The 144,179-nt window shown below is 36.6% G+C and overlaps 4 protein-coding genes and 1 long non-coding RNA gene across 7 annotated transcripts in view; 2 read left to right on the top strand and 3 right to left on the bottom strand.

Moving 5' to 3' along the window:
* Positions 1-20,222: 20,222 nt before the first annotated feature.
* Positions 20,223-67,019, bottom strand: stim2b (stromal interaction molecule 2b). Its single transcript, XM_065289041.2, has 12 exons — positions 65,764-67,019; positions 41,227-41,357; positions 34,827-34,938; positions 32,053-32,164; positions 31,198-31,313; positions 27,447-27,624; positions 26,439-26,616; positions 25,563-25,724; positions 22,615-22,715; positions 22,247-22,485; positions 21,957-22,137; positions 20,223-21,855 (listed from the first exon to the last, which is right to left on the bottom strand). The coding sequence occupies exons 1-12, from the start codon at positions 65,900-65,902 to the stop codon at positions 21,324-21,326; spliced, it is 2,181 nt and encodes a 726-aa protein (XP_065145113.1). The 5' UTR covers positions 65,903-67,019; the 3' UTR covers positions 20,223-21,323.
* On the top strand, positions 46,889-49,171 carry LOC135778626 (uncharacterized). Its single transcript, XR_010544593.2, has 5 exons — positions 46,889-47,515; positions 47,781-47,856; positions 47,956-48,025; positions 48,125-48,221; positions 48,302-49,171. It is a non-coding gene; the product is annotated as an uncharacterized lncRNA (long non-coding RNA).
* Positions 67,020-67,432: 413 nt separating the features above from the next.
* tbc1d19 (TBC1 domain family, member 19) lies at positions 67,433-86,740 on the bottom strand. Of its 2 annotated transcripts, none has more exons than XM_065289042.2 (21): positions 86,535-86,740; positions 86,346-86,418; positions 85,462-85,507; positions 83,879-83,954; positions 83,458-83,532; positions 83,315-83,378; positions 82,195-82,241; positions 80,835-80,945; positions 80,299-80,371; positions 80,050-80,088; positions 79,595-79,707; positions 76,780-76,854; positions 76,313-76,375; positions 74,625-74,709; positions 74,496-74,540; positions 73,965-73,997; positions 73,771-73,880; positions 73,583-73,674; positions 72,617-72,732; positions 72,261-72,349; positions 67,433-70,630 (listed from the first exon to the last, which is right to left on the bottom strand). In XM_065289042.2, the coding sequence occupies exons 1-21, from the start codon at positions 86,628-86,630 to the stop codon at positions 70,556-70,558; spliced, it is 1,596 nt and encodes a 531-aa protein (XP_065145114.1). In that variant the 5' UTR covers positions 86,631-86,740; the 3' UTR covers positions 67,433-70,555. The 2 variants fall into 2 exon arrangements, with proteins under 2 accessions (XP_065145114.1, XP_065145116.1); XM_065289044.2 differs by having other exon boundaries at positions 67,482-70,630; positions 72,279-72,349; positions 86,535-86,739.
* An 875-nt stretch (positions 86,741-87,615) lies between these two features.
* Positions 87,616-98,539, top strand: cckar (cholecystokinin A receptor). The gene is made up of 5 exons (XM_065289045.2): positions 87,616-88,692; positions 89,642-89,893; positions 92,016-92,274; positions 92,516-92,643; positions 96,071-98,539. The coding sequence occupies exons 1-5, from the start codon at positions 88,521-88,523 to the stop codon at positions 96,646-96,648; spliced, it is 1,389 nt and encodes a 462-aa protein (XP_065145117.1). The 5' UTR covers positions 87,616-88,520; the 3' UTR covers positions 96,649-98,539.
* A 1,534-nt stretch (positions 98,540-100,073) lies between these two features.
* The window catches only part of rbpjb (recombination signal binding protein for immunoglobulin kappa J region b), a 50,309-nt gene continuing 6,203 nt past the window's right edge, over positions 100,074-144,179 (bottom strand). The window contains exons 1-11 of one of the 2 annotated variants that reach the window (XM_065289038.2): positions 130,891-131,168; positions 127,487-127,525; positions 116,078-116,173; positions 112,549-112,714; positions 112,261-112,435; positions 110,471-110,608; positions 109,143-109,255; positions 108,802-108,942; positions 108,552-108,707; positions 108,367-108,470; positions 100,074-106,053 (exon numbers count right to left, since the gene is read on the bottom strand). In XM_065289038.2, coding sequence (XP_065145110.1) covers positions 105,720-106,053; positions 108,367-108,470; positions 108,552-108,707; positions 108,802-108,942; positions 109,143-109,255; positions 110,471-110,608; positions 112,261-112,435; positions 112,549-112,714; positions 116,078-116,173; positions 127,487-127,525; positions 130,891-130,949 — 1,521 coding nt within the window. In that variant the 5' untranslated portion in view covers positions 130,950-131,168 and the 3' untranslated portion in view covers positions 100,074-105,719. Of the gene's footprint in view, positions 106,054-108,366; positions 108,471-108,551; positions 108,708-108,801; positions 108,943-109,142; positions 109,256-110,470; positions 110,609-112,260; positions 112,436-112,548; positions 112,715-116,077; positions 116,174-127,486; positions 127,526-130,890; positions 131,169-144,179 lie in introns of those variants that run through there. The other variant, XM_065289040.1, reaches the window with a different exon arrangement.

The following is a 144,179-nucleotide window of genomic DNA, read 5'->3' on the forward strand; positions in this document are numbered from 1 at the left end:
CGGAGGAAAACCAGTGCTCATGGATTACCAAACAGGATAACAATTATAGGAGAGCTGGTCGTCCCGACCGTCAGTGACAAAGAAAACAGCGTGAGGGGAGAGGGATAGAGAGGCCATCAAATTAGCCCAGTCATTTACTTGTGTGCCATTGCTCGTGAGAAGCGCTTTAGACTATTTGCTTTTAATGAAGCATGTGCATATGTGCGTGATGGAGCCCAGGAGTGTGAAATCACAAAAGTTTTTTTCCCCAAACTGTTTCTACTCAACTGGCCTCCAAACTGGGAGTTATTACAATTGAAAAGTTCAGATGCTAAACCCGCTAAGTGCATGGCATGATTTCGTGTTAATTTGCTTTTTTTATCAGACTCTTAATGGATTCTGCTTAAAAAAATGTATTTCTGAAAGGACTGAGGGCGGGATTAAGTGGATTCGCATCAGATTCGGCTAGTTTAATAAGATAGCAATGACGATATTAACTTCTGTCAGAATAGCCTTGTGAGCTAATCTTACAAACATGGTAAGGAGATTGAAATTTTTGGCTGACGTCTGAGGTATTCAGGCCATTCACAATGTAATGTTTAGCTGGCCAATTGGGGAATATCACTTTTCAGATCAAATCAGAGCATTTGAGGAAGGCATGGATATCTGGACACAAAAATGTGTGGTATGTGAAAAATAATTGTGTTTTTTAACCATAAACCATGCGAACACATTGTATTATACCAAATACACAAAATAATGTTGTTGTTTTTTTTGCAACGAAATAGGTGCTCTGTAATGTCTGGATCTGTGTGATTGCTTGCTTTTAATGTGCAATAGAAGGGTCTGCCATTTATATTTGTATGTCTAGGTGTAAATCTATTGAATCCAGTGTGTCTATGGTGTATATGTGTGCAAGGTGCAGAGGCTCAAGGTGAGTAAGTGGAAAGAGAATTGGAAATGACACACTTGGGTAATGGTACTCTAACTGCCAGTGGAGCATCATGGGAAATGGCCCCGTGGATGTTGTTTTGGCATTCTCTGAAGCACAGAGAATGTCACTTTTATCTAATTTATGACTGTTAAATTTGAAGCCATGTAGGTTTCGACTGATCACGTCAACTACAAGGATATCAAGCAATGCCTGAGGGTTTAATGCTACAGTATTGCAATACCAGTACCATGGTAGTACCGTGTTTTTTGTACTTGCCATGGTCATACTATGTTACAGTCAAGTCCCTTAAAACTAATATCCTAAATCATCACTTTACCATGTTTACTTTAAAGGGGTCATGTTTAGTTATGTTCTATAATAATATTTGCCAAAAACAGAAATTATTTATCACCTTTCCACTGTCCCGCCCACTTCTGTGATTGACAGCCCACATGCTGCGGCTACTATGCAGTTTACCACAAATACAGCTTTTCAAACTGTCTTTTTAAGCATATTGTGTGATTATAATCTCATGCACAACTATAAAAGTTTTTACCATTAAATGAATTACTAGCAGACACGAACATATCATTCCCAGCTAGTGTGAACAAACCCAGTAATGTTTTTACTACTTTAAACAGAAGATTGCACCCTATGCTCTTATTGCCAGCAACCATGAGCAGAGATTATTTAGCACACATGCTTTCATGTACCTTAAGTGTTAGCTGACCTCCCACTTCCGTCTTGCGCAATGTAATTCAAAACTCCCGGATAAATGGGTCATTACCAGTTGCCAAATAGTATTTGAATTAAATATTTTACTTACAGTTTGCTGGATTCTTGTTTAGTCCAAAACAGTAGACACATAAGTCAGTGCTGATATGACATATCCATTAAAAAAAAGAATCAATTTCTCTATTCAGAAGGAAGATGCTCGTTTTCCACAGCCAGCAACAGCACAATATTTGTCTGATATCGCAATCTTACTGTTATTACAATCTTATCATAAATGTAAACAACTACCCCATTCAGATCCATCTGAGTTGGCCTACTGACTGTTGATGTCCAGTCAATGAACGCCAGTGGGTGGAGCCAAGGATATGATGATGTGCTTTCCTCTGGGGCAGAGAAGAAGGAGACTGCAGACCTGGAGCAGGTAGGTCATATGAAAATGTATATATCTACAGTATATGAAGAGTTTGGTTCCAAACGCTATAAACGCCATTTAAAAAAAAAGTAATTATTAAAAGTATTAAAAGTAATTTCTTTGTTTATGCAAAATCCGATATCCGGCATATTATTCTTTCATCTTTTCTCAGTTTTTTCCAAACAGTGACAAACGCCAGTCCTACTCGACAGATTGCAATTAAATCCGCTTAATCACAGCGCACCATTCCACGCATTGTAAACAATAAGGGATAGCAACACTTTGAATACACAGAATCCTAGTTTTCCTTATCTACTTTGTACTTCGTTATCAACAATCAAACAAAAATGAAATAGTCATTTTGATGGCATTGATAAACCTGTGTTGGTTTTCTGTGGCAGGGTAGAAAGCAAGCCATCAAAATCGTGTAATTTACGTGAGAGGCACTCAGGCAAAGGAAAAATGACGACTGTTGCTTGTTCTCACACCACAGCATCAAGCTTCTGTCATGCTAACATTGACCCCAGGGGATCTTATGAAAATTTTTTCATTATTTTACTCAAAGTCAATGAAAATCAAGCAGACAAGACAAGTATGAAGCAGAGGATCTTAATAAGGTATTACGATCATTTTATGCATCTGTGCAAAGTTTCGCGGAAGGATAAAAATGTTAATTTAAAACAAATATGCCAATAAAATGTTTCGAATTCATATTCATGTCCAGTTTTTTTCTCATGTGGCAAGTAGCCGTGTAATAAGCGGGATAATGTAGAGGCAGCCGGTAGTTATCGGGAAATAAGCCCCTTCAGTGTGATACAAGATCCTCCGCTTCGCGTCGGGTCCAGATCACACTGTCGGGGCTTATTTCCCGATAACTACCGGCTGCCTCAACATTATCCCTTACTTATACCACTAGTCAACAAAATAAAAATAACATGTCAAAGATGAATGCACATTCATATATTGATTCAACAGATTTATTTCATTTTAAAAAAAAACTTGTCATGGATTTATTGCTTTTTTTTCGGGAAAAAAAATCAGTTTATATAAATCTTTGAAAATCAAATTATAGATTTAAATGTTTAATGTTAGAGGTTTTCATCTTGTCACTTTCTTGGGAAAACAACACATTTTTACCCAAACTCTTTATATGTACGTCATTAATCCAGTCATTTTTAATTCAATTTTTTTCCGGAGAACAATTACATGAATGTTTTTGTCAAGGACAGCGTTTTAAACGTGTATAATGTATTAATTATACCAAGGCTTGTTATATGTAATATATCGAGGCATAACTAATTCCTAATGTCAAGACTCCTTTAACTCTTTCCCCGCCGTTGATGAGGTATTTAGTCAATTAAGACAAAACGCTTCCTTGCCAATGATGCTTCCCTGGCTATTTTTATGGTAATCTATAATTCCGCTATTATCCACTAGGTGGCACTCCTACACAAATTATAAAAAACTGAAGCATAAACTAATTCAACAACAAGATAAAACTCAGTGATTGTTTTGAAAATCGTTCTGAATCTGATCCTTTACAAAAAAACACTTTTTTAGCTTTTTGCTCAATATGTTGTATTTTTGAAGAAACCTACCTATATTTAAGAGGTTATAAAAAGAGAACAAGTGAAGATAGGATAAAACATCCATTTTGTTTGTTTGTTTGTTTGTTTGTTTGTTTGTTATATTTTTAAATTAATTAATTAGTTATTTAAACAGGATATTTTATTTACAAAAGAAATTTCCTCAGGTAAATTAACACTTATTATTTTCTCCCTATATACCAGGGAAAGGCCTCAATCAGCTGGTTTTAAACAGTTCTCAATTTCATTTTTTTACAAAACATGTTTTACAGCTCACTGGAGGCAACACATCTCCTTCCTTCTGATTACTGGTGTAATTTAGGATTACCTTAGAATTAATTAAAAAAGTTTTTAAGGGATCCAAATGCCTGATGTAGTATATTGAATATTGCACAGTGATTGCCCCTGAGAGAAAAAGGGAATGAATTTTAAGTGACAAAAAATGGATAAGGTGTGATGAGAACTACAATACATAAGAGAAATTAAGGAATTGATCTATTGTTCATATAAACCATTACCATTCACTCTAGAGAGAGAAAGAGAGAGTGCCTCACAATCACATATTATGTGACCCAATCTATGAAAACCCAGCTAAAGTAATTTTATTGTGATTTACTGTTTTGTTTGTTTATTTATTCTCAAAGCCTTTCAAGCATCTATGGTTAGCTATTCATCGTGAGAACCCGTTAAAACACAAACACGTTGATCTATACACACAATGGTATCTCTGGTTAACCTAACCTGCATGTTTTGGTCTGTGGGAAGAAACCAGAGTCCCTGGAGTAAACCCATGGTGACACAGGGAGAACATGCAAGGGGCTCCAACTGGGGACCTTCTTGCTACCCACTGAGCCACTGTGATTGACTGTTTTCTGCATAAAATCATCCTACATAAAGAACATTCTGTGAAAAATAACCTTGATACCTAATATTGACTGAGTAAGACAATGTCAAAGATTGAAATCAATGAGTGAAATCAAACGTTGATGCTCCTCATCTCTCATAATTAGATTAGGCTGGATTTCACAGACAGGGTCACATCCTTCGGTTCTCACCTCTTGTCTTTCCTTAAGTTCATTGTGCCTCCCCTACATTAAATGATAGCACGGTCAATGTGAATATTGCATCTTATAGCCTTGCTTCAGAGCGTGACAGAAAAATAAGTACAATACCGATTGAAATATCTAAACAAGCACATGGCAAACACCAGTCTAGAAACATAAGGTGTGTTTGTTTGTGTGAACCTGCACACTTTTGCAGTACAACAGCGATGGTGGTAATGATGTGCTCTCCCACACCTCCCTGTCTCTTCCACTGAGTGTGTATCCTGAGACGTGCCAAGCCATCTGCTGTGTTTGTGTGTATGTGTTTTTTTGTGTGTACACCCTTTTGATCATGCCTGATCAAGACGCTTTTTCCCATGCGCTCTTATGGACTTTGATATCTTTTAGGGTATCGCTCCATATTTTGTCAGATCCAATAAATCTGCTCACGATTATTAGTCAGAAACCAAAAGCATTTCATGACGCCCACCATGCTTTCAAATTCAGTTAGCGAAAGGCTTTTCGTTTCAAGCTCAAAAGCAGTGTTTTCATTGGAGAAAAAGAAAGAGACTTGGGAAAGACTTTTTTGTCTCTGCTCTTTGACTTTGTGATTATTAAATGCAGCAGAACAGCAAAAATTATAACTGAGAGAACAGAGAAGAAATCTCTTACTGATTATGAAACTAATTACGTAACAACATATCTCCAACCCATACGATTGCTTTGGTCGTTTATCCATTTCACCAAATACAACCAATAGATGCATTTACTAAATTAGTGCCTCTACCGGCAGCAGGTGAAACTTAAATATATTTGGGTATAAAATTTTATTTTGGGGTATAATTGTGCTTCGATGAAGTGATAAGATTTTCAATGTAAACCACCAGAATTAATTGTATTTTATTACACATTACACTATTACGGCATTTAGGGCAAATAACGTGCCCATTTATTTATTATATGATATAAACACAGCATACAAAACAATCACAACTTTTAAAAATGTACTTAAACAATACCAAGTGTACCGAGGTCAAACGATCAATTTATTTGGAGAAAAGATGCAAAAGTGATGACAATCCGCTGTAAATATCAGATCCGGACGTACGCTGATTCAAAAACTGCCGCTATGCTATGCTTTCTATGATTGTGAAAAGGCATTGGCTTTCGTGTGTCTCGTGACCGATTGCATCATTACGTTAGCTAAGAATGTGAAGTGCTATTGGCTCTTGTGACCGACTACATCATGCTGGTTTATGTTTGAATGAGATCTGATATATAAAGTAATCGTATGGCTTCAGTTCGCAAGGTTTGCAAAGCAAATGGTTTGTAATACTTTTATACTGTTTTATGCAATAAATACCTGACTGTACTTTTACTTACGTGTTGTGTTTATATGGTTAAGAAGTGGTTTGGTTTAAGGTAAGGATGGGGTTAGATGCTCCAAAATATCTTTAAAACCATAAATGTTTATGAAACCGTTTCTACATTTACAAATTCATAGAATTAAATGTCTAATCTGATGTATAAGGCTAACACAGTCTCACCCCATGGCGTCAATATTTGACGACACTTGACCATGCGTCAATATGTTGACGCGGAGGGTATACCTTTCACGTAATTTTTTGACGAACTGGGGACTTCAATACTATTACGCCCGTTGCATTCTCTTTCCTATTTTTTTTACCATTTTCGCGTCGGTTTAGGGTTAGATTACGCAAAATTAAACAGTGTACGCAAAATTAAACAGTTGTCACCTGGCGTTGGGGTTAGAGTTAGGTACGCGAAATTAAACAGTTGTCACCTGGCGTTGGGGTTAGAGTTAGGTTTGGGTAGGGATGTCATTATGTAAATCTAACCCTAAACCGACGCGAAAATGGTAAGAAAATAGGAAAGAGAATGCAACGGACGTAATAGTATTGAAGTCCCCAGTTCGTCAAAAAATGACGCGAAAGGTATACCCTCCGCGTCAACATATTGACGCATGGTCAAGTGTCGTCAAATATTGACGCCATGGGGTGAGACTGGGTTGATAAGGCAAACAACTTAAAACGTAACAACAGGTTGAATTTATAAGCTACTGCCGCTAGAGGACACTAATGCCTTAATACGTCACCTTACGTCGTAATAAGGTGCTTGCACAAATGACTTATGAGGTCCTTATTTTTGGAGAACAGTCTCTTACATAAGATTTTGAATTGAGCTTCCTATGAGATCTCCATATGCTTTACATGCTACTAGTGCCCTTGCTAGTGAAAGCATCTCTATTGCTCATGCTTGTGCTTAGGGATTTAAGCAATTGCTCATTAGGTATTCGGTAGGTTTTAGGTAAATTAGGTATTAATGTTCATATAGCTCAACTGGCAGAGCATTGCGTTAGCAACACAAAAGGTCATGGGTTTAATTTTCTGGGAAGACACTGATAGAATGTATAGCCTGAATACACTACAAGTCGCTCTGGAGAAAAGCACCTGCCAAATGCATAAATGTATTAAACTTTGCCAAGCAATTTGTCCCAAAGCTTTATGTTATGAACATGAATGATGTTTCACATTCTGTGGCTTGCATGCTATTACTTTTCTAAGTTATCAGACTTAAAAGTTTTGCCTGGCAGTTGATAAAACAAGCCGTTCCTAAAGACGTATGGTGATTTCCAGATAATGTGGAATACTCTTTCATCTCCAAATTGGAAATCCGACTCCCATCTCACAAGAAGCATCATTTGACATAAGATAGCCACAACCAACTATTTAGCAAACATTTCTTTATTGCATGGGATCACATGTAATATTTAGACAAATACATATCTGCATTTAAAGGTAGTGGTTATGGAACAACATTGTTGCTTATTAATTCAATTCAATTTTATAGCGCTTTTCACAATTGGTAATTGTTTCAAAGCAGCTTTACATTAATAGAAGCAGGGAAAAACAGTTAATAATCTGCATAAAACAGATAACATGCAGCAGAATTATTGATGAGCTACACAGACTGAAATCAAATTGCATTTGTGTTTGACTAGGTTGTCAACCGCATAAAAACACCCATACAAACAACACCAAACATTCAGTTCAACATATTTCCAATTTTTTGCCTAAGTATGTTTCAACTTTCAATGGAATCAGATAAGTTGAGTACCTGATGTCTGTGAATGGTTATTTCTACTATCTAATTTCTATCACCCATAAAGATGTAAGATGTGGACAGAGAAAGATTGCTTGCTCTTGGTCAGAGGAACACAATGTTATAATGCACTCACAAACACACGGTGTATATGGATGGAGTTGTCGGCACACTTAGAGCAAAAGAAGCTGCAGTCTTTGATCTTGGAAGCTCTGTTTCTCTCTGCATTTCAAAGCAGAGACAAAGCACATAGTCAACAACACACAGTGATACTCTGAAGCAGAGACCCACACATTTACAGTACAGAGGAACTAAACACAGATACAGCACTGTGTGTCCTTGGTCACTGACTGACTGACAAACCAAGGCTGAGGTCATCAAACACAAATCATACATATACATTTACTTAATGTCAGTGTAAAGTAAAATCAGAGAACTGTTTCTAAACACATAATAGATGTTAAAATGTATTGCTAAAACACATTAAAGGGCCCCTAACCTAGGTGTTTTTAGCAATATAATAATAGTCTCTGGTATCCCCAGAACGTGTCTGTAAAGTTTTAGCTCAAAATACACCACCGATCTTTCATAATACGATGTTAAACATGTCCATTTGTGGCTGCAATGAAAAATACGTTGTTTTTGTGTTTTTCTTTAAATGCAAATTAAAGCTTCTGTTCCCCTCCCGTATGCAAAGTAGGGGGCGGAGCGCTTACGCATGTGCTTTGGACTAGACATGTTTCTCTAGCAGAAGACTGAACTACACGCTCATAAGGCGGAGTGTGTGAGCGGTTATGGTTGGGGCTTGATCAATGTGACATCACATTGATAGGGGATCTCCAACAGCCTGTTTTGTGTGACGTTGCGGTTTAACCTCTTGACGTGCACTTATTCGTGGGTGGGATGACGTCAGTTTTTTTTAACGCTGCTAACAATATCTATATAGCCTACTGTCTACAAACATGAATAATATTAACATTATACATTGTTGAAAAGATCTACAGGTTTAGCATCAGTGTACTGTATGGTCTCTGTTTTGAGATACAGATGCTCTAGCATCATAAATGTAGTATTTTGTGACAGAAGTCCAGATGACAACATGCAAAATTTAAACGGGACTTCTTACCTTTGTGTTGATATAACGATCGTGAGTTGAATCCAGTCTGTTTCAGATATGTGAATAACCCATGAAAACCGTCTAATAGAATAAAGCCCAAATTATAAAACGGACAGTTCTGGTTCTTCATTCTTATTGGAAGAAACGCATTCTAAGCTGTGATAAAATACCCCAGTAAACCTACGGTTCAGACCGCATTACAAGAATTCACTGGGCCACTGTTGCTGCGTACTGATTTATGAAAATAAACACCACAGTCTTTAATCATATTTTTAATTTGTCTACAATTGCACAATTATGGCGATATCCAGATAAATTTCAATAAATATTGTTGAGTCATCTCGTCAATAAAGAGAAAACGCTCCCTGAGGAGTTACTTCAAATTCATATTTCTGCTATCCACTGGGTGGCGATCTTACCCAACTTAAACACTGACGCATTCACTCAACACTAAAAACAGCGTGTTTTGATCAGGCTCTGAATCTGCTCTCTTACAAAAGTTATTCTTTTGTAAGATAATGAAATTATCTCCGCTTTTAGCTAAAAAATTTGAAAGGTGATAAGAGAACAAAGGAAGGTAGGATGAAACGTTTTTTCATATGATATTTTATGTTTATCTAAAGAAGATAATTTTTCTGCAAGGCATTAAACTAAAATTGGGTGGCAACTTAAAAAAAAAAAAAAACGCTGACAGGGAAAGAGTTCAGCATGCTTCCAAGCATATTTGATCATCACTTCAACAGTTGCACAATATAAATGTTAATGTATGAATTAGATGAATGTTGATTTATAAAATAAACACCATAGTCTTAAATCATATTTTCATTGTGTCTTTGCTGCGTCTGTTTCAGTCACACTTGATTCTGAGGAACTACTTTGTTTGGGGGAAGAGTAATATTTGTACTGATATAATTACAACTTATTTGTGTTGTATTTTATAAAATCCAGCTAATGTTATGCATATGAAGTAACCGTTTTATAAAAGCAATAACCCCCGCGAAGCAGTGGGGTTACAGTGCATTTATACAGCTAAGGGTTTTTTTTCCGCTTTGTGTCATGCCTAAAAACGTCCCTTAGCTGTTATAAAATGCACTGGTAACCCACTGCTTCTTGGGGCTTATTGCTTTAATATACTTCGACAGCACCCATTTGCACACCGCCCGCATGACGTAATTTTTATCATCAGTAGGGTCCAAACCCCAACCGCATGCAGCCCAAATTTTGATGCCACACAGATGGTACGTGTATAACAGCGCATGCATAAGAAAAAGCTGTGCGGGCACGTGTGACTAACCTATTTATACAAAAAGGAGACTACTTATAAATACTACAATATATACCTAAGCCAAACATCATACCTATAGCTATTTTTCTGTGCATTTTCAAAACTTTTCTAATTGGTGTCATGTCCAGATATTTCAAAGAGCAGCTTAGTCTGTTTCTGGGAACAATTTATATTCACAACCATTCAGACATACATTACTGTATGTCTGTTTCTGTATTGTTTAGAAACTTTACTTTGTAAATTCTCCTACTCATTCTGTCAGCCTTCACACCTTTACTCATTCATTCCCAGCATGTTACGCACACTTTCTCCTTTTTTCACATCATCACGCTTTCCTGTAGTGCATGGGAATATTTATGTAAGTGATATGTCACAGCGAGTCTCTGCATATTTGGATGTTGCACATTTGGTATCACAATCTGAGGGTGTTTTTGTTACATTCTTAGCACAGGTTTACATCGTCTGCAAGGAACCGACAGGAAATTGCCTCTCTCCTCAGATAGCAAGGCAGGATTCTAGCGACACGCCAAGATCGTTCCCTTTCTCTGTCGAAATTAATTCTTCTCTTGCAATTCACTCTGTCCCGTTTAAGGGTCAAAATTTGCCTCTCCACACATCCCATACACTGACTGGAGCGCGTCCGTCCTCCTCATCCTTCTACTTCGATCAAATGAATTTAATAAATTCTATACAAGTCCAACAGCCGGGCTTGATCTCTCAAACAAAGAGAGCTTCTATTTGATTTGCGCAAACTCCACGGATGAGAGCCGGGATGAATAATACATGCCTCTTTTCTTCATCGTATTCCTCCTTATTAAATATCACCCATCCCTATATTCCCCCAGCAGGACCTGCTTCAACTGTCGCCCCATTGCCAAAAGCCTGGGAGGAGAAGCCTCATCTCTTTTTCTTTCTCTTTTTCTCCCTTTGCCATGCACTATATGCTGTCTCAGTGTTTTCTCTTTTTTAAATCTCTCATTCTCTCTGTAGAGAAAGAGACACAGTATTTTATAAAGTAAGCTTTAATAAAGTCAGTATAGGTAGGCTCTTTTTGTGGCAAAATAGATGAGTGCTCTGCACGTGTGTCCGGAGAACGCCTGCTTCCCTCCAGAGGCCTAAGCTGCAATAGCTCAGTGAAAGAGCGAAAATAAGCTTGTTCACTTTGCTCAACTAGCTAGAAGGTGTAGGTGAAAAACTGCTCTCTTCAAACCTTTGCCCTGTTCAAACAATGCTACCATAATGAAAAACATAGATTCATTATGACGACTCAAAACCAGGTGACCTTGATATGATCCAGCTCTACCTGACACACAATCTTCTTACCGTGGTGTCTCACTGCTCTCATTGCAGGTGTGCACAGCTACGGGTAATAATGATGCGCTTATGATAATTGCATATACTGTATAATGAACTCTGTTATTATACAAAATGTGTTTTGCATTTTACTACTGAGACAAAGTGAAATCGCAAAGTTGTTCATTCTAGATCACGTGTGTCATGTGGCAGACTGCTTTATTTTAGTGAAGAAATTGACACATATGCAGAAAATGTGTTAAACTTGTGATTTAGCTGGGAGTGGTATCAACTCTATTTAAACATTTCAGTGGTACATCACTGCCATCTAGTGTAGCTCCTGTTATTGCTTACCACAGCGTTGTTTTGTGTGTGTGAGTAGAGGAGAACGATGCAGATTTTTTTAACAGAAATAAGGGTGGGAAAAGACAGGAGAATATATGAAAGAGCGAGGTTGCGTTGTGTTTTAACATTTCTCCTTCTTGCTCTCTTTTTTTTTCGGCTCTCTGAACAGCACATTCATCATAAAAATCTTCTTGGCGTATCTCGGTGTGGAATTGATGAACCATCAACACAATTCTTCTCACTTTCTCTTTATATTGATAAAGCAATCATGCATGTTTCTCTTCCAGTCACCAGTGCCCACTTAGAAGATAAATGGAGTGTCACACAAACACATTTTTGCTTTTTTCTACTGCGCAAATGTATACTTCAGCCCGCCTAAAGACAGAGAGAGAGCAAGTATGTATGTATGCTTCAATACATGTATGTATTTATACATTTACAGTAAGTGCAAATTACTAAATGGAAATAAAGCATTATAAATGTATTTGTAAGTTTTGTATTATTTATTTATAAAACAAATAACAGTAATCAATAATAATAATAATGGGTTAAAGCAGCATGGCAAAAAAGCCCAACAAATTGGTTATTTCATAACCCAACTAATTGGGTAAAACTGGGTTAAAGGGGACATTTCACATGACTTTAAGATGTCAAATAAATGTTTGGTGTCCCCAGAGTACGTACGTGAAGTTTTAGCTCAAAATACCATATAGATAATTTATTATAACATGTTAAAATTGCCACTTGAGGGCACAAATGTGCCGTTTTGGGGTGTGTCCTTTAACATGCAAATGAACTGATATCTGCACTAAATGGCAGTGCTGTGGTTGGATAGTACAGATCAAGGGGAGTTATTATCCCCGTCTGACATCACAAAGGGAGCCAAATTTCAATGACTTATTTTTCCACATGCTTGCAGAGAATGGTTTACCAAAACTATGTTACTGAGATGATTTTTCACATTTTCTAGGTTGATAGAAGCACCAGAGACACATTTATAGCACTTAAACATGGAAAAAGTCAGATTTTCATGATACAGTATGTCTCCTTTAAAATAACCCAACAAAGGGTCGGTATAGTAAGCCACATTGGATTATTAAACACAACTGTTTTAAGTGTGTAGGACAAATATTACTCTTAACGCAGCAATTTTTCAAAACAGCTTTAACTGTCTTATGTTGCTTTGACTATTTTTGTAAAGTAAATTTAAATGCCTAACCATTTTAACTCTTACAAACAGAGATAACTGGATTTAAACATTTGCCTGGAATCCATCAAAAAGCCTTAAAGTATCAGGTGCCTTCAATACACACAATTTCCTGCAACATTTTTTAGTTAATAATAACACTTTAAAGAACTTTAGATTGAAAACTTCTGTGCCATTGCCGTGAAGAACCGCTTTAAGCACATTTATTTTGACGAGTTTATAATGATATGCACTGTACTATCATGTCTTAAAAAGCTGTTTTACATGTTTAAAGGGGATAGCAAATTCAAACTAAATTCAAATATTTACTATTTGTATTGTGTGATTTGAGGGACATTAAGCAATAACCTTCATCTCTCAAAAGTGTTTGACTGTAGCAGATATGGAGAGAGAGCAAAAGTGAGAGAGGCAGTGGGCTGGCAATTACAGTAAGGCTGTGAAAGTTTCCTGGTACAGTATAGGTCACAAATCATTTTCAATGAGACAGGGAGGGGGAACATAGAACTAAAACTGCAATAAATGTAGAATAGAATAGATATAATACAAGTTGCTCTACAAATGTACCTATATCACTTGCATACACAGGTAAGAATCAGCTGACCATGCAGATTTTTAGTTCACTTTAAATTTACATTTTTACAGTGTGTATACATTTGATTTCGATAGCCGAATACAAGCTAAGTTCCTAAAAATTGTGTGCTCTCTATGGCCAGTCCATCCCTGCGTGTTGCTAAATAATAGGCAAAGAAGTATCCGCACAGGATAAAATAAACTTACATCACAACACTGAAGAGCAGAAACTCATGCACCTACAGCACAGCAAGGCTTCCCAATTTTACAGTCCATCTGGATTGTTGCCAGAGATTTGTACTAAATGTTGACTAATGATTACATTCGACACATAAGTTAACTTATTTGACACTACATCCCTTATAAGAATTATTCCTGTTTATTTTACACAGGAACAACAGGAACCTAAAATCAAATATAATATTTAAGTTGCCATAAAAATACTTTGAAATACTTTATTTTTACCACAGTACACTGTAGTAAACTTCCAAGATACTATAGTGTGTTTGACCTTTCCATAGAAAATATAAACTACTACTGTTTATCAATTCACTGTACTTCAAAACGCTGTACTATAATAGTACACTATACTACATTACAGTTTATCATAGCAAATACTGAAGTATATGCTACTAGTATATGTTACATTATTTCTTAAAAAGTTGTTTTTCAGCAAATGCATAACTGTTTGTTCTATTTTCAGGGTTCCCACATCTTAACTTCAAATTCAAGGACTTTCCAGGTGCAATACTCTCAAATTCAAGTTTCGAGACATTTCAAGTGAGAGCAAAGTTACATTGTGTTACCTTTTAAGACACACTGTGACAGTTCCCTTTCGAGGGAACTCACGCTGCGTCACTGCGGTGACACTGTGAGGACACTTCCAGGGGTGAGTGCGTCTGAATGTGTGTATCAAATTCAACCAATGGTGAGGCTTAACGACAAAGATAGTGACGCGGAACCAGGAAGTATATCACTAGCTGAAATATTTCCAAAGACGGCGTTACAGGGACACAGGAAGTATGGCAAGGGAGACGCAGCGTCTCGTTCCCTTCTCAGGGAACAACAGTTACATACGTAACCCGAGACCCGTTTCATGTCTCAAACACAACCATGCAAAAAAGCATTTTGGTATGAATCAATATTCGCATGCAGAAGATATAAGCATTTAAAGCGAACAGTTTAGCATGTGTGCTTAAAAGGCTAGAAATTTTATGATATTATCCTACACTACACAGGGAATAATATGGATTTTTCCCAAAAAAACTTCTTGCATAAAATAGATTCAAGCACCTTCAATGACCTGTATCTATGTATGTATATTTTCAAAAACTTCCCAGGGCCTTGAATTATTTCCCCCAGATTCACAAACTTTCAAGGATTTCAAGGACCTGTGGGAACCCTGAAATTTTTTGTAAACAATATGTATTTATTCGTGTGTTGTATTTATACATTTATACATGTAAAAATGTCTTTTACATTAAAAGTATATTATAAAAGTTTGGCCAACATGAAAAGATTACTCACCCTCATCCTGTCACTTTAAATCAGTATAATATGTGTTACAATAACATCAGAGTCGACTGTTGTCAAGCTCCAAAAGTAGCACAACATAAATCATGCATCCAGTGCCTTGTTATCTAATGACAATTCAAGTGTAATGGGAACCAGAATGTCTTTTTGTTTACATTAAGTATAAATATATTTCAGTTATCTGCTACGTTGAGCATATGGCAAGCGTTAAACTGTCATAAAAGTCCACGAGGACTGCAGATGCAGCTCCATTTAAAGGTCACATTCTTCCTGATCCCATTTTTCAAACTTTAGTTAGTGTGTAATGTTGCTGTTAGTGCATAAATAATCCCTGTAAAATCATAAAGCTCAAAGTTCACTGGCATACGATATATTTTCTTTAACACAATTCCCCTTTCAAAGCCTACAGCGAACGGCCGGTTTGGACTACAGCCCTTTACTTCCCGATTAAATGACGTCAGTAAAACAGTTTTTGACTAAACTCCGCCCACAGGAATAAGTCATTCGCCAGCTAAGCTCAACCGACTCTGGCTAAGCTAAGCTGCTGCCAAATCACAACACACTAAACAAACTACACAATCAGAACTCATTATGTATTTCTGAAGGAGGGACTTCATAGAACAAGGAAGACATCAGCCCGCTTTTAGGACAGTGAGAGAGATAAGTAAATTGTGTGAAAAACAATGCACTTTTTTACATGTAAACACATTTAAAGCTTCAAAAACACAGGAAGAACGGGACCTTTAATATCCTGATGATTTCTGGCATTAAAAAGTTTGATAATTTTGACAATGTATTGTTGGCTATTGCTATAAATATACCTGTGCTACTTATGACTGGTTTTGTGGTCCACCGGGTCACATCGACACACATAATATGTATTATATGTAATATGTAAAGTATAATATGTAGGAACATTTTAGGAACATCCAGTATTCCACACCCCTTCCAATATCTTTGCAAACCCTTGAAGCCCTTACATTTTGTAAACTCACTATACTTTGGTTTTTGAAAGCATTTAAATTGACTCAAAGTTCCTAATAAATCACAGACACATTTGAAGGGATTGCACAGATGAGACTTCTGCCTCCTTTATTATTAATTTATTCTACAGTATACAAATATTCACACAAATAAACAATCATCTCAACATTCATATTTCCATGTCAGTCACTGTATAAATACACATTTATACATATACACACAAAAATATGTGTATATAAGCCTACATATATCATTTGAACAATTAAGCTCATAAGTTTACATAACCCTTTCTGAATCTGCAAAATGTTGGTATTAAATGTTATGGATCATATTAAACTATTGATTGTTTTTTGTACTGCCCTGACTAAGCATCCACAACATAGTATAATAACCGAATTTACAAACATAACGCACTTCAAAAGTTTAAATACCCTTGATTTTTAATACTGTGTAATTTATTTAATGTTATTGATTATTGTTTATTAGTCTCTTGTTTGTCCTGAGCCAATAAACTGCCCACTGATCTTCTGAAAAATCCTTCAGGTCCATCACATTCTGTGCTTTTCAATGATCTTCTGCATATTTCACCTCTTTCCAGCAATAAATGTGTGATTAAGACCTTTATATTTTCACAATCAAGACATTGAAGCAACTCATATACAACTGCTTCAAAAGATACAAACATTCAGTGATGCTCAAGGCAACACAAAACATTAATTGCCATGGGTGTGTAAACTTTTGAACAAGGGTGATCGATGTCAATTTTTATTTTGTTTCTTTTTCATTGAGTGTTGCCCGTCAGAAGACAAAATAATAACTTACACGTATCATGTAAACTTCTGAAAAGAATGATCGGTGTGTAAACTGCTATTATTTTGTCTGCTGTGAAATATGTATTACTTCTGAAAGGCATGACTACATGGAAAATAAGATCTCAGAATCAATGAGATCACTGAAAAAGGTACACAAGTTGTCACTGTGGCGATACCTTTTTAAAAAAGTACACTTCTTATACAATTTATATTTTTATATTTATTGGTACCTCAAAAGTACATATTAGGACCTTTTTAAAAGGTACCATCCCAGTGACAACTTTTGTACCTTTTTCTGGCTCTAATGTATCATGCTGTTTTCTTGAAATGTTTGAATCTTTTGCAACAGTTGTGTATGAGTATCTTTATTGTGAAATTATGAATCTCGACCTCATACAGTCACTGTTGAAAAGGGGTGATATATGCAGAAGATGCTAAAAAAGCAAAGAATGTGCAGGACCTTGATGATTTTTCTAAAAATCAGTGTACAGTTAAATGGCTAAGATCAAACAAGACCCATACACAACAACCATAAAACATGAAAACAGTTGTTAATTGTACATGTAACTTTATACCATATTAATAATAAAAAGTATGTAAACTTTTAAACTGGACTATGTTTGCAAATGTAGTAATTATTGTGTGTTATGGACTATTTAAACATCTGTTATGTGAAATAGCCTGTTCTTGTCAGTACCAAATTAAAAATAAACTGCAGTTTGTATGATCTCTTAAAGATGACATAGAATGATTGAACGGGGTATTTATCCTTGTTCTGTGATGTGACATGTAGACAAAACATTTTTTGTTTGGGTATGTAATGCCTTAGAAGCTTCCTAAAAACCTCTCTCAGATAGCTCTATTAGGGTGGGGGATTTTAAACAAGTGGTTCTGCACCTATTTGGCTCCCCCTACTGGCTTAACTTGCAATCTCATTACTGATTGGCTGACTTTGCTGCCACTCAAAAATGTAGCCAATTATTTTAAAGTGGAGGAGCAGTTAGATGCCTGTGATGTCATAAGCATCAGTTTTTCAGATTGGGCCGTTTTCTGGCTGACATTTCTAAAAGAGGAATTTCTATGAGACTGAGATGTTTAGCATGTCTAGCACTTTTTGTATGTTTGTGAATGCGGGTAGACTACCATTATTCAACAAAGACAAGGTAAAAATGGTTTTTCATTCTCTGTCCCCTTTAAATTTGTCCTTAAACACGAACATTTTCAAGCTGTATGTAAACGTATGAGTTCAACTGTATACCCTTCATCTGTGTCAACACATACAATGCTGAGTTCTGAGACAAACAAATTTAGGCACCACTGTCTCCATCTCCTCTCTGGCACTGGTCTTGCACCATTTTATTTTGCCAAAATATAATCAGTTTAGTTATGAGTAAAAGAGGATGATCACAGTGATGGTAACGCCCTTGAAACAGGGCACGCAGTCCAGAAAAGAGGGATTTTGGGTAAATGTCAAAAATCTGCATTTCATATATATTTCTCCTCAGAAAAAGCTACCCATTAGAAATCACATTTCTACAATTTAATAACTTCTATTAAACATAATCATGATGAAAACAACTAAAATAAAAATATATTCAGGAGAATAAATGTAGTGAGAAGCGTAAATGCATCATATGATACCTTGTTGCTTTTCGACGCATCTTTACAAATATTCTCCTTTATCTATCTAACATAACTTACTCTTATTGCCGCCAAAAGCGACTCTTTCCTGATAAGGAAAGCAGTAGTGCAACAACCTTTAGCAGGGTAATTCAGTAGCACTTTCCACACAGCAGTTAGTCATGACGCCTTATATATTCAACACTTCTAGTTTTACACAGCTGTCCTTTATGCAGCTTCTGTTTGGTTTATTAAGTGCCAACACAAATTTTATAATGGATATTTTAAAATCATCAATTAAAAGTATAGCAATAATTGAAGTATTTATTTAACACATGTAAGTGTAAGTGGAAATTAATTGTTTGTACTGACATAATAAGCATTAATTTCTGTTCGTTATTTCACTATGTAGGCGTTTGACGTGCTGCTTTATGTTAAGTGTTACCTTTTTTCTCATAAAGGAAATTTGTCAAGTACAGGAGCTCTGTGGCTGTAAACAGAAAGGGACAGATCTAAAACCCATAATTCACCGTGGGCCCTTTTAAGGAAGAGATTTTGGATGCTTTTCACACTTTAGGGCAACCTTAATGTGTATCACTGATTAACTAAATTTTAAAACTAAAAGTTAAACATTGCACTTGCAATGACGCAGTTATATCTAAAAAAAAAACAAGCTGCCGTTCAAACTAATGTGACATCATATTGTATAGTTTAGATAGGAAATAGTAAAAGGAATAGTTCAGTCGACATTGAAGATTCTGTCATTATGTACTCGCCCTCATGTTATTCCTTGTATGCTCTTGTCAAATATAAATAGGTTTTGCTGCATAACAACAACAGTTCAATGTAGCCAGGATCTAGCATAGGTATTGCAGGATACGCTTTATAGGGGTGCTTTAAACCTTTAAGGGATTAGTCCATTTTCTTAAAAAAAATCTAGATAATTTACATCATGTCATCCAAAATGTTCATGTCTTTCTTTGTTCAGTCGCGAAGAAATTATGTTTTTTGAGGAAAAATTACAGGATTTTTCTCATTTTAATGGACTTTAATGGACCCCAACACTTAACACTTAACTCAACACTTAACAGTTTTTTTCAACAGAGTTTCAAAGGACTCTAAATGATCCCAAACGAAGCATAAGGGTCTTATCTAGTGAAACGATTGTCATTTTTGACAATAAAAATAAAAATATGCACTTTTAAACCACAACTTCTCTTCTTCCTCCGGCTGTGTGACGAGCCAGCGCGACCTCACGTAATTGCGTAGTGACGTAGGGAGGTCACGTGTTACATATATGAAACGCACATTTGCGGACCATTTTAAACAATAAACTGACACAAAGACATTAATTTGTATCATTGGACATACTACAATGTCGGAACGGTCCTCTTTCTCCACACTTGTAATCACTGTGGCATAGTTTCGCATACATCATCCGTGACCACCTGACGTGATGACGTTTTGAATGAGGTTGCGCTGGCGCATCACAGGATTGGATATAGATGAGAAGTTGTGGTTTAAAAGTGCATTTTTTAATTTTCGAGTCAAAAATGACAATCGCAGATAAGACCCTAATGTCTCGTTTGAAAAACTGTTAAGTGTTGCGTTAAGTGTTAAGTGTTGGGGTCCATTAAAGTCCATTAAAATGAGAAAAATCCTGGAATGTTTTCCTCAAAAATCATAATTTCCTCTTGACTGAACAAAGAAATACATCAACATTTTGGATGACATGGTGGTGAGTAAATTATCTGGATTTTTAAGAAAATGGACTTATCCTTTAAAATTTTATCTAAGCAAATGGAGTTAATTTTCTACTTAAATATGACCACAGTAAATGTTATGTTTAATGTAGTAAAGGCCCTCATTGGGTCTGGTCTGACTTCAAAATATTGATAAAATGAATATAAAAGTGAAATAATTTTTGTTCTTTAATTTTGTTAACTACTGGCAAAGAGTCTTAGACAAGCACGTGTAAAAGTAAAATATTTGCAATCTTTGCAATAAAATATCTTCCATTAAAATGAACAGCATACTTGTGTAAGAATGACAGTGTTGCTGAACTATACTTTTGCAAATTGCAAATTCTGAAGATTTGTAAAATGTTGAGCTATTTGTGACCCTGGACCACAAAACCAGTCATAAGGGTCAAGATTTTGAAATATGAACGCTGAATAAATAAGCTTTCCATTGATGTATGACTTGTTAAGATATGGCAATATTTGGCCGAGATACAACTATTTTGAAAATCTGGAATCTGAGGGTTTATAAAAATCAAATGTGTCCAAATAAAGTTCACTCACAAAAATAAAGTTTTGATATATTTACAACATAAATATATAGATAATTATGACAAATACAATGTATTGTTGGCTATTGCTGCAAATAAACTGACTTATGACTGGTTTTGTGGTCTAGGGTCAAATTGTTATATTTTCCTATTTCTTGATCCCTTCCTGATGACATCATAAAGGTGCACTCAATAGAAAACAGAGACTTCACCCAAATAAACAGAGTGAAGAGACCATGTTCTACAAAGTTCTGGTTATTAAGGGTTTATGTATGAAAAATCCCTAAAAGGCTTCCAACGCAAGATTGTATCTAGATGGAGCTACATTCTTTTAATATAAAATAAAGGTGAAAGGAACTGAAAAATGTTTTGGCTTCTGGTTGACGGCATCCCCCTTATTTGTTTAATTTTAAGGCTTCTTTTCCTCTCTATTCTTTCCTCTTCACTACTGTTCCTCACAGCTTTTTGCTTTTCCTGAACAAGCTCTTGATCTTAGAGCGTTTTTTCTCTCCGTTATCGCAAGAGTCCTGCGAGGATTGGAGTTGCTTGGGCTCCTTGATAGCTTTGCCTTCTATGTCGAGTGAGCTAATCGAGGGGTAAAGTCCCTCTGAAGGCGTCCCACCGGCGGGCAGCTGCCCCATGCTGTATGATTTTTCCAGAATGCCATTATAGGCCATAGCTTTGGTGCCAGGATGAAAGGTTAAACTTTGGGATTCTGGGAAAACAGAAGAGCGGGTGAGGTCAGGGGAGCCCTTGTGAACTGAAGATGAGTCAAGTGGAGATGAAGGAGAGGATGAGGATGATGGTAAGGTCTCCATGGCGCAGACCTGTGCCTCTTGCGCCAAGAGGAGAAGTTCTTCACGTGAAATTTTTCGTGGTGGGGTATCCGTGCCTGCAGCACAGGTGCTTTGAATGCAGGTAGTGGAGAACTTCCTGCTCAAAGAGGAACCGAATGAGTCCGAATCTGAGTATGTGTCCTGGATGTCCCTGTATAAGAGTGACACAAACATCAATGGAATTTAAAACACATAGTGACAAAACTAGTAAAAGCATGATAAAAAACATGCAAATAGTGGTAGATGTCGCACCCCTTTCTTTCTGCGGTGAAAAAGATATGCTCATCGTCTCCCTCAGATCTGTAGGTCAGCGGGGCCGATGCCATGGATAACAGATCAGGGTCAGCTGTGAGGGACGAGGGCTGAGACATAAGACTTCTGCGAGAACGACACACACTGCTGTTCCGGGTCAGAGGAGGTCGCATCATCGGAGCTGTGAGGAAAGATGAATGATAAATAGCTTTATTACAGTATGTCTACCTGTAATGTTTAATAATTATATTCACATTTCTTAAAATTTGACTGTGAACAGAAGAACTTACAGGTGAACTGTGAAATGATGGGGGGCGTGTCTTCATCAAGGTCATCTACCCCTCCAGCGATCGGGTAGGGCGGCACAGACACCCGCGGCATGACCACCCAGCTGTGGTCGGCGTAGAGCGAGGCAGTGAGGTTGGGCAGTCCAGAGTTATTAACCACCGGAAAGCCGCACAACTTCTCAATTTGCTGCCAGCGGTGCAGACGTTCCCGCAAGCATGCCGTGACCTCTGACAGTGCTTTTCTATAAAAAAAAAATATATTTTGACCTCCCTTCATGTAATGCAGGTAACCTTTAGCTTTGTGTTTTATTAAGGCTGTGCGTGTGGTCGGGTGGGTGGTTTGTGAGTGGGTATTTACTGTCTCTACTTACTTAGCCTCAAGTATTTTGTGGTCTACTTCATCGAGCGATGAGCTGTGTGCAACATGGAGTGTACCAAACACGCTGTTTCTTTTCTTCTTGATCTTTTCCGCCTGAAAACCAAAGGACATACAAACACGCATCAGTAATGAAACCTCGATTTGAACATTTTCTGAAGAATGAAAAGCTTATTTCACAATGCAAGGCTGTTGTGGGTAGTTGCCAGGCCTATGCAGTTGCCAAAGTGTTGCTAGGTCAAAACTCATTTGCTGCAGTCACAAAAATTGATGTACTGTAGATGTTGTTACTTTATGTTTTCAATGTCAATATCTTTTCTCCAAATTTTAACTGCAAAAGCTAGATGCTATCTCTCAAGGCTGAAGGTGCGCTCTTCGCTGCCATGCAAAGCATGCATCTTACCAGCTTGCTTATATAAGTATTATATGAATCCCACTTTAAAAACACCCTCTTTGTCTGCTACCATATTTAAAGGCACACTTCACCCATTTGCATTAAGCTTTGTATAGTTAGAACCCCAGTCATGTTTTTGAATGGTCATGCATCATTTTCTCAGTTTGCACTGAGACAGGAGAAAAACAGATTTCAGTTTTTCACTTCCTTCTTTCAATGATGTAAAAATCATCATTTTGCATCATTGAAAGAAGGAAGTCCAATATCTTTGTTGAGGGAGTGAGACTAAAAACACCCCTTTACTCTGTCAAATAGGCACCAAATTCTAAATTTATGTTACATTTCACCTACAAATATAGCACACTTTCAATAAAGATTAATGTTTCTATGGGTGAAATTCTCCTTTAATTCAGACATTAAAACACGCACCGCAATCAATAATGACCAAACAATATTCAGCAATCCACTAGATTAAAAAATTCGAAACATCCAAAACTAAATAATAAATATAATGTAAATAACAAATAATTATGGGAGTTGTTTTGTTAGTAAAAAATCCAAACGAATGGGTAAAGGGCACGTAAACTTATCCATTTTAAAATATAGATTCACAACAGTCTGGCAAAACGCACAGAAATGGACAGCTGTAATTGAGGCTTTTGGCGATTATGTAATTGTTTTACTCGTAATTGTAATCCCGATTAGTTTTTTGAATGATTGTGCATCCATATTTACTGTAGAGTTATTTTTTATACTATAGTTATCTTTATCATCCATAGTATAAACACCGCTTAAGAGTCTGTATGCTGCTTTCTATACATGAGTTATAAAAGTATTTGTATTAGTCGACACACCAAAGTGCTAAAAATATGAAAAAAAAAACATTTATTTATTTATTTTTTTAATTTAAATGCCGTTTTTTAATTGATACATTTTTATTTTTTGGAAATTTGGTGTGCTGACTTATACTATGTATGATGACAAAATTTTCAAAAACCCCAAAGCTCAAAACTATCACATGACTTTCCCGTTTACAAAGATACATGGATTGTAAAAATCCGTTGAGGATTAAGAAAGTTATGATATTTTTAATATTAGAGATCAGAGGAAAAAGTTATAAATGGATGTCAATGGAAGGTGTGTGCCTCGAAAATGCTGCTTATTCACATGTTTTTGCTTGTAACTTTCTCATTTTATCAGATATTTGCATGACATTTTAACAGAAGGTAGAATTTTGTTAGTCCTTTTAAATGAAATCATGAACACTTACTGTTTTAGTTGGAACGGGCCATTTAGTTTGTGATATTCAGACACAAATTAATGTTTTCAAAAACCTTCTCCTCCATAGGTTTTGATGAAATTTCGTTTATATTTTGTCACACCTACCTTTTATTAGTGCCCAGAGTTTAGTGGAAGCACACAGACCGTGCCAAAAATTAACAAAAAATTTCAAACAGTTGTAAAATAAAATGGGATCTATGCATTTGTGAAGAGCACATTTTCATCTTTTGCACTGCAGCGACTGTTAATTGCTTTTGCATAACTGCTTCATGGCTCGTTCCAGATGCAAATAACAAAAGGCAAACAAACTATGTAGTTAAAAAGTCATTTAACCACATCATTAGAAATCTAAATTAAAGGGGAAAAGTTTCAGCTTAATTTTGTTAGCTATCGTGAAAGATGTTTGTTTGGGGGATTTAAACAGTCATTTGTAAAACTTAACTTACAGACATGTGACAGAATGTACAACGTACTAAATTCATCTAATTATGAGATTAGGAGCTTCAAAGTTTATTAAAGAGACACTCCACTTTTTTTGAAAATATGCTTTGGAATCCATTCAGCTGATCTCCGGGTCTGGCGCTAACACTTTTAGCATAGCTTAGCATAATCCATTGAATCTGATTAGACCATAAGCATTGCGCCTAAAAATGGCCAAAGATTTTTGATATTTTTTCCTATTAAAAACTTGACTCTTCTGTAGTTACATCGTGTACTAAGACCGACAGAAAATTAAAAGTTGCGATTTTCTAGGCTGATATGGCTAGGAACTATACTCTCATTCTGGCGTAATAATCAAGGAATTTGCTGCTGTAACATGACTGCAGCAGGCGCAATGATATTACGCACCGCCCCTCCTGCAGCCATGTTACAGCGGCAAAGTCCTTGTTTATGCTAAAAGTGGTAGCGCCAGACCCAGAGATCAGCTGAATGGATTCCAAAAAAGTAAGAATCAAATGTTTAACTCTAAGGGAGCTGGAAAATGAGCATATTTTTAAAAAAAGAGTGTCCCTTTAAGGTTATTTTTCACTGAATGTACTTTACATTATGTAAAATTATTTTATGGAGAAAACAGTAAATCACCAAAAAATGACTAGCTGGATTTTGACAGGCAGGGTCACATTTTAAAAACTCGAGCAACCGAATACTACTTGGCCTGCAATTTCCAATGTAAAAAATCTCCTTAGTCCTTATTTATTGCCCTCTCCCTGAAGTAGTAAAAGATGCATTTCCTGTCCTAACATGAAGTGACAACATAAATCGCTCACCTCATCCTTTGCCACTGCAAGCTGCAGTTCAGCATTTTGTTTTTTGATGTTGTAGTATTGCACTTCCACCTCATGTGTGAGCTGTAGCCACATCTGCAGGGCTTCAGGCACAGACCACTCAGAATGCATCTCTTTCTCTGCTCTCTTCAGTGCCATTCGCACCTGAAAATAAACATGCACACACAAATCACTTTAACACTGTACAGATGACAAACTGTGGTAACAACTTGAGAAGCAATGGTTCCATCTAGTGGTCTATTTACAGAATAAGAAAAGAGTCATTATTTATAGTCATAATAAACTTGATATAGTCATAAATTTTACATGCATATTTGCATAACAGCACTAATAAAGTTACAATCCTATAATTTGTTCAATAGCACTATGAAATTAACAATCCAATTACAATCTCACAGATGACTATTGGAACTGCTAATATATACTTTTTTTTTTCATAAAATGAACACGTTTTTCAGACAGCGTTATGAATACAATGGTCCAGTTGCAAACCTACGGTTTATTGTTAATTGCATATCATATCATAAATATCAAAAGCCTCTTTTTTACAAGTCTATACTGTCTATACTGTTATGTATTTACTGTAAAGACGCTTTGCAACAATGCAAAACTGTGAAAAGCGCTATAGAAATAAATTTGCATTGAAATTTAAATTGAAATATGATTACATAAGTAGGGTACAAAATGATCGGTCTATTATTGCGGTTATATTAAGAAAACCCCCAAACAAACTGTGTGGCTTTTTGTTTTACATGTCAATCAGAAAACCACCTTCCTGTCTCATTCAAAATATACTGCAATAGGCCTGAGAGTCAAAAGTCTGGCATGTGAGACCAACTGACATAAATTGGCTCCTACCTGCACAAGTTCCTCCTCTGCATATTTAAGTCTGCTGAGCTCACACTCCGCACCCTCTCGCAGCTCTTTCAGCCTGCTGGCTTCTTTCTTAGCCCCGTTGATCTCATCACGCATCTTCTGCTCCAGGTTCTGCTTCTCCACCGCTACCGTCCGGTTCTCCTCCTGGGCCTTTTCCAACCTGATTAAATCACATTGGCATTTTCAACCCATTTAAAGGCGCACTGTGTAGATTTTAGCAGCATATAGTGATGAAGTTGCGAATTGCAACCAAGAGTTCAGTTCGCCACCAACCCCTCACTTTCAAAGCACATAGAGAAGCTACGGTAGCGTCACAGGATAAACATGTAGTTGTCTTAGACAACATAGTGACAAATCACACTCTGTAAAGCAGTTTGTCCTTTTAGGGCTACTGTAGAAACATGGCGGCGCAAAATGGCGGCTTCTATGTAAGGGGACCTATGGTGTGTGTGTAGATAGAAATACACATAATGGGTCATTATGTAAGGTCTTTGTACACCACTGAAAACATAGTTATGTATATAATATTGCATTTCTGTCAATAGATCCTCCTAAAATGTTCACATTGCACCTTTAAAGCAACACTATGTAGTTTCCATGTAAAAATGACTTACAGCTCCCCCATGTGGTTGAAAAGCGCAACAGTGCCTGGTATCAGACACTCTTCTGCAGGCAGGGGGAGGGGCGGGGCTGTGTTTCCTACCCTCCACTGCCACTTTCAGAGTGTGCTTGTAGCAGCTAGGAGGTTGCTCAGGTTGCAGCAACAGTACAATTTGTCCAGTTACAAGTTGTTCTATCACTGAAATAATTTTAGAGACATTATTTAAAGGTAAATAAAACTACATAGTGTTGCTTTAAAGGGACATTTACAAATATTCAGGATATTGGCATCACCTCTGAAAATAAGATTGTTATACAGAGGCAATAATGCAGAGTACTGTAATGTAATATAACTTGCAAACAGACATGCAAAGTCTTTTTCTCTCTCACCGGCTCTGTAGCTCTATGAGACTCTGTTCAGCATTCTGAAGACTATCCAGGTCTTTCATCATTTGAGAGATGTGAATTTTAGATGACTTGTTCTGAATGTATGCAAACCAGCAGCCCCCAACTCCAATGATGATTGAGATCATCAATATAAAGTCCTTAAGCCAGTTATGGTAAGGACCTAAAGAGAGGAAAGAGACACCCAAATCATCAGTTTCACAGGATAATTTTATTTATTTTTTGCTCAGATGCTTTTTCATAGCTCTGAGGATCTCATTCAAGTTAGTCTCATATGTGTCTCTGTAAACTGTGTATGAGAAATAAAAACAGAAAGAAATGTGATAATACTGTAAAAATATGAAGCTGTAAAATTAATATAGATTGTATAGGTAAAATATTAGCATTTTAGTCAATTTAATGAGAAATGATTGAGTTTATAGTAAAATATTCAATAATATTGACTTTTGATTGGGAACTAAATATGATCTTGTTTTTTTTACTTTTAATTTGTTACAATGTTGAGATTTCTTATGGAATTCAACACTGTACAATTATAAGATCAAGTCTAAAAGCATATGAAGAGTTTCGTTGCAAAACAAGATAACTCAGTTTTTAAATTTTTCAGAAATCTCGTTTTTTGGTTGTACATTCCAATTAATATCAATTCAGCTGCAGTGTGTTTGTTTTGATTTAAACCTTCATAACTTAAAAAATAGAGCTGAGTAGCACCATAAAACAAAATTATAACATGATAACATAATAATAAACATGTTAAAAACTGAGTTATCTCTTTTTGCAACGAAACTCTTCATATTTCAACTAATAAAAGTTTATTCATTATAATCAATTTCAACCTTTTGTTATAAATTACAGCAACCCATCCCTAGTCTGAAAATACTGGAGACTGAAAATAGTAAAGTAGCAATTATATTTAAAAAATATTGTAAACTCAAAGGGCCCTATCTTGCACCCAGCGCAATTGACTTTGTCAGTGACGCATGTATCATTCGTATTTTGCAACGGCGCACAGCGGGTTTTTCCCTCCACAGACGCACGTCGACAAACTAGGGAATGAACTTGCGCTCCCTGGGCGGTTCAGCGCAAAAAAACAGGCGTGTTCCGGCGCAAAACATCCCTGATGCTATTTTGCAGTTTCAAAAAACAATTGCGCCACTGACCAGAAAAAAAAGTTTAAAGTCAGTGGCGCGTTGCGCGTTGTTCATTATGCTTTTTTAAGGGCGCATGCTTGACCCTAATGTATAGCGTGCACAACGCGCATACACTTTGCATATCTAATCTACACAGATGCAACAGTTTTTTTTGCAAATCATAAATTGTTACACTAAAAAATATTAATACACGAGATAAGGGGAATCATAGTGGTGAGCATTGTGGTGATAGTTTTTATTTATTGTGTGGCTGCGTTAAAAAATTCTCATGCAGTAAGTCTTTTCATTCAAAGTATTTTCATAAGTTTGTTGGGTGGCTGTATTACGTTATTTTATGTAAATAATAATTTAAATGTTTTCATAAGAAACCTTAATGTATATGAACTTGATTTGTTTTAGTCTACTTTGGGGTTGGACCTTGCGTTTCTTGGGTCCGATTTCAAAGCCCACAAAAACCCTTTCAGCGGTGAGGGTGGACGTAGCGATGTCCTCTGCTGGCGTCAGGTCCTGAGGCAGATCCACCTCCCATTACACGGCGTGCCCGATTTATGCTGGCAAGCTTGGGATTCCCTCGTACAAGGACGTCGGTCTCCTCGGCTGTGAACCGCTCCTTGCGTGCACCTGGTAAATCCGTCATAATAATAGCAACCCGCCATGGAACTTGCGCCCTTGCGTTTAAAGGGAATGTTGGGTAGCGTTCTGATTGGTTTATTTGACGTTACGCCCAAACCACACCTATGAATAATGAACCTACTTCAGACCAACCCCTTATTGATTTGCGCCCGGCGCAAGAGTTATTTCTCATGCCGGGAAAATAGCAACAGCGCCCAAGATCCGCCCACAAACTCACTTGCACGTTGCGCTTCGCACTTGCGTTTCAGATCGTTAAAATAGGGCCCAAAATGTTCAAGCGGCAAACTAGACGCGGTAGACGCGATTTTGACTCCTCAAACGCGGCTGGTGTGAATCCGTAATGGGGCATACACACCAAATGCGAGTTCAACGATTTGAACAAACGGTGCGTTTGCTGGGAAAACACGCGCTACTCGCCTCAAATGCGTCTTCAACTTGATCTTTTCAGCTTGAGCAAAGACGCGTTTGATCGCCCCATGCGAGGACGCGTCTGATCGCGTATGTAATCGAATCGCGCAAATCGTTGATCTCGCGCCTTGTGTGAACCCACAGTTACGCAATGCCCCACGTTTGGTGTGTACGTAGCATAACAGAACGTGTGAAATTTCTGAAACACAGGAGACTAAAGCAAAAGTTTTAATTTGTTTTCCATACACATTATAGGACAGGGTTTCTCAAACTGGGTTTGCACGGGAACTGCAGGGGGTTTGAGAGTTGATTAAACATAAATTACAAATCATAAAATGTAAATAAAACATTTACTAACAAAAATATATATTTTATTTGTTCAATCTGCATGTCATGTGACCATTACACAGCACTACAATATAACAGAAAACTAAGAACAAAATGGACAAAAATGTTTTATGAACTACAGGCAAATCTTCGGCATCTTAGGGGCTGTTTACACTTGTGTGTGTATCACAAGTGGACAAGAGAGACACATCACATTTACACCTGGTATTTAAATCCGTCTCTTTTGTCCACATTCGACCGCTTCTGTCCTGAATACTGTGAGGGGGTGGTCTGTGAGACGGTGGGCGAGTCTCTCTGCTGTCATTTAAACGCGAGCGGGAGTAATTATGAGTTTATATGGACGCAAACTAATATTATGTTGGAGTCCACTGCTTGTTTAGCAAGTATACATGCTGCGCAGTGTTTTGTACCTTTATTGGTTAAAGCTTTCTCTGAATTTTCAGCGCAATTGATGAAATAGGATCGCGCAACTTTCACACGCTTTCAAAACGAAACTACTGAGAATAGCCGCTTTAGTTTTATCAATGAAAGGCTAAAAATAGCGCTGTTCACAGTGTGTTCACGCCAGAAGTCAGAAAAGATGTAAAACTTGTGTTTAGTACCTTAAATTAGATAAATGGGCGGAGAGAAGGCGGTCGCGTGTGGCTGTTCGAACACATTCAACCACATGTGAGTTTACACTACAAAAGCAATCCGATCGAAAGGGGTTTCGACTACCTCTGAATGTGGTTGAAAGTGGTCGAAAGTGGACGAGCTCAAAACTTTTTGAACATGCCAAGTGTAAACAGCCTCTTAGAGAATATAAGAATGCATGTATTCTTCTGGCATTGACTGAGCCCAATAACAGGCAAAAATAAAAGTAATTATTTGATACTGAAATACACTTTAAAACAGACACTTTAAAGCTGTTACACATACAAATTAAATTAAATTAAAATTATTGAAATATTTACTTAAAATTTCAGGGGGTAATTCAAGTTAATAATTTATGTCAAGGGGGTTTGGCTGACAAAAAAAAACCCTAGTATAGGAGGAATAACTGAGATATTTAGGAGATTTCATCAAATTTTTAAGTTAATTTTTTATATTAAACAAGCATGGATTACAAATGAATGAATAAATAAAGGATTCGTTTAGTGGTATTTTAAACATAAAATATGATGATGTGTACAAACAGATAATGTGATGGCACTTACGTAGTGGAGGTCCAAACAGCACAGCGTCCAATGCTTTTAAATTTAATTTCTGTTTATGTCGTTGGTCTAATATCTTTAGCTGCATTGACATAAACGATGGTTCATTGGCCGCTATTCTGTAACCAAAAGCATAAACACAGCAGGTCAGAAGGAATGTGAGTCACGGTCATAAAAGTTTCTAGTGACATTTGCTTAAAAGGATAGTTGGAGATTTCTCAAACAAAGATTACTTGGAAATGTCCGGGTCAAGTGCAGATAAACAGGAGACGGTCCTATAACACATCTCTCACGGATAAAATGTCTAAGAGAGTCTCATATATCAAATCCCTAACAAAGTTAAACAGTTTACTCTTTAATTGTGTACTAAACCTGTATGGGTGGGGACAGCATGCGTGTGTGAATGGCAAGTTCAAGCTCAGAGGACTAATTTTAAGCACTAAATGACTGAAAAATCACATGTGCTGCCACACACATACTGCGCATAGCTGCAGGTGAAAGGTGATCTGGTGCTGTGACATCATTTCATGAGTCATGAAGAACCGGCAGTGAGGGGAAACTCAACACTTTCTAAACCCCCCCACTCGTCTCCACACATGCACTGACACTTTACCACCACTAGGTGGAAGCACTGTTGAATAAATGCTTTCTGCATGTATTTTCCTTTATGAATTTAGTTCATATATGTTTGCTTAATGTATGAGTTAAAGATGCCAGATGAATATTGCACTGTGATGTCATTTCTAACCAGTAAAAGTTATGGTGGGCTGCCCTATTTCTCTATCCAACTACAGTCTCAACTAGTCTCATATTACTGTTAGGTTTTGTTTCACACAAGAAGTGTGGGTGTGAGTTTACCGAGGTAGCGTGTTGCCGTTTACTTTAAAGTCTCTGAAGTTTTTTTCATATTGAGGAAGCTCCACTGACTCCTTCAGCCACTGGACTGCGTCCTCCATTGTCCAGTTATGCACTGAGAGAGAGAGAGAGAGAGAGAGAGAGAGAGAGAGAGAGAGAGAGAGAGAGAGAGAGAGAGAGAGAGAGAGAGAGAGAAAAACACTGAAAATGTGCAAAAATGCTTTGTTTCAACTGAAGCACACAAGATTATTTTAAAACATTCAAAATATTTCAAATACACTGAAATATTTTCAAATCATGCATGACAGCTTGAGTACATAACATTAAGCTCAAATTCTGAAAACCATAGTCATTTGTTATGTTGATGATGTAATGCATCAAGGCAATGCAAACATTCATATAAAAATGTTAAACACACACTGTTTCTGCTTATTCCATGTTACCTACAGAGTAGTACAGCCTTCATATATATTTATTTATTTACGCATTTGGCAGACACTTTTATCCAAAGGAAATAACAGTGCATTAAAAGCTATACATTTTTATCAGTCGGGGTGCGTGGGGTAAAAACTATTGCGGGGTTAGTTGTAACACGGACTGTTTACATTGTTGCACAAGGTTAAACATTTTGGTTTTCCGGTATTTTGTTCATGCTGCCAAAGGACGATCTCCCGCAAATTATTGGAAATGTATAATGTTTTTCCAGAGAGTTATTGATGAATGAATGTTTTGGTGGCATGTAAGTACATTTTTCATCATGTTTTTTTTTTCGTTTTCTAAGTTGGGTGTGTAAATCCAATGCTATGTCATCTTACTCAGGGTCTTGTTGACTAAAACATAGCATCATTTTGAAATATGTCTGCAGCTCTTAGCAACTTTTTTGGTGGGCTTTAAAATATTTTATTATGATATGAAAACCACTAACGTTAGCGTAATTCTTGCCATTGTTTTAAATAGGCTACACAACTGCTGGCTGCCAACAAAATAAATGTCCCCGTCTTATCAAAAATCGTGTGTCAAATTTATTTTTGTTCAAATCTTTAATATTGATTGAATAAGGTCATGTCAAAGATTGAAGTCATAATGAAATGAATGGCTAAAATCAGACTTTGATGCTCATTATCTCAGAATTTTATTTTGAAACTGTAGTATGGTTATTACAGACTGGGTCACATATAAAAAAAATTTTTTTATAATTGTGCTGCTTTTTCTCACATATTTAGACATTTGTATCCAACTGAACTATTGTTAGAAAAGGGCTGGATGAATGAATACAGTTAGAATACCCATCTAATATAGACAGATAAATAAACAATATCCACTTCAAGTATATAGACAAAATAGTATTGAAATATTTGCCTGCAAACTTAATTTTTAGCAAGTGTTACAACTAACCCCCTGCCTGTTACAATGAACCCCACCTATGGGGTAAGTTGTAACGTTTGCACTTCTGTCACGTTTGGTGTAATTGTCCAAGAATGGTAAGTAATAGAAACAAACTTCAAATGTTCATTTGTAGCAGAGATGTGTGTGTTGCTTGTGTAAAAATATAATTAATCAAACTCAAATATTTTTGAGCCAAAACCGAAAAGCGTTAGGTTGTGCCCCACTCTCCCCTACTTGTGTTCCCTGGGTTGGAACCCATGACCTTTTGCGCGGCAAACGCAATGCTCTACAACTGAGCTATACAGGAATTCTTTTGGATATATCAAATAGTCTTTAGTTTTATCAGATCAGTAAAAGACAGATCAGCTGTACCGATTCTTTCCAAATAAGCCTGAGCTCCTGGAGGCGTACCGTGGGTGAAAAAGTTTAAATCCTCACAAACAAAAACACACTTCTTTGGTAATGTTGATTTTGTGTCAGCTCCTGGTCGGTGTGCGTGGCCTATTCCTGGGTAGAGTGCCCAAATAAGGACTTCCACTATAAATTTTGCACAGAAATTGCTCATAAAAGAAATGAAGTATGAATCTTTTTATGTTAGAAAAAAACTTTCTGTAACTTTCGGCAAAGTGCATTCGGCACAGAAATACTCCGTCATGCATCCAACTGCTTTTTTGACACTTTTCCCATGTTTAGCATGAGGAATCCAACTATTTAACAGTGTTGATAAGTCAGAATAAATGAAATAGCTTTAAATAGATGTTTTCGCAAGTAGTCTCAGACTTTTGGACCCCACTGTATAATTGTGCAATCTCAAACAAAACACACAACCAAACATATATATGGCATGCAGAGATGTTGAAAAGATGGCTACACAAGGTGGAGATGAAACTAAAATTATTTAGTTACAGACTATAAAAATGAAAACACACGGAACTCAGTATCTATTTACTCAGTTATCATATTTCTTATTCAAACTGAACAACGGAGCACACACACATCCTGTAAAATCTACGCAATAGGGATCCCGTCTCAGATTACCCACCAGGGACTGATGCTGTGAGATGCCATCACTCCATATTAGATGCACACAATGGTCAACAAAGAGTGTTTGTACAGATTTGTACACGTAATCAGGCTACAGTGAAAGTACTATTCACACATCTTATGATTTAACCCACTGTTTAGTTGTTAAATCCACAATTCAATATTTGAAGCTTGTGTCCCTTAAACAATAGTATAATGGTGGAAGCGTTCGGGAATTATACCTGAATTGTGACCTTCGGGCTGCTAACGCAATGCTCTACAATGTGATCTGCCAGCGCAGATCTTTAACCACCACACTAGACATAGCATATCCTTCACCAGATGTTAGTTAGTTGGTTAGTCGTTACCTTCTGACATTTTCCAGGTCCTCCACAGCTCTTCCACCGTGATGTGCTGGTCCTCTCGATGAAGATTGCTGTGTTTATTGGTCTGTTGCTGCTTCATGTCCTCTCTAATAAACTGAAGGAACAACAATACGTTAAAGGCCGTACCACATTAAATTAGTTTACACCTTACAGTACATTATTATCCCCAAGAGCTGATTAGGTTACATTTGACGTCAGGAAATACACAGTATCATCACTCTCAAATAGTCTCAGAAATCCCCTTGAAATACAATGCAGATATTTTATAAAAAAGACAAAAAGCAGAAGAGGAACCTCTTAACACTATCGGATCTGTTGTATTACACAAGGATTTCATTGCAAATGAGAAGAAAACACAAACTAATGTCGACGAACCTACAACATTGCCATTTCTGCGATGCAACATTTCAAAAGCTAAGCAGCGAAGTCCACAACAAAAGCAGAGTTTTACTACACAATAAAGCTTTAGAAATATATCAGATCAGGAATTTGTTCGTAGGTGTTCCTATTTGTAAGCTGTACTTGCATTTTTATGTTTTTAGGATGCTATTGAAAGCTTTTTAAAGCTTGATAATAAATGTATGGAACAGAGTGACCAGTACATCCGAATTTCATTAATTGTATTTTATAAAAGAAAGGAAATGATGTAGGTTTGAAAATACAATATATCACGTAACACAAAAGAACCAATGAGATTCAAAGTTATCGATGTGCCATCATATTGAATGTAGTTCTTGATGTACACAAATAGATGACGTTTTAAATCTAACTGATCTCTAAATAAGTTTATTAATATGCGGCTCTTTGGAATGCTTGATTCTGATTGGCAAGTCGCGACGTTTGCAGGATTGTTATTCCCAGATAACAACTGCTCAAAACTAATAACACATAGTAACCCACATGGTTTTAGGATGGAAACCTCTTGTGTGTTTGTTGTATTGCATATTTTGAATAACTTGAATTCATTGTGTTTTCTGCAACCCGCAAAAGTGTAATACACAAACAAAGGTGCTACAAAATGTTCTTCATAGTGATACCATAGAAGAACCATTTTTGGTCCCCAAAGAAGCATTCAGTCAAAGGTACTTTAAAAACATTTCTGATAATCTGAGGAACCTTTATCCACTACAAATAACCTTTTGGATGGTAAAGGTTCATTTTGAAACAATATAGACAAAATGTTTTATTTTATGTTATCATTTAGCACCTTTATTTTAAAGAATGCACTGTCACTCCATCTAAGACATTTAAATCCATTATGCACATATATTTTCCTCAAAAACAATCACAGAAAATGAGGATAAGGTCCACAGATTACATCCGGGCCTGGTCATAGCCGACTAAAAGTCGTGTAGGCTTACTTAGCAACTTACAGACACACACACTCAGGAATCTGCTGTGCCCTGAAAGAAGACACCAACTTTCAGTAGCTTTAAGGAGGAGAAATTCTCAGGCCTCCTCTCTATACACTTCATAAGCCTGTGGAGCACCTGCCATGACCAGAAACAATCCAAAACACACGTCACGGCCCCACTAACAACATACATTATACTCAAAATATACAAGCCTCTAAACAAACACACAAACTGTTCAATTCTTACATGTTGTTTTAAGGAATTTGAGTTACTGCGCCACCATATTTGCAACGCCTTCAGGTATTGCTGAAGCAAGACTTGTCAGATACTGCGCAAGTATAAGGGACCTATTTTAACGATCTTAGTGCATTGTCTAAAGCGCACGGCCACTGTCTAAACAGGCATGTCCGAATCCACTTTTGCTAATTTAATAAGAAAAATGGTGCCTAGCGCACAGTCTAACAGGATTGTTCCTATTTTCGTAATGAGTTATAGGTGCGTTTTGTTCGTAACCTGCAATAAACCAATGAGAGTCTCAGCTTTCCTCCCCTTTAAAAGCCAGTTGTGTTCGCACCATGCCGATTCCCTATTTAGATGGCGGAATTTGTAAACTGAAAAACTAAGCAGAGGAAAATCACCAGTTTAAGATTGGTGTTAAAAAAATGTGTTGTTTAAATTTGCATTGAAATTGTTTTTTTTTCTTCATTAAAACCTTTAAAGTTGTTTTCTTTCAGTCATGGAAGTAAGATTGGCAGTCTTTAAATTGCTGTAAATGGAAGGATAGCCTACATGATCAGTGTAAACTCAAAAAAATAATATATGCAAGAAAAGGTTTGTACTGTAGAAACACTTTAGCTGTAACAACCAGGAGATAAAGAATTTACAAACGTGTTAAGAGCCGAAACGTTTCAGCACTCGGATAGCGCCCTGAAAAAATCATTTAAAAATAGATGCAATATTGTCTGCTGCTGCGCATCCATGTGTCTGATAAGCAAACATGCGTTGTCGTCCCATTTATAGGCGCATATTACTAACACGCTTATTAAATAACAAAACAATATTGCTCCATTAACTTTAGACTTTAGACCAGGTTTAATTGGTCAATGCCGTAGTCTATTTTAGTTACCTCAAAATAGCAACATGCCAACCCTTACGAAAAAGAAGTACACTTCAAGTAAATTTTATTAAGTATACTTAAGTAATGTTGGAGTATAGTTTTAAGTATACTTTATGTAGTAAGTGTACTAACATTTATGTTCTAGTAGTATACTTGTAAGTGTACTGCTTGAATACCGCTTGGGACTAAATTGGCCCACTTTTAGTATATAAAAGTATACTTCTAAGTGTACTATAAGTGTAAGAGTAGTCAACTTTAAGTGTACAACTAGTGCACAATTAGTTCTTCATTTGTAATGCAAGTGAACTCATGAGTATACTAGTAGTTTTCTAGACTTATACTTCAAGTGTACATGCAAATATTCTGTTAGTGTACTCTTAGTAAACTAGAAGTTACTTATTGTGTGCTGCAGGTATACTTCCAAGTGTTCTTTTAATATACTTTTAGTTAACTAGTAGTTTACTAGTCATATACTGAAAGTGTACATACAAGTGTTCTGTTAGTGTACTCTTAGTTAACTAGTAGGTTACTTATTGTGTGCTGCAGGTATACTTCCAAGTGTTCTTTTAATATACTTTTAGTTAACTAGTAGTTTACTAGTCATATACTGAAAGTGTACATACAAGTGTTCTGTTAGTGTACTCTTAGTTAACTAGTAGGTTACTTATTGTGTGCTGCAGGTATACTTCCAAGTGTTCTTTTAATATACTTTTCGTTAACTAGTAGTTTATTAGTCATATACTTCAAGTGTACATGCAAGTGTTCTGTTAGTGTACTCTTAGTAAACTAGTAGGTTACTTATTGTATACTGCTTGTGTAACAAAGCACTTTGACACTGAGGATCCATCTGCAGGTTTTTATTAAACACACTCATATTCCAACAGGCAAGGTCAAACAACAGCAAACACAGCAATGTAGGGCAGGCAAATCTCGTAGTCATGAAACAGGCAAAATTGTCAGGACAGGCAACATACTCATAAACCGGGTAAAACAGATAAAGATCAATAAATACAGATAGAGATGCAGGCAGGCAAACCACTCAGCAATGACTGGTTCAAATCAAGACTTTGCACTGACTGAGTTTATATAGGCTGTCCAATGAGTTTCAGGTGGCAGACTAATCAGTCCAGGCATGCGGGATTATGGGAAATGGAGTCCAGAACGAAAGTTAATATTCAGGGGGTTCAGCCATATATATAGATATATATACAACCTCAAATCAGAAAAAGTTGGGACACTGTAGAAATTGTGAGTAAAAAAGGAATGGAATAATTTACAAATCTCATAAACGTATATTTTATTCACAATAGAATATAGATAACATATCAAATGTTGAAAGTGAGACATTTTGAAATGTCATGCCAAATATTGGCTCAATTTGGATTTTATGAGAGCTACACATTCCAAAAAAGTTGGGACAGGTAGCAATAAGAGTATAAAAGTTAAATGTACATAAGCAACAACTAAAGGACCAATTTGCAACTTAATTGGCAACATGATTGGGTTTAAAAAGTGTGGCAGTGCCTCTCAGAAGTCAAGATGGGCAGAGATATTATATATTCTATTGTGAATAAAATATGAATTTATGAGATTTGCAAATTATTCCATTCCTTTTTTTACTCACAATTTCTAGAGTGTCCCACTGTAGTGTCCCATTATATATATATATATAATTTTTTTTATTTTTGTTTGATTAGCTCACTGATAGCATACGAAAGATTTAGCTTCAAATTGAAAGAACAATTAAAAGGTATATGTCAAGTATAAAAAATTATACACAGGAACAATGTATTGTACTTTAAGTGCAATATATATATTTATAGTATGATGTTAAGTTCACTTAAAGTAAAGTTGAGTAGTAAACTACTAGTTTACTAAAAGTAGTAAAAGAATACTTGCAAGTATACCTGCAGCACACAATTATTAACTTACTAGTTTACTAAGAGTACACTAACAGAACACTTGCATGTACACTTTCAGTATGAGTACACTAGTTAACTAAAAGTATAGTAAAAGAATACTTGCAAGTATACCTGCAGCACCAAATTAATAACCTACTAGTTTACTAACACTAAAGATTCTCCATGAAGATAATATACATTTGTACACTAAATATACTTTCAAAATGTACTTAAAATATACTGTTTCTAAAGGATGCTAAATAATGTGTTTTATAAATATGCTGTCAGTGCATTATTATAATGATAATTTTAACAGATAAAGTATACCTAAAATAAACTTTAAAATAAGTTCAAATTAGTATACTTTAAAAATTGCACAGAACTTTAACTCCAAGTATATTTTTTTAAAGTATACTTTTAAAAATATATTAAATTATAATTATTTTGAAATATGTTAAAAGTTTAATTGTAAGCAAATATGTTGTAAGCATACTTTCAATATATTCAAAGTTGGTACATGTAAAGTTAAATATACTTGAAATACAATAATGTATATTTATTTTTCACCAGGGCTATTCATATGGCTTTTTGTAGCTTTCTTGATGTAGCTTTCGTTGTTGCATTTTTACTTTTAGCCATTTACATTTAATACTTTTAAGTACATGTCAGTAAACAAGTATAGGCCAAATATACTTAGACATTTCGGTCAGTATAGGTCAAGTATACTTTAGTACAATTTAAGTATATTTCTGAGAAGTACCTAAAGTACATTTTAGAGAAGTACATAAAAGTAAACTGAAAGTATACTTTTTTATTTTAAGTTTAAAAGAAGTATACTTATAGCACACTTGAATAAACTTCTTTTTCGTAAGGGAACAGAACGCCCATGGGCGCAAAATTGGGCACAAATGCATTTGCTTATTTAAACAACGTGGCGCTAAACGTGAAAATGATAATTGCGCCAGGTTGAAAATAGCAAAAGACACGTGTCGTGCATTGCGCCGGGTGTATGATAGGGCCCTAAGTATCTTTGGTGAAACACAAAAAAACAGTTTGCTTGTTTCTAGACAATTGCAATAAATGCAGACCCGTGCAAAAGAAATATGAAACTATCAAAAAAAAGGAACAGAACAAGATTTTATCCAATTGAAAATCTTGACATACGCTATAGCTTAAATGTTCATGAGAGATGTAGTAATGTCCTATTCAATACACTCCAGTTTTAGTCCATAAAGATTAGTAAAAAGTTATCATTATATGTGTTTCTCAAATTAAATAAGATTGCTTGGTTAAAAACAACATCAAATTAAGAAATAAAAAAGATTTCTGGGTTACATATCTGTGCAAAATGGGGGGGGGGGTGGATTACAACCACAATGTGCATTGTGGGATTGACACCTCTATGTAAAAAAGTCACACAGGATGAAGTATCGGTGTGAGAATGAAAAGGGTGAGAACGGTTCAGACTTACTACACATAAACACACATGCGTCTCATAACTGTACAATTAGCTTTCAACTTTTTTAAAACTCCAAAAAATCTTTTATTTAGATCACTTATATAGCTCAAGATGAAATTGAATTGCCACAGAATGCATTGCATGTCAAGAACACATTTGGCAAGATAAGAAAACCACCCCAGTTAAGCTATGCATACACCTTAGCAAACAATTGATGGACACATTCTAATATGTTGATTTTTCATCACAGACGGTATACAGTAACACACACACAAACACATGTTAATGTAATACCCTATGGGAGAAGTACTTATGTGTTCTCTCAGTCTCATCTGGCAGGCAAAACCAATGTCAACTTTGCCCTTTGAGGCCCCTAGTAGGTTTAAGTTTTACTGACCTGTTTTACTGACACCCCACCACAACCACCACCAAAACCGACCTCATCACAGAATTCATGCAAACACAGTATACTACAAACATGCCATCATACTCCAATGTATGTATTATTGCATTATTCATTGCATTAAAGGCTAAAATGACATCTGCTCACCTCCACACTTTCATTAACTTCAATGCCTCCATCATTGTCATCATCTAGCTGCTTGTGAATGTGCCGCAGAGCCTCTAAACTGAAGCGGTCGGCTTCGGTAATACATGGAGGGATAACCATCGAACATGGGTCTGCAGAGAGAGAAAGAAAAATAGCTCTAGTACCGCTGATCACACTTCAGAAAAGCATTTACCTTTTCATTGCATGTTTATACTAACAATTTAGAATTTTAATAATCAGGCATTGAATGCAAAGTCAATAAGAGCTCCTAATATTGTTTAATACTCATTGTTAGTCTGATTAAAACTTTGAAAAATAAGAAAAAAATAAAATGCAAACACAAAAAAAAAAATGTTGATTTGTTATATTTCGTGGTGGGCAAAATATGAACAAATATGACCATTATCCTATGCTGGGTTGTTTTAACCCAAATATGTGTTTGGGTCAAATAGACATTTTCTAGGTAAAGTTAAACCAATGGTTAACCCAGTGGTTTTTAAACGTTTCGGCATACCCCCCTTGTGTAGGGTGCATCCCGTTGCACTACCCACCCAAAGAAAAATCATGACATAAACCAATCTCAAACTTGAATTTGAATCATACAAACCATATTAAATGATACAATGTAATTCTGTTGGTTAGTAGCCTTATTTTTCTGAGGTTTAATTATACAGAACTTAAGGTAAATTATTATATTTTATAAAATGTCGTAAAACTGAGCCGCCCCCCTGGCCCCATCTCGGCCCCCCGGTTTGACTGGGTTAAACCAACATGTTTAATGTATGCAAAATAAGTGAGAACAAACAAGTTGATTATGCACTTTTTCTAGTTTTCATCATATGTCTAAGCAAATATCTGTCATTGACCATGTTAACTCCTCTGTACCAAAGCTCAGATTGCCTTTATTAAACACATACAGTATAAAAATTGTGATCACTATGTTTTACACAAACTGTAAAACAAAATTAAGTTATAAATATCATTTTACTTTTGAATTCATATTGTCAATTAAATAGTTCTGCAGAAAATCATATTTATCAATACAACTATACTAATTTCTATAAATGCACTTGTAAATGACATTGTCAGGTGTTACATTATATATATTGTAAGTTTGTATACTGTCCTGTCAAAGTCTCTGCGTGTGTGCATGTGTTTGTCTGAGTATTTGTTGGGAGTCTGTTTACAGCTGTGTGTGCTTTGACTGGTCTTGACACACTTATTAAATTGCAGTCTGTTGATATGGCAAGTGGTGCTGGTATTCGGTTGGATTGGATCCTTGCTCTTATTAAAAGAAGGGAAGCGTGAGGATAGAATCCATCCAACTCTCAACAAAACTATTATTGGACAAGAAATCTGATTGGACGATCACTGAGGGGCAGAGTAGAATGTACCACACATTACAAGTGAAAAACTGATCACAGAAAAAGCAAAATCATGACGAGAACTTAAAAACAACCCGATAACACTGCTAAACAAATGTAAACAAAAGAAGGTATTCTCTTGGCATTTGCATTATGCCTTGCATGTGTTCCCCGTCAGATTATGTAATAATATTTGTGTACCAGATGTCCCTACCCACACTCATTTGCATTTTTTGCATAGAACTTGCTTGTGCGGATAGGTCACGTCCAACACAATCTCATGTCAATAGGTACTAATTTTACAAAGTGTTTCATTTGTACGCTTTCAGCTGATCTGCTTTCACCCCTGTGACTTTGCGGTTAAGGGATGGAGTTTTATTTATGCTCGTTTGAAGATAATTTTTGTAGGATTCACATTATAATACTTCATGCAAAATCAACAGGTTTGTTTTCCTGTGAGATCAAGTCAGTCATGTCTCAAGAAGTCACTGACATGAGGCCACAATGGAAATCGGAGTGTTTTCGTTTTAAATCTAGAATTAAACAAAATGTTTATACAAGGCTTTGTAAAAATGTACTGTAAACAAAATAAGAACATCTTTACAATATGTTCAGATCTAATCAAATGTAAACAAATTTGTGACACTGACCGTGAAAACTCCTTTGTACAAAAGGTCAGAATTTTTTGCCTTCTTTTAGATTGTTGTTTACCTATTTACAAAATTTTTAATAAAATCATCAATGCTATAAAAAGCCTTGACAGTGATGCATTAGGGCCGCTTTGTTGTATCAGTAAATATAAATAGAAACTGAGGGAAGAGGCTTTCAAAAGTGTGTTTACATTAAAATGCAGGACACTGCACGCCACGTCACGTCAATGTACTTGAAACCTCAAAGAGTACATACAGCATGTGGCAGGAAGTTACACAAGCCGGGGAAGAATAAATAAAATCATGTAACAAAAATAGTGTGAGACCAAATGAGGGGGTGTAAAATTAGGACAAGCAATGCTAAAAATAGATTTTCATTTCCTGTTGTCAGGAAGTGGTTTATCTAAATGACAAAGAACAGTACAGGTCTCCATGAGTAATATATACAAATATTACAGAATGACAGAAGCTAAAGGTGTAAGATACAGATGAAGGTGTAAGATACAGTTAAAAGCTAAACCGCCACTAGCAGACACTTTAAAAAAGGAAAGAGGAACTACAGTCATCAAGTAAAGTTTGTCAGATGTTTTTGAGTCAACACATACTACTCTGTGATAGTACGCTTTATTATAATGATCTGGACAGAATTGTTTCATTATAAAAGTTTTAATCCTGTCAAAAAAAAACAATGTTAGAAATACTAAAAATAAAAATACTTAAAAGACACAAGCACACCAAGTGTATGTTTTACTCAGCAGGGACCAAGCAATACATTATTATGTACCGGTATATCTGTATGTCTGACTCAGGATACAGTAGTATTATTCTTAGTGTACAGTTACTAAAAACTGTAATACATATCAATCAAACCCTTTATGATCAAAGCATAAACAAATAACACTGACATCCATTTTGCTGAAGTTGTGCAGTTCCTTTTTATTAGGCTTGTAATTACAGTATTCGGTGAGAAATGGCTTGTAATTGAGGTGTTAAGTAAATGCACTGAGAGATATGATATGTGCCCGAAACGCTCTGGTTACAGATAAATGCCTCGTTCACACAGAAGTAGACAGTACTAAAACACGCTTAATGCACACAGCGTCATTTCCGTCATCTTCTGAAGGAAGTGTACAGAGATAAAAACAAACTTTCCGTAAGACTCTTTATTCATTGCAAGGAAATAAAGTGAAAGCTGTATGATGGGGGCTGAAACAGTATATTTGTGTGTTTGTGTGTGTGTAAGATAAAGAGAGAGAAGAGAGAGAGATTCAGATATAGATATTTTTCTGTAAAAAAGAGAAATGGCTGGTTTGTGCATCTGAAGGCTCTGCAGTGATTTTACTGGAAGAGCACCAGCTGTGGATTTGGGATCTCCAGGTTTCAAATCTCTATTGCTGAGTCATACTTCCAAAATGTCAGCATGTTGAGTAATGTACAGTAGCTTCCCCCACAATTTTACAATAGAATAGAATAGAATAACGAGAGATTATACGCCTGTGAAGGACATTTAGCAGACATGGGTAAAAAAAATAAGTCCTGCACTAAGAAATAATTTTTCAGCAAAATCGTATTGATCTATTTTTTTGTTGCAGTTTTGTTATTTTGAATTTAACCAAGCAAGTTAAGCGCTTAACAGATAAACGCACTTAAAGGGATAGTTCACCCAAAAATGAAAATTCTGTCATTATTTTCTTATACTAATGTTGTTCTAAACCTGTGGGCTATGAATTTAAAATAAGATATTTTGATAAATATTTATAACCATTGACTTCCATAGTAGGAAAAACAAATATGATGGAATTTAATGGGTACCGTCAACTGTGTGCTTACCATCATTTATCAAAATTTCTTCTTTGGTGTTCATCAAAATAAAATAAAAATTCATACAGGTTGAGTAAATGATGACATCCTAGTGAGTGGAGATTAACCCATCCTAGTGAGTGGTGAACACACAAACACACACGGAGCAGCGGGTAGCTATCCCTGCCCCGTGGAGCAATTAGGTGCACTTTTAGCATAGCTTAGCATAATCCATTGAATCTGATTAGACCATTAGCATCGCGTTAAAAAATAGCCAAAGAGTTTTGATTTTTTTAATTTAAAACTAAATTAACTTTCAATAGCAGGGGACTATTTTCAGGCAGTGTGTAATATCATTGTGCCTCCTGCAGCAATGTAAGGGCAGCAAAGACATTGCTTATTACACCAAAATGAGAGTATAGTTCCTAGCCATATCTGCCTAGAAAAATAAATCGCAACTTTTAATTTTACTTCGGTTTTAGTACACGATGTAACTACAGAAGTCAGATTTTAAATAGGAAAAATGCAGAAACTCTTTCGTTATTTTTTAGCGCAATGCTAATGGTCTAATCAGATTCAATGGATTATGCTAAGCTATGCTAAAAGTGGTAGTGCCAGACCCGAAGATCAGCTGAATGGATTCCAAAACGGTAAAAATCAAATGTTTAACAAAAAATTAGCCTATTTTCCAAAAAGGTGGAGTGTCCATTAAAGGGATACATCCATATACTTTTAAATCTGACCCATGTTTTCACCCACCTCTTAAAGTTGTAGCTTATGAACAGACAATATGTTGTCCGATCTAAAATCAACTGGAACAGCATTTTAAAAGCATATTTCTTTATGCAAACAGAAATAAACAAGAAGGTACAAAAGTTGTCACTTGGGCGGTTTTCAAAAAGTACACTTTTGTACCTAAAAGGTGCATATTGGTACATCAAAGGCACACATTGGTACCTTAATAGTACACAGGTGCATATATGTACCAAAATAGGACCCTTTAAAAAAAATACTGTCTCAGTGATAACTCTTGTACCTTTTTCTGAGAGTGGGTGTACAGATGTACTCATCTTTTTTTTACTTTTTTGCTTATCTAAGTTTTAAGCCTTGCTCTTTTGTGTTAGCAGAATCGGCAAATAAAAAAAACGCATCACAAAAACAAAATTTACTAAAGTCCCAGTGTAACTGTCTGTGTGCATCTCCATAAAAAGGCATATCATTCTTTCATGAAGCAGGGCACCTATAATCCCCTGCTTATGATATTGCATAAGCGTGAAAAAAACAACATCAAAATCATTTTAAAATCTGACAACGCACACAGGCCAAGAGTTCTGACTTCCAGAAAAGGAGACACGGCTTGTGCACCATTACATTTGGAATGTGCGGATTGAAGCTGAAACTCAAGACACGAGTGGCCAACCACCAAAGTGGGTGGGGGGGTGAGAGAGGGAATGAAAGAGAGAGCCAATGTCTTAATTAGGGCAGATAATCATCTACAACTGTGAAAATTTATGAAGAGTAATTTATCAAACAACATCAACTATCTGTGTTTGAAGATGAATTAAACAGGCTGAGTCTTAAAAAAGTGCTCCTTATTAATCCCAGCAAAAACACAAGAGAAAGACAGGACGACCATTGTTCCTATTGTCTACGAGTAAACTTCCCCTCTGATAACATCAGGCTCAGGGAAGAAGACGTTCACCTAGTTGCCTCCATCCTGCCTTCATGATCTAATGACGAAAGCAGAAGTTGAGATATTGATATGTTGCCTAATGACAGTCAAAGAAAGTCAAAGGGGTCAAACTGTGTCAAATAAGGTCAGCCAACCTGGGAGTTTGTAGTACACTGTCAGAAATAGGGGTACAGTAGGGGTCCATTTCTGTCCCCCAAGGTACAATCTACATAAAAGTACCCCAAAGGGCCCATTATTGGACCTCAAAGTACATGTATGTACCTTTTTGAGGGTCAAAAAGGTACATATTTGTTCCCAAGCATTAAAAGGTACATTTTTGTACCATTTCTTTTAAAGGATAAGGTACAATGCTAAAAGATACAGCCTCTTGCCATTTTTTTATTTGTTGTTCTAGACAACTGCTGTAAATCTGGTCAATAAAGTAAGTAACCATTGTGTCAATTTTGTTTCCTTCAGTTGGGCACATGGGTCTTGAAGTAGTGTTAGTTTTCTTCTGTTCATTGACAATGTGTTTAATTTAAAATTTTATTTGAAATTTTAATGAAAAAAAGTTAATTTCAATTCATAAAAACTGTGCTGTGAACTCAAAAACTGCAATTGATTAACCATTACTTACAAACTAAATAAATACTGAATAACTAAATCCCTCACACACAATGAAAAAAAACGCGCTTTTATTTTGACACGCGCCCATCCCCCCACATCTCACGGTCTGACTGGAGTCGAGTTTCACAGAGCAACGCAACAGGAGGATGACACAACAGTTATAAGAGCATTAACAGGTAAACACTGGAAAATCCTTCCTTTATCACCTTTAAAGCATTTTTAAACTTTAAAAATGTGTTGTTTGTCGTGACTCTTCATTTTAATACTGATTCGGTTACGGTAATTTGTGTAAAGTTGTATACGACGTGACAACGCGACATTGACACAGCACTATTGCCTCATTTTAATAGACTCATTTTAATGAGCTGGTTAATGTTCATTAAGTACACCACAGTTCTGTAAGTGGAGAAATAATTCATATTTGTGTGTTTTCTCTCTCAGTAAGGACTAAGGTTAACTGACTGTCTGTCTGTCTGTCTGTCGGTTCTCAACCAAAGTCATTAAAGACCTGTTAAAGGTAACATTACCACATTTATTAATGTATTTATTATGTTAAGTGAGTACACCACAGTTCTGTAAGTGAAAAATAATTTATATTTGTGTGTTTCTCTCTCAGTAAGGACTAACGTTAACTGACTGTCTGTCTGTCTGCTCTCAACCAAACAGTCATTCAAGACCTTTCAAAGGTAACGTTACCACATTTATTAATTTATTTATTATGTTGTGTGAGTACACCACAGTTCTGTAAGTGGAAAATAAATTTATATTTGTGTGTTTTTTCTCAGTTTAGCACAAAAGTTTCCAGCACAAGTTTGGATCTTTACCACTGAGGGTGGCTGACTGTTCTCGACCAACCATCATTCACACGCAAAAACTTTAAAGGTACCACATTTATTTATGTTGTGAGTATACCATAGTTCTGTCATTGGAAAATTTATTCATATTTTTGTGTTTTCTCACAGATAAGTATGAACGTGCCCAGAGCAGTTTTCGATCTTTACCATTAAGGAGGCGGACTGACTATCCTCTACCACCCGTCATTAACACAACAAAAACTAAAGAAATGTTACTCCATATGGACCTATTCATTTACTCATTATGCTGTGAGTACACCACAGTTTTATCAGTGAAAAAATTTATATTTGTGTGTTTTCTCACTGCTTGGCAAGGACAGATGTGGCCCTGTTAAAAATGTTTAAATGTTGTTTGGTTAAGGAACAGCACACTGATTTTGTTTTAAAATATTCCTGTTTGGACAGTCTGTTAAAGTCAAAGGAATACTTGATATATTTCTAAGTAAAGTGTAAATGAAAAAATTAGTTTTTAATGTTGTGACTGAACACAATGTTGTGAATGATTTGGACTGAACAGCACACTTCTGTTTTATATCTGAACCTTTTGTAAAATAAATGATTGTTCATTAAACTCACTGTGTATTTTATCTTTTCTGTTATCATTTTTTTATACTAATGTTTAAAATTTACCTTTACTCTAAACAATTGGCTAAACCAACACAAATACACTGAGTCATATGCACTTATAATTTAAAGTTTACAATATTTAGATTGAGATATATGTATAAGTTTTAAAACCATGAGTGTACCCTGTCAAAGCCATTTTTGTACCCTTTTTGAAGGGTCCATATTTGTACTGTTAAATAAAGGTACAAAATTGTCACTAGAGGTACAAAACTGGTCCCTTAAGGTACAAATCACAAGGGTACAATTTTGTACCCTCTGCCAAGGGTACAAAAACTGTACCCTTGAGGGTACAGCCCCAGTGACAAGCCATTGTACCCCTAAAGGTACAATTATGTACTTTCTTTTCTGAGAGTGTAGCTACATTTCAATAATTCATGTTTTTAAAGAACTGGTTTATCCAGCAATGAAATTTCTGTCACTTTTTACTCACCCTCACCAGGTGGTTTTCTACTTATATGACTTTCTATCTTCTGTGGGACACAACCAGTTTGGGAATTAAAAAGCATACAAAAGGGATCAGGGAAAGGTACTGATATTACTAACATTGTATTCTGAAGCCAAGGGACTAAATTTGAGTTATGAACAGATGGATATAAAACCTACTTAAGTGTCCTAATTTAACTCCTTTCTTAATCTAATGGCGCTTTTTAATTGCATATTACCCCATGGGTCAGGTTGTGTCACCTTACTTTGGCTTGGTTAGCTTATCTATTGAAATTAGTACCACTTCAGATAGGGAGGTATTATAGGTGTGTTGTTATATTTGCGCTGCCTCGATTTGGGACATCATTCAAAAGTGGGAACGAGCATTGTTAAAATGCAGTGTTTCCCATACATTCATTCATTTGTCATTCCGCCACAAAATCAAAATTTACCACCACAAATAGATGTTTGCACATCGCGTTTGTCACTATACCTCGGTCTCACATGACAGTTTCTGTACAAACAACTGTGATGTCAGTCGGATGTGACGCTACAAACTGAAAGATAAACACTGGTATGGTGTTCCTGATTCTTAGCCTGTGGCTATTTTTCCCCGCCAAAAGGGAGTTTGGGAACTTACAACATAGCACAGATGACAACAGGTTTGCTCGAGACAGCGCAAGCACGAAGGTAAAGCTAATCTTGCGTTAACAATGACGCTGGTAGTGACGATTCTCTCAGACAAGTCAGTGATCTGCAGTGTTTTCAAGTCACGTTTTAGTATCAGCTTGGAACCTCAACCAAGGTGGTACTAAAACATTATGGGGTATTATGTACTGTACCCAGTAAAAAAGCCATCAAAAGTAGTCTGATCCAACCCAACACGTAGGGTACTATGCAATAGAAAAGCGCCATAAGTCCTGTCTGTGAAACCAGGCCCAAATATCTGAAGCATTGTTACAAATATTTTGTGCACAAAATGTGTGGGTTTGATCCCAAGGAACACACGTACTGATAAAACGCATACACTGTTAAAAAAATCCTTGTTGCACTTAAATTTTGTTTAAATAACTTAAGCTAATTTAATTTTTTCATACTGGCTGAAACATTGATGTTTTCTGTAAAACTATCAATCTTATAGGTACCCTTTCAACTTCCTGTGTAAGAACTCTGACTTCCTGTTTGTCTGGAACCACTTCCTTTTAACTCTTCTCCTGGCTCTCGAGAAAGCTTCAGTTACGAATAGGAAGAGTAGCAATTGAAGCAGGATTAAAGCAAAAGATGTAAGATGTGTTCAAAATATTAGCTCCATAAATCGGCACTGATATAACCAGAGCGCACACACAGATGAATGACTTTTCAGCTTACATTCAGAATGTGTTAAAATTTTCCTCAAGAACATATGTGTTGGAACAACCTCTTTGATGGCATGTGACCTTGAAATTATAACTTGATAATATTGAGCAGATCCTGTTCATTTTACTTATATAGAAATGTGTGGCAGGCTGCACGTCATATTAATACAACAAACAGTAAAGTACAAAGAATCAATACAATGCAACACACCGTGTAATACAGTATATTAAGCATTAGGCAGCATGCAGTTGTAGATTAAGCTCACTGATAAAACAAGACACAGTATTTCAGCCTTACAGAGGCTGAAACAGCATATGCCTTCACTCACCATCCAATGAAACAACACACACACACACAGAAACAAATGAAATCATTCAGTGACCACCTCTGATAGCCCACCGGAGCAAATTGTCTGTCTAATTTAGCTAATAAAACAGAGTAAAACTGCAAGACATATCAACCCCAGTTTTTTTCAACAGCTACAGTGTGTGTTGCTTTGGTGGTCTGTGATGCCGGATGAGCAACCCTTTATAACCCACAGAGAGAACCAATTTTGGGGAACCTACAGAGCTGAATTACCACTAACCTCAAACGCTGACTCATCCAGCACCTGCACCCACAACGCAATGTAATTCTACTTGATTTATTATTTCTCATAGATCACTGCTAAAACACAAGAAATGACATATAGGCAGTAACACCATCATTCTGTATGAATAACTCATCGTTACTTTACTCATCTCAGAAGCAGTGCAGACAGGACAAGCCTAAGAAAAGACATTTTGAAGAACAACCTTTTCACACAGAGATTACAGAAAATACGTCCGGGATTTGTCTGGGAACGTTTTTTGGTTCATTCACACTGCCAATGATTTTCTGGCATTTACACGCATATTATAAAGATCATGTGACGTATTTAACCCTTTCAAACCTGAGTTATCAGTGTGCCTTATTTTGATTAGTTGATCAGCATTTTTATTGGTTTGAACCACCAAACATGTGATGTCCATTCTAGTTGACGCAGGGTCTGACTCTGAAGGGGTTAAAGTCCTGCACGTGTTAATTATCTCTCTCGAGGAATCATGCATGTGCATTTTTGTTTATGGCAAGATCATACACTCTTAGAACGGATGTGTGTTAGTTTAGGGACAACACACTAAATGCATTGTCCCAGAATACACAAATCTCTGTGATATTATTGGAACAACATGTTGTGTTACATTTATCACAACTTGTTAAAATGACACATAATGTGTTAATAGCATAACAAAAATGTGTAAAAAATGAACACATCATTTCTTTAAGTGTAAGGAATGTGTGATATGCTGTTCTGTCATGATGGTGAATAATCTCAGCTTCAGCGTGCTTTCATTTTCATTTCTGCTTCAGTCCAGTTTGCAGACATTTCTCGTTGTGAATGTTGACCTGCATTTAAATCCCCATTTTAAAGAGTTGACCAATACTTCTTGTGCGATGACACACACGCGTGTCCTTACTACGGCACATCCCTTACGCCATTTTTTTGGCTCTTGTTCACACAGGATGAGTTCTGTAAATGTTACGGCAATGTTACTAGGTTCTCTTTACAGGTGCGATTCCCGAACATTTATGGGACGTGATTGTGTTTACACAGAAGCCTCTCTTCCACCAATTTTCCGGAAATTTTTTTGGGACAAAGTACTGTGTGAATTGGGTTACCGTGACATTCCACTTCTTAGGATTGCATTCGTGGGTTTTACACAGATCATCACACGCTTTTTAAACACTTGTCTTTCTCACTTGGGCCTCTTGCAGATCTACACTATAAAACCGACAGGGCAAGAGTCGGGGTTGTATCTTTCTTTTCCAGAAGAAGAGGGAAAGTCCCTGAAATGAGAGACTGCCATTGCTGTACCTTTCATCTAAAATATCCATTCATCTCTGATCATAACCCCTACACTTACATACAAAAATGAACATTCTGTCAGTATTCTCTCATCATCATTATTCGGTCTTCATGGGTAATTTAAAATGATATGCATGTAAAATAATCAATTCATGAAAATGTTGGACTGCACCTTGAATGCACATTAAGTTGCATTGGATAGGTTTCATGTTTCAGAAATCACACACGCATGCCACATACATACATGTTCATAAAGATATCATGTTTTTAAGGTACACTCTTAGAAAGGATTTACATCTTTGTGTGTTAAGCTTTTAACACATTTTGTGTAATTTTAACACATTATGTGTCCTTTTGTGTGAATTGTGTGTTAAAATATAACACAGGTTGTGTTAAAATGTGTTGTTTCAATAATAACACAGAGATGAATGGATTCTGATGTGTTGTTTTTAACACATTTGTTTTAAGAGTGTATGTTATTAATGACAGAATTTCATTTTTGAGTTTATATATTTTCTTAAATGTACCATTATCTTTAGAAAAGTACAGAATGTGATGTCACGTATGTTGAGAAACTAAAATGTCTCACTGACACCATAGTCACAAAAAATATCTTAAGCATTTGAATAGAGAGGTGCAAGGATGATGCATTTTTGTAGACAATACAAGTTAGCATTTCAGCACTTCCAGTTCTCTCCACTTGAAATTAACCAGATTTTTTTAATGGGTTTTGGTTAAATGGGTTAACCCAAGATCTTATTTAAGATAGGTTCTCGTTTTATTTAGTTACATAAAACAAACCAGTAATATCCCCACTCGTGAAGTCTTGGGTGGTTGCTAACAAGTTGCTGTATGGGACTACAGATGTTGTTGGGAACTTTAAACATGATCATGCATGAAAGTCTCAAGAACAAATCAACACATGCACTATTGCCAAAAAAGATATATCCACCAAGCATTTCCTTATAAAGGACTATGTTTTTAAAAAATTGTAATAAAGTTTGAAAGATTTGTCAGAAGCTTGCTGGTGTTGGCAAGCCAGTTGAGCGACTGTGGGGTAAATTAGTTAGTTTATAGCCAAACTGTAAGTTCACACCGCTGCTGGCGAGAACGTCAAAGTGGCCGAAAGTCATTCATTTTAAATGCAAGACAAGTCGGCGACAAGCTTAGGACACCAGCAGCAGGTCTTGGACGGTGTGGCTGTCGAGGAGAGTTAGGTCAACTATATGGTAATGAGCTATGACGCGGTTCGGTGGGAACCACTAGGAATCCTGAAATCCTCCGCTTAAGAGGATTCTAGAGAACACAGTCCTGTAAACTTTGGTTCTGACCATACCACATTATGAGCCACATTACAAAAGCCACACCCCACAATTGGCTTTTAATTGGTTTAATTTATTAGCAAACGTAAGTATAAAAGTGTGGACGTAGAGTAAGGCTAGCTTTTTATTTCTAGTAAAGGCATTTTGACTTCAAAATTCATAAAAGTTGTGTTTATTTGTGAAAATCATCTTGATGAAAAAAACGTGTTAGCATCATAGCCTTTTGTGAATCACAGAGCTTACTTTTTGCAATAAGCCTATGTAAAACTCCCATTTTGCCAAGAGAACCCATTTGAAGCCTACTTCCAGGTTCTCCTCCAAAAATGTGTCATCATAGGATCTCTCTTTAAATTATAACGAACACCAAACACATTTGGTTTGAATGCGACAGTGTGTGTACTTGTCAATGATAAAGGGCATGTAATCTCTAAAGGACAGCTGGACTAATGTGTGGCTTTATTCTGCTTTGTATAGCACCTGTAAAGTCTTAGCACCTCAGTGTCTTTCCCACTTTAGCACCATTCCAACGGAAGTTACAGCTGAGCGTATGGCATTCCAGGCATCCTGTTGTGATACCTGCAGTGTCATCGCTAAAATTAACAGGGCCCAAGAAAAATTATTTATGGGTGGACCCCTTTCCACAAAGCCCAACGAGTGAGCTATACCACAGATTAACCTCTAGTCCGAGAACAGCCTTTTATATAAATAAATGAATGTATAACAAATCATTTTACAATTAACAATTAAGTATGAGCAGTGCAAATGCATATTAAATTTAGCCTGAGAGAAGTTTGTTTACCTGCTTTTTTGACCAACCACAGTGTCTAGTTTTTGTTTTCACTTCACTTCTTAAACATTACGGGGCGGTTTCCCGGACAGGGATTACAGTAGTTCTAGACTAAAATAAATGTAAGAGCTGTCCAAAAAGAAAACAACTTTCACTGTCATATCTTTAAGTAAGTCAGTGCCCTCTGTTTTGCTTCAAAATGCACACAATTAATGCTTTTAGTAAGCTATGTTTGTTAAAACTAGTTATATTTCCTAATTAAACTAAGGCCTAGTCCTGGTTTAAAGGTGCAGTGTGTAAATTTTAGCAGCATCTAGTGGTGAGGTTGCGAATTGCAACCAATGGCTCAGTCCACTGCTCACCCCTTGCTTTTGAAACGCATAAAGCTACGGTAGCCGCACCGGAAAAACATGTCATCGTCGAAGACAACTTAGTAAAAAAGTTTGTCCATTAAGGGCTTTTATAGAAACATGGCATCACAAAATGGCGACTTCCACGTAAGGGGACCCTCTGTGTATGTAGATAAAAACGTCTCATTCTTGGGTAATAAAAACATAACGGTTCATTATAAAAAGATCTTTATACACCCCTGATAATATAGTTTTGTATATTATTTTGTATTTCTGTCAAGAGATCCTTCTAAAAATTACACACTGCACCTTTAAGATAATCCCTGTCTGGGAAACCACCCCTAAGAGTTCGTAAATAGTCAATTAATTTCACTTTTTGTGTTTATACCAGTCAGCAAGCATTCTGAAATGTGCCTGTTACATTGTGAAAGCAGACAGTATGTACAGGCCGACAGAAAGTCGACTAGAAATGACAAATAAATCCCACAATGAACCGCATGCAGCGGATGACAAAGAACTCCTTCAGTTAAGCTGCACAGTCCAGCTCAATAAAGTGACCCAGATTTCCATAGGGAACAAGTTTCTGCATTGATTCAAATACCAGCTGGACGGCGCAGGACATTATTGAATTGTTTCAGTTAATTGACAAGATTACCCTTACTATTTTCCTTGTGACCAAATGTGAAGCAAGAGTGGCCATCTGAACTTAGATGCTGATGATTACAGATTCTAGAGTCACATCAAATGTGCACGTAAAGTTAAAGAGATTTTAACTTTTAAGAACTCTTTAAGAAGATCTTCACAGACTGTCCTTGTAAAGAAGTTGTATATTTTCTAAACTTAAATGCATCTTATTTGTAAAGCTTGCTAAGCCAGTTATTATATATTTGTGTTCTTGATGCTTAACTGGTAGGGCAGTGCAAAGCCCATAGGTTTGAGTACCACAAAGTGCACTTACTAATAAATTTTATACCTTTAAAACACTTTAAAGGGGTAGTTCATCTAAAAAAAAATCCTGTCATCATTTACTCATCCTCAATTTGTTACAATCCTGGAATATTTTCTTTGTTCTGTTAATCACAAAGAAAAATTACTGGAGTCAAGTAAGAAACAGGAGCACCATTGACTTCCATAGTCAGAAAAAAACAATGGCGGTCAACGGTGCTCAAAGAATGGTTACAAACATTCCTCAAAATATCTTCCTCAGTGCAAAATGTTTTTTATACATGTTTGTTACAATTTCAGTGTGGGTAAATGACGACAGAAGTTTCAACTATCCCTTTAAATAGCTTTGGATCAAACGTAAGGTAGTACCATAGCTTATACTTAGGGTCAGGTATTTAAACAAATCTCGACAAATATTCAAATTTGGTGTGTGACTCATCCCAAGCCAAAAGTGATATGGTCGTGAGTAAACCTCAAATCGTGTGACGTATTGAGGAGAGGTTCACTGTTAGATTTCACTTGGGCCAGTACATTCTAAAATGGCTGGGTTGTTTTTGACCCAAAATGGGTAAATATTGGACAGAACACAGGCTGGGTTAAAAATTACCATGTGCTGGGTTAAAAATGACCCAATGTTGGGTTTTTGTTATGCAACCATGGTCGAATAACCCAACAGTTGGGATAAAACAACTGTAGGAGCCATATTTAGTTACTTGGGTATTACTAACCTAAAAATTTATTCAAATAATATGATTTAAGTATAGAAAGATATTTTGTGTTTGTTTAATGCCTGGACTAACTTGTTTATGATTTAACTTGCTCCTCCTCCTTGACGCGTCACTATGGCGCAAAATTGCAAGATTTACTAGCCAGCTGGTGGTGTTTGGCAGACAGGTTAGAGGGTGGAGAGCAACAGTTTTTTGAATCGCATTAGTTGGTTTTTCTGAGAATTTGATTTGTATTTTGATTGAAAAGTAAAACAGAGATTGTGAAGTAATAAATTACTTTCGTAAATGTTACAATCGCATGCGTGCTTTATGGACAGGACATGCGTATATGAAGATCTCAAGGGGATAAAACAACTGCTTTAAAAGATTAGCCGTAACAACAACCCAGAATTGGATCAATTTTAACCCAGCGGTGTGTTCTGTCCAAAATTTACCCATTATGGGTCAAAAATAACCCAGCCATTTTTAGAGTGAATGTATGCAACGCAACCAACCAGAGTACCGCAGCAAGCACAATGCACTGCCCCGGCAATGACCCACAACACCCTTATTTCTGTCAACATATGTTAGTTGTGACCTAATGGTTAGAGAGAGTCAGGCTTAGCCCGAAGGTGGCCAGTTTGAGTCTATTGGCCATGAGATTGAAACTGAGGTGCCCTTGGCCTTGAGTAAGGCACCCTTGTGTGTTCATGATTTGTAGCACAACTCACTGGAATGTGTTAAATGCAGAGGTCACATTTCGTGTACGGGCTACCATGCTTGAAAATCACTTTCGCATGAAAAAATACACAAAATTTCTACATAAATGAATAAAAAATTTGTTAAATTAATCAAAATTGGTATAAATACTTAAGCCCTATTTGCACGGGATTAGTATATTACCTGGTGACCTGTAGTCATACATAAAGTAAAAATGCCCCCACAAATGACCTACCATATTCTAAACTAGCTTACTGCGGCATCGCGATGCAACATTGCAACTGGGTAGGCCACAAACTCTGATTAGCATGCAAAAGGTACCTTTTACCGCGTGGTGCAGCGTTGCAGGTATAGGACAAAGGCTGCATCCGAAAACGCATAATGTGACAGCAGGTCCTGAATTAGATGAAGTACCTACTCATCGACAGTATGTTCTATATAGTATGATTATGAATAGTATAAATTGATTCGGACGCACTACATTGTGCATTCACCATGTTGAAACATATCATGACAAACGTCGTCATAAGTGGAAGGACGTTAAACTAGCGCAATTTAAACACAAGGGACCGCTGTTTAATATATGTATTTGCATTTCAATAGCTGTGTTGCCACTTTTGGAAATGTATTAATAAAACAGCGCTCTTCCGTTTCCTTCATCATGGGATAACTCCTCTCGCAGGGGCTCATGGGATAGCAAAGTGTCCAACACTTTGGTATCTTGCTGGAAGTAGTAGGCCATCCGAGTACTTTTTGCATACTGTTTTTGAAATACTATGAATTCGGACATATTACTTGCCTCACCTACTGCTTTTCGCCTACTATACAGTATGGAAGTTTTGCGGTTTCGGACGCAGCCACACTGATACGCAAAGCCTTGACATCATATCCAGGAGATAAGGAAGTAAATTCAAGTAAAATCAAAGGTTTTGTTTAGATGTAGGGGGGTGATTTCTAAATCACACAAGGTCCCCAGATAATTCTAATCCCATGCGAATAGGGCTTTATTTAAATATCTGTTTAGTATGGAGTACCAAAACCTAATAAGCTGAGGTGGGTGTAGCTCTGTGTGTACTAATATGGACCCTAAAGGATTCAATTAAAGACCTCAAGGGAGAATATAGTCTAGCTAGCTCATACTATTATGGTGACAGCAAGTAGACATGCAGAATATTCCCAAGCTGTGATTCAGTAATGGAATTAATTGACGACATCTGGTACCTTGTATTGAGCTGAACTTTGTTTTTGTGCCACTAGATTATTAGGAAATCATTACCAGGTACAATAAAGACGGTTCTAGTTCATTGCGATAAAACAATGCTATTACTAACAAAAGAATAAATATGAAACAACAGAATTAACCCTAAAATGTAAGATAACATCTCAGAGCAACAGAATAAACAAGTAGCCAAGAAAGGTGTTCTTCAGGATATTCTCAGGTTTGTGATTAGGGTTTGTGTCTCTTTACACAGCTGGGTTTACACCTATGTGGTTTAAAGACACAATACTACAATGAAGTCATTGACAATTAGCAAAATGACTAATAGTCTTTGTGATGTATGGAGAGGCAAGAAACAAGCGATGGCTAAGCTCAAAACAAAAAAGTTAAAAACAACAAAAGACCAAAACAGCATGAATGGAAAGATTCACAATTTTATATAAAAAAACACCTGACTGTTTTAGATCAATATAGTTTATACAATTCTGAAACATTTTAAAACAAACAAAAGAATATACGTTCACTTTTTTTGGTTAAGTCTGTCATGTTATTTCACTTTTTTGTACTAGATTATCTGCTGTAAATCCCACTTCTTGAGAACATTTAAAAAACAATGTTGCACTACAGGTCTGACTACAAAGTTATGGCCGGCCTGTGAACGTACTGTAAGCGGCTTTTATCCTCCTTTTCACTTCTTACCTCTAACTATACAATGTCATTAGCTCTGAGAGAAAACAAGAGATGTCTAAATCCCACTCATTTTGCCTTTAAAAACAGATGTCAACGTCTAAATACAACCAAACAAGTGAAAATAAAGTTTCAAGTTTGTCCTTATACTAACTCAAAGTTAACCGTGAGACAATCACCAGACATTTTTCACAATTCAAATTAAATAATACTTCCAGAACAATGTGTCCCTCTAAAAGGCATATTGTTTGTTGAAAAGCTAAAAACGGTCTAAATACACAAAGGCATTTGAATGGGATTATATCTGATAAACCATTCAACGAACTTACATTTCCAAACAAATTTCCAGTAAATCTTGCTATTTAAAGCTCCTGTTCTTTCTGTGTTTTTGAAGCTTTGATTGTGTTTATAGTGGGCAATATAACATGTGTTCATGTTTCACGTGTAAAAAAACACGGTATTTTCACACAATTTTCATTTAACTGTATAGTGCCGTTTTAACTGTCCTCAAAACGGGCTAATGTCTTCCTTGTTCTATGAAGTCCCTCCCTTAGAAACACCAATCAAGTTCTGATTGTGTAGTTTTTTTAGTGTGTTGTGAATCGATATCAGCTTAGCTTAGCAGAGCCGTTTGAGCCAAAGCTGGTGACTGACGTATTCCTGTGGGCGGAGTTTAGTAAAAAAAAGTTTTACTGACGTCATTAAAGCAGGAAATAGAGGGCTGTAGTCTAAACCGGCCGTTCGTTGTAGGCTTTGAAAGAGGAATTCTATTAAAGAAAATATATCTCCTGGCAGTGAACTTTGAGCTTTAACATTTCACAGGTATTATTTATGCTATTATAGCAACATTACACACTAACTAGGGTTTAAAAAAATGGGATCAGGAATTACGTGACCTTTAAGGTACTGGGTGACAACTGTAGAAAATTATTTTTGTTTATGTCTATTAGCCAACACAACCATCAGGTTATTAGCATTTAGTCAGGGGTTCAGAAAGTGGATAAAAAAAAATGTGTGATCGCTTTCATCTTAAAGGAATATTCCACTTTCATAAAAGAAATCCTGATAATTTACTCACCCCGATGTCATCCAAGTTGTTTATGTCTTTCTTTGTTTAGTCTAGTCTTTTCTCAATTTAATAGACTTTATTGGACCCCAACAGTTTACAGTTTCAATGCAGTTTAAAATAGCAGTTTCAACACAGCTTCAAAGGGCACTAAATGATCCCAAACAAGGCATAAGGGGCTTACCAAGCAAAACGATTGTCATTGTCATGTGCTTAAAAATAAGGTCTGTCAAACCACAACTTCTCATTTTGCACTATAGCCGTGTGACACGCCAGCGCAACCTTGCGTATTTCGTAAGCAGCAAGTCGATAGGTCACACACATTTGCCCACACAAAGGCATTAACTCTTTCACCGCCAGCGTTTTTAAAAAAAGTTGCCAGCCAGCGCCAGCGTTTTTCATGACTTTCACCAAAGTTTAATGCCTTCCAGAAAATGTTCTTCTTTAAATATATAAACATACAATATACCAAATGAAAGAACAGACCCTCTGCTTTCAAAAAAAAAAAAAAAAAAAACGTTTCATCAGTGGTTCTTTTGTAATCAGCTTTTGAATATGGTTAGGTTTCTGCAAAAACACCACATTTTGAGCAAAAAGCTGAGATAATTCCAAATTTTGTGACAAACTTTTCATAGAGATCCCATTCAGAGCGATCTTTAAACAGACACGGACATGCTGCCGCTTGCCATAGGGCAATACTTCCGGGTTTTAAAAGTTGCGGAAGGGCGCCACCTGGTGGATAATAGCGGTTTTGCGGAAAGACGGAAAATCTCGTCATTGGCAGGGAAGCGTTTTCTCTTGATTGACGAGATATCTCGTTTATTTGTCGAGATATCTCGTCAATGGCGGCGAAAGAGTTAATTAATATCATTCCACATACAACAGTGTTGGAACAGTTTTCTTTCTCCTCACTTGGAATTACTGGGCCGGTAGTATCGCATACGGCGTGACCTTTCGACGTGCTTACGCAATCTGTAAGGTCGCGCTGGCGGATCACATGGCTAGCGCAAGACAAGTAGTTGTGATTTAAAAACGCATATTTTTGCCTTGCTGAAAATGACAATCATTTCGCTAAATAAGACCCTTATGCCTCGTTTGGGATCATTTAGAGCCCATTGAAGCTGCGTTGAAACTGTAAACTGTTCTCAACTGAACAAAGAACAACATCAACATTTTGGATGACATGGGGGTGAGTAAATTATCTAGATTTTTTATTAAAGTGGAATATTCTTTTAAGCCCTGCAAGTATGTAAATCTAAAAACCAATAGAAAATGTCTGTTTTCCAACAGAATATCTCCATCCCAAATTGTTGTTGAGATTATGAAAGTACTTACAATTCATAACTTACATTTCCATCTGTAACTGCAATATTTTTTTCAGGGCCAAGTGAAAGAGAACGACTTTAATTGAAATATTTAGGTATAACTGATGACCAGTTCATACAAACAGTCTTCCTGTTAGACGGTCCATGTTATAGGACAGCACAAAATGACAAATAAACAAATACACATATTATAAACACACACAAAACTATTTACAAGTAGGTCACACACACACATTAATCTTTCACACTTGCTTATGATAGCCATCTTTATTACACGGCTCTCTGGAATGCTTGATTCTGATTGGTCAGTTGAGACATTTGCAGGTTCGTTCTTTTCAAATAATAACCGCTCCAAAGTAATAACGCATAGCCGGTACTACTTGTACGAGTAAAATCGCTCCGCGCCAATAAAGATCAATAAAGATTACTGTTTGGCGCCATCTTGTGACAAACACTGGACAACCACGACAAGACACAGACAGCTTACTGAGACTGAACTTGTCAAAATAGAGCATGACAGCTACGAAGCCCACACACAAAAAAATACAGAATGGGCATTAAAACTGGCTGGCTAAAAGAGAAAAAATGGAGACAGACAATAAAATGTTTCAAATTCATATTCATGTCCGTTTTTTTCTTATGTGACAAGTAGCTGTGTAATAAGCGGGATAATGTAGAGGCAGCCGGTAGTTATCGGGAAATAAGCCCCTTCAGTGTGATACAAGACCCTCCGCTTCGCGTCGGGTCCTGATCACACTGTCGGGGCTTATTTCCCGATAACTACCGGCTGCCTCTACATTATCCCTTACGTAATACAGGAAATTCCATAAATATTGTGCTTACAATTGAGAGCCTTATACAAGTAGGCCTTCTGCAATACTCTAACTGATGTAACAACAGTCATCTCACTCACTCACTAAGTTCAACAACTATGGTCTCTATTTCATCTTTTTTTTCAGTAAACATTCAACCATTTTAAGAGCTTGTTACAGTAACTTCACTCTTTCTTTCTCACTCACACAAACAAACACACACAATCCCAATAGCATCCTGCAAACCAGCAGTTGACCAAACTCTGGATGGGAAATGGGTCGCTGGGTCAATTCCAGTAGGGACGTTTGAGACTCGGCATATGCACACGTACATGAACACTCCCGCAGGAACCGGCCACAAATACACCAACAGCTTAAACTCTCATCTTGCATTTAGAAAAACTGGCCACGTAAATCCTTATACACATACACATAACTCTTGATGACTAAACCTTTAAACATGATGCAACCTGTGAATATACTGCATATATTAAGACAAGTGCTTGGTTTAGAAATTCTGCTAAAAAAAATTAACAAAAGAATCTACAGGCTCTCTTACTACAACTAGTATTCAACACCTCAGATATACTGCCCGTGGATGTGAACTTTCATTTGATTTGACACGCACTGCTGTTTGCACATAATAATTTAATAAACAAAACACCATTACCACATATGCCCAAACAACATATGCTGTGCAAGCATACCTGCTCTGCCACTTATTAACGTATTCTTCTGAGAATGGGAGATACGGACAAATATTTCAAACCAATACCAATATGTATGAATGTCCAAAGGTGTATTTACACAGACTATTGCTGTATGCAGCTCAGGGGTAGAATATATACACATTAAATACAGTTGCCCAAACATTGTTACAAAATTTTTGAACGTTTTTAGAAACGCAAGATGAAATTTGACTGGTGTCAGGTTTTTAAGACCGGGGGATAACACCAATGATCACAGTATGTAAATGCTCAAAAAAACCCTCAAGCTCTGAGCCTTATTTTGAGTGCAAAGCTATTTTAATGCAATTTACCGAAAATTAAACAGGCTTATAAGGTTCTGATAAGAACGTATGCCCTGTTTACACCTGGTATTTAGATGGGAGTCGATCGGATCACAAGTGGACAACTTCAAGGGACACTCCACTTTTTTGGGAAATAAGCTCATTTTCCAGCTCCCCTAGAGTTAAACATTTTACCATTTTGGAATCCATTCAGCTGATCTCCGGGTCTGGCGCTAGCACTTTTAGCATAGCTTAGCACAATCCATTGAATCTGATTAGACCATTAGCATCGTGCTAAAAAATAACCAAAGAGTTTTGATATTTTTCCTATTTAAAACTTGACTCTTCTGTAGTAACATCGTGTACTAAGACCGACAGAAAATGTAAAGTTCCGATTTTCTAGGCAGATATGCTAGGAACTATACTCTCATTCTGGCGTAATAATCAAGGACTTTGCTGCTGTAACATGGCTGCCCGAAAATAGTCCCCTTGGTTACTTTCAGTAGCAGGGGACTATTTTTGGGCAGTGCGTAATATCACTACGCCTGCTGCAGCCATGTTACGGCAGCAAAGTCCTTGATTATTATGACAGTTTGAGGGTATAGTTCCTAGTATATCTGCCTAGAAAATCGCAACTTTTAATTTTCTGTCATTCTTAGTACACAATGTAATTTTAATACAGGGAGTAAAATGTTTTGAGCTTGTCCAATTTTCGAAAAAGCATCAGGAAAAATTGCTTTTGTGGTGTAGACGCTCATATGGTCGAATGTGTTCGAACAACAACAAAAAATCAATTTCTCTCCGCCTATTGATCTAATGTGATGTACCGAGCACAATGTTTTTACACTGGACCTGACTTCTTGCGCAAACCCATGGTGGCTGCTCTCCGCCTCTTTCATTTTGGTTTCCCTTGTGCATGTAAAAGTTGTGCAATCTTATTTCATCAATTGCTCTGAAATATCTGAGAAAGCCCTTATACACACACACGTACAAATTGTTGTGCAGCATGTTTAGTGAAACAATCCGCGGGAATCCGACATAATTAGTGCGCATAATTTTTCCAAAAAATCATCCGCTCAAAGTGATCATGACAGAAGCAGTCAAAGTGGACAAAAGAGGCCGATTAAAACAACTGGTGTGAACGAGCATGCGTCTCGACCACATGTGATCCAAGCAACCAAATTGCATCTTAATACCAGGTGTAAACAGGCTGCAGAATGTGATGTCTATAAGCAAATACCGTATGCTGTATTTATGGCATCCCAAGCATGCCTTAGAGTGCACCAAACTACAAAACCACCAGAAATAATTGGTCCAGCAACAAAGTGTTTTTTTCTGATAAGGCAATGACCACGTGCATGCAGTCTTCTGCAATCTTCTTATAAGTTTGCAGGTCTGTATAGAAAGAAATGTGTCATATCTCCCTGATCTGTGTCCTCAGCAAACGCCCGGACCGGTCTAAGGCACGTCAAAAGTGAAACACTGTCATTAAATGCATGACTAATATTGAGAAAACAGCTGTGGGGTCAGGAACCAGACCAGGCTGATTGATTGAAGCAGTCCTGTTTGTTTATGCATAACCATCAGTATGGTGAGACATTTCTCAAGTCTTTGACCCAATTTTATTTGTTTATATTCTATTTATATGCTTTATGATTTTAATATTTAATAACAGTCAAATTAACAGTAGTATAATCTCACATTGTTTGGAAATCCAACAGTAAAACGTACATATTGTGTACAAAATGTCAAGCCAATTTTCTCTCTAGATACCAGGATTGTCCATGAAAACAACCCATAGCACCCACAAAAAAAAACATTATAGTAAAATGCTACTAAAGCACAAATTATAGAAAATTGATAAACTGTACTAAATACTATAGTATACTTTCATATTTACAATGGCACAGTCCACTAAACACTATTGTAGGTATACTACAGTAATTACAAAAGTATACGTCACCATTTTTTCTTGTCACCAGTCAACCACTAAGTATAGTTAATCTGTGGATTCATGTGGTATTGTATCCCTTTGAAGGTAAAGTCTTATGACTGTATCCCATCCCAAATCCCAGGTAAATGTCCTTCCTCGCCATCATCACAAGCAGCCAATCATATGTGTGAAAGCTGTAATCTCTCAAACCATCCAGACGCCAGGTGAGGTTAGGTAAAACCACCAGGACCCATACGGGTATCACTCATTAAAAACATTTTAATACCTACCAAAGCATCAGAAGTCATCGAGCATGCATGATACTGCTTAAGGTTATTATTCAGCTCCGAGAATAAACACACATATTCGCTCCATGATTAGTACAAGGTGATCTTACCTGTAGGAGCAACAGCTGATGCTGGATCCGGAGTGACTCGGTTCGACAGAACACTCGTGTATGAACTCTCTAAACCCAATACCGCAGAGATGACGAGTCCACGCAGCAACAGAAGCGCTGCCCCGGACAAGAAAGTCATGGTGTGCAAAAGCTTTTTAAATACCTCTAACCAATAATAAATAAATAGATGGCACACAGTATTTTTTAAGACGAGTGTGTTATCAAAATGATTCGAATGCGCTGAATCACAAGGGAAAAACGCCTGACATCAACAGTAGTTGCATTGAAAGCACCGAGTTGATACTCCCGAAACGACTAGGAGATCCAACCTGTAAAAATATAGCTTAAAATGTATGCCAAAATAGGTAATCCAACCGTTTCGGACCTAAAAAAAAAAATACACACCGGCTATATGGTGTGTATGTATCCACGCTGTACAAGATGTCAAAAGAATGCAAAGAAAAACTCCATTCTTAAGAGATGATCAACTCTTCCGGCGTTTCTAAACGGAGACATCATATATCGCATTGAATTGACGAATCTGTCTGTATCGGGTAAACCCGAAACCTACTTTACAATCCAGAGACAAGTGCAAACTGACGAGGAATCCCCGGTCTCAAATCATCACCCCCAGAGAGAGGAAAAACACATATTCCTGCTAGAAAATACCCAGTCTGGTCCAATGCGTTTTACATATTCCCATTTACACTGCAAGTAAAGGAAACACAGTCACGGTACATCCACAAACAGATATCCAGCATAGTAAACGCGAATGAGAATGAAAGTGTCAGATCTCAGTGTGTTTAATGCGAATCCATCCGGGCAATCCGAAATAAACGCGTCTGCCGTCCAGGTCCAAATAATATTAAGCGAGTTTAAATGTCAAGTCCGCATGACTACGACTGACATGAGGGCTCAGATCTGCCCACTGCCTTTGGTAGTTGATGTAGAAACTAATGAAGGGGGCGGAAGTCCTTATGCAAATCATTTAACAACAGGACGCTGGCTGTGTGATTCTGTCAAAACAGATGCGCCTCAGAGCCGTCGTGTGACTGAAAACCACCTTTATTTCTTCAGATTTAGCCGTCATGGTTGACTGAAAACGCCTTTTAAATCTAAAACGAGCGCGTGCTTGACTATCGGTATGCGCGAGGAGACCAACCAGAAAGTTCTTGATGGGGAATGTTGGCGCCTCCCAGAAACACGCCGTTCTATTGTTCATCGCTTCCCACTTTTATTTCTCCCATCGCGAAACGCGATTCATCAGCCTGAGAATCTTCCAAGTTTTCCTCCTCGCTGTGGACAGTGATTGGTCGAACGCTCCCAACATGGCAAAATCTGATTGGCTGACACTGGGAGCGAGACGTGAGCTTTGAAAAAGCAGACGGCGGGAGAACGTAGGCACGCAGGGAATGAGTGTTTTTCTTCTTTAGGGGATGCGAAATCCCTTCGTCCAATCCAAAATATGATTTACTATACGTAATGTGAATCACCTTATTTATTTAATTGATCGAGCATCACTAACGTCCTTGTTACACATCGTGCATGCAGAATAAGTAAGTTGACAGAATAAAAAAAATAAATAAATAAAAGACCTCAAAGGAAATGTCAACACATTCGTCATCGTACAATAATTATTAAAAAAAAATTAAAAACTAACGTTTCATAGGTTAAACTATCCAATTGATTATAATTGTTTTTATACAATCAAATTTTGTAAAATTACATTTCTATGGCACTTTTCACAGTGTTGCAATTTCACAAGGCAGCTTTACATAAAATAGATAGATACATAGAATAAACAATAGAGACATGAAAGAAAAAACATTAAAATCATGAAATATTGCCTTGCCCTAGTATTTCATGGAATTCTGTGAATTTCCTATTGTTTTATATTGCTTACTGTTATTTTATTCTACTGTATGTTGGTTTGATTTTTGTTCTATATTTTTATTCTTAGTATTTTTGCTGGTTTATACTTTTTGTATATTCATATTGTATTGTCTTGTAAATTGTATTTTTTTTAAAGGATAGACAAATAAAGAATTTGTACCAAGTAAAGACTTTGAATCTTCAATGTATTTTAGTACTACTTGCTGTGTGGTCTTTAATAATGTCTTAAACATTTAAAGCACCTAAATTCCTGCTATATTGACAGAACAGAGAAGCAGTTATTAGATATGTCTAAATATATAAAGGTGCCCAAGAGAGAAGCAGCGGAAATGTGATAGTGTACATCTACAAAACGTGAGACGCAATTCTACATTGCTCCTGCAACTCTTCTGTCTGACCCCTAGAGGCGCACTGTTGCCATGACAACTGAAAGTACGGTAATACACGGGACAGGGCGTGGGAAGCATTGTAGACAGGTGGCAAATGTACCGAGAGACTGTCGAGAAGCGATGAGGAGCAAAAAGCGGGACAGAAAATTGGCGAGTGGCATAATATGATATGAGGAGCAGAGGGACGGGCGGATACACGGAACAGATGTTAGGGGGGGCAGGTCTGTTCACTGTGCTAAGATCGGAGATCTACCTGTATCTACCCGAGTCATGAATGATGCTATCGTTTACAGCCTTTACAAAAAGATTATCCTAAGCAAATGTTGCCATTTCTGTAGTCATATGTGTAAAATGAATGTAACAATAAACAGCTTATGCCAACTTTTACAACAAAACTCATTTTTATTAGTTATTTTTTTTCTTTGTTCCTGTTATTCTGTTCCCGTTACTGTAGTAGACCATTAAGTCATTTCAGCCCAGATATTGTGGAGAGAGAGGGAGATAAAAAGTATACCCTACCTTAAATGCATTAAAAGTCTGCTACTGTAAATGCATGAATGTAATGCTATATCTACAAATATTGCATATTAAAATATATTTTACAGTGAATTTATATAGCTAGAATTTTCTTAACATAAAATTGTGAATATTATGAATTATTATAATGACTTAAACTTTGTTACTTTGCTGTTTTCTATTATAGGAACCCTATCAAATCTGTTGTGTTCTAATAAAGGAATATTTATAGAGGTTGAAACAAAATCCAGTATATCATATGAATGTATGGCAATGTAATAGGCTGCTTTAGGAGTAAAGGCATAGACCCGTTGTATACAGTACTACTTTAATTTTATTGATTTGGTATTTAAAATGTATCAGTGTGTATTTGAATGCAGTTCTTCAAATGTAATTCTGCAGCATTGTTTTAAAAATAATGTGAAATATATTTACATTTATGCATTTGGCAGACGTAAACAGTGGATTACAATGTATACATTTTATCATTAGGCTATATGTGTTCCCTGGGATCAAACCTACAACCCTGCACTGCAATGCTCTACCAGCTGAGCTACAGGAACACTATAAATACAGAAGACCATAATAAAGCAAACATCTAAATATCTTAGCAATGAATAAATACTGATAAGTCAAATCTTAATACACTCTCAGTTACATTACACATGCAGAGATGTGCAAACTAAGATATGTCCCAAGCTCCCAGAAAGTGTACAGCATAGAAAACCATTTCTTTCATGTGTCAAAACACAAAAATGCATGCATCACACTTTTAAATAATAATAACATTTTTCGTAATCCTTACATTATTTTATCCTAAGGGAGTATAACAGGCTTGGGGTTTATTAGCTGAGTTAAGTAAAGTATTCATTACGCAAACATGAATGTTAAAATGCTGCTTCTGTCATCCACGGTATTTACACAGCAATTCATCGCTCGTTGAGTGTACTCATTCAAATTCACTGGCACAAGGCCAATTTCAGGGCCTTAGAGCAACCTGGGGTATCTTCAGGCCTAAGGGGTACCTTAACAGCCCTTTCAATTTGTTTCAGCCACGGATCCGGATCATGTACTGTATAATTGTTTTGAGACTATCAACCAGTCTTAACAAACTTATACAACTGCGAATGTCATTTTAACTATTGCATGTTTGACCATTAAATATACTATATACTATATACACACTATAGAGTTGACGTTATATCATATATATATATATATATATATAGCAAATTTTTCACAGTGTTAAACAACCAAACCCAATCCATCTTCTACACTAATGGCAGTCAAGACAGCCAGGAACCTGAAGGTGGTGTTTGATGACCGCTTCATTGGCCACATCCAAAAGACCCTCCAATCATGCAGGTTCACGCTTCATAACATCAGAGAAAATCTGATAAATCCTGAAGAGGCAGCACAGTACCTTGTGACGTTTTAGGATTAGACATTTTGGTTATTTCAGAGGAGAAGAAATTGAATCATGAGACCAGATTGATAATAACACCAGCAACAGGTATAGACCTTTCTCACAACTTCCGTATTTATGACCGGAACTACGCAATCGTCGCGGAAATCTACTTCCTCCGCAGTAAAGGCAATGTAAAAAGCCGTATCTGTTCCATCAATTCCCTGTTGATGGTGAAGTCAGACAGAAGTGGATTCAGGCTATCCGGCGAGACTTCTAATGTCGTTTTAGTTAACAGTTCAGTAACAGTTAGACTCGCTCTCTACTTACCTTGAAATTTATGGACAAATTCTTCATGGAAAATGTTTTCCTCCATTAGTCGTGTCACACCAGCAAATGTAATATTTGGCAAATCCGTTAACGAAGTTGTGTAGACTCTTTGATCCATTTTAAACTTGCGCGGGTTTATGTTTTTCTAGTGTGTTGACGCTTGACAGGAACTCCGCTTACACGATGATTACGTATTTCCGGTTACTGTGAGAAAGGTCTATTAAGCAGCACTTGCTTTAAGCAGCAATACGTAGGTTCTTTAGATGGCAGTAGCGAAGAGGAGGATCTGTATCAGTGGCATCACCTTCAGAGTTGAGAGATCAGCAAGAACAGCCTACAAGAAAAGAAAATAGAAATATCTTAAAAACTAGGGAAATATGTTTGAGCATGGCTTTATATATTTATGGCAGTGTCAGGCACATCATGTTAACTATTTTACGAGAGAAGCATTAATTTATATTATCTGGCAATGGGCACTTAAGTTTGCCAGCAAGTCCTGTTTCACAAAATGGCGTCCGCTGGCTTGCTTTGATGCTAGTACCCAAGAGCTCACAAGGTGCTAAGAGCACATCCGTCTCACAGGAGCCGTCCGGACGGGGGCCTTCAGAAGGAATCGAGTGTTCCCAAGCTTTCTGTCCTTTTGCAATTGGAAGCAAATAAATTTAGAGGCTCCTATCAAGTTAGCATGTCTCCTCTAATGTTTCATGACCAGGCCAGGGCACTAAAAATACAACGTGTTATGATACTTTCTCCAGTAGGGGCCAGGTGGTACATAAGCAGGCAAATACTGTCCAACAGCATCTTCACTGCACCCTGGGGCCCAGAACTGTGCGTCACTGCAGATTACAGCCGGAATTAATGTCAGCAGGTCAAATGCACTTTTACTATAGCTGTCAATCACGCAACAGCATCCGATTAAGCAACCCTCTAAATTGTCATAGGATGCTGTTATTAAAGCTGGAAGTAAAAAAAAATGTACTGTAAATATCTTGGCTGAAAAAATCTTACAGGAACAATTCACCCAAAAATTCTGCCATTATTTACACTCCTCTCTGCATTGTGTTATTTTCTCAGCAGGACACAAATGGTGAATTTTTGAACAGCTCACTGAAGGAAAGAATATTGGAGAATAATGACTTCAATTTCAGTCTGTGGTTTCGTAAGACTTGAAATATAGCATAAGAGTCATATTGGCTACTCTTGCGGTTCATTTTTGTCCCTTTTGGAGTTTGACGGATGTGGTCATTACGAATGTTTTTTGGATGGCAGCAGGTAGAGTTTTCAAAATTCTCCTTTGGGGTTCCATGGAAAAAACAGCATGCAAGTACCTTAGGTTGGGGAATAATGACAGGATTTTGGGCGTGCACTAAATATAATGATGATAACTAATACTATAAATAGACAATATATGACAAAATATTAAAAAGTATAATAGAGCAGTGGTTTTCAAATTGGGGGCCGCGAGATGGTGCCAGGGGGGCCCCAGTTTTATGACATTTTATGAAATACATTAATTTATCATGAATTCTGTGTAATTAAACCTACAAAAAATAAGGCTACTAACCAAAAGCACTACTTTTTTGTAAAATTTAATGTTTTTTTTATTAAAATGTTGAGTTTTAGAACAGTTTTTGTCACAAACTTTCTTTGGGGGACCGCGAAGGAATGCACCATACACAATGGAGGCCACACGCTGAAAAAGTTTGGGAACCTCTGTAATAGAGTATCTTTCGTTTTAAATGTGTAATAGGCTATGTTTGAAACTGTGACACAAAGAGTGTCTAGAGTTTACCGTCACGCTTGTTTCCAGCACCTTTGACATCACATCTAAACATTTTAGGCGTGTGGAACTTGGTCCGCTTTTAAAAGTGGCCATCCAAGCAATTTTTAAACATGTGCCTTGGGTGGACTGGGTTACTAGACACTATTTCTGTATTCATTAGCGTTCATACACACGCACACACTTGCTTGCAAATAACAACCTCAGCCGATGCCAGTGATGTCACTTCCATCAGGTTTTCAGCTCGGAAGGCAAAGACTGCGGCGGCCAAAACTAAAAAAGAGAGCCAGGTGAACACACATCACATGCAGGAACTTGGGTGTATTCCATATGACTTTCCCTTCTTACTTAGGTGTGCACTAACGCAGACATCTATTTATAAATAAATGTAAATTAGATTTAACATTTCTTGGTTTTTGACATCAAATTACAGTTATGTTTAACCAGTGACGTATAACTAACTATGAGTTGACATTTAATAATATGATTAATTTACTTTTTCAATTGGCAAAAGTTTACACATCAGAAATACGGACCCACCTGCCACTATCTCTAAGGAGTCATATCCTAGGATACGATCCCATAACAACAAGAGCTGGTCAGTCGACAGGTATCCAGAAAAGGCCCGCACTATCCACTTAAAGGCAATACGTAATCTAAAAAAGATGCACACACAGAGGAAAAGCACACAGTACAATAAAATACAAACATTAAAATACAAAAGATCCAAAATGAAAAAAACCTTTCAGTCCTTATCTGCTTCAGGAAAGTAATTGTATGTACAAAAGTCAGCCACTAGATGGAGCTGCACTTTTACAAAATATCACACAATGTTAAACAGTTAAAAATCTCAATTGGATGCTAAAGTTGCACAACTAGTAGATGAATTTCTATAATAAAAAAACATATGCACATGCACAGAAAAACATTTCAACATTACAATGAAAATAAACTAGATTTTTTACATATTGCATATTGTATAGTCATGGCATTACTTATGTGTTTGGTGCTCTGCCCAAGTGGTCTGTACATAATGGCTAGGCTAGGGTCCCTTCTTTAATGTAAATGTACAAAAGTTTTATCACATCACAACACCAAACACTTGGGGGCAGTTTCCCGGACAGGTTTTAGACAAATCCAGGACTAGGCCTTACTTAGGACAAGTAGTTTTTACAAACATACCTTACAAAAAACATTTCTGCTGTGCATGTCAAGACAAAACAATGGCACTTGATATGTTAAGATATGTCAGTGCAAGATGTTTTTGAATTAGCGCAGCTCAAACATGCATTTTAGTATGGGACTAGGATAAGCCCTATAAGGGAAACTGCCCCTAATAGTCCATCTCTCCACCATAAGCCACACATTGTCCATAGCACAAATGGTGCGGAACAAGATACATCCAACAAGTTTAATCTTTGAATTAGAGATTTGACAAACCCTGAATAAAGACACATTTTCAGATAAAATGTACAATAATATTAGTGAACTGATGTAGGCACTCACGGCTGAGCTCCTATCTCTCGTAGATGGTAGAAAAGCTGAGGAAGTTGAGTCTGCAGTAATCTCTCAAACTGCAGGCACAGAGACACTAAACCCTGACGAACAACACACATTGACATACAGATTAGGTGAGGTCAAAAGCTTCATTTCGACAGAAAGGCAATAAACCACACATGTACGGACACACTTACAGACGGATGCGAGGAAATCGAGTGCAGTCTGAAAAAGTAGCGAATGTACATCTCCCTGAACACACTGTACAGCTTGGACGGTTCGTTGTATAGGAAACACAGAGGGGCCACTGCGGTAGACATACAGTACAGAAAGGCAAAAATGTAGATTATACAGGTATGTGAGATTATGGGATGCATTCTTATAAACTTACCATACATTGAAAAGCCATGGAATGGGATGACACCTGTGAGACAGAGATGGAGCATTTTATTACACGAATTACATTTGAAGTAGCACAGCAGAAGACAAATAAACAGGTCAAAATCATATTTTGTAAATGTTCTACTGAAAATATATCTAAACTTTATTTTTGTGGTTGGATGACTTTATTTGGACAACTTTAAAGGCGACTGAATCAATATTTTGAAATATTGTCCTATCCTTACAAACCATACATCAATGGAAAGCTTATTTACTCAGCTTTCAGATAAATTTTAAAATGTGACCCTTTTGCAGTCCAGGGTCACATTATGCATTTAATTTCTTAGCTATGTGTGCCAGCGCTGGTGCCATCTAACCTAAAGGGCCACCGTCACACGGTTGTTTGCTGATGCTGCTAATCATTTAAGAATTAGGATTCAGACCAATTTCAGCCAGCTACACAGGTAAAGTCACTTGCTGACTAGAAAGTGCATGCTGGTACATGATGCCGTATGAACACGTATAAAACCTAGTTTCTCACCATTTGGAGGATAAACCACATGAAACTGCTCTGAGCCAGCCTTGCCTAAGAAGAAAATTTATAAAGACTATAAAGAAGCCAATGGAGATGTTTTGCATAGCAAGAAAGATAAGCATGCAAAAGCATTACTTTGGATGGAAGATTTAGGTGGTGTAGCGCTGTTATAGTTAAAGTGCTCCAGAACTGCAGTGTCTCGAGAGAAACAGAGTAAAACCTGTAGTGCGAAACAAATGCACAAATAAGTGCAAAAACATTTCACACACAACATGTTTAGTGCCAAATACAATCCTAGCAACACATTGTACCATTGTATTTAATAGCATTTCAACATTAATATTTGTGACCTCGTCTGTGAAATCCAGGTACCACCCCAGATTTTTTAACCTTTTCTTTCTGACAGTGTAATACAGTGGTTCTCAAACTTTTTCAGTGTGTGGCCCCCTTTGTGTACGGTGCATTCCTTCGCGGGCCCCCCCCAAAGAAAATATATGACAAAAACATCTCTAAAACTTCACATTTTAATTAAACAAAACATTAAATTATACAAAGTAGTGTTGCCTTATTTTTTTAGGATTAATTTCACAGAATTCATGATAAATTAATGTATTTTATAAAATGTCATAAAACTGGGGCCCCCCTGGCACCATCTCGCGGCCCCCACCCAGTTTGAGAACCACTGGTGTAAAAGCACAGTGAAAGAACCCATTGGCAACCATCCTTATATTACAGCGGCCTTTACCACTTATATTACCATGAAACAAAGTCACAATAGTGTGTCAGTATAACTGCTGTATAATAGGAAAAAAAATCAACAGAGAATCATTTTTCAACAAACCACACAGTCTTTGAAATTGCTAAACTGCTCAAAGAGTCCACACTAAACCAATATTGACAAGCAACCTGGCTTCTTTTATCACCTCACACCTGCAACCCACATAACGTTTCAAAAATGACAACATACTGTTCTCCCGTGAAACCCAAACCACTTGGCTTTTTGTTTATATTTCTGCCAAATTCAGGGAAACTAATGCTTGTGTCCAGGAGACACATGCCAAAATGCCTACAACACCAATTTAAAAAATTGGAATGTTGTGTATAATCCTTCTCCAATTGCTAGCTTTTAAGACTAACAGATGTTGTTTGCAGCCATTAATACTATTTGGAGAAAAAAAACATGTTACCTAACATGCTGCATATCTCAATCTCAGCATGTATTAACAGTTTTAGTTTGTTAGACTTTTTTACTGTGAAAAAAAACTGAGTGAATATAAACCGCTGGAAAAGCTCCAATATTAAAGGTGCAGTGTGTAGATTTTAGCAGCATCTAGTGGTGAGATGGAGTATTGCATCACCCCTCCCTTTTAAAACGCATAGAAAAGCTACGGTAGACGCTACAGGACAAACATGTCATCGTCTAAGACAAAAAAGATTAAAAAAAACATGCTCTGTAGAGCAGTTTGAAAATATATTTATGCATATTATATTGCATTTCTGTCAATAGATCCTCCTAAAATATACACACTGGACCTTAAAGGAAAGACTCATGAATTTCTTGTAAATCGAGACTTGTTTAAAGAGACTATCTGTGAGACTATACAAGTCAGCCGTATCTATCCATCCATCCAGTACATGAATCCAAAGAACATGGATTTGCATTCTCACGATAGCCTACAGCGATATGTATATACAGGACTATATCAAAAAATATTTTGGGAATGTGTCGTCCCCTCTTAGATTAACAGAGCTTTGTTATATGATTTTAAATCATAAAATGAATAGGTTTTAGACTCGAGAGACTGCGGTATGCATTCACTCACCTGATATAAATAGTCCTCGAACACGAAGTAATAATCATCATTACTTGCCGTGAGCTTCACGTCCTGTGAGCCAAAACAATAAGTTATTTTAATCAAAGACAGGTGCGCTTGACATTCTGCACTAGCTACAGAAGACTTTGATCTTTCATTTAATCTGTCCATCGGTTGAATGTATACAGAACACTTGAGAAGTATATAACTCATTTAGTTTATACCTATGAAAAGGCCCGATTGCTTTTATAAACAGTTCCTGCATAAGACAAATATTACGGACACAAATGTTATTTGTCATGTCATCTTTCTGTTAAAGTTAGTCCTCGAGATGTGAACATTAACATAACAACTATTAGTTACTGGTAGTGTACAGTGACACTAATAGTAGCTCAGTCACTAAATCATGAATAAACCATGGCTATAGACCAATCAGCATTCATGACTGAAACTATTCCTTGTTGAATGATGTGTACCTTATAAATGAGGTTGTCCACCAGCAGGTCATGGTGTATGACTCTAGCTTTCAGCTGTTCATAATGTGTCATGTCCTGTTTAATAAAAACATGTCACAGTTATTCCTCCTGAAGCATTTAAAACTTCTGCCATGCTATCGGCTATCATGCTATCATGTCCCACATCAGTTCGAGGAGTGAAGAATTACTGTGCTTGTTTAAAATGTGTCGCCCCACACCAGGGGTTTGCCTTCTTGTTAACAGATAGCGAGGGTACAGTACAAATTCAGATGTGTGTGTCACTGTTATATTAGAGGGTCCAGACATCCTGGCACACATTGTTTTGGGTATGAAGATATGCTCGGTCATATCTGCCACACATGCAGTTTAATGCTAATGATATTAAAGTTCCATTGAAATCAAAACTGCAAGTAAAATTTTTTATGTGATATTACAGTGTTTATTATAAACAATTTATCAGTTTACGTTTTTTTATTCAAGTGCCCTCATGAACTTCAATGAAAATATGCAAATGAACTTCCACCCTCTGGTGGAAATCATTCTCAGATGACATTAGTAAGACTTATAGACTGTAAGAAAAAAAGATGGACATAGTGTCCATGACGTCACCCATAGGTTTCTAAAGATCATTTATGAAGCTTAAAGTAGGCGTTGTCTGCCGTCGCCATCTTGGCCTCGCGTCAACGCACATCACTCACGGATATCCGAAAATGGGTAAAGAAACCACATCCGCCTAGCTCGACTCTAGTGACAGCAGTGGCTGTTCAACCGTCACTCAAGTGGCCACGCCCTTAATTATGCAGAACTTTAAAGCTTAATATAATTTAAACTGATGCGTTTAAAAAAAATTCAAACCCCTCACAGTTGTCATGAAGGGCAAAATTAGCTATATAGACCAAAAACTAATTTTGTACCAGGCTGTAAACATGTTTTCTTCTGCTCTAAAGATGGCCATTTTACATGGAGGTCTATGGGAATTGACTCCCTTTTGGAGCCAGCCTCTAGCGGACAGTCGATGAATTGCAGTCAATTCAGTATTGGCTTTATCAGAGAGATCGAAAGGTTGCCCCTTGGTTAGACTGCATGGGTGAGAGCATCCGTTAACTCCGCCCCCCAACTGTCAGTCTGCTACCAGTTCTGTTTCTGAATGAAACGCCTACTTTTCTATATCCAATCAAAGCATAGTGAAAAACACTATTTTCCTCACGTGATGTTTTGTTTTACTTGAAAACACTTCACAACCACAAAGTTAAGGCAATTGTGACTTCTGATTCACAGGGACTTTAAGAATGCTTACAAATTGAAATAATAAAGTGATTCAATGTGAAGAATATATTGTAATGTGTTTTGGCATTTCTAATGAAATTATGAAGTTAGGGCAGGACATATTAAAGCGTAGTAGCAGTAGTAAGTGATTGTAGAGAGGGAGGGATATTGTAAATTTTAAGACAATTTTATTGGAACAAACGTATGCAAGTGTGAGTTATCAATATTTTGGGGACTCTAAATGTGTATATCTGTGAAACTAATTTTGTCTAAATTTAAAAAGATTAGCAAAAAAAAGATGGCCTCAAATCTAACACACATATTGTAGGGCCCATCATTTACCTGGTGTTTTTTACTAGTTTTAGCCAATAAATTTATCAATAAATAAAAATAAAAATTGTTTAACATAAATTTTAAATTGTTGGTCTAATTCCACTGTAAGCGCAACTTGGTTACTTCCTTTCAAAAGCAGGGGACTATTTTCGGGCACTGCGTAATATCATTGCGCCTGCTGCAGCCATGATATGGCAGCAAAGTCCTTGATTATAACGCCAGATTAAGAATAGTTCCTAGCCATATCGGCCAACAAAATCACAAATTTAAATTTTCAGTCGGTCTTAGTAAACAACGTAACTACAGAAGACTCAAGTTTTAGATAGGAAAAATATCGAAACTCTTTGGTTATTTTTGAGCGTAATGCTCATGGTCTAATCAGATTCAACGGATTATGCTAAGCTATGCAAAAGTGCTAGCGCCGGACCCGGCTATCGACTGAAGGGATTCAAAAATGGTTAAAATCAAATGTTTAACTTTAGGGGATTTGTAAAATGAACCTATTTTCAAAAATAGTGGAATGTCCCTTTAAAGGGGATGGTAGATGACACTCTCATTAGTTTATTGCACGTTACGCCCAAAACACACCTATTACTCATTAAGAGAATATGGACAATCCTTTTAGATCATGCGTCGGTCACACCAAAAAAAATTCTGCCGATAAATTAGCAAAAGTGGATTCGGACATGCCCTAAGTGCACTTGTTCCGTGCGCTTTAGACCATGTGATTAGATCGGTAATAAATAGGACCCAAATCCTAAATTCCACAATTAATTTAATGTAATACAGCCTGAGCACTATTTCACATTAGCCTGGATTGCCATCATTCTCAACGCAACACATCGCATAATCTTTGCAAGTCAATTCAGGTGCAATTCCTGATTTTGGAAAACCAAACAAATTCTGCTGTCCAAACAAATAAGATCAGCTAAGCCTTTTCAGCAATCTTGTCTTTCTCATGTGGTACCCTCACAATCACCTTTCCTATGAAACTGTACAATGCACAGCATGTGGAACATTTTGCAATTAATGCCTCTGATAAGTACAAATAAATATCATAAAATGTCGGTTCTGGCTCATGTACACAACAATTGCCATAAATATCAAATACGATATACAAATACTTTCAATTGTTTAAACATGCATAAATATTTATGACAAGTTTACGTATTTCTGAGGGTCAGTGTATGCAAGGCAGAGAAGGACTGTATGTTACCTCAGGATCGGTGGTAGAGTTCACGATGAGAGTCCATAACTGAGCCCTTAAACCTGTAGGGCAGCCTTGTCTGCTGTACTGCTGGGCAGCAGCACTGTCCTGCTCACTCACCACTACAAATACACATCATACATATTATTATCATCATCATCACATTTCACCTTACACTCCTGAGAGGCTCTCAAGAGTTAATTCATATAGCTTGATTTTTATATATTTTAAACATTTTTGTGTGGCTTTGTGATTTATCCTATAGCATTGATAGTATTATTTCCTTCCAGTTGGTGTAGAAAAACTCATTCATTATGTAGCCTCTTTTTTTGACCAAAAAAAGTACTAGATAACCGATATAAGGCTTCATTATTTGAGGTTAAAGTGCATACCAAAAGAGGATACTGAACAAGCATGTGTGTAATGATTACAAGATCAAATTACCTAGAAGTGTTTATTCTCACCTTTCTGTCCAATGTGAATGTGCTCACTCTCAAACAAATCTGTAAAAGATAAAAATGTGAGTGCAAACACCTGTAAAAAGCCTTTTTTAGCATGACTGCCACTAAATTTGTCTCTACAGCAACTTCAGAATTTACGGAGTGGGAACATGATCATTTCATGAAGACCATCAAGGTCACTGCTCATATAAGTCCATAACATACGCTGTTACACTGCAGATAAAGGTTTGGATTAATGAAATGAATGAATACCTGGAGAAACATGTGTGTGGTCATCTATACCAAGCTGTCCATAAGTAAAGCCTAGTTCTGGATACATCTCCCTCTGCAACACAGATGGTTTCCAGGTTATAATTATGTAAATGTGTTATTCTTACCTCTATTCAATACCTCTATAATCTTTAAAAAAAGATTAGAGAAAAATGTTCGGCCTAAATCATTCAAATATTTTTTAAGCATGTGAACTACTACTACAAATTAAATAAAACTGACTCCAAACAGTGTACAAGACATACAATGCAGTTGAGCATCAATGTGGTGTTATTGTTTTGATGTCTCTTTTCATCACAGCATCTCTTAATTAGTCACATTTGTATACAGAAATGGTTTAATTATCGGTAGTAACAATAGTTTGTATTCATATTCTAAGTTTGAAAAAAAATTGGGGGGGGCGCAAAGGGATGCACCCTACACAAAGGGGGGATGCGTGCCATAAAATTGGAGAACCACTGCTTTAGACGAAATAAAACTGCAACGAGAAAACAAAAGGGAAACCCAGATTGGCTCACCATTTGAGGAATGTCACGGACATTGAGGGAAACCTGAATTAATCCCCAGTGGCTTCTGACTGTGAGTTCTTCACTGCAATCATTATTAGGGTTTCTTAAGGCAATCAACACCTAGAAGAAAACAAGTGTCTTACGTAACAAAACAAATCAAATAACTTAAAGCTTTGCAAATGTTTCCTTAAGGAGTGTTCTTACACAATCTTACGTTCCAAATAAAACATAATAATTGATGTCTTTGGCACAAAGGCAGCAATAACAAAACAACAAAAAATCACATCAAAGGACACCTTAAAGGCGAACATAGCAAAACTCTCTACAAACACCTCATAACCATAAAACCTATCCAGGAATGTTGTGTCTATTAAAGGTAGTTATTAAGCCGTGTTATGTTTTCTGTTGAAAACAGACTGACGTCAGAGATCAGTTTGGATGATGTTCAAGTACTGCAGTTACTATACAAAATGCAACATATCAACGCTAGGTTTTTGAGCTGATAATAGGGGCGGTTTCCCATACGACTAGTCCTTGAAAAAAATTAATGTAAGAGCTTTATAAACTGAAAAAAGCTTGCACTGACATATCTTAAAGGTGACAAAGAATGATTGTACGGAGTATTTATCCTTGTTCTGTGATGTGACATGTAGACAAAAATGTTTTTGTTTGGGTCTGTAATGCCTTAGAAGCTTCCTAAAAACCTCTCTCAGATAGCTCTATTAGGGTGGGGGATTTTAAACAAGTGGTTTTGCACCTATTTGGCTCCACCTACTGGCTTAACTTGCAATCTCATTACTGATTGGCTGACTTTATTGCCACTCAAAAAATGTAGCCAATTATTTTAAAGTGGAGGGGAAGTTAGATGCCCGTGATGTCATAAGCATCGTTTTTTGGCTGACATTTCTAAAAGAGGAATTTTTATGAGACTGAGATGTTTAGCATGTTTAGCACTTTTTGTATGTTTGTGAATGCGGGTAGACTACCATTATTCAACAAAGACAAGGTAAAAATGGTTTTTCATTCTCTGTCCCCTTTAAAATACATCAGTGTCCTTTGTTTTGCCTCAAAGTGATGTTTTAGTAAGACATGTTTGTTAAAGCTAGTTATATTTATAATTAAACTGAGGCCTAGTCCTGGTTTAAACTAATCTTTATCCGGGAAACCAACCCCAAAAAAATCAAGATCGGCATCAAGATCAGCTTGTGCAAATCACTTGTACAACGTTTCAGTCAATTTTCACTTACAAGTCATTTAGCCGAACATTTCCTGGGAAAATCAAATCAGCTTCTTCATATCCGGCCCCTATCTTTCTCATTTGGACCGGATGTTTTCAATAAACTCATTAAGCAAGCGAGACTTAACCCACCTCAAGGAAGTCTTTAGGTGCATAAACAGGTCTGAATTTGCTTAGGTCTGCAATATAAAACAGAGATCAGGGTACTTCCAAACGTGTACTGCAATATATTTTCAATAACTGCAAGGATGACAACTTGGATAAAACAGAACATACATAACGTAGCAGAATGCTAACCAAAATCGTTTGCATGTCAAATGCATTTATCCAAAGCAACTCTAAGGTATACATTTTGTTATCTGTATATGTTTAGCCTGATAAAGAAGGCTTTAAAATGGAAGATAATTTGATCATGACAACCGTACGCTCTCAACCTTGCGTGGGTGAGATGCTGTCATGTTTTAAATTGATCATACAGTGGACATTCCAGATCAACAAGCAATGGCACGTTACACCTTGTGATTTTAGTAACTGCCTAACCGCCCACTGTTTCTGTTGATGTAAGTGTGCCACACTGATTCATTTTGATAACCAGCTGTTACAAAATATAGACAGTCACCACACTGCAAAAAATGCAGCATGAGATTAAAACTATTTGGCAACTAATCCCAAGTCAAAACTTAAAATAGTAGGTTAAATTGACTTGAAAAACCAAGTTAAAATTGTTTAACTTAATTTGTTTAGTTAAAGTAACATAAATATATAAATATATATATATAATTACATATATTGTATGACTTACATAGAAATATCTATCTATCTATCTATCTATCTATCTATCTCCTCTCCTTCGCTTCTCTCCTTATGAGAGATATGATTGATCTATATATATATATATATATATCTCATAAGGAGAGGAGCGAAAGAGAGGAGAGAAAAGCAGAAAGAGTGAGCCCTATGGGGTGATATTGAGTTTTAGTTATTGGGAATTGGCCCAGGCGTCTGGACATGCTCTGGTTTCACAGGAAGGGCTGTTTATTTCAGTGTCCTACAGACCGCAGTTATGTTATCATGCACACTGCAAACTGATAGCATTGTTATGGAGCTGTTATACTGTTCAGGGCTTCTGTGTACGAGCCAAACGACTGTGTTTAAACACTCTGCAATGCATGAACAAACACGCACTGAGATGTGACCTCTAATACATGACAGGGTGTAAAATCTGACAACAGAATGTGAGTGGCTCCGTCACCTGGTTCATCAGTTCCCATCTCGTTCCATTTATTTGTGAGCTCTTTCTGCTCTGAAACCGGCCTCTATGAAACAGGGTACAATAAAAAATCAAATAACTGCGCTTTTCAATCGCATACGCAAAACACTGATTTACATGTCTACCTTTCGTGCCAGTGGGATTCCTAACTCAGTACACATACTGTTTAAACTCTTCGTAATCCTCTTTTCCCAGGCGGCCTACAAAATACACAAACAATCAGTTATTTATATAGCCACTTAAAAAATTAAGGGGCTAAACAATGCAGTAGAAGAACCATATTTGGCTGTATTAAGAGCCTTTAACATATGCACGTTTAATTTTATTTGAAAAAGGTTCTTAAACTATAAAAGGAAAGAAATACTACATGGGTCTTTTAAGTAACTTTGACTGAATGGTGCTTCTTCTATGGCATCACTGTGAAGGACATTTAGTAGCACCTGTATTTAAAAGTGTACGGTATGTGAGAAAACTCTACAGGGAAAAAGGTGCAAAGACAACGAAAACAAACAGAGATACAGAAAAATAAAGAGATTTTTTCTTTACCTGGGCTTTGCGCATATATGCCAAGGGCTCTTTGGTGTGTTCAGGAGGTGCTCTCGGATGCCCAGGAGGAGGAAGTCTACACCATACGAACACATCCGTAAAAAAAGCATACATGCACAAACATGCATGGATAAACACAGAATTGTATTAGTTTAAGCTCTGTAGCTCTTTAAACATTAAAGAGACATTATTCATAATTTCTTTTAAAAAGAAGACAAGAAGTCATCTAACAAATTTAATTGTAGCCATACATACACTTTGCGGCCAGAAGTGTGTGGACACACCCTGTGGTATTCTAACGTATTAATTCCAGAGACATCTATTAATGAGCAATTCAGAGAATTGTGGGCTTCCAACTTTATAGCAAACGTTTGGGGAGGGCCCTTCTCGGTTACATGACAATGATGCCACTGTGCAAAATGTGAGGTTCATGCGAGTTGGACATGGAAGGACATGATTGACTGGCTTGCAAAAACTTGATCCATAATGTAAGCCAAATATTAATGCCTGAACTCACAGATGATTTTGTGCCTGAAAATCCCTGCAGGGAATGTTAGAATATAATGTGGAATGCTGTTAGGAAGGACTAACTCCCTATGAACAAACATTAGTTTTGCAATTAAAATGCATAAAAAGCACAATGGCAAATGACAATGGCAAATGTTTGGTCACTTAATGTATATTTGCCCCTACAATTTTGAAAACATTGACAAGACAGTCCTTACAATTCATGTCTCCATAAAATACATTTATCAGGACACTTGTACTATAAAACGTTTAAATACTAACCACATTATTAATGTCTATTTCTCTTATTCAGTGATTTATTGTGCATAAAACAATGGACAATGACTAGGGTCTTAAGCTTTAACTGTAAATGTTTTTATTGCTTTGTCTCATCTGTACTGTAACAATGTCTGGCTAAAACTGTGTTATGGAGTTTACCATTAAAGTGATTCGTCTTGAAGATTAGACACTCATGTCAGTATTTGGACCTGGATTGCTTTAGGGTTAATAGATTCACCCTGTCTCTTGTCATTTTGCACATTTTGCTTAAAAAGAGCTCCAGTTCCTGCTGTAAAACTATATAAACATTTAAGGCAAAGGAAGGAACAATCTGGACTCTTTCAGTGCATGTGTCAGAAGTTACATTAATCTTGTTTAAATCTCTTAAATCATTTTCATTGCTGTTCATCTGAGTAATGTAAGAATGATATAAAATACAGTATTATTACAGGCTGGGAATGTGAAAAGACTCTGAGGGACTGAGTTCAATGGAGTAAATGGAAAGAGGACGAAGTTGCAGGACTTCCCAATTAGACCATTATAGATAGTTTAAGGATTTTACATCCCTCAAGTCTCAAGTCTCATTTATTTATATAGCCCTTTCCACTACAACCAAAGTACTGTACATCTAAAAACAAGAAAAACATACAAAAACACAATATACAATAGAGAATCAAGAATTAAAAGAAACAGAATACAAATAAGTTTTCACTATCATATGATGACAAAATAAAAGTAGTCTAAGAAAAAAAAAGTGTAATTGCGAATCTAAATAATATAATAAATGTTCCACTTACATGTGCAATTCTCTGTAAACTGCATTTTGCAATTTTCTCTCCCAACCTAAAAAAGCAAAGAAACACTTTAGTAGCATTAGTAACATCAGCAGCAAACACTGCAATGAATTTATCGCTGGTGCACTCGACTTCATGTGGCACTGCGCATGCGCAGACTCTTCAGCAAATGACATCACAGTACTGCAAGAGTTGTCTTAAATGCTGTGTTATTTGATATTTAAAATATAATTTATATTTTTATAAGACAATCTACAACAGTGGCTCTCAAACTGGGCGCCGGTGCCAGGGGTCCCTGGTTTTATGACATTTTATAAAATACATTAATTTATCATGAATTCTGTGAAATTAAACCTAAAAAAAACATAATGCTACTAACCAAAAGCACCACTTTGTATAATGTAATGTTTTGTTTAATTAAAATGTTAAGTTTTAGAACTTTTTCGTCATAATTTTATTTTTGGGAGGCCGCGAAGGAATGTATCGTACATAAGGGGGCCGCACGCTGAAAAAGTTTGAGAACCACTGATCTACAAGACACATCCTTTTATTGTCCCTCATTAATGCAAATATTTTGTTTGCTGAAAAAAATTGTTGATACAGGAATATTTCTTATTTGCCACAATTTTGTTAATCTTTTCTTAATATTTGAATAATTTTATAAAATCTAAAATTCAAATTAAACGTAAAGTTACTTTCGTTTTGAGTAAAATGATTACTATTTTTACTGCCAAAGATTTCTACAAATATTATACAAATTAATCGATGGTTCCTGCCTTTAAAAAAATAATCAAATATATCTGTGTGCTCTCGCGATACTGTGATGTCATATGTCGTTCGAGCGCCGCGCTGCATGAGGTCGAACAAGCCAGAAAGTGACGTCATACCTGACTCTTTTAACAATCTTCGCACGTCATCTTTAAGTGATTCAAGTTTTACCTCCGGTCTGTGCAAACATTCCTGATGAAACACATGTTTAATAGCTACACACGTATTTAATATGGATGCATCACAAACAACAGTGACCGTATTTGGTGTTGCACACGCTGCGGTGTCGGTTTGCTGTAGCCACTTACTTTTGCCTGTTTCTCCAGCTGAGAGTGTAAATGTGTCCCTTTCAGTCGTTGCACTATTTGCGCGATACTGGCCGACAGCTCCGCAGCCTCGTCCATCACTGTCAGACCTCAATGTTCATTAATCGACTTGATGTAAAGTGGTCATCTGTTAGCGCAGCATCACTGCTGTATCCATGCAAACGACAACAAACCCTTCAGGAAACACGAGCCCGGACACAAGGTTCCTACAGTGCGACGATTTGGGTTGTTTGTATTTGAGTTTATGTTCAATTTTACATTCCTGACAAAAAAATTCAACTTAATTGACATTCTACAAGACACTTGCATTTATTGTCACTCATTAGTATAAAAACAAATAAAAAATCTGCCTTTTTTATAGTTACCTTTTTAGGCTACTATTGAAATATTATATAAAATGACAACAAAATCAAACAGTTAGCCAACACCCCTTATGAAAATTAACATGGTTAGGTTATAGTAAAAATATAGTCATATATTGTGCATGTTCTTAATGGAACCTAAGATCATTTCTGGAGATGGTTTCAGTCTATAAACAAATGTTGCAAAATAGCACCAAAAGTGGTTCTTGGCTCGTAATCATAGAGGAACCAAGTGCCATTTAGCACAGATGAAGTACCTGTGTAGCACTGGTGTTGAATCATATTGTGTTATGTAGAACCATATGTGGTACTATAGTGTTGCTATGACCCCCGTATGGTTCATCATAGGTGCTTCATGTGCTATATAGCACTAAAAATGGTTCCTCTATGATTACGAGGCAAGAACCAATTTAGTGCTATTTAGCACCATTTGTTCTCACTTTGTTGCACAATTACAATTTAAAAGTAATAGATTAGTTGTCCAGACAAGAATCAAGTTAAATTCACTAGACATCACTGCAAGTTATGCAACAAACACATTCAACTTTCCTTCCATGAAAATAAATTAATTTTGATTAAAATCAAGATTACCTCCATGTTATGATGCAATGTTCTCATACCGTATCTCTCTTGCCAAATTCATAATCGTGATGAACTATTATACATGAATGATACAAAAAAAACAGACATGTCTGACTTTCATTTTTTTTCAGCCTCTGGGTAAAATGTGTTGCACAATATGTGATCAGATGTGCATAATATGCAGCTGTATTATTATGGTTATTTTATTGTTTTAGAGTAAAGTTTCAGTGTTTTTGTCAGAACAAGTGCAAGAAGTCACATGATTCACATTTATTCAACAAAGGGCCCAAAGAAAATATGTACTTTTTAAATATAGGGTTTCACACACACGTTAAAAACAGTAATTGGGTTTGACGTTAATAAGTGACATAAATGTTTAAAAGCATATTGTAGGCTAAGTGTGCAGGTCATTTTCCGGATGTTTCTCTTTCTCTTTAAAGCTATACAGAGTGTTCAGGCTGTTTAAATGTGTGAGATCCCTGAGTGCTTTGTTCAGTGAGCGGTCAATAAACAATCCTAAAAAGGCCCTCACTCGCTCTCTTTCCTTCAGGATAAACTTATAAAGTTAGGATAGTAAAAGACTAAAGAGTTTCTAAAAGTTCTCAAACAACCTGACTTGTAAAATAATATCAATTTAGAAAGTCGTAAATCCAGTCTGTAGTGAAGTCATAGTTTGTCAGTTATGTGTATGTTAAAGAGGGTGAGAGAGAAGACAAGGCGGGGTCTGTGAATCTGTGTACGAAAGAGATCACTGATCAAGTGCATTACTTCACAACTCAGGAGGCTCACAAGGCTTCAGGATATAGTACTGCATATATAAGTATTCATTTTGTTCTAAAAAATATATATTTTTATTTTAAAAAACTTCAAACAGTTTTGTTTGTTCTGAACATATGTCATTATGATTTAAGATCAAATTCTGTATTTTATTGGAGAGAGAGCATATAGTGTATAATGGCACAGCAAGTGTTGCTTTACTTTGACTTGCAAGAAATGAAAGGTAATTCTGTGTAGACATCTATATATGGTAGAGGAAAAGAGAGAAGCTATCAGAAATAACACAGAAAACATGGAGACATACACAATCCAGGATATGCTTATCAATTCCACTGATATTTATAAATTATTGTGTGGATTGGGAATCGGTAATGCATCGGACTGCAAGAATGACAGTGACGCAAGATCTGAACCAAAAGGTAAAACATATTTTTATTCATTTCTTATGGCCTCTTTGGTTTTACCTGTCTTTACATACATACAGCTCTGTGTAGAAAATTTCAGGTAACACTTTATGTAACTTCATTAGCTAACATGAATTAACAATAAACAAACTTCACTGAAAATAATGGTCAAAGTATGATACCAATATATTTTTGAAATACTAATCTGGGTACTGAGGTACTTAAAACTCTTTAGGTACAAAAGTGTACTTTTTGAAAGGGTACAGCGACAGCTACATATTTTGACCATTTTTTCTGACTTTTTTATTTATTAACCTTACTGATACATATGTTAAAACTAAAGTTGTAACTACTTTTTAAAGTTGTACTACATTTACTGTTAACACCAGTAAATGAACAAACAATGAAAATGTGTAGCTACTGACATCCCAGGTAAAAAAAAGTAGTACACTTCCATAGTGTACTTAAATTGCTTTATTTTGCACACTAATTTTTTACTTAATATATCTAAAAATTCATCTTTAGTACTTCTTAAGATGTTGTTAAGATGATCTAAGTCTACTTATTTGTGCTATTTTGAGATGAACTTTTAACATACTATCTCTGTATTAAAAAATGTATTTAGTTCACACTAAACTTGAACTCAACTTTTATACAAAGTGGTACCTAAATAAATTTTTAGCACATTTTAGTTCATATTTATGGTGTCTCAAAATAGCAAAGTGAAGTACACACAGATGATCTTAAGAACATCTTAAGAAATCATAAAGATGATTTTTTTAATATTAAGTACAAAAATAAAGCACTTTAAGTACACTATGGAAGTGTACAAATTTTTCACCTGGGATTAACTAACAATACGACTTATTGACTTAATGTTACCAAATGAGACCTTATTTTAAAGTACCACAGAAATGATATTTACTGTTTAATAATTATTTTCTTTCTTCTCTTTAAATCTCAGATATGAACCACACGGTACGGATTGTACTGTATGTTATCATTTTCCTGTTGAGTTTCATAGGGAATAGTCTCATTATCACAGTGCTGGTGCGTAACAGGAGAATGAGGACGGTCACCAATCTGTTCCTGCTGTCTCTGGCCATCAGTGATCTTATGCTGTGTCTCTTCTGCATGCCCTTCACTCTCATCCCCAACATCATGAAAGACTTCATCTTTGGCAAAGGCATGTGTAAAGTGGCCACGTATTTCATGGGTGAGTCAAATTCATGTTGTAGTATGGGATTTTTCTGCATCTGTCAAGTAGAATAGTTCAGTGTGTGTCCATCCCACTTAAAAACAATGTATATTTACACCAAAAGTCACAGTTATTGTTTAAAAGCCTACTTAATTTAAAGGTAGGCCTATACAGTATAGTTCACCCAAAAAATCTGGGATCATTAACTAACCCTCAACCTGTAAAAACATCTTTGGTCTTCTGAACAAAGATGAAGATATTTTGAAAATTTTTAATAACCAAACAGATGTGAGGCACTATTCACTTTCATAGTCTTGTTTTTACTTGTCTACTTTTTCCCTACTATAGAAGTCGATGGTGCCCCAGATCTTGGTTACAATTTAAAAAATAAAATGTCATTCAGCAGAACAAAGAAATGTAGAAAAGTTTATACTTAAGTGTGAGTAAATGATGACAGAATTTCAAAATTTTGGTGAATTGTCCTCCATTTAATGGCATTACCTATCCTAAAAAGCAAATTCTACAATCTTTTTTATATTGTTAAAGGTCATTTTTAGATGGCACTTACCTAACACTAATGATATCATTGTGGCCAAAACTGTTTTGTAAGGCAACCATATTATTCAGACCTTGTTTAAAGAAATATTCAATAATGCGATTAGACTCTGTGTGCACTAAAATCTCTGTACGGACATGTTGTACAGACAGTTTATGATAAAAAGATAAAAGTGAAAGTTTATGAACTAAAAACTTAGTGCTATGCATTTAGTTTCATGAAAGTGGGTATAGTTAGCAAATAGCAAATAGCCAAGAGAAGCAAAACTACACTGCAAAAAATTACTTTTTTTCTTAGTATTTTTGTCTTGTTTTCAGTAGAAATATCTAAAAATTCTTAAATCAAGATGTATTTTCTTGATGAGCAAAATGACCGAAGAAAATAAGTCTAGTTTTTAGAAAAAAACTATAAAATTGAAGTGAATTTGTGCTTAAAACAACCAAAATTATCTTCCAATAGGGTGAGAAAATTTTGCTTAAATTAAGTGTTTAAGAAAAAAGAAAACTTATTTTTAGATTTTTTTTTCTTACCCCATTGGCAGATATTTTTGCTTGTTTTATGCACAAGCTCACTTAAGTTGTAGACTTATATGTAGATCTTAATTTAAGAATTCTTAGATATTTTTACTGAAAACAAGACAAAAATGCTAAGTAAGAAAGTCATTTTTTGCAGTGTAGATGCTAAAAAGTGAAAGTTGGATTAACTAAAAAATTTACATCAATTAGTAACAACTACAATATTTAAATTTGTTCAACAGAATTTTTCTAACTTTCAGTGAAAAAAATTAAGTTGAAAAAGCTTAATTTTGTATGTGTTACCAAGTAATTCCAAAAATTTTAACCTTTAATTTTCTTGAAGTAAAAATGTAAGTTGACAAAGTTTTTTTTTTTAAGTGTTACCAATTGAAATAAAATTGTTTAAGCAGATCCAACTTTCACTTTTTACAGTGTAATGTCCCCACTACATTCCTTGTCTGCATTTTATATTAGGGGACAAAAGTTCAGAACAGGTTGTCTATGCTTGTTTGAAGACCACACTGCAGTGTTTTATTTTGTTTTATGCCCCACATTTACAGTAACATGAACAATTTATATCCATGTTGAATTTATTGTACAGTTGCAATTGTGCAGTTTAAACAATTTAGTAATGAGACAATGTCATTGTGTAATTTCTCAATGTGTGATGTGTCAACTTGTTTTTATGTGTTTGCATTGTGTTATTCTGTTATACGTTACAGGCCATGATAAAGCTGAATTAATTTACAGCCTCTCTGTGTATATCTTAACATTCAGACTAAACATATTGTGCTTGCTGTTGGTTATTCAAAAGAGCTTGGTGTCTTACTGGTTACAAAGGATGCAGTGTTGCGGCAATAAAGTGCCAAAATCCATTAACTATACAAACAATTCATACCTGTGTTATCATGGCTAAGAGTTAGTTTGTTATGAAGTGTTTCTGTCTCTGTAAGTGGAGGCAGATGTTTCCATGTTTCGGTTTACTGTTGTTTACATACACTTATATAGGTATTAGCCAATATTTATTTCTGCACAATGTACAATTTTGTTCTTTGTGTACGATACGCAGGCATTTCGGTAAGCGTGTCCACATTCAACCTTGTGGCCATCTCTTTGGAACGCTACAGTGCCATCTGCAAACCGTTTGCTTCTCGCACCTGGCAGACAAAGTCGCACGCAGCGAAAGTCATCACAGCTACTTGGGTCGTATCTTTTCTGCTCATGTTACCTTATCCGATAGGAAGCACGCTGGTGCCTTTCATACGCAGTAACAACAGCACTGGCAACATGTGCCGATTGGTTTGGCCAAGTGATGTCATGCAGACCTGGTAAGATTTTTAAGACTGAATGACTTTTTTATTCTGAGGAATAAACGGATGTAGAAATATTACAATTCTGTCATTATTTATGTTTAACTTGTAATGCTATGTTGTAATGTTATTCCTTTAAATATTTGAACAAACAAAGCTAGTTTACTTTATTCAGAATGTCATCGCAAAACATTGATTCCAATACTGGGGATGTTTGCGCTTGTCTTGTTTGACCACTGACCTTTCTAAAACTTCTTAGGAGCGTTTTACTTTTGCTGATTCTCTTCCTTGTTCCTGGAATCATAATGATGACAGCGTATGGCCTCACTTCACTCGAACTCTACAAGGGAATCAAATTCGAAATGGCCAATAGGAAGTCAAACAGAGGTATCCTAGACTTTCTAATCATTCCATTCATGGGATTTTAGTGCCACATAAAAAGAAAAATCGGTAACACTTTACTTGAAGGGGTGTTCATAAGACTGTCATGACACCTTCATAATCATTACATGACACGTGCTATGAACATAAAGGAGATTTTATGCACAATTATGACAACTGTCATTAAGTGTCATTCGTTTGTCATTTTTAATGCAAAGATGACATTGTTTGAGATGTCTTTGTTATGACAGCTTGACATTAACAAATACATCATAAGATGACATTTTTTGAGATGCCTTTGTTATGACAACTTATTACACGGCTCTCTGGAATGCTTGATTCTGATTGGTCAGTTGAGACATTTGCAGGTTCGTTCTTTTCAAATAATAACCGCTCCAAAGTAATAGCCGGTACTACTTGTACGAGTAAAATCGCTCCGCGCCAATAAAGATCAATAAAGATTACTGTTTGGCGCCATCTTGTGACAAACACTGGACAACCACGACAAGATACAGACAGCTTACTGAGACTGAACTTGACAAAATAGAGCATGACAGCTACGAAGCCAACACACAAAAAAATACAGAATGGGCATTAAAACTTCTCTAAGACTGGCTAAAAGAGAAAAAATGGAGACAGACAAGTATGAAGCAGAGGATCTTAATAAGGTATTACGATCATTTTATGCATCTGTGCAAAGTTTCGCGGAAGGATAAAAATGTTAATTTAAAACAAATATGCCAATAAAATGTTTCAAATTCATATTCATGTCCGGTTTTTTTCTTATGTGACAAGTAGCCGTGTAATAAGCGGGCGTCGGGTCCTGATCACACTGTCGGGGCTTATTTCCCGATAACTACCGGCTGCCTCTACATTATCCCTTACATAACTGACCACTTTTTACCAGTGATACAAATTAAATTTGTCAGTAAAATGTCATTAAGTGTTAATACTCTGTCAATAGTTTTATAACAGCATCATGAATATTTTTCTTGACCTACAGGGGTACCAATATCATTTGTCATTAAAATGTCATTAAAGGACAAGTTTGGTATTTTACACTTAAAGCCCTGTTTTCAGATAGTGTATGATGAAATATAACAGTTTTGACTGAAATTTGGACATAAGATGCTGGCCCGAGAATTTTCGGGTGTTTGTTGTATCACCCTACCTCTACAATGGCTGCAAAGGTGCACTGGAACAATCATTCCTAAAATGCATTAAACTTTTGTTTACAAAGACGTGAAACTCACCGAGTGGTCAGGGGTGTTCACTGATATGCTCACACAAAAATCGCTGCAAAAGATGCTTTCCAACAGCTGTTTTATCTTAGTTTTTGTCCAACTCCATTGATTTGTATTAGATGTGCTGTGTGGTACGGTATTACTCTGCACCGGGAATTTTGTTTATATTCTTGCAATTGGCAAAGGTGGATTATCGCCACCAACTGGGCTGGAGTGTTTATTATTCAAGCTCTCAATGGAAGAATGTACGGGTGTGAGGCTTTTGGGAAAATAAGTCCACAAGTTTACAACGAATGGTAAAACACCTGTTGGAAAGCATCTTTTGCAGCGATTTTTGTGTGAGCATATCAGTGAACACCCCTGACCAAAGAGTTTCACGTCTTTGTAAACGAAAGTTTAATGCATTTTAGGAAGGATTGTTCCAGTGCACATGTGCAGCCATTGTAGAGGTGGCAGGTGATACAACAAAAACAGGGCTTTAAGTGTAAAATACCGAACTTGTCCTTTAAGTGTTACTACTCTGTCAAATAGTTTTATAACAGCGTCATGAATATTTTTCTTGACCTCAACTACAGTGATACAAATATAATTTGTCATAAACATGTCATTAAGTGTTAATACTCTGTCAAATAGTTTTATAACAGCATCATGAATATTTTTCAGTTCATTATTTTTTAAGGTTCCTCTAGGTGTTTAAGAAATAAAATCAATCATCCAATAATAATAATAATTTATTGCATTTGGAAACCCATTTACCTAAAATTAAAACAGAACAATAATGGGTTAAACCATACAGCGTTGGGTCCATATCACCGGAAACCAGTTAATTATCAAATGGTTTTTTTCTTCTACATCAGAAAATTTTACAACCAAAATTATGTATCTATAGTCACGTAGTTTTTTTATTCTTTTTCGTGATACTGTCACGAACTTCCGCGTTTTTTCGTGATTGTATCACGAATTTCTGTTTATGTGTCATTGTCACGTATTGGTTACTCAACTGCTTTTTCCTATTTTTAAACCATTGTCGGTTCGGTTTAGGGTTAGATTTGGTGTTTGCGTTAGGAAGTCACTTTAAGTATTGGTTTATACTATTTTTTCGGATCGATTTTTTACATTTTCTGATTTTTAAACCATTGTCGCCTGGTGTTAGGGTTATAGTGGGGTTTGGGTAAGGATGTCATTTTATGTAAATCTAACCCTAAACCGAAGTGACAATGGTAAAAAAAATAGGACAAAACAGTTGAGTAACCAATACGTGACAATGACACATAAACAGAAATTTGTGTTATGTTCACGAAAAAACGTGGAAATTTGTGACAGTATCACAAATAAAAAAATAACGTGACTATAGGTACGTAATTTCGTGAGACTGGGCTGGTATTGTGTACATAGCTTAAGTTAAGTATAATGTTTTGATGTGTCTGTTGCATTATGTAAGTTATTTAAAATTACTTGACATAGTATTAACAATTGTGTAATTAACTAATGACAAGTTCAATTTGTACCACTGTAGTTGAGGTCAAGAAAAATATTCATGATGCTGTTATAAAACTATTTGACAGAGTATTAACACTTAATGACATTTAAATTACAATTTAATGTTATGTCAACCCATTAAGCTAGGTAGTTCCTTAAGTTTGATAATCATGCCATGTCATGTTTATGACAAGTTATGATGTATTGTTTTATGTCAAATTGTCATAACAAAGACATCTCAAACAATGTCACATATGAATTAAAAATGACATAATTGAACAAATGACACTTAATGACAGTCATAAATGTGCATAAAATCTTCTTAATGTTCATGACACGTGTCATGTCAGTCTTATGCACACCCCTTTAAGTAAAGTGTTACACAAAAATCTTTCAAAGTTATAAGGAGGATACACTCAAAAAAATGCGGGGTTATTTTCAAAAGCACAGCTGTTGGGTTAAACCCAGAAAATATTTATATTTGACCCAACAAATGGGTTAAAACAACTCGACATATAGGTTAAATTACAACCCAATCAACTTTGCTTGTCCCTTTTGACCTAACACTGGGTTGAAAATAACCCTGCATAAGTTACTTTAAAGCATGGATTAAAAACAGTTTTTTTGACTATAACGGTTTAATCGTATTGTTAGATTGTTAAAACAATTACGACCTTTATGAAATAACACTTAATTTTTTTGCATACTAGAGAAAGAATACAGCACCGCTAGCCTGAGACATGGCGACAGTGATGGCTGCTACTTCCAGGCATCAAAGAGGAAGCGTTCGGATGCCTCGAACCCCAGCCCGAGCAATTCAAAAATCAAAATCGGTAGGGTTTGCAGCAACAGCTCTACGGCAAACCTCATGGCCAAAAAGCGTGTCATACGCATGCTGCTGGTGATCGTAGGGCTTTTCTTCCTCTGCTGGACGCCCATCTTCGTCGTCAACGCCTGGCGGGCGTTCGACAGACGTTCAGCCGATCGTCTTCTCTCCGGAGCGCCGATATCCTTCATCCATTTGCTGTCCTACACCTCTGCTTGCGTCAACCCCATAGTCTACTGTTTTATGAATAAGAGATTTAGACAAGGTGTGTTGGCGACTTTCAATTGCTGTAGGGCTGAACCGGATGATATGAGCAGAGGCAGCAGCCGACGAAGTGTCGCAGGGGCCGGAACGCTATTTGGAACCGGAGGTGGCGGCGGCAGGACCGGACAGGCTGATGGAACCTGTGGAACGCTTACAAGGCTAACCGATAGTAGTAGTCGAGGGTCTGCACAAGCATGAAGAAAACAATGGATAATGACTTTAACATTGCACCCTGAAAACACTTACCAAGAACTAGGACAAGAAGAATAGGATCTCAGTAACAAAACATGAATGAGAAATGTGACAAATACTCTTGCCAAACAGTCTAAAGTCATCAGTTTTAAGCTTAACAAATGACTGATTGATGCTGATTGAATATATACTGCTGATGACAAATGAGAAGTCCAACAAGGAGACGATGGCTGCCAAAAGCACTGAAATGCTGACAGAATCCAGTGCTCAATGTTATAGACATGTCGGAATTAAATAAACAGCGACATCAAATGAAACCGGACCGCTGCCATGAGAGAGGCTTCAGTACCCATTAGGGCTTTGAATTATAAACGTTGGGTTTTACAATATGACTTAAGATTTTATGGCTCGTCTTGTCTCGACCATTTTCTGGCCCACCTACCATTCGCTGTGAGAGCCGAATCTCTTTGGTCGTCTTAAATTTTACGCTTAACTTGAGTGTGAAACAGACAAAACTATTGTCATTTACTCACCCTCATGTTCTTACAAGCCCAAATGACTTACTTTCTTCTGTTGAACAAAAAAGGAGATGTTACGCAGAATGTAAGACTCAGTTTACATTTATTTTATGGAGTGAAAAGGGGGGGGGGTTCAACTTGTGCTACATTAAAGAATGAAGTCATATATTCTCCTTTTTAAGTTAACTATCCATGTAAGTGTGTGTGATTGCTTGTTTGATCTGTAAAAGCAATCTTGTCAGCATCCGAGCTATGTCAGTGCTGCATTAACCGTTTTCTAGGTAAGCACAGAGTAATTTCGTTATCTTGTGTGTTAGTCCAAACATACTGTTTGTACACTGTGTCTAGAGTCTATCCTTATCACAGCATGAGATTTTTCACACCTGTTGCTCACTTCAAAGGGACTACCCAAGGCTGCTTCACACATCTGGACTATTTTCACCAAAGTACAAGTGGTTATACAATGACTATTGTGTTTGTTAATAACTTTCATACGTCTTCGTTTTTTATTAACTTTATTGTATGTGAGATGAACAATTTCCTTTTTAATTTATCAGCACACTCATAAATGAATCTTGCACGTTTCCTGGCACACATATTTGTCTATACTCACTGAAAGTGAAAGATAAAGGGGCAGTTTCCTGGACATTGTTTAGATTAGGCCAGGCCAATGATTTAGTGATATATATATAAATAGTTTTTACAAACATGTATTACAAAAAACATTACAAGTGTGCCTCTTGAGGCAAGACAATGGCACTGATATATTTAAGGATATGTCAGCAAGCTGTTTTTAGCTCAAACAAGAATTCTAGACTCAAGTCCTTTCCAGGAAACCGCCCCTAAAAATTGGATTAACCTAAAAATATTACTTCAATTGGTACCATCTAAAACCTTAATTTTTTCACTTTGAGTGTAACTTTTTTTAAGGTGTTTTCAATTGAAGTAGTTTTTTAAGCAGATCAAACTTTCACTTTTTACAGTGTAAATTGTAAAATCTCTTGGTATAGACATTTAAATAAGATTTTGCACAGTGTAAAATATTGAATATACATAATATTGTTCAAATATTGCAAATTTAATGGATTCATAACCAATTAAATACAGATGGTAATATATGGAGATTCAGTGCCTATTAATTGACTATATAGCAGCTAATACATTATTATTTAAGGACAACTTTGACTGTGGATAAACGCACATACAATATTGTGCGTCAAAGTATTTTCATTTCTGTTTCAGAATTGGTAACATTTTTATTTTACATTCATATGAAGAGTTTGGTTCCAAAACACAATAAATCCATTTTGACTAATTTCGGTAAAAATGTGTTTTCTATACCAAGAAAGTGCCAAGATGAAAACCACTATTTTCTTTTACAAACTCTCACATAGCATCTTTAGGTTATAATAACATAAAAAATTCAAATACATAATTATATTTTCAAAGATTTATTATAAAAACTGATGATTTTTTTCTGCAAAATGCAATAAATCCAAGTTTTTTTCAAAATGCTATAAATCTATTAAATCAATATATAAATGTGCATTCATCTTTGCCATGTTATTTTCATTTAGTTGACTAGTGGTATCACTGATAAAAAAAGTAAACATTAATGGCATTAATCAAAACACTTACTTTGTCATATTAATATCACTGTCATTGCTGCTGTCATCCTTGGGACGTCGTCACTAAACTTTTTTGACAGCGATCAGCTGTAAATTTTTTTGGTCCTGCTCGATTTTCATTGACTTTGAGTAAAATAATGGAAAGTTTTTCATAAGATCCCTTGGGGTCAATGTGTTAGCATGAATGAAGCTTGATGCTGTCGTGTGAGAACAAGCAACAGCCGGCATTTTTTCTCCGCCCGAGTGCCTCGCACGTAAATTTTTAGATTTTGATTACTTACGTTTTTTCCCGACACAGAAAACCACCACCAGTTTATCAATGCAATCAAAAATACTGTTTTGTTTCTGTTTGTTTGTTGATCTGGAAGTACAATTAGGGTTGTGTGTGTATTCAAAGCACTGCCGTTATTGTTTACAATGTGCGGAATGGTGCGCTGTGATTTGTTGAGCGGATTTATTGCATTCTGCAGAGGAGGACGACTCGAGTTTGTCGCGGTTTGGAAAAAAGGGAGAAAAGATGACAGATAACAGAATAACACGGCGAATATCAGATTTTGCATAAAACGAAGAACTGACTTTTTAATACGGACCTGATACAATACTGATTTTGGCCGTAACTATTTTTTTAAAAATGGCATTTATCGCGTACATTTAAAAAAAGTGTACATTTTTTAAACTATCCTCACCTAAACACTTCTATATGATTTATACCAGTAGCATAAAGTGGAAGTAATTAAATGGTTAAAAACTAGGTGCTGGTCTCAGGAGATTAAATGGATTCTACACTGTAAAAATTTGTTGTTGCACAATTTTTTTTAAAAAGTTTAATCAATTTAAAATTAAAATTCATTTCAACATTTTTGAATAGTGATGAGTTGTTACAAATGATTAAAAATAAAGTTAAAAAATAGTAAGTTGAAATGACTTTTTTAAGTAATACATAGAATTTTTTACAGTGTACTAGGAGACTTATGTATTTCTTATGCAGTGCATTTAAAGGAAATGATGCTTAATATGTCCTTTTCATATGTGACCCCTGTCTGTGAAAACCCAGCTAAGACATTTTTTTGTGATTTAATTTTTCCTACATAAAATCATTTAACATATAAAGAACATTTTGTAAAAATACAACCTTGATATCTTTTTACTGAGTAAGGCCATGCAAAGATTGGAATCAAACTTTGATTCTCCTAATCTACATAGATTATGAGCCTGGATTTCACAGGCAGTGTCACAAAAAATATAAATGCATCCGAAATGTAAGAGAACAAAACCTCACTTATACTGGATGTTATGCCAATATTGCAGTTTTATTTAATGACATGGAACTGAGCAGGTGCGATATGTACAAAAAAACAAATGAAACCAATGTTTACAAAAATGTCACATTAGGGCAAACTAACATCAGCCGCCCGTAAATGAGTGAGACTGCTACCGTACTGATACCTCTGAACTAGATCAACAGACCAAGAAAGATGAAGAGAGAGAGCGTAAAGGAAACAAAAACAGGCCGAAAGGAAGTGGTGGGGGATGAACTGTACACATAAAGCCCAGCATCAAACATCAGGATCAATCTTTACATGAAAAATGAAACGTTTCATTCTGTAAGCAACAAATCTATGTACTTTTTTCTATAAGTGCAATATGAGTAAAGAGAAACAGGTGAAACCTTTCTAAACCTTGTCCTATACGGATAACAACTCTGTACCACAGATTTTTGATTAACAGATTATGTTTATGGACATTATGCTACAACATTATGACCGATTTAAAAACTTAAACTGTACAGAAATATGAAAAAATGATCAACTGTGGCAGCAAACGAAAGTCTTGCGGTAACCAGTGTGTATTTTTACGGTTTGCTAACATTTATTTTTCCATCCTCTATTCTTCTATGATCATTGATGAAAAGCTGCCTCTCACGCGGTGTTTGATAAGCAGTGCATGAAAATGTAAGACATTTGGCATATCAGAAGACAAGATAATAATAACCTACATTGATCAGAGCTCTTGAAAAAAAGTATGCTTTTGGAAGATCAGAGCAAAGTTAAACAGAAATATAAAAACCAACAGATATACAGTATTGACACAAGCTGACTCTAAAAAAAACAATTGTCACACACTTGGAAATATAAAAGGGATTATTGTTCAGTGAATTTTGCAATTAAATGTGTTTTAAGGCTTGGCACAAGACCCCACATGAATCAAACATGACCTGTGTTTAACATCTTTAGATGATTTATAATTGACTAAAATGAGAAGTAATGCAAATGTGTGCATTTTGTTACGCGTCATCCAATAAATACAGTTTCATATATATGGCATAACAAATCCTTCTAAAGCTCAACACCTTATAAACAAAAACAAACTGTAAAAAAACAGTAAGATTGTCAATTGATTTCTTTCAGAGAGCAACATAATGCACTTTACCACAGTAACATTACAGTAAGTGAAGGGGGAGAGCTTAGCAAATCCACAATGTAAACACAACAGTGGACAGAGACTGTGATGAAACAATTCACAAATGTTCATATTAATGTCTAAATGATGATGGATTGCAGTATGCCAACAAAAACATTGATAATATCAAACTGGATTAACGGTCATATGAGACGAAATGCTTACTTTTGCTTGAGTAGGAAATGTTTCAACAATGCGGTCTCATTTAAAGGCCGACTGACTTAACGCACTTGATTTTTTCATTTTGTTGGTTGGTGACTTCTCTTCCCAGTGTCGCGAATTTAAGATATGTGTTCGGAGTGTCATGTGTGTTGCTCGTCATTTAAAAAAATGTGTTCGGTGCGTCATATGAATGAACCGTGCATCTTGTCAAAATAAGTGCCTGCTGCACAGGCGTCGAAACAGTTTATGATAAAAGAGACGCTCACGTTCACAAAATACTCGCAAGACACTAAGAGGCTGTTTACACTTGGCATTAACATGCGTTTTCGTCAATGGGATCACAAGTGGACGACGTTAATGCCAGGTGTAAACGGTGTTCAAAACGTTTTGAACGCGTCCACTTTCGACCACTTTCAACCACATCCAGAGGTAGTCGAAACCACTTTTGATCGGATCGCTTTGGAGTTGCGGAACGCAAATGTGGTTGAAATGTGTTCGAACAGCCACACGTGACCGCCTTCTCTCCGCCCATTTATCTAATCTGAGGTATTAAACACAAGTTTTACGTCTTTTTTTGACTTCTGGTGTGAACATACGGTGAACAGCGCTATTTTTAGCCTTTCATTCGTAAAAGTACTGCGGATGTTCTCCGTAGTTTCGCTTTGAAAGCGTGAAAGTTGCGCGATCCTATTTCATCAATTGCGCTGAAAATTCAGAGAAAGCTCCAACATATACAGATACAAAACACTGTGCAGCATGTATACTTGCTAAACAAGCACCGGACTCCGACATAATATTAGTTTGCCCATATAAACTCATAATTACTCCCGCTCGCGTTTGAATGACAGCAAAGAGACTCGCCCACCGTCTCACGGACCACCCCCTCACAGTATTCAGGACAGAAGCGGTCGAAAGTGGACAAAAGAGATGGATTTAAATACCAGGTGTAAACGAAATGTGTCTCTCTCGTCCACTTGTGATCCGATCGATGAAAACACATCTTAATACCAAGTGTAAACAGCCCCTAAGTTAACACTAAGCTCTGAATACACATGAGATTAAGCGAGTATCTGGCAAACACAAGCATTACTTTTATCATAAACCCTTTAGACGCGTGTGCACGAGGCACTTATTTTAACAAGACGCATGATGCATATAGTTCACATGATGCGCCGGACACATATTTTGAAATGATGAACCACACACATGATGGGCTAAATACATGTTGTGACGAGCTTCACATCGTGCGCCCTCGAAAAAGAAGTCACCGGCCGCCACTGTTGGTAAAATCAATCAAATCAAACAATACAGTACCAAATTGTACGGTACCAATTATGATGCCTTCTGTGGGTATTGTGTTCAACACACACTTTAAAACATGCTAGGTTATTTTTAACCCAGCGTAGGCTCAAAAAGTGGCGAGCCCATCTGTTGGTTTGTAATTTAACCCTTGCTGGGTTGTTTCAATCCATTGTTGGGTCAAAGCTAAAATTTGAGTGGAAAATAACTCAGCATTTCTAAGAGTGCAGGTGACGAATAAAAAACACTAAAAAATGCTGGGCTATTTTCAGAAGGAGACACACTGTAAAACATAAAATAATTAACTTAAAAAAAGTGTACTCAAGTAAAAATATAAGGTGAAAAAATTAAAAAATTTACTTCAGTTTAACCTAAAATACTTAAATATAAAATATACTTTGAGGTAACCCATTGAATATTTTAATATATTTTGATCCAATATATATATATATTTTGTATATTCCAACTTTTACTTTTTACAATGCAAAGCTAGCCTTTAGGTTAAATGAAACCCGATTTTTTATATTTAACACAACAATGGGTTGAACCTCGTTGAGTTGGAAATAGCCCAGCATTTTTAAAGTGTAACAAAAAACACAATTTTTGCACAGTTTCACTTCCATCTTTCCCCAAATAAATGTGTATGTTTGTCTGAAACTGAATTGCAAGCATAAAGTGAAATGGAAGATGGCTATGGTCTGTTGCACAAATAATTACGGTAAACCAAGTGCAAAAGTTTTCAAGGTATCTTCATTATTTCAGAACCTCAAAAAACCTCATGGAAGAGATTTGCAGCCTTGGATAGACTGAAGACATTTTTAGCAGGATGATATTCAAAAGTAAAATTTAGTGGAGGCAACAAGTGAACTTTTTTTTTGCAGTGACATTCAAGTTACAGTTTTTCCCGAAATATACTACATTTTATTTTACAATGCTGGAGTATTGCCTTTTTTGACGAGTTTCCTACGTACACTACACTATAGATTTTCCAAACGAGGAAGACCACGGAAGATGTCTGATTAAATTAGCATGGATAAGTGTAAAACAGAGAGAATATGACTCCAGTCGAGCAAGCTGGTCTTCATGACCACATACACTGTGGATCAGGCTGGTGAAAATCAGTGGCTTTTCCACAGACCAACACACACAAAGTGACCTATACAGTATTGCTGTATTCAAATATTACATCTTTGAAAGAGACACACACACTTAAAGGCCATTGACTTTCATGTTTATAGTCCCACGATGTCCATGTACTATCAGGACATTAACATACAAGGTTAAGACAACATCGGACGAAAAACACCTGTTCAACTAAACAAACTGACGAGGAACATCAAAGACATAACTGGGTTAAGAGACAGACAACACACACACACAGAAAAAAAAACGAAAGTGGGTTTGCTTATTTTTTTCCATTTTTGTTTTTTTTATAAATTCAAAAGTTAAATTACTGTACAAAAGAAAGTCACAAAACACTATTAGTGCTGGTTTATGAGTTAATTACAGCTAGTTATTTTTTGTCATTAATACTAGTCTACTAGTTGGTGAGACACACCAAGGCCACAATAAACAAATTAAATGACCAACGGAGTAAAGCTTCCTGCTTTTGGTGTACGAGAGGCTCGGCATATTTTTCAATTATTAAAAACCAAGACAACAATGCAATATAATATCTTTGGGTATGTTCATCATTTCTATCACACGTTTGAATCAAAATGAAACATTAAAGTTCAGGGAACATAGTTTAAATATCAAAAATCGCATGTAAAATGTTCAAAATGCAAGGCTTGGTTTCTCAGGTCATGTTTGTCAACTCTTTTTAAGGGCTGAAATGAACCAGGAACCGTTGTTTACAGTAAGGCCACATCTAATGGTTGAGCACGTCTTTAAATTATTCATTTTTTGAGACAATTTATCATTTTAGAAAATGCAAATGGAAGTTTAGGAAGATCAAATGGATTCATCAGACACATCACAAAACATGGATAAACGGAAAACTGTTGAAGTAAGCGACATCCAACGGCAGCAAAATTTCCAATTATTGATATGTGATAACCTAACGTGTGCTCGAAAGCATACAGATGTACTACACTATGGCTACGGTTTCGTAAAAAGACACATTGCATCAAAACCTATAATAGGTCTCTATATTGTATGTTGTGTTTTCTGGTTTATATTCCCAAATGAGAAAGTTTTTTGTGAGATCTGAACGTGTGTCAATGAAATGCTTAAAGGAAGCGTGGCGCATATTGTAATGCAGGCAAGGCAGAGGCATTGCTTAAAGCTCTTCTCTTTTTAAAAGACTTCATAAAAACGCATGGTTCAAAAATAGGCCCTCTGAGTTTTTCCCAAATGTGAAATTACAACAACTAAATTGAGTAGAAAAGAAATGCGATGTACTATAAAACAAAGTATCAAAAAAGCAAACAGATGTTTGGAAGTGGCTATATACAGAAGCCAGACGACAACGGACGAGACAACAGAAAAAGAAACTGAACGGTGAAATCTCAGAGGAGGAACAGAACCAATTTGGTAACAAAAGTGTACTATAATGTTTGATATAAAAAGGTATGGGGATCAAAAAATGTACCTTTACTAAAGCTTATACAATATCATTGGTCCATAAAAACTGTCGTTCTCACAATTTCACACAATTTGAGTTAAGACCGCCCATGATACGTCTCACCCAACGCACTCGGACTGAAAGAAAGACAGTTTTCAGTTGACGCATTCTGTACATGGCTGACGTATCGCTGTTGCGGTCTCATCTCCACATCTTCAACACCCGATGATGTTGCCAACATGAAGATTTCTCTCAAGCATTGTTTATTGCTAGCGCTAGACAAGCTCCTCGAAAACCACAAGAGAGCTCAAATTTCCTCGCCACAGGTTTCATACTTCTCAGAAATCCTTGATTTTTAATCCTCTCGGTCAAGGGATTTTATATGCAGCACTTTAACAAAGTTTTTTTTCATACATCGTGAGTTTGTGCGCGGTCCTACGTGTGTTATAACACCACGGCCGCGGCTGCATTAGAGGATGACGCTGTGACGGCATTAGTCGTGCTGTTGGCCCCGTAAGCCGTTTCTCCGTTCCCTCCCGTGCTGTTACCGGTCGTGGAAAGTAAGCCGGCATTGCCCGTTCGAAAGATCGCGCCAGCCGCGCCGCAATGTGGCCGTGGCCCGGGTTCGGGGGTGTAGGTGAACGTAAGGGATGTGGAATAGATGATACCGTCATGTCGGACCAACGTTACAGGAACCTGTACCGGCTGCCGAACCCATCTCCAGCCTTCGCGGAACGCCGAGATGTCCGGAACGACGCACAGAATGCTTTCTCCACACCTACAGAGGAAAATCGTCTATTATTAACTCAGTCAGTCTCATTGCCTGTAATATATTTAACTGACACTGCTTTTAAAACGACATATTTGCCTTTTACAGCTACATAAAGCTTTAATGTATTATACAGTACATGTGGGGTCTTGTTCCTATCAGATTTTATTAGATAGAGGCACTTCAACGAACTTACAGGCTCTCAGATCTTAACATGTCATTTACAGCTGCACTTAACAGGGTCAAGAGGTTTTAAATGTGTGTTTATAAAGATCCAGAGGCGTACAGAGAAGTTACACTTGAGTATTTGGCCATTTACATACTTAAATGATAAAAATAAGTATTGATAGCAAAATGTTTCCTTGTTTAATTACACTGTACGTACATAAAGAAAAACTGTGTAACATTAAAAGATCGCATACGAAAACTAGTACTATTCATTGTTTTAGGGGTATTTATTACCATTGCCAAAACCATGGTAATCATGGTATGACCATAGGTTTTCAGTGCAAAAAATGATTTTAAAGAAAAAAAAAATTGTCTGGTTTTCAGAAAGATTCTTAAATTAAAATGCTTTTCTTGATGAGCAAAATGACCCAAGAAAAAAAAGTCTAGTTTTTAGACCAAAAATATCAAATTTAAGTGATTTTGTGCATAAAACAAGCAACAAAATCTGCCAATGGGGTAAGCAAAAAAATCTTGACAATTTTTCTTAAACACTAAATTCATTGGCAGATTTGTTTGCTTGTTTTATGGACAAAATCACTTAAATTTGATATTTTTGGTCTAAAAACTAGACTTAATTTCTTGGGTTGTTTTGCTCATCAAGAAAAAGCATTTTAATTTAAGAATATTTAGATATTTTTATTGAAAACAAGACAAAAATACTAAGACATTTTTTCTTGAAAATAATTTTTTGCAGTGTTGTTGTGTTGTTGCAAGACCATGATTAATTCGTGGTAACCATGATTTAACTATAGGGTAACACTTAACTTTACTTGAAGGGGTATTCAAAAGACTGACATGACACCTTCATAATCATGACATGACATGAAGTGTCATAAACATGAAGGAGATTTTATGCTTGTTTTATCCCTTAACTGTCATTAAGTGCATTTTTAATGCAAGATGAAATTGTTTCATATGTCTTTGTTATGACAACTTGACATTAACCAATACATTATAACTTGTCACGACAACTTGACATTACCAAGAAAGACAACACTGACAACTTTTTACCAGTGATACAAATTGAATTTGTCATTAAAATGTTATTAAGTGTTAATACTCTGTTAAATAGTTTTATAACAGCATCATGAATAATATTATTCTTCAGTTCATAATGTTTTTTTTTAATTTTCCTCAATGTGTTTAATAAATAAAATAAAATCATCCAATAATATAATAATAATAATTCAAATTGATACAATTATATTTAATTGCATTTGGAGATCGATTCACCTAAAATTAAATGAAAACATTACAATAATGGGTTAAGCCATGCAGTGTTGGGTCCATATCATTTATTAAATGAATTAAATATTTTGTTAGTTTTTTCTTCTATGTCAGAACATTTTAGAAACCTCTGTGTGAGGAAGAACAAGTTTTGTTAGTTGTCAGTTTTTTATGTATTGTGCACATACATAAAAGTTAAGTATAATATTTTGACGTGTCTGTCTGCATTTTGTAAAGGTATTTAACATTATTTGACAGTATCAACACTTAATGACATTTAAATGACAGTTTAATTTAATGTTAACCCATAAAGCTAGGTAGTTTCTTAAGTTTGATAATTATTCTGCTTTGTCATGATTTATGACAAATTATTATGTATTGGTTAATGTCAAGTTGTCATAACAAAGACATCTCAAACAATGTCACCTTTGCATTAAAAATTACATAATTAAACAGATTACACTTAATAACAGTTGTCATAAATGTGCATAAAATCTCCTTCATGGTCATGTCATGATTATGAAATTGTCATGTCAGTCTTATGAACACCCCTTCAAGTAAAGTGTTTTCATCTAGGGCAGCAAAAGCATGGTTAATTTTCAAAAGGAATGGAGGACAGGTCTCTACATTTAGTCAAACTTTGTGAAACAAATCACAATCTTCACTTTCTCCAGGCAATACACCATCTTAAAGGATCAGTTCAAACTAAACATTACCTGAAAACAAGGATTTAATGCTCTGCAACATATTTATTTCATTCAAGCCAATTTGACTCAAGTCAATATAACTACAAATTCTCAGTATTCCTGTTCCTGGACATCTGTCTCAAATCCTACACAGATGTGTGAATCCAAATAATACCCATACCTGTACATGGTCTCAGCCTCTACGTCACCAAACCACACTCGTAGGTTTGAAGTAAAGTTCTGTCCCGTCAGCTCCAGCATGGCTACATCTCCTCCACCATTTAACTACTCAAACACAAAAAAGGTTTAGACATGATAAAAGACAAGCGACATGTGTCTAGAGTACTGTGTTTATCAGTGTGTTACCTGTAAGCTCTCGACCACAGGCACAGGTGTGACAGGGGTGTGTACAGGGCCCATGCCCTCATAGAAGGTGTATTCGGCTTTATCAGTGCTGATGATTGTCCAGGAGGCACCGTCATTTATCATCTCCTTATTTGGTTCTTTTGGACATGGAGTGGCCTACAGGAGCGCACACACCAAACCAAACCAAATATATTATTTCAGTATAATAAGTTTTACATTCCTAAACATCAAAAAAGTAATTGTGGCTCACTTGAAATTGGATGATCCTCTCTTGAGAAAGGCACAGGTACATCCTCTCTGTATCCTTCAGGTAAAAGGCACACTTATGCAGCTGAGAGACCGGATCATCTGCGTCCAGTAAGGCCGTCTGCTTATCCACCTTACGGATGATCTAGAAAAGGAAGGGTAGTAAGGTTAACAACAATATTATTGAAACATCTGGAAGTGGGTTGTCTTCACATATCCAATCAGCTCTCCACATAGCAGTGATTCATTATAGGTCTCTGATGAATTCATTAAGGTGAGGATGATCATAGATGCTACTTTCAGATCATGTAAATAGATGGGAAAAACACAATGGCGTGGTCTTACCAGTCTTGGCAGAGCCATTCCTGTCACAGAGCACACAAGTTTGACAGTCTGGCCGTAGTGAATGTAGCCGTCTCGGACCGTGAACTCCTCGCCTTCAGACTCCTCATCATCCACTGTAACAAAACCAGACAAAAATATCATGTACAAATGGTCATATACTGTGTTTATTTCTGTGCCAATTTAAGAGTCAAGATACCCCTTTTTTTTTACACAAAAGTAAACTAAAACTACTAAGTATATACACTACAGTTTATTCTTATTTTTCCCATCTTTCTGAAAAATAGTAAACGCTGAGCTCTTTTGGCTTTTTATAATTAAGACATGCAACAATCAATACTTTTGTTTTGTAATGAAATAAATCATGAGTATTATTGGACAACATTAACTCTTTCCCCGCTATTGACAAGTTAACTCTAATGATGAGTTTTTCCGGCAATCTGCAATACCGCTATTATCCACCAGGATACTTCCTGGATGTATCGCCCTAGGGCAAACAGCTGTATGTCCGTGTATGTATTGATGATCGCTCTGAATCTGATCTCTATCAAAAGTCCTTCACAAAAACGCAATTATCTTAGCTAATTATCTTAGCTTTTTGCTAAAAAAGGTTTTTGTTTGTTTGTTTGTTTGTTTGAAAGCAGAGGCTCTGTTCTTTCATATAATATATTATAGGTTTAAATATTTAAAGAAGGACATTTATTGGAAGTCATTAAACTTTTTTGAAAATCATGAAAAAGGCTGGTGCTGGCTTGCAACTTTTTTATAAAACGCTGGCGGGGAAAGAGTTAAGATGGCAACAACTGTGAATTTTTCCCCCCAAACTCAGATCAAAAGTTTTAAAAGATCCTAATATATATTTCATTCAAGTGACCTTACATTTTTGTATAGTAGTGTTAAGTATATAAAATCATTACACTGTAAAAAATACTTTGCTGCCTTAAAATTTTTTGTTAAATCAACTCAGATTTACAAGTCATGTCAACAGAGATGAGTTGTCACAACTTATAAAATATAGTTGAGAACAGTCAACTTCATTTTATAAGTTATAACAACTCATCTCTAGTCAAGATAAATAATAGTAAGTTGAAATGACTTGTAAATCCAAGTTGATTCAACAAAAAAATTTAAGGCAGCAAAGTATTTTTTTTACAGTGTACAAGGGTAGTTACTATTAAGTTAAGCTTAAGGAAACACTATTGTGAGAAAACAAAAGAGACCATTGGATATCTCATATTCATGCCAGGTTTGCATGTTACCAGCACAGTTAACCTTAACCATTAAACAATCAAAAGCACTTTGATGTGTATGTGTGTGTTCTTAAGACTTACAAAGGTGGATATAAAACGCTCCCCATTGCTGTGAGCTGGCATGAAAGTTTCCTCCCTCTACGTGTAGGTAACGCGTACTGACAGTCTGAGAGCGAAGACGGTTAAATAACGCCACCTTCGTTCCTGATGCTATACAGACTGCAAAAAAAAGAGAGACACGAGCCTGTCAACCCTACTCACAAACACATAACATTGCAGTATAAATCAAGGTAAGTGCACGAGTCAATTTTTTCAACAGTATAAATAAATGCATTTAGATAAATACAACATTTTTAAACTACATACATTTTGTTTTAATTTATTGAAGGATTCAGAGGGAAAAAGCATTTTAATACTAACTCATAGGAGCATTTTCCCGGACAGGGATTAGACTAGTCATAGACTAAAAAAAGAGCTGTCCAAACTGAAAAAAACTTGCACTGACGTATCTTTAAAAACATCAGTACCATTTGTTTTGCCTCAAAATGCACACAAGTAATGTTTTTAGTAAAGCATGTTTGTTAAAACTAGTTATATTTTCTAATTAAACTAAGACATAGTCCTGTTTTAAGCTAATCCCTGTCCGGGAAACCACCCCATACTGTTCAAAATGACTATCAAACATGTAATCGTGCTTCTTACAGCACCACCTTGTGGCAGGTGAGTAGTGGGTGAGATTTGAGATACTTGGTTAAAGAACTATGGGCTGTGTAAACTCCTGTGATAATCAAATACTTTTAGGCAAGAAAACAATTAGATACATAATAATAAGAAAATCAATAAAAAAATTTTTTTATGAAGGTTTATTAAGGCAAATCTGAAGGTTTCACCAAGTGTCTTTGTAATTGGTGCTGTATTGTGCTTCCATGACCAAACTGACAGTAAAATATTATTATTATTAAGGATTAATATTCATATTATTAAGGATATATGACACAGCCTTTAAAGGAATCTTCCACTTTCATTAAAAAAATCTAACAATTTAATCATCCCCATGTCATCCAAAATGTTTGTCTTTCTTTGTTCAGTCGAGAAGAAATTAAGTTTTTTGAGGAAAACATTTTAGGATTTTTCTCCGTATAGTGGACCACACTAGTTTACAGTTTCAATTCACTTTAAAATTTTACTTCTCATCTTGCACTAGCCATGTGATGCGCCAGCATGACCTTAACGTGTTACAGAATCACGTCGAAAGGTCACGCATGTGAAACTACAGCTCCAGTGTTTCCAAGTGTGGAAAAAGAGGGGCAATCCAACAATTTGTTGTATGTGGAATGATACTAATTAATGTTTTTTGTGTCAGTTTATTGTTTAAAAGGTTTCGCAAGCGTTTGTTTCACATATGTTACTGCAATTTTAAACTGCATTGAAACTTTAAGGTCCATTATATGGAGAAAAATTTTAAAAACGTAAAAAATTTATTTTTTTCTCGATTGAACAAGGAAAGCCTTAAACATCTTGGATGAAATGGGGTGCGTAAATTATTAGGATTTTTATAAAAGTTGGAATATTGCTTTAATTTTTTTAATAGGTTTTTCCTTTAATATCTTAAAAAGACTTTTATCTGAGGAGTAAAGATTCTTGAAAATTCTTCCACTGAAATAAATAAAAGCAGACTGTGACAACCATTTAATACACAGGTTTTAGACATGTTGAGCGCCTTGATGCTCAAGTGAGAGGTACAGCTTTCTATTATTCGGGTGTTATGCACATTTAAAGTAAACAACTGTGCCATGATCCTAATGTTCAAAACAGTGCAGATTGATCAAGTGCTTCTTAATCTCAATGTGCTAAAAATGGTGGACACTTACGGTCGGCGTTCTTGAGGGACTGCTTTTTTTTGGACGGTTTGGAGATGACCTTGATCCTCTTGCTCAGGAAGACACCGATGTCTGCGCTGTTCCCGTAGAACATCTTCACCGACAGCATGAAGTGCTTGCGTTTGTCTGAGTCTGAGATGTACAATGTTTTGGCTGTGCAATAGTTCTGCAGAAAGAAAAAAAAAATCACATTTATCCATTCATTAAAACGAGGTAATGCCATCTCACCTAAATTAACTACAATTCTACAACATCTGTGTAAAAGTGTATGCATGTTACCTTCCCCTCTAAGTTAAGCTGTTGCATCTCCTGGTCGCTGTTGCCAATGCCGATGAAGGCACATGGCTGAGACTCCTGCTCCGAGCACCCATCCCTCTCCATCTGCTCTCTCTTCTTCTTCCATCCACAGCCCATCAGATACACACATGGGGGAGGACAGAAAAACCTACACAAAAACAAAAGGTGTGAATGTAAAAGCTGGCACGTGTTTTTAACTTTTTAAAGTTATACAGAAAGTACCAACAGAGTTAAAACACCTCAACAAAACAAAGTAATCATTGAAATTTAGTATTTGATGGTTGGCTTAAGACAGGGGTGGGGAATCCTGGTCCTGGAGGGCCACTGTCATGCAGAGTTTAGTTCCAACCCTAATTAAACACACCTGAAAATCTAATTCAAGTCTTTAGGATTACTTGAAAATGAAATTCAGATGTGTTTGGTTAGGGTTGGAACTAAACTGTGCAGGACAGTGGCCCTCCAGGACCCAGGGTTCCCCACTCCTGGCTTAAGATGTATGGAGAACAAAGACTGTGCATTACAAATTTTCAAGGCTTATTGGTCAAACTGATTTATAAACAAAATAAGACATTTACACTTTCCTATACCACACTATAATTCATTTAAAATGGACCTGTAAGCCTTATTTTTAAAAATATGCTTTATATGGCTTTGTCAGATGCTTTTATTTAAAGCCTCAGTGCACTCAATTTATACATTTTTTTGTATGTGTTCCCTGGGGATCGAACCCATCACTAACGCAATGCTATTTGGGTGTGCTATACAAACAGTAAACTAGCCTCACCTAGTACCACCAATCAGATATATTGTTTAAGTTATTACAATGTACATACAGACATCCCTAGACTCATGTTTATTACCTCACATCAGCACTAGGTGGCAGCACAACATGGGTTGATACAAGCTCACACTTTCAAATTACATTGCATCCAAATGAAAATTCTCACATAATTTACTCACGCCATGCCATCCCAGATGTATATGACTTCCTTTATTCAGTATAACAAAAACAAAGAGTAAAAATCCTGTCATGTTATCTTGTATTGGAGCCAGCTTGCCTTTAAAAAGCACATAGGCTACTGCACATCGGTCAATAAATGTAATTAATTAAATTTTTTTAGTAGATTAATATATGCCTTTTGAAGTAAAAACAATACATTTTGTGAGAGAATATATTTTGATCACATTTAGCGATCAATAAATCCTGTATCCATGGCAACATACAGTACTGTACAGAAAAGCATGGTGAATTCATAAGTCCAATGAGCTTGATTTCATTATGAGACAATTTACATATTCACTTGAACTACTCATTTAAGTCAAGAAACCCACATGAAGATAAAGTCATCACAAAACAAAACACGGTGCAAGACGTACACCTCAGAAACCACCGATCACGATACACTACAGACACCCTTGGTACTTTACCACATCCCGAGTCCCCCCGTGGTCTCGGGCCACGTCGTTGTTTGCGCGACGCGCATGTATTGTGGCCTAGATCGCAAGAATGACTTTAAAGCGAACAGATATCAATCAGTCCTACCGTGAATGCAGAAGCACGAAATCTGCATTTTGACATTCAAGTTGAAATCTCTGCGGCTGACTTTATCTTTCACAGCACATCTGGGAGAGCTGCTTGTCTAGACATGAGGTGGGGGAATACTCAAAACTAGGTAATATTCAAGAAACAAAGAAATGTGTTATCTGGTGCAATGGCAGGGGAAAAACAGAAGCTCCACATCCAAGCCAACCCACACGCAAAGTCCAGTCAGATTGAAACAAGCTATAGACATCGGTAAGCAGGCCCAGTTGCCTTTCACCCAATCACGAGGTTGTATGACACGGTTTTAATGTTTGGTTTTCTTTGGCATTTTCCGCATTGGCGTCTTTGAAGAGCAAATGGAACAAAGTTTTGTCTCTGAACTTGCTGCTCGTGTGGTCGGATGTCTGCTTTCACATCCTAATAGCGAAAGACTCGTTTCTTGGTTAGGACCACTAGGACTGGTGGGTTGATCCGTATCTATTTGTCTTTGACACGACAACAATGAAAATGTGCTGGTTTGATTTAGGTGTCATTGATGATGTCACTGTAAAGATTACTCACCACGTAAAACCAAAACTTTACTACATAAAGCTACACTGCAAAAATGACTTTCTTACTTAGTATTTTGATCTTGTTTTTAGTACAAATATCAAAAAATTCTTAAACCAAGATATATTTTTGATGAGCAAAGAAAATGAGTGTAGTTTGTAAACAAAAAATTTAAAATTTTAGTGAATTTGTGCTTAAAACAAGCAAACAAAATGCAAATGGGGTAAGAAATTTTTTTCCTTGAATTAAGCATTTAAGAAAAAAGTTCAAGATTTTTTTTACCATATGGGCAGATTTGTTTTTGCTTGTTTTATGTATTAATTCACTTAAATTTGATATTTTTTTTTGTCTAAAAACTAGACTTATTTTCTTAGGTTATTTTGGTCATAAAAAATGCGTCTAGATTTAATTTTAGGTATTTGTACTTAAAACAAGACAAAAATACTAAGTATTTTTTTGCGGTTTAAAAACATTATTTAGGTTAATTTTTACAAATATTACATATTTTGAATGAAATCTAGGTGGCGCATGCCAATGCAAAACTCCCTGGCATCTTAACATAATGGTCCACATGTTTTTGCTAGGGTCTTTCTGATGGTCAGTATGCTTGGGTATTGTTGTACTATGTCTATGAGACTTTAACTTGTGTTATCACAAAGATTAGAAAGATAACAGCACGCCTCTGCTCAATATGATGCAGGGCTCGAGTATCATTTTAAAAGTCACCGAGGACACAAGTGCACTTAAAGGAGCGGAACTCATTTAAAACCTCAATTGCTTCACATACATTTTCAATTTAAACTAAATGATACACTTCCCCAGCCATAAAACATTTCTGATCACAGAACACATGTATATCATTTCACAAAGGGATCGCTTTGCTTTTCTCTCTGGCTCTCATTTGGCATTGTGTTGCTCTTGACGTGCTGCCAGATTTCGGATGTGTTCGCGAGCAAAAGCATCATCTCTTATCCAAACGCATCTGACTGAGCTGTAACCGCGACATCAGTTCCCCAGACGCTGTTTCTCTGCAGTTATCATCCTGTCTCTTATTCCTCTGACCTTCTCTCCTGTACCTCCCTGACTCATATCAACTCTCCTCCTTAATCATTTTTTTCCTTTCCCGTCTGTATACGGCGTCTTATCTTTATAAAGTATTCCTTCTATCTTTCTTGTTTTTTTACCTCTTTCTCTCTTCCACATTACTCTTTAAAACCTTGTTTTCTCCTGTGGAGATGGGCCGCTAGACAAAGTGGATGAGCATGTAACAGAAAACAGGGGCCCTGTTTCAATTACTGACTATAATAATAACCTTTATCATAGCCAATAAAGTGATGTATTTTCTGCGTGCGACTGAAGACTGGTTTTGTGGTCCAGGGTCACAAATAATCACATTTCCCAATTTTAACTGGAATTTACCTTTTCTCATTCCCGTATGATTTCTGTGCAACTTTAGCGTGGAGGATGAGCACAGTTTGGTCTCCTCGTTCCTTCAAGTAATTCCTCATGGCTTCTCTGAAATCACAAAATAAAAGAAATGAAACATACATCCAGATCATTCAGAAGTATTTTTATATAATTGTAACATTATAAGCATTGTTATGCATGCAATTGTGTTTCATCCTAAGTGCTTTTCATTGTTTTTAAACAAATCTTCATGTTTCAGAAATATAAAGCCACTTTTAATAGAAGGATGTGGTGAAAGCATGTTTGTGCGTGTGCCTTTTTAAAAGAGAAAGCCTGCTGAAGGCCTGCATGTACTTCAAAACCAAAATCTCCAGAGCTCGACTAGAAACACAGGCCCAAGTTTGATTAGCCAATTCTCTGGTGAGCGCAACTATGTATTGCTTGCAGAAAGCACACAAACATTGTGGCCAAAAACCTCAACTTTCCAGCTGGGGGTCTTTAAAATGAAAAGAAGGGAGGAAGGAGGGGGTAAGCAAAAGGGCAAAAGGACAGAAACGCTTTTTGGTGTGTGCATGTGCGTTAAAGCGAAATTGTACAAACACTCTTAGGTCATAATCGAGGAATTTCGTGTCAGTGGTCCAATTACCTCAGTTACTAACGAAAAACATCCCAACATGTGTGAGCCCAAATTAGCCCTCGAAAGCTGGACACCCTGGAAATGTGATAAAGAAAATGCTTGCTGCATTTTTTATTGTGATCGTATAAGCGCTGTTAAACCGAACAGGGACCTTCGGGAGAAAAACGCTCACTATGTGTAATCGTATTGGGTGCACACTCGGGTACAGACACACTCACACACAAAAAACGGTTCATTTGCACAGATGTCGGTGACACCTGACACGCCAAAATGCTCAGAGGGACAGAGATGGGGTATTATGGGGGGCAGGTCACACACACACACACACACACACACACACACAAACAAGCAGCTTCTCTTTTCCATGCAAACGCCCCACACACGCTGGAGTAAGATAGGCTTTTGTTATGGAAAGCAAGAGAGGCCCTGCGACACGAGGGAGGGAGGGGAAAGATGTGCTCTGACAATAATTCTCCTACAAAATGGCAGCGTGGAAACTAAAATCTTACACTCCGTATGATACAGTCTTCTTGGCATGTAGTGGCAAAACTTTTTGCCATGTCTAAACACCATGTATCAACCACAATGAGAGCCCCTTTTGTAATATTGTGGTTTGTTTGGTATGTCATAATATATATTTTTCATGCACAATTTGTCTTTTAATTCTCTACACTGTGGATTTTGTTAAATGATGTCTGTCCACACTGACCCCCCAGTCACATTAGCTACAAGAGACAGAGCGACAGGCTACCATTCATTTTCAATGGGAGTGGCCGTTTGCCAGCGACCAGCGACGAACAAGGTGGAGCCAAAATACACAAGGCGGCTATTTTATGCAAATGCTGAGCGATGTGACAAAGCGACGGCCAATCGGAGTGAAAGGTCGGCGTGACGTAGCTCTGTGGCTGAAGAAAATAATTCAAGATGGCGGAAAATGTGTATTTCTGTATATATCTGATAAGTTTGGCATTTATCTCATATATTTTATTACTTTTATCGAGAAATAAATACTTTTAAATCCGAAAACATCGTTCTTGTAACTTAACAATACCTCTAAAGTGACTTTTGATACCGCTTGTAGATACTAGCCAAGGAGCACCTATCAAGCGAGTCCGTGTCGCTCGGTATCGCTCACTTTTGTAGCTAATGTGACTGTAGGGTGAGAGTGAGTGTTGTGCGACACCACACAATATTTAAATACGGCCTTTTAAAAGGCAGATAAATGCACACCTGTGATATAAAAATAAAAGTTTTGTTGTATGCATGGTTCGACTACTTATATTATAAGTTTATAACATCTATTTGTTCCTTTAGATGGTTTCATCGGACGCATGTGCGGTGACGCGATGCACGTCTGGTCCCAACTTTACTTCTGGTTTAAGTTTTTTTTTAATTCTTGACTAGTTGCTAAACTGAACTCTTGAACAAATACCTCGTAGAAAATAACAAATGTTTGGGTTTCCTAGGTAATCTACGTGTTGTTTATTTAGCTTGTTATATAAATAAGCTGCGTTTAAAGATGCAATTTGTATGATCCTGGCCGCTAAAGGGCGCCAGATCAAAACAATATCAATGGCGTAGATTGATGACGCTCTGAAGCAGCGTGGAATTATGGGATTTGTTGTCTTTAACTCAAACGCTGATGGCCATCAATCAGACAGGAACGAGAAATCATGTTAATACATGAGGTAAAGTAATCAATTTTTATAAATGTTGTATTTGATGACATCATTTTATTTTATTATGTAATGTTCAAAACGCAATTGTTAGTTATAGATGTTACAGTATTAGTCCAATACGATGGCGTGTTAACACAGCACAGAATTAAGTGTTCAGATTATCAACCTTACCATAAACAAGCGAGTGGCCCGACAGACGCTATTACTTCCGCATTTATCCACGACACTGTTGTCATGTTGTTTCTACGTCAGTAAAGGCGGTAACAAAGGGTAACATGTATATTAAAGTCATTTACAGGCGACTGCACTGCCCCGTGTCACTGTTAAGAACGGCGATTTTCTCATAATTCACAAGTAGTTGAAACATTTTTAGATATTGTTAGTAATCAGCTGGAAAAAATATAACATTGGACTAGTGGTTTTTGGATATTTTACTGCACATATCTTATAAATTGTACCTTTTTTGTTATTTATTCTTAGCGGAGTTTACCAGAAGTAATGTGTTGACCACGAAAGCCGCTTGTTTATGTTGTTACTGCTGAAACAGTCTATAGCTCAATCGGTGGAGCGATGTGTTGCTACCAGTGCAAAGGGTCATGGGTTCGATCCCCAGGGAACACACTAACTGATAAAATGTTTACCTTGTAATGCACTTTGGATAAAGGCGTCTGCAAAATGCATAAATGTCAATGAAACTAAAGTCTTTACAGACTGAACGCCTCCACTCATTCTTACTGGATTCTTGTGGATCTAATGATGTCATCTCCTCAGGCCTGTGTCACCCGATACCGCTGATACTTCTTATAACCTGCCATGTGTGTGTGTGTGTGTGTGTGTGTTTAGAAGAAAGATGATTTATTGACCATTGCTTATTTGTACATGTACCTCAGAAAAACAGATCAAACGCTCTGCTGAGAAGACCTCTCCACGTATAAGATCTCCCAATTTACCAAAATACCATTGAATTCCCTGTACGACCCCGCGGCTCAAAGACAAACACATGCACATTAAATCAGCTGCACGCTTTCATTCTTCATTACAGGCAGAACGGCAACAACAACACAGCGAGACTTTTAACATTTCCTTCAAATGCTAAAGTGTTTTTATGTCAACAGGGTTCTGCTTTGATATCCAGCAACCTGACAATCGACAAGAACACCAGTCGTGTTTATAAACCACCCGATAGCAGTTTTCTGGAAGCCACCATGATAAGTATAGATATGGAAAAAACATCAAAACTCCCCAATGTTGGCACTGTTATCAAAAATTCCGACAGTATAACTTTCAGTCAAGTTCTGTTTCATTTTGCAACTACAAACTGGGGAAGGGTCACCAAAAACCTACAAAAAATTGTTACAGATGTTGACTACTGAGTCAACTATTTCATTTTGGTTCAAAATTAGTTTAGCAGTGTTGGATACATTTTGAGATTTTTGTGTGCTGCGCTTTAGTGTGCTAAAAGTGTAAAAGTAAATTTTAAACTTGGCAAAACCAGTTTCGAGAAGTTGGGTATTTAAATTCCCCACCACAGCTACAGACATCAAAGTGCTACTTCTGTAACAAATTCACTACCCTACAATAATAAACTATCAATACTTTTACAATAAAGACAACTGCGTCAGATTTCAAAACGCTTGGTGTGATCAACATCTCCCCGTAATTATACATAACCCTTGATAGGTTTTATTGTACAGGGCTTCCTAAAGACAACACATCCACCCTACCATCAAAGTGTCATTCCTAAAATGTGTTCATCACACCCCATCCGAACACCAAAGTTAAATTTGGAATTAATGGGCCAGCATCTTATGCAGAACACTTTGACTCAAACTGAGACTTCATTGTTTCTGCCACAGTTTACTGCACTTCGCAATGCTGGCAAAGTAAGGTCATCAATAGCATGCAACTCTGTGCAAGCGGTCAATGATTCCTAAAGATCAATCGAAGAGTTTTCCTTCATAAACTCAAGACTTGCATGCAAAGGGAAGCCACTAGGGCATGTGACTTTATACGTTTCGGAGAAAAACCACAAGCTTTGGGCTCTGCTGACAGCTCCTTTACAGAACAAAGACAACACACACATACACACACACACACATCTATTTGAATCTGATGTAAAAATGTGAGTGATCAATGGACCTGTACTGAAAAACTTGAGCGCAACATTTCAATGCAAATGGAAAACAAAAATGAATTCACACCGAGAAAACATAAATATCGTAGAATGCAAATATATACAATACAACATTTTTGTGTAGTTATATACTATATTATTTATATTTATATATAAAATGTAAAATATTTATCAAGCTCTGCAACAATGTATTGTTAAAAGCAGAAATAGGTAGAATTAGAAAACAGTTTATCAAAATAACATGCTAACATAATAGCAACCTCAATGCTTGACACAGATACACATATATACAAAGCCATCACAGGAAAGAAGTGGACAGAGACCTTTGTGAGTCATCATCAGTTTTGAGAATCGGCATGACAAATATGTGCAATTCAACAGAAATAGCTTCCGACATGCATACAAATACTAAACACGCAACAACAAACCCACAACACACAGAGAGAGACTGACACACTTGCCATCACCTGTGAGTAAAGGAACTCATGAACAAGCTAACACACACACACACACATGCACACAACATAAATCACAGCATGACATAATGGATCAGACATACTGATAAAAAATGTATACCCACACTGCAAGTCGCTTTGGATAAATGGTAATTTAAATATAATATGAATAGCCATATTAGTTACAAGGACAAGAAACATTTGTAGCTTAGAAACTGATATTAAGCTTTACTATAGGAGAACCACAATGCTTAAAAACTCAAGACCCACAAGTCTATCCAGTAATCTGCTATTTACTATCTGAAAAAGTAAAGAGGAAAGTGAAATTGACAGTGAGAGCCTGTCACACTTGGGCTCATAATCTCATAAAGAATAAACATTTAATACATCTCTTCATATTAATGTATACGATCTGAATTGACTACAACTTAAGAGCCAACACTACCTAAAATATTTATTTAAGAAGTATAATATAGTAAAAATTAAGTAAAAAAATCATTAAAACATGCAAACTAAATTGAATGAATAGACTAGGGATGCTCAGATCAGTAGGCATTAAATGACTCGATCAGTACTCGCTGATCTCATGAACTGATCTTTCTGTTTACTTTTGTCATCATAGGGATCCTGAATGTGGCTGCAATCAGAGAGCATTTTTACACAGTGCGAGCATTTTTATAACCCTCTGCTCATGTGCGACGAGCAGATTTGAATTTCTCTTTTTGCCTTTACAGAGATGTGTATTGTCACATCCACAGCGTATACAACACTTGTCTATCACGGACAATTGCATCCTCATGCCAAAAGTTTATTATTTGCATGCGTTTTAAAGTTTTGACAGTTTAAACTTTCTTTTTCCTTACAGCTGCTCTTGTCCACGTACACCCGACGCACACTGTCATCAGTGCACGTGTACAGAGAGATCTCTTTCACGTCTTAAAGCTACAGTAACATAATTCATTTCTCAATAAAACCACTCTCTGCTCTTCACTAAAGAACTGTTATACTTCATACGAATGCGTGTATATTAGGGCTGTGTATCGCCAACAATTCCCCGATACGATACGTATCCCGATACAAGGGTCCCGATACGATGCGCATCACGATACAAGACTATTTTGAATTACATTTTTGTTCAGAATTTAGTAACATTATTATTATTTTTATTATTATTTGTTTATTGTACATTGAATAAGCAGTGTTGTAACAGTTGTGTTTTTGCCATTCATTTATTAGCTATTAGAAATATTTAAAATCCCAGAGTTAGTATAACTTATGTTTTTTTAAAAGCAGTTTTACAAAGATGGTGCCTTACTCTTGTCTCTCATTATTCTACATCTATGAATATATCTATAAACATGCAGTCAGACTTTTTAATACAATTGAATAGAAATCAGATTATTAATGTGACAGTTATAGTTTGAAGTAGCTCTGTATCTCTTCTCTAGACATACACTTTTCACATGCAAATCTTTGTCGTGTTTCTTCTCAAATGTGTAAGTACTATTTTATAAGAGCATGGCTAATAAAGCCCTTTGCAGTAGTATAGGATATCTGCGCTTTCATACTGAACTCATGGACTTTAATGCGCTCGCGAGAGAGAGAGGGCGAGTACGCGGCTCACTATGCAGACACGTGCGCCAGCGAGACAGACATTGGCTGTAGGTCATCGCTGATGTTATTTTCAGTCAAAACACATTTCACATGGCATGATTTTGAATCCCTGACAGGTTCAAATATCTAGCATGCCAGATATCTCATAGGTGTCGGCCACTCGATGGCGATTCTCTCAAAAGCGTCTTTGATTATTCATACTGTGTGATTGTGCATCAATTTGCCTGTGATTTTGGGCATATGTCTGCGATTTCTTTAACCTGTCGGCGAGGCAAAATCAGGGCTAAAATCGTGCAGTCTGAACACACCATAAGATAAACAATTAAACTAAATAAGCTTTAAAGGTAGTTAGGGGATCTTCTCGACCTGTATGCAGCAATAGTCTGTCAGAACCTCCTATCAATATCATAAATATTCAATATATTCCCCAGCCTTATAGTCTAATGGTTTAAAGACAACAAGAAGAGCTGACACCAGAAAAGAGTTTGTGAGCGGTTCGATCGGCACTTAATGCCTGCACCTCTTTAATCAGTCTTGTTTTAAATCACTTTGGATATTAAAAAGCCACAAATTAAAGTCATCTAACCAACGGGAGAATAAAACAGGACAGGAGAAACCACATGAAAAACCCAAGAAAACATACAGGAAAGAAAGCAGGGGATTTGAACAAGACACAGCTCAAGTTAGTTCATGCCCATGTTGCAGAATTAGCAATACTGCTAAAAACAGCAACTAGTGCCAAGACAAGACTGCATGTTTGAATGTGCACTAAAAGAAATATGAGAGTGAATCTGGCAAATACTTTGCCTGCTAATTGAGACTGGAGATGTAGAAAGAGGTTCATCTATCTACACAAATACTACATCATCATCACCCGATCCCATAGCAATCTCAACACGGTGCACTCCTCAATAAAAATAACCAATATACGCAGAAAGCTTCTTACATATAACTTTGATCCAAATAAATCTGAACTAATCTGCCCCTAACCAGCAACTAAACAACACCTATTTGACCTATTTATTTCGATTCACAGGTGAAAAGACCGAGCAGTGGCCATGAAGCACCCGCTGAACACTGTCAGGGTGTGTGCACTTCGCCAGCGTTCAGTCGTGATGCGAGTCAACCACAGGGCATGCGACTCGGTCGGGCAGGGCGGGCGGCACTGAACTCTGTCCTCTCTGTCATTTACCATGTCCCTCACATCTCCACTAAAAACGAGAGCTGCTTCAGAGCGGATCTTCTCTAAATGTTTCCTCAGTTTGGTTCCATGTTTCTTGCTTGAATGTTTAGCCTATAATTTGGACTCTTCAAAAGTAGGATGGATAAAGTACAAGAACATTAAGCACTTTCCACAAAGAGGTTACAAAATAGAAAAAAAGGTTTATAATGACTGTTATATAAGGAGTTTTATATTTATATTCCTTTTATGTGAGATATGTGACACTGTTACCAATATTTAAAAAGCAAAAATAAACCTATGCCAGAGGGACTGATACAGTAAACGGGTTGGCCAAAGTAGGCTAAAGAGGGTATCTGATTTAATCCAGAAACATTTGTAGTTAACCGGTGGAGACTCTCCTCACATCTGTTAACAATCACCATGTTAAAGTGTCTAAATGTATTTTTATAAATATGTCATCGGTGAAGGACCAAAAAAATTTTCATAAACCGAATGCAGTATTTGGACGCGTGCAATTTTATTTTTGCTCCTTTTCTGTGAATGTGTTTTGCATGCCACTGCACACCCTGTTCACGCAGACATCATACGTCATAGGGCATTAATTTGCGTTTTGTAAACAGAGGCAAACAAACCTTTCTGACGAATTGACAACCTGCACTGGGCCACAAAACGAAAGACATCTTTTGAAACAACAACGTCAAAAAAACGTCTGGATCGTCTTTTTTTGACACAACACTGCTTTCTTCCATTGTAATGAATTGAAGCCAAAAATGTCCGACCATGGGCGCTGTCATGCTACGTAAAAACTTCAGTTTGGAACCAGGGCATATGCAGAAGAAATCGTTCGTGGATCCAGATGCAGAGCCGCGGTACCAAACGATCGCCCATATGCTTGCGTGCCCAATTCAACCACGCCAATCATAACGACACGCCCCATTTCTATAGCATCAAATTACTAGCTAAAATGAAACTTAGCAAAAAATGAACGACTGAACATATATGAGACTACCTTAAAGGACCAAAACCTTTCCTGAAAATATATTGGAAGTGTAATTTTTTATATTTAAAGCAGAGTCCCGTTAGTTTGAATAAAGAGGGTGGCGTTTATGACTTGTACTGCAGCCAGCCACCAGGGAGCAATCAAAGAGCCAGCGGGGAAACCTGGTCTGAAAGGGTCGTTGCAGTATTTCTTGCAGAAAGTATGCGGTACGCGGTATGATTCTCTTTATTTTAGATGGATTCAGATAGTCTATTTTGATGAAACATTGTGTTGCGTATGTAGTTTGTGTTCCTTTATCAATTAGCCTAACAATATATAGATTTTTTAATTACAAGCAAACTACGTCTACACGACTGAAAATATGCTGTATCTAATTCGGAGTTAAAACAGTTATTTATGTTAATTATTTTGGTAATGTTATACACTTTGTACTGCAAAGTTTTCTCACTGGTGAATGAAACATGAATGGGCTTCTGGTCTGTGCGTGTTAATGGGGGGACGCGTGGCTTTAGATGGCAATTTGAACAGAAGGTGGGATCATGATTTAAGTGCTAGTAGGCTAAAGTTAGCATTTTTCCAAATTAGATACACTTCCTTTAAACAATAACACCAAGGAAAGGAAAGCAAAAGGACAAGAGAAAAAAAGCAAGAGAAAGAGAGAAAACAGACATAGGGGTGATAAAAAGCGACTGTCAGTGAGGAAAAACTCCAGGCGGAAAACTAAGCCTCAGTGAAGACTCAAGACTGTCCTAGGCCAAAAACACTTTTATTTTCAGACTACCAGTTAAAAAAACATTATCCAGTCAAAGATCAAACTTATTCTGCACAGACAACAAGGACACTTGCCAAATTGTAGATTAATGGGATCTGGAAAACCAGGAAGTCATTCATTTAAAACACGCTTTATTAGTGGGGATTGAGTTTTTTTGTATCAATATTTTTACAACTTCTTCACATTATTTGTTTGGGAATAGGAGATGAGCCAACATTCATGTGCATATTTTATAGCAGAGTCAAAACAAACTAAGAAAATATATTTGAGAGTAAATAACTTAAAATTAGGGCCGGGACTCGATTAAAAAAATTAATCTAATTAATTAGAGGCTTTGTAATTAATTAATCGAAAATAATCACATTTTAATCACATATAAATATTTGACCTGAGAACATTGAGAAGTTATTTTTTCACATGGATTTTTAGTATACCATGAATAATGACTGAATACATAGCTTAAGCAACAAAATATTGTTTATTTTTGTTCAACCAAGTCATTGTACTCGGAGTCGGGCTAACGTCCACACTAGCTGCTATATGTTTTGCATTGAGATGATACTTGAGGCTCGATGTGCTGCGGTGATATGTGAATTCCTTGTTGCATAGCTTACACACAACCATGCTCTTATCGACGCTTCCATCCGTTCGTTTTTTATAAAAGAATTTCCGATCCACGGGGCCAACCAAAGCGATCTCATCAGCTTCTTCGTTCATGTTCACTGTGGTTTGTTGTTGTCTGAAGTCATGAACGCTAGTTGGTGCTCCAGTATAATCGGTCCGCCGAAACTCATTCAATGAGAAATGTTCCGCGGTGCAAAAATAAGTGCGATTAAAATGCGTTAAAAATGTTTAACGCGTTATTTTTTGTGTAATTAATTAATCTTTATTAACGCGTTAAAGTCCCGGCCCTAAAAAAAATATAATATTAGTGTACTGTGACCCAGATATTGAAATATCACATAAATTATGTGACACTCACAATTATGATTCTACACTCATTTCAACCCCTAGTTGGGTAAATGGACAAACCAGATGTTGGTTTAAAATAGGGGTAGGCCGATGCGATATTCCGTTTCGATATTAGTCTGATATTGGTGAAAATGGCAGGACTGAATATTGAAGCAGTCGAGGAGTACAATCCGATACAATACCAACACAGACCTTGTCATGGCAACTTGGGGTAAAGCACGACTTGCTGAGCAACATGAATTTGCACAAAGTTGCACTTTAAAATGTCCAAAGTTACCCCTTAAATTTCATTTGGAATTTTTGTGCTAACAAAAAATGTTGCTACTATTCTGTTTGAAACATTTAAATAAAAATGAAGCAGCAGTATTGCACAATGTTTCATTGAGTCTTTGAATTTGCACAGTCATTTGTTGGACAGTAAAATGTTTGAGTTCTGTAGCTCTGTTTAAGCTTTTTGTACGGCTAACAAATGTGTTACTTGCAGCTTAATTGATTAAAAGGGTGATAGAGTGGTGTCGGCCCAGCCCTAGTTTAAATTAACGTGGGTGGGAACTCCATATTTGACCCAACCATGGGTTTAAACAAACAAGCATTTGTATGTTTGAAATATCCCAGTAACCCAATATTTGGTTTGTCCATAGTTTACCCAACAATGGGTTTGAAACAACCCAAGAATTTGATAGTGTAAAACCAACAAAATTATGTATTTGGCTTTTTGCCCCAGTTGTCCGTAGTTTACTCAATGGTGAATATTTTGTGGAAATTCCAAAAAAAGTTTTAATTTCTGTAAACCTGTATATATCGTGAGAAGCAATACAGAACAAAAAAAAAGATTTCCACATTTATTCATTTGTGGTTTTATTTTTATTTTCTCATACGGTGTTTCCGAATCACAACAGCTTGATTTGTGTACACCTCAACCTCAATATTAAAGCTAGCTTTTTTGTTACAAGCATGCGAAGGTGATGAACATACCTCGTCAGGCGCTGTGGTTGAGGGTGCTCCCCGAACTTCCTGTGAAAAGAGATAAACACTTTAGCAGAAAGCCGGCCACAAAATAAACAATAACATCGCTTTACATGCACACAAATTCTTGACGCTGCACCTGTGCATTATACTTTACTACCGCAGCACGTACACACACACACAAGGCCGTCTCCCATCATTCAACGCAAGGCAAACACATTCACACACTCAAATGTGCCGCGACTAGCACACAACTGGCCACTATTTGCGATTAGCAGGCCTGCAGCTGTTGCGCTGACCTTGTGAGAGTCTCTCACGTGACCGTGTGTACAAACACACTCACAGGTGGCCGAACTGCGGCACTTTCCCAATCGGACCAGACTAATAATCACAGTAGACCAGTCAAATCTGCTGTAAACATGCATTTCTTGGCCTTCGTCGGGGATTAAAAGTAATGCTTTGGGTTCAATACAAGTTAAGCTCTATTGATGTTTGTTGTCTGTTGTCGATTATCCCAGAAAGTATTTCGACCGCTCCATCAGTTTGTAGCAAAAAGTACAACGTACATATTCAGTAAAGCACTTTTTGAAATATCCAAAATGCTTAGGCCCCGAGACCCCCATTGTAAGTGCATGACTGCATGCGCAATTAATGCAAAACTATTTCCTGTGGAAATAAGCAGCATACCACAGATGCTGTCAATATTGCTAAACTTGTTTTGAACTGAAAACATATCTTTATATAGCAAAACTCTCGCATTAGAACCGCAATACAGACGTTTTTGAAGTACACTCTTGAAAAGCCAAGTATGAGGCCCGCTGTCGGCTTTCAGCCGTCACAGACGTGATATTTCGTGTCAGGCAGACGAAGGCTTGTTTCTTCTAAATGTCACAGTAAATTGTAGAGTGACAAATCATCATGGTACAGTAATGTGGAACATTTATTAGACGTTTCGCTTATGCCCGTGACATCAGATGGCAAATGAAAACCGTTGTCTCATTTCAGTAGAACCTCAAGATCTGTCATGATACCATCTGTTTGAAGCCGTTACTACAGAGACATCGCAACTGTAATTACTCGAAATCTAACCAAAAATCTACAGTAGCCAAGACAATGCTGAACCTGTTTACGAAGCAAACTTTGTCATTGGCTAAGCAATGTGTGCTAATGTCCAACTCTGCGAAAGTTCACCGACGAATGACAATTCTGTCATCGTTTACTTACCCAGAAGTTGTTCCAAACATGTATTTGTTTTTATTCTGAATATATTTAGAAAATGTTTATATAACCAAACAGACCATTCAGTTTCATAGTATTATTTTACTACTATGGAATTCAATGGTGCCCCAGATCTGCTCGGTTATAAACATTCCTCAAAATATCTTTCTTTGTGTTCAGCAGAACAAATAAATGTTAAATAAGCTTTATATTTAATATACGCTTATATAAGTTTGGATCAGCCTGAGGATGAGAAAATGACAGTATTGTAATTTTTCTAGGGATGCACCGATAGGATTTTTTTGGGCCGATGCCGATACCGATTTAAACAGACAACTTCTGGCCGATACCGATGCCGATACCGATATTAAACACTTGTATACAATACTATACAGTTGGTCTATTAGCTAGTTTATTTCTGCATCAAATAATTTTTACTGAACATGGATTTGATCTAATTAACATTCAAGTGACCAGCATAATAAGATAGGCACAAATTAAGCTAAAACAAATATAAAAAGACAACATGACAACCTGTAAAGGAGGTTTTTGCTATTCAGCTTTCTTTCATTAACAACATTAACTCATTTTTTTTTACATATAATGGATTTCTTTATGCAGTTAATTAATAAACAATCGGTATCTGCCTTTCTCGTGCTATTGCCGATATGCCGATGGTATCAAATTAATCAAAAATCGGCCGATAAATATCGGCGGCCGATACATCGGTGCATCACTAAATTTTTCCTTGACTATCCCTAACAGTTCACACCAATCCTCTTAAAAAATCCAAGCACAATATTGAGATTTTTTTAAATATACAGTAATATACCGTATGACTATATGTGTATTGCCCTAATATACTTATATTAACAGCATCAGGTTGCACTTAGCATGCTCCTAATAGTATGTCTATGTCTTGGGTCTATAGACGGTTTTAGCAGTGAAAACTTTTTATTCTTTTTTTTATTAAACAAACATACCAGTAAATACAGATTCAACTACAAAAACAATACTAATTATAAACAGTAGATAAAGAACGAGTAAAGTGAAAAGCAAGTAAAATAGACAAAAAAATAAATAAAAAGGATAAAGCGATAAAAAAGTAAAAAAAGAAAATAAATAAATAATAATAATATAAAATAAAATTAAGCCCAGGGAAACATATAATTTAAAATAAGTTCGAGAGAGATAAAAGTGCCTCAAGATCCTTTGGTTTTCATTATAGAAAATAATAAATATTATACTTGATGCACAATGTAACTGACTTTAAAGCTTTTGCATGTTTAAAAGAAGAGATAGTACCCAAATAAGATTTCAGGTCATTGCAGAAAATAATAAAAGAGGTTTGACAGATAAAAATGTACACTTGTGTACAAAAAACTTGGCTAGAAAAATAAATCGATTTTTAAGAAAATACTTGCCTTTAAAAATTTTAACAGAGTTAAAACAACCAAATAGACATCCTTAAACTCCAAAGAGAAATTGACTAACAAAGAAGTACGTACAAATAGACAAAATTTCTTCCAAAAAGTAGCTATGAACACAATCCCAAAAAAGTACAGGCTCGTTTTTCACTCCACAGAAAGAGCATAGAGGATTGACTGGGTAAAATCGATGTAACACCTTGAATGATACCTCTTTAACGCTATTAATGATTAAATATGTGTTGGATAGAGACCGCACTTCCTTCTAGCAGTGACAACATAAACAAGCGGCTTTCGTAGTCAACACGTAACTTCCGGTAAACTTCGCTAAGAATAAATAACAACATAGTTTATTTATATAACAAGCAATATAAACAACACATAGATAACCTAGGAAACATAAACATTTGTTGTTTTTGACGAGGTATTTGTTCAAGAGTTCAGTTTAGCAACTAGTCAAGAATTTAAAAAACCGAAACCGGAAGTAAAGTTCAGACCAGACGAGTATCGCGTCACCGAACGTGCGTCCGATGAAACCGTCTATAGCTTAACTGGTCATTTGATTTTGCACCATTGTTAGTTTTGGTACATCAATGACAACTTTAAAATATGTGGGTGAAGCATGTCACTGTTGTAGTTTACATCACACGGTCTTCTTGTTTTTGTAAATAAGGAACATATATATTATTAAAACGAATGCACTGTTAAACGCTTAGGAAGAAAGCATACGTCAAATGACAAAGTAAGCGTAAGGAAACTGAGGCCTACAGAAGCTCTGCAGAGGGTCCGACCCACAGTGCTGTCTGCATGGTGCTGCTGGTCCCCATGGGCCCGTATTAAACTGACAGCATCCTTGAGGCCAAAGCAAAGACGAGACGGTGACTGTGAAAGGGTTTAAAATAGAAGAAAGAAAAATCAATGTCTGATACAGCCATACTGAACCTAAGGGAGCTACAAGAAGATCTCCTTTTAAGTCAAGCAGCCTCTGCAATGAGACCAGAGATTGAGATGGCACAATACAAACAGCCAAAGAGAATTATACTTTAAAAAGTTGCATATATAAAAATATCTCTTATATCCCTTAATAATATAAGTTTTACATTTATGCATTCAGGAGACGCTTTTATTCAAAGCGAGTTACAGTACACTACAAAGTATACATGACTATTTGTGCTGCTGCTGATATGCTATAATTGCATATCAAATTGCCAAATTATATGCAAATAGATGAACTGTAGGGCCTCTAAATGGCTCCCAATGGTCACAATGAACAATTATACTACAGAGGGACTTGAAAACAGAAACCTCCAATGCATTGGTAGTGATTATTTAATTGCAATCCTGAATGCAATCTTGATTTATATACTGTTTTGAAGGGATCCCAGGGAACAAATATGTTAAAATGGTTCTTTGCAACTCTCTAAATTAAAGTACAAGAGTCAACATGTGAACTCCAAGACAGGACTTGACTAAATACGCATATTCTGACTTGACAATCGCTCTGTTGTTATACATGATCATAGAAACTAGCTGTCTTATTTTCTTGCAGACAAAAAACAATGAAGCTTGTTCTTGCGCCTGGTCTAACACAAAAGGTCATTGAACTTTGTAAGCGAGGGAATGCTGGAAAAGGGAGGGGTGGAGAGAGAGAGAGTTGAAATTAGGGGGAGGGATGAGGCACGTGTGGAGGAGAAGAGGAAGATAAGAGTCAAAAAAGCAATTAAATGAGAAGTAAAAAGGCAAGAAAGGGGATCAGGGGTTTAGCAGAAAGATTAAACAGAAGATGGCAAAGGAACGAGAGGGAGAGCGAGTGTGGCGGAGAACAAGGACGAGTGCTAGTAGAATAATTATAGAGCTGTAGATCAATAAGGTTCCCACAGTGAAGTGCTGATGTTTGAGAGGATAATGGTTACCAGCCCGCTTCAAGTACACGCTGCTACCACACACACCCCACAATCACAGGTCTAGCTCAGCCAAACACTACATCTAACCGTCAACCCTGGATCTCCCCATCACACTATCACACGTGACCTTCAATCCGACCATCATTTACATCCATTACATTCTGACAGCAGACACATTTGGCAGTTCGCTGGACAGCTTCAGAACATTCACAAACTAAATGTCCAACAGTTACGGGGGAAGAGATGCCAAGCAACCAGATTTAATAGATCCTTATCCGTTGGGAACTGATTGGATTGTAAAAAAAGGCTGTTTCACATCAGAACTGAACCAGAACTGAGTGCACTTTACTAGGGCAGCAGTGGTGGGTGGTATGAACAATAACTGTGAATACCACATAAATAGAAGAAATACACTTTATTTTGATAGTACTTTTTAGACACTCTACTAACTACATTTTAACTAACTCTCATAGGGGCTGTTTACTATTAAGAGGTGTTTTTCATCGATCGGCTCACAAGTGGACGAGAGAGACACATTCTGCTTACACCTAATTTTGAAATCTGTCACTTTGTCTTGATTAGGTTAAATGGACGTGAACTAATATTATATTAGAGTACGCTGCTTGTTTTGTAAGTAAACATGCTGCACAGTGTTTTGTATGTAGATATGTAAGGGCCAGGGTTCTGGCGGCCCGCCTAAGCTTGGAAACTCTACCGCTTTAACTAGGTCGTCAAAAAAATATATATTTCGCCGCACAAAAGGCCATGAAGTGCAAGTGCATCTCGGAGAATAGTGCGTACGCGCTTCACACCGCGAGTGGGGCTCGCGCGCCACATGGCTGAAATGAGAAAGACATGGTCCGGACTGTCACTCTCTGGAGGATAACTAGCCAGTTGATAAAACATCTTGGAAAATAGTGCGGACGCGCTTCACACCGCGAGCGTGCACGCGCGCCACAAGGCCAAAATGAGATCAAGACGTGGTCCGTCATGTCTGGAGGATTGCCAGTTGATAAAACACGTGTCCGTGAGAACTGTAAGTGGACTTATGTTTTAGGGTTATTTAAGCCTGTCATTGAATTAGTCTATAGTTCTTGCAAATTTAAAGTAAGTTAGCTAGTGATTTTGTTGTTTGAGCAACCTGCTAGCTAGGTTTCACGTGCCTGTTGATTAGATATAATTGTTGAGCGCTCTTGCTCACGTTATTTATGTGCATTATTTACATGCTACAGTAGTTACACTCCTTTAAGATAATGTAATTAATAGTTGGAAATAATCAGTTTTTACAATTTTTTGCGATCTATCATCGTTCGCCAGACGTTCTACAACACCTGCTTTAGTTTGTGTTTATTAACTCTTTAGTTTCACTTCATCACGCAGCTTTTCCCGTTAGAGGTAAAAACATTTAATTCATTAATAATCTAGTATGTGTTCATTTTCTGTCATAGTTTCTTCAAAATAAAATTTAATTTGAGGGTTTTAAATAAAAATATTTTAATTTTCATCATGACACAAACCATGTTTTGATATTTATCATTATTCAGAATTTATTGGATGCATAGCAAAAACACTGCATATGACTGACCACTTATTCCTAAAATAATTGTCAAAAACTAAAACTAATATTATAAATTCACACTTGAAACTCAAACTGTAGCAGTTATATTTAAAGTTGCTATAGAAAAACAACATGCAAACTTGTGACTAATACAAAATGTGCCGATGTGGCACGCTGCTTGGCAACCATTAACAACTTAAAGTCAGTTCCCTTAGTACCAATCTCTTTCTCATCTTGACGGGTATGGGGCCACACCCTCCCTCCCCCCCACTAAAATATAATGGGCATCCATTTTTAGGAGGCTTTTTGGCCAGGATGTGGCAGGTGAGGGGTAAGGTAGAAACTATTTATAAAAACCTGAAAGCTTTAACCAAGAATACCATTTCCGGGTCCAAGCCTCCACTCGTTTATATGAAACTACAATCTCATCTGCACTTAACACATTTAAGCCATATTTTTATAAACTTGCAGTGTACAGTACATTCTCCAAGCTCACGATGTCTCAGACAACAATACTTTAAAAATTCATAAAAAATTTATTACTTTCTGGTTATCAAGGATTTTAGTGTGGAGATAACGGTTAAGATCAAGATTTTTCTGTAATTTTACACTGCACAGTGAGTCTATTTTAGTAAAGTTTGTTGTTTGCTCAAGGCATCCGATGGAACGTTTAGACGTTTAGAAAGTTGTGGCGTGTGACATCAGACTTAACAAGTCGATAGCATTTTGATAAAAGATTAAAACTATTTATAAACTATAGGTCCACTTTGAGTTGTTTGAGTTGAGGTTTCGAAAGATTTAACTGCTTTTTTGTCAGAAATACCTTGTGAAAAGCGAATACTCTGATGCAAAAAGCTCATCTTTAAAACTCTCCACTTCAAATGCATTAATCGAAAATATATTAAGCATAGAAAATCAAAGACTTGTAGAACAAGCAGATGAGTGTTTTTATGCTGTAAGCCACCAGGTAAATGTTTAATATAGGCAATAGTGTGTTATTATTTAATACCTTATATTATTTAGTGTTTCACTTTTCAATACTGGCATGCAAAAAGGGCCACTTTATATTTTTGTAGGTTTGAGGATATTTAAAAAAATAGGGATGTAACCATTCAGGCTATTAAAAAGTATAAAAAGTGCACATAATGGAACCTCGATCCATCAGGATATTCATGTCTGGCCCTTCATAAACTCTTCAGATTAAAAGACGCCAACATATCTTCTACAAGCCAGATATACTGTAATTGGTTACAAGACCAAACACGAAACCTGTAGAAGTCAATCAAATCTATATCCCGCCACATGTCGAGACATTGGAAAAACGATGTCACAAGACGGCAAAGGAAAAAGAGAGAGAGTTTGCGAAGAAAGGGTGAGGGCGATACAAGAGAAAACGTAAAAAAAACTATTTCCACGAAAAACCACTAGCATTTCCTTGAACCCTTCATAGAGAGAGATAAGTGAAAACCTGAGCACATTCAGAAGTATCATCCCCTAAACGTACAGTAAGATTTTAAACTGAGATGGAAATAATCTAACACCATCACACTTGAAGATGTTCAATCATTCGGCAGACTGAAACTCTACTTGGCACGCCTCATGAGCTAATCAGAATACACAACAATGATATAACGCCCAGATTTTATTGTTTTGTAGCATATTTACGTTCATTTGATCCAAAGGAAAATATGAGGCGAGAATATGACTCAAGCTATGTGCTATTCCATTTCACTGCTGTTATGAGGAAATGTTTTTGTCAGATTGTTAAAAGTGGGTGATTAGAAAAGTGCAAAGATTTCAGCTGGCGTCTTATCCTATTTATTCAGTGTGCTCATGCAGTAAGATAGTCCTCTCCAGCTCTGCGACTATCTGTCCAACTCGACCCACGGCTTTTGTGCCCATCCTCTCGGGAATAACTCAAGTTTAGGAGCTTCACACACTTCAGAACCGAGGCAATAACTAAAAGCTGTCCATGCTGACTACCAGCGTTAATCACTTTGGTGTTCAAGCGAATTCCCTTGAGAGATGTTGATCGGTAAAAAACAAGTTTAATGTTAACAGAATAAGATAAATCTAATTTTCCTTGAATTCCCTTTTTGGTTTTTATAATAAAATCCATAGATCAAACAAAAGATGGAAAGTGGTCATGTAAAACCAAATGATGACTGTTTTTGACCAAAAGAAATCTCAGCAACTACTAGACTTCAGGGGAAAAATGATTAGATCTATAAATATGACTCATTTATTAGGTGGGGAGTGCGAGGATGGTGGCGGGGATACAAGCAAAGCCATTAAAAAACGTAATAAGTCAAAGGGGAATGATGTGGGTGACATTTCCCCTTTTAAACGTCTGTGAGCGGAGCTCAATAGAGGAAAAGGAAGTGCTGTCAGAATCAGTTTTTCTGCATGTTATCCATTTTTGCTTCCTTCCCTTCGTCCTTCCGTTCCTTTCACTACTGTCTGTTCCATGACAGCACACAAGGAAAAGATCCTCTCTTACTCAAGGTTGTGCGAACCGATGAATTACCACTCTCGCTTTTGAGACAAACCTACAAACGCGCATGACATTTTGCAATCTGCGTTTCTGTTGAATTCGCTTACGGTTTGTGTTGAAAATGACACACAAAAAGAAATTCATCCTTTAAACCACATAGATAAGATGACCTGAATTTCATAACAGCAAACAAAGGCGTGCCCTGTATGTTTACAGAGCATGCACTTTACATCGCTTTGATGGTTTCTGACGAAGCGTTGCAAAAACTGCAACCCACTGACAGGCAGCCACCGACCCGAATGCTGACTTGACGTATGGCGAGGTCATTAACTTCGCAAATCTGCTGGAGTCCTGATAGGTGCTGACGTGCTAAAAGTCTTTATTAAGTAGTTAAAAAGACATATCGACCCCCTCTTTTCCAAAAGGAAGTGTGAATGATGTAATGGTTTCATCAGCCAGAGCAGCAGGGAGGGTATTTCTTACATCAATACAGAGTACATCATTCCTCAGTGGGGATTTTAATTCAGACACTGCGGGCGGTCACAAAATTCGATGCAATATGATGGATCTGCCTACAACTATATTTTCAGACATACTGTAAGTCATTCACTGGTGCTAGCAGTCATTCAGAAAAATGTCCATCAACTTTCAGCTGAACACAATTTGAGTTATTTTAGTACATGCCCTGGCTTACCATAGAAAACAGGTAAAAAAAAAGTGTATCCATCCATCACAGAAGTAATTCAGGTGGATTGAGGATTTTTTCATTTTGAAAAAAACATATTTTAAAACTTTATAAACTTTAAGGTAAAGAACTAATATGATTAGACATGCCTCCATACAGTTCACCACAATTGTAGTTCTTTTATGCATGTTAATATACAATGTAAAGTATAAATTGCTTCTTTCACAATTGTATCATTTAAAAAGACAAAAAATTAGCCACTGGAATCATATGGTTCACTTTTATGATGGATGGATGCATATTTCTGAGCTTTAAATTAAATTGAGTAGGGGAGAACCAGGACGAAAGTAACGCAGAAAGATAGTAACAAAGCGATTTTCTCAGAGCCCTGATAACATTTGCATCCCAAACTATGACAGTTTAGGCACACAACCCTTGCCAGAGCTGACAAATATCGCATTATTTACCCACCGTTTTCCGCGTGTAGATCCAGAAAGGTGTTTTTAACCATGATTCCTAAAGCGGTCATTTTTTTCATATATCGCGTTGTGTTTCTCGTTCCATGTGTTACAATACTGATCAATCTACAGTTTATTTAATGATCTAACACCTGTTTGACGTCTCAGAGTTTTTCAAAATAAAAGTAAATCTGGTTTAAATGTGAGGAGATCCTGTCGGGACAAAATAACACTTATTACTTTTGTCCCGCTGCTAATACTATTGTATATGTTGAAAATGTATATTATTCTAATTTGATTTAATTTCATTTTCATAGTGTTTCAACTGTTGAAATTTTTTTTATTCTCAACAATTTAAGTTTGTACTGTTGTTGGTTACCTCTGAAACATTTGATAAAACTGAAATTTAAAATTCACTATTTTTTACAAAGATAAATTACAAAATATGTTTGCAGTTACATATTAACGAGATCTTAGTCATGTATATTTAATAAAAACAAATGTAACACAAAAATATATCTTGTTTTGTTGTGTTACTTACTTATGATGTGTGTGTTACTTTCGTCCCTGCTGACGGGGTCAAAGTAACAATTCACTACTTATGTTCAAAGTGAAATTATACAGAAGTCGTTTTACATTTGTTCAAAATTCCACCTGATATTGATAGACCACACTTTTTAGTTATTGACCAAAGCAAAAATATATCTCTGTCTATAACATCTTTTAAATTATGTTTTTCTGAAAAATGGTACTTTCACCCCTGCTGTGCCCTACACGTTATTACAAAGCTGGGAATAAACAGGATATATACTGTGATCATAAGCTGAAAAACCAAGTCATATATACCTACAGTGGGATGACAGGGGAGGAAAGTATGGGATTTTTAGTTTTTTGTAAACCTATTCCTTGGTGCAATCTGCAATGATTACCTCTCTACTGCCCTCTCTGTTACTTTACGTATTTTATGTGTGATTTAAAGTCAGACATTACCTTTACAATTGCATCCAAATGCTTAAATTATAAATCTCAAACTTGTTGCGAATCAAGGTAAATATTTTTATTTATTATTTCTTTTAAAAGAAAGTAACAGATTACGGCTTTGAAATTTTGCCTGTCTTTCAAACATTCCTATAAGCTTTTAAAAGAAATCAAAACCTAAAATTCTGTCCAATGACAACCTACAGAAAAAACAAAGATCAAACCATGCTTGGAAACGTGTCTTTTATCAGACTGTTTTGTGGACTTCCCCAGACAGCCCCATGACAGTATGAATGACAGCTGAGTATTTTTCCCTTCTCTCTGACAAACCACACGCCGCAATGACAGAAACGGGAACTGAGAATCCTTGACCAACTGAAATCTACAGACGGTAGAATGAATAAAACCCAAAGCAACCAATAAACATTCCCATACTGTGCACTTGCCTCAGACAGACAGCAAAATTCATTGTATATTAGTCTTATAAAGCATGCTTTAAATGTAATTAAGATCTTATAGGTAAACAGTCACAATCAATTTATGTGCACAAAGCCACAAAAACCAACATTCATGTGTCTGGAGGTTCTGAAAGTGGCACTTCTGCTTTAAAAACACAAAATGCTAAATGATATCAAATATAATTATAGGCATTTTTTCTTATGCAACTAAGTAAAGAATCATAATCCTTTAATTGACTTAACATTCGAACACAGATCAAACACAGAGCAACCAACACGCTCGAACAAGCACATCACACAAATATGTTGAAATCATATTTCTCAAAAGCATACCTGAATATCACATCATCTCAATTTCCCAATGACCCATGTATTTTTAATACATTTTCTTTCTCCATCTCAGCAAGGCAAAAGTCTCCCATGTTCGCACTATCAGCAGTTTTTGTTCCAGACAAAAATAGTGATGAACTGTTAGAATAAATTGTCAAAATAGTTACCCCAGCTGTGACAAGAACAGTCCCCCTTGCCTTAAAATGGTCATAAAATTGACCATTACACACAGATATGTAATATGTATACATTTGCTACCAATATGCACCTTTGAGATACTAAGAAGTATCTTTCTTTGCGGTACAAATATTTGACAGTGTAATATTTTGTGTCACTTCCATACAGACTTCATATTCAGATACCTGACCTCATCCTTACCAGATATCAACATCAGTTACTGGAAAACCCAAACTGGTCAAAATCTATAGACAGATACTTTGTATCCCCACAAGGCAAAGATCAATTTTGTGTCCGCATGATCCAGTCATGACTCATGGTACAAAAACAGTGACACGTAAATACATATGTAACAGAACTTGAAGTAAACATCCTAAAAAGAAGAAAGTTCATGTGACTGTGATAAGAAGTGTCTTGCGCTTATCTCCCTACCGTATCAACCACCACCAACTGCACAACAGTATGGGTAGCTTAAGGGCGACGGGCCATGACATCATCAAACACAGACCGGCAAGGATTAAAAGTGCAGATACCATTTCAGTGCCTGTGGCGTTCTCTAACTGAGCTATCCACTGTTAACACAGCTGTTTTTACCACATGGACACACACAGCTCAGGATAAGAGTAAGGTCCTGATGTTATTCTCAAAGGGATGAGTCGCAAGATGAGCATTTGGATGTGTGTGTTGTTGTCATCTTTTAATTTGGCTGTACAATTAGGCCATTTTTTTATTAGTACTAAATTATAATGATAATAAATAATAATATTAATAATGATGAACTACTAGTGTAAATGCCTAATGAAAGAGTGATGACTTGGGGAAAAGTTTACTGAAAAATGAACAGCTCATCAATAAATCATCCTCATGCCATTCCAAACCGCACGACTTTCTTACTTCTATGGAACCCAAGGAAGATCATTTAATATGGTTGGGTGAATTCAAAACAATGTCAGTACATTATGATTCACTATCATGCCCAATAAAGCAACCAAAAATGTTTTATGTCCTTTTATGTTCTGTACAGGAAAGCCATACAGCTTTGGAACAAGATGAGAGTAACTAAATCATGACAGAATTGAAATTTTACGTGAACATATCCTTTAAAGGTTAAGTGTGTAACTTATTTCAACTAGAAGCAACAGACAGAACTGAAAGATGATAATGACAATGTTTCCTAAACACTCCCCTATGTGTGCTAATGTTCAGACAAACAGGTCGTCCCACCCCAAACTCACACTATGGGTTAAGCCAGAAGCTGAAATGCCAGACTGATCAAACAAACAGACGAATGTGTTGAAAAAAATGACACACAGTCACAGCATTTACATAATTCAGGAAGTCTACGTACTAACTTACAGTATGCTTGCGTATAGTTCAAAAATGCAAACTTCACCTTTAACACAATTAAAACCTAATGAACACCAGCCACTATGATGATTCATCCTTTAAATGTGATGTGTATACGTGGGTGTATATGTTTTTGTGTCCTGTCTATCATGAGGTGCCTGCAAGGCACACAGATACATTTCTGAGATTTGAACCCCGCGACTACATTTACAACGCCTGCGATTTAGAAATACCATCTTTCTGAAGTCACAGCAACAATAGTAACACCACAGCTCTGCCTATGGACGACCTCATGTACCGACAGGACCCGAGGCAAACAACCCCAACTATAGAGATTTGACACCCAATAATAGCAATAAATGACACGTAAATGACATCAAAAGCCTGGCAATGGATTAAAGTTTACATACAATCCCTTGGCATTTTTATTCATTTCCTTTCGAACACGCATGCCACTATAAGTCAATGCCGAGTGCAGAAATAAAGATTACAGAGGCTGATGCACGATGCCAGTGGTGTACCACATCCCAAAGGCAAACCATTAGTCCGAAACGGCTCTCAGCATGTTCTGAATCATCTCCATTCACTGTCTGCTTCCACTAAAGGCCTCTATGGAGATCAACTTCAAGCCAGTTTGAACATATGGATTAACTTACCTTTTATAGTGGCACCAGCCATGAGTTCATTCAGAATTAATGTACTGTTAACAGAGCTAGTCATGAGCGAGCAGTTAGTTAACGCTTAATTGATTTCCTTTCTACTAAAATACAAGTCGTAACGGAAAAAAAGAGCCGAAAGATATTAACTAGTGGAAGCCATCTGAGTCAAGTTAGCGGTTACCTCAAATTACCGAATTATGCTGACCTTCTGACAGCACCTAACAGACAGCCGAGGGCTTTTCTTAAATCGTTCAGTATGTGCTTCGTATAGTCGAACTTAACACAGAAACGTTCTGTGTAACTCGTAGCGAAGGGAGAGGCCCGAGCTGTGCCAACACGTCATATTAGCATCACATTAGTGAGGATACGAGACTCTGAACAAACATTCTCACAACCTTCCCTGTTTGCCAAGCCTCTCTGAGGAAACCTGGATTGAGCATAAAGAAGTAAAAAGAATGGTAGAAACCAAAGATTGAACGCGAGAGACTGGAAATGACAAAGTAGGGAAAAGATCTGAATAAAGGGTTAACAGTGGTAACATTAAATAACTGACCATTACTGAGCCAAAGCCAACCATATGCTTTCCTTTAGGAACACCATATGCTCAGGAATAAAGTTCTCTTTGGGTCTGTTCATTTACTTAATGTTGTTTTGACTGGGCAAGGTTGGCTCGTAGTTGGTTGTGTGGCAAGTGGCGTGACTGCATAAGATCAGTTTGACAGGGCGTGTGGGTGATCTGGTGGACCTCGGCTCACTAATTGATACGTTTCCTTAGGACGCTCCTGCCAAAGCTTCAAGATGTTACATAATCAAAGTAACGCCGGTTAGCATCACGACAAGTTTGGGACATTGTGCGCAGGGCCCTATTTTAGGAGAAGGGTGCTATTGAGACGTGGCCCTAATGCCTGCCCTTAAATGCCCCAGCCAATAGCCCAAGGGAGGGGCATTTTGGAAGAGGGACAGGGGTGGGTAGCTCTGGTTTGGTTGTTAGGTTGGGCTAAGCTGGGTCACCTCGGGCAAGACACATATGGCTGAGCTTACAACGGCAGCTTTTTCTTTGACATGGGGATATTTTAATGACAGGGAAAGAGTCAAAGAAAACGTTCTCCCGCTGACCACTTCCAACATCAGGCAAAGCCCGTAGAAGCTCCATATGGGACTTTCGGGAGAGCCGTTTCGCAGTTGGCCGTTCGCCTAAAACAATCGCGCGCACACACTCATCGCTTTTAGTTCGTCCTAGACACACTAGAATAGAAAAAAAACTCTGTTTACTGTTTGGTAGAGTTTACGCTTTAACCAGGGCAGGGAGAGAAAAGGTCGTTGACATGTCATCGATGTCACAATACATTTCCACCGTAGTTGCTTAAACTGGGGTTTAACATTCAGGATGTGAGCTGGTGAAAATAAACCATTATAATACAAATTCAGCGGAGATGCTATGTAATGCTGGGATGTATTCTTATCCAACTCATATCACGCTGAAAGAAAACCTTTAAGGCCTTTAACTATGAATATGGATTTCAGCCAAAGCTATGTAAAAAGTACACGAAATACAGGCACTTAAACCCCACAACTACTTGAGGTTAGGCGTCTACATACCCAAAAACATTCATAATGCAAAATCTAAGAGCCTTCTGACTGAACCTTAAAAATAAATCTGATCAGGCCTTCCAGTTCTGCAAACATTTCAAATCATCAAGCTCATCTGTAGGTTGAGTCGAACAACACAATAGTCATTTCTACTTAAAGACAATCACTAAAAAGAAATGAAAAACATCAAAAAAACACTTGTGACCTTCAGCTCGCTGGTGTTGTGTTGGTGGGTGAGGGGTTATAAGGTCTTATAGACAGGAAGGTGGTGATGTGTTACCCACACATGTCAGCTCTACCTCACTGTCTGGTTTCTCTATGTACGGCTATATCAACAGAGGAAGCACAAAACACACCAACACACACACATTAAGCACTACTTGTTCCTCTTTCAGCATTTTAGCATTCACTTTTTGTCATTCAGGGCTGGTTGGTTCATATCATTAGATGGTGAAGAAGTGTAAATCAATTTAAAAGTAACTGCGTTGTCATTACAATGAAATTTAACTAACATGCGAACACAGCTGCTCGAATATCGACAATTTGACAACAGCTTCAGATGTGATTCATCCCAATACTCATCAGACTTGTAATGGATTGAGGCCGAACTATAATTCATTTTTACGTGTGCGAGGGTCCACAAACAGTGCGCGTGACGCAATTTTCATCATCAGAATAGTGCGTGCGTACTTTACGCACAGTCGCACACCGCTGGATTTTTGAAAACCCTGCGTACATTGCACATGTAAGTTGCGCATGCACCAACAGGAGAATGTAGTATGTAGCCCAAGAGATGCATTGCATTTTGTTGCAATACACATGTGTCGAACATCTGTATGCACATATGAGTCAAATAAACTATACTTTGCTGTGTGCATTCAAATGTGCATGTACGTTCGCGATTAAGCGCAATTAATCGTTTGCAGAATAAAAGTTTTTGATTGCATAATATATGTGTGTGTTGTGTATAAATATATAAATACATACACGTGCATGTTAATTTGTAAGAAATATTTACATTTGTATATATATTTTTATATTCATATATAATTTATATTATACATAAATATGAATACTTAATATATATACACTTTTTCCCTAAAATTATACAAGCATGTGTGTGTATTTATATAACGTTTAAAGTAGGGTTGTTGCGGTGACAGAATTTTCCCACCGGTTAATCAGCGTGTGCATTTTATTTTCACTTTTGAATTAGGTGCAACTGTTGTTTAAATCCAGCGCTTGCGTACGCTACGTTAAATCGCGTATTAATTTGCGTGCAATTGCGAGTGCAACAGCTGGTTTAAGTGCTTGAGTCAATGTGCGCAGGTACTTCTGACAGAAACCCACCAGTCCCAAGCAGAGCAACCGGCTATTCCTCCATAAAGCGCTGCTTGAATTATGGGTTTATTATTATTT

The sequence above is a fragment of the Paramisgurnus dabryanus genome, chromosome 2 (assembly GCF_030506205.2).
Source record: "Paramisgurnus dabryanus chromosome 2, PD_genome_1.1, whole genome shotgun sequence".
Lineage (NCBI taxonomy): Eukaryota > Metazoa > Chordata > Actinopteri > Cypriniformes > Cobitidae > Paramisgurnus > Paramisgurnus dabryanus.

Coding starts and splice junctions, on each gene's coding strand:
- stim2b (XM_065289041.2), bottom strand. CDS start 65,902: ATGACTTTCTTGTCCGGGGCAGCGCTTCTGTTGCTGCGTGGACTCGTC. Junction 26,617..27,446: donor CTCATAGAGCTACAGAGCCG/GTGAGAGAGAAA, acceptor TGATTTAATCAG/GTTGGAAAAGGCCCAGGAGG. Junction 22,486..22,614: donor CACAAAATACTTGAGGCTAA/GTAAGTAGAGAC, acceptor TTTTTTTTATAG/AAAAGCACTGTCAGAGGTCA.
- tbc1d19 (XM_065289042.2), bottom strand. CDS start 86,630: ATGGACGAGGCTGCGGAGCTGTCGGCCAGTATCGCGCAAATAGTGCAA. Junction 74,710..76,312: donor TCGAGGACTATTTATATCAG/GTGAGTGAATGC, acceptor TTCGCACTACAG/GTTTTACTCTGTTTCTCTCG. Junction 73,881..73,964: donor CCATGGCTTTTCAATGTATG/GTAAGTTTATAA, acceptor TGTCTACCGCAG/TGGCCCCTCTGTGTTTCCTA.
- cckar (XM_065289045.2), top strand. CDS start 88,521: ATGGTAGAGGAAAAGAGAGAAGCTATCAGAAATAACACAGAAAACATG. Junction 88,693..89,641: donor CGCAAGATCTGAACCAAAAG/GTAAAACATATT, acceptor TTTAAATCTCAG/ATATGAACCACACGGTACGG. Junction 89,894..92,015: donor AGTGGCCACGTATTTCATGG/GTGAGTCAAATT, acceptor TACGATACGCAG/GCATTTCGGTAAGCGTGTCC.